Genomic DNA, 128,516 nt, shown 5'->3' with positions numbered 1-128,516 from the left:
AAATTAAGGCCGGGCATGGTGGCTCTCGCCTGTAATCCCAGCACTTTGGGAGGCCGAGGCGGGTGGATAATGAGGTCAGAAGTTTGAGACCAGCCTGACCAACATGGTGAAACCCCATCTCTACTAAAAAAATGCAAAAATTAGCTGGGCATGGAGGCGCGTGCCTGTAATCCCAGCTACTCGGGAGGTTGGGGCAAGAGAATCGCTTGAACCCGGGAGGCGGAGGTTGCAGTGAGCCGAGATCCCGCCACTGCACTCCAGCCTGGGCGAGAGGGCAAGACTCCGTCTCAAAAAAAAAAAAAAAAATTTAAATTAAAGGCCGGGCGTGGTGGCTCACACCTGTAATCCCAGCACTTTGGGAAGCCAGAGTGGGTGGATCGCTTGAGGCCAGGAGTTCAAGACCAGCCTGGCCAACATGGTGAAACCCCATGTCTACTAAAAATACAAAAATTAGCTGGGTGTGGTTGAGCACAACTGTAGTCCCAGATACTTCGGAGGCTGAGGCATGATAATCACTTGAGCCTGGGAGGCAGAGTTTGCAACGAGCCAAGATCATGACACTGCACTCCAGCCTGGGAGCAAGACTCTGTCTCAAAAAAAGAAAAAAAAAAAAAAGTTTAATTTGACTAAAATTAAATCCAGTTAAATATTCAGTTCCTTAGTTGTACTGGCCACATTGCAAGTGTTCAGTGGCCTCAAATGGCTAGTATGGTGTAAATACAGAACATTTCCATCACTGCAGTAAGTTCTATTGGACACCTTTGTTCCAGGGCAGTGGCTGTTGACTGGAGCTGCACATTGGAGTCACTTGAAGAATGAAAAGATATGGCTGGGTGCGGTGGCTCACGCCTGTTATCCCAGCACTTTGGGAGGCTGAGGCCGGTGGATCACCTGAGGTCAGGAGTTGGAGACCAGCCTGACCAACATGGTGAAACCCCATCTCTACTAAAAATACAAAAATTAGCTGGGCGTGGTGGCGCACATCTGTAATCCTAGCTACTCAGAAGGCTGAGGCAGGAGAATCACTTGAACCAGGAAGCAGAAGTTGCAGTGAGCTGAGATTGTGCCACTGCACTCCAGCCTGGGCGACAAAGCAAGACTCCGTCTCAAAAAATAAATAAATAGGCCGGGCGTGGTGGCTCACGCCTGTAATCCCAGCACTTTGGGAGGCCAAGGCGGGCGGATCATGAGGTCAGATCGAGACCATCCTGGCTAACATGGTGAAACCCCGTCTCTACTAAAAATACAAAAAAAATTAGCTGGGCGTGGTGGCGGGCACCTGTAGTCCCAGCTACTTGGGAGGCTGAGGCAGGAGAATGGCGTGAACCCAGGAGGCGGAGCTTGCAGTGAGCTGAGATCGCGCCACTACACTCCAGCCTGGGTGACAGAGCGAGACTCTGTCTCAAAAAATAATAACTAACTAACTAAATAAATAAATAAATAAAAATAAAAAAAATTAGCTGGGTGTGGTGGTGGGTGCCTGTAATCCCAGCTATTCAGGAGGCTGAGGCAGGAGAATCACTTGAACCCAGGAAGCAGAGGTTGCAGTGAGCAGAGATCACGCCACTGCACTACAGCCTGGGCAACAGAGCAAGACTCCCATCTCAAAAAAAAAAAAATGCCTGAGTCAGACACCCCTCAGAGTTAGATTTAATTGGCATAAAAGGATTTGTCCAGGAGAAAGACATGAGAAGACGTGAACTTCTAGAAGCTTTATCTGGCAGCAGTGCAGAGGTGGAAGGGCCTGAAGTTGCTAAGCCAGGAGAGGGAGGACAGCAGCGGTCCTGGCTGAGTGACATGTGTACCTGCATGGGGAAGGGGCTGTGGAGGCTCCTGGGGAGTTGTATTCCTGAGTTCTTTTTTCAGCTCTTTCCAAGAATTATGGTGACAATGAATGGCTCCTTGGCCCTCAAAGGAGAGATCTTAAACCTTAGTAGGGCAGGAAGAGGTCAAAGCACCTGAAGATCTTCATGCGTTCCAGACCACCATCTTTAAAATCTGGTTTAATGTTTTGTGTAGGTAATACATGCCAATGATGCAAACTTTAGGAAGTAAAGGGAGTGATTTACCGGAAAGTCATCTCCATGTTACCCTCTCCCTTACAACCCAGTTTTCTCCTCAGAGGCAGAAATATTACTAATTTTGTGTGTATTCTTCCAGTAACATTCTTTCTAATTTTCAAGCAAATGCAGAGATATCTATTTCCTTTACACAAATTGTGACACACTGTATACACTTTGCTCTTTTTTACTCAGCAATATATTAGTACATGAAGATCCACCTTATACCCCATTCTTTTTTCTTTTTTTTGAGACGGAGTCTCACTCTGTCACCCAGGCTGGAGTGCAGTGGCACGGTCTCCGCTCACTGCAACCTCCGCCTCCCAGGTTCAAGCGATTCTCCTGTCTCAGCCTCCTGAGTAGCTGGAATTACAGGTGCACGCCACCATGCCCGGCTCATTTTTGTATTTTTAGTAGAGATGGGGTTTCACTTTGTTGGTCAGGCTGGTCTCAAACTCCTGACCTTGTGATCCACCCACCTCACTCTCCCAAATTGCTGGGATTACAGGCATGAGCCACCGTGCATGGCCACCCCATTCATTTTAATGGTAATAGTTTACAATGTTCCTGTGTCATAAATTGTTATTTTACTTGCATCCCAGGACTGGAACTATTACAAGTTATTTAACCAGTCCCCTGTAATAGTTAAAAAACTATTACAAATTATTTAACCAGATGGGCATTTAGGTTGTTTATTTTGATAACACAAATAATGCAATAGTAAATAATACTGTACACATTTCATCTTATTCAGGAGTAAGGATCTCTCACCATTTTTCTTTCCACTTTGCAAAGTGAAAAAGATAAAAGGCCATTCATAGCAATATTGTTTGCAGGAGTTTGCTGACAAGCAGTACTGGAAGTAACTTTGCTGCCTACAGACAGGAGTGCCATAGGTTAGATGAGAAGCCCACCATTCTGTACAGCCACAGCCCCCAGGTGTGTCTGCATTCCTTTGGTCCCTGGAGATTAAAGTAATGTGATGTGGGGCCAGAGTCAGGCCAACAGATTTGCCATGGCTCTGAGCATGCCTGGCCATACTCTTCAGCCCTTTCCTGCAAGGGTGTTGCTGGTGAGACACTGGGGACAGAGGCCTGGGGAGGAGAGGACTCAGGGAGGTGTGTGGGTGAGGGGGGGCCAAGTCCTCTTTTCTCAGCTAATAATTAGATTGAGCCCTCCCTCTCAGGGTAGAAGTAGCCTCCCCACATGCTGGGCAGCAGCTCTGGCCAGGCTGGTGGATGCTGTGGTTCTGTAGAGGAACAGATGGCAGGGTGGGGACTGGAAGACTGTTTCTGCCACCACATTGCCTATGGGCTCAGGGCTTCACTCATTCAGCCGGTCATTCATTTATTCACTCTCACATATATTCCTTGGGCATTGTTAGGTGTGTGCCAGGCCCTGGATGAGTGTTGGGGGATGGGAGTAGTTCTAAAGATGACAATGACAGGTGGCTGGCCAGGACGATAAGGAGGCTCATCCATGAGTCGTTTGCTCTTCAGCCCTGGGACCTGTCAGTCACCCTGACACACCCTGATCCTGCTTTGACTTCATCATTCCAGTTTGTAAGCCTTTTTCCCCAAATTTTATCCTTCCCTGCCCTCTCCTTGCTTTTTTCCCCCAGCCTTTTTTTTTTTTTTTTTTTCGGTATCTTTGAAATTCAAAGTATACATGGAAACCAAAATAAGATTATATCAAGAGGCCAGGCGTTATGGCGCATGCCTGTAATCTCAGCACTTTGAGCGGCTGAAGCAGGCAGATTGCTTGAGCTCAGGAGTTCAAGACCTGGGCTACATGGCAAAAATGTTTCTACAAAAAAATACAAGCAGGGTGCAGTGGCTCACGCCTGTAATCCCAGCACATTGGGAAGTGGAGGTTGGGAGGACCAGCTGAGGTCAGGGGTTCAAGACCAGCCTGGCTAACTTGGTGAACCCGTCTCTACTAAAAATACAAAAATTAGCTGGGCGTGGTGGAGTGTGCCTGTAATCCCAGCTACTCGAGAGGCTGAGGCAGAATTGCTTGAACACAGGAGGCGGAGGTTGCAGTGAGTTGAGATTGTGCCACTGTACTCCAGACTGGGCAACAGAGTGAGACTCTGTCTCCAAAAAAGTAAAAAATAAGGCCGGGCACAGTAGCTCACGCCTGTAATCCCAGCACTTTGGCAGGCTGAGGCGGGCGGATCACCTGAGGTCAGGAGTTCAAGACCAGCCTGGCCAACATGGTAAAACCCTGTCTCTACTAAAAATATAAAAACTAGCCCGGTGTGGTGGTGGACGCCTGTAATCCCAGCTACTTGGGAGGCTGAGGCAGGAGAATTGCTTGAACCCAGGAGACGGAGGTTGCAGTGAGCCGACACAGTGCCACTGCACTCCAGCCTCGGCGACAGAGTGAGACTCTGTCTCAAAACAAAACAAAACGAAACAAAAAACAAAAAAAAAACAACATAAAAATAAATAAATTAATTTTTAAAAAGCCAGGCACGGTGGCTCACGCCTGTAATCCCAGCACTTTGGGAGGCTGAGGTGGGCGGATCTTGAGGTCAAGAGATCGAGACTCTCCTGGCTAACATGGTGAAACCCCCATCTCTACTAAAAATACAAAAATTAGCCGGGCGTGGTGGCACGCACCTATTAGTCGCAGCTACTCGGGTGGCTGAGGCAGGAGAATCACTTGAACCAGGGAGGTGGAGGTTGCAGTGAGACGAAATCGCGCCACTGCACTCCAGCCTGGCAACAGTCTCCATCTCCAAAAAAAAAAAAAATTAAAAAAAAACCCCACAAAAAATACAAAAATTAGCCGGGCGTGGTGGCAATGGGCCTGTAAGATCCCAGCTACTCCTGAAGCTGAGGTGGGAGGATCGCTTGAGCTGGGGAGGTCAAGGCTGCAGTGAGCCCAGATAGCACCACTGCACTCCAGCCTGGATGACAGAGTGAGATCTTGAATTAGGGGAAAAAAAAATTATATCAAGACATTAAAAAAAACTCTTGCAAATCAATAAAGGATAAACAATAGGAAAACAATTACATGAACAACAGTTTCATATAAGGAAAAAAAAAAAAACAGGCTGAGCATGGTGGCTCATGCCTATAATCCTGTAATCCCAGCACTTTGGGAGGCTGAGGCAGGAGGACTGCGTGACCTCAGGAGCTCAAGATGAGCCTTGTCAAGAGGCTGGTAGCCTCTTTACCGAGACCTTGTCGCTACTAAAAATAAAAAAATTTAGCTGGGCAGAGTGGCCTGTTTGTTTTCTCTCTATTACTCTTTAATTAGAGTCTTTCCTCAATATATATAACCCTTGGTTCCTGCTTATGTATAAGAGCAGTGGGCTAGAAAAGCCACTTTGTACCTCTGGGTACCTGGTTGGGGCTTGTCATACTAAAAACTTTATATCATGGCCAGGCGCGGTGGCTCATGCCTGTAATCCCAGCACTTTGGGAGGCTGAGGTAGTCAGATCGCCTGAGTCAGGAGTTTGAGACCAGCCTGACCAACATGGAGAAACTTCGTCTACTAAAAATACAAAAAATTACCCAGGCATGGTGGCACATGCCTGTAATCCCAGCTACTCAGGAGGCTGAGGCAGGATAATTGCTTGAACCCGGGAGGCGGAGGTTGTGGTGAGCCGAGATCGCGCCATTGCACTCCAGCCTGGGCAACAAGAGCGAAACTCCGTCTAAAAAAAAAAAACAAAAAAAACCCTTTCCATCAGGGTGATGTGGTTGGGAGTTTGTAGGGGGAATCCCTGGTATCAGACTCTAAACATTGATTCTCAGCATTCCTCAAGACCACCTTGGTTCTCAGCTCTCTTGAATGTGCCCAGTCAATTACCTATGGTGCATCTCTTTTCCACCTTCCAAAATGTTGTTACTGTGTTGTCTTCTCTTCTGAACTCTCCATCATTGTGGGTTTAAGTTTTTTCAAAATGATCTTTAATGCCTTTACAAAAAAATCTCTTTACTGATGTTTCAGTAGGGTTTTAGGAGGGAAACAAATATGTTTGATCATTTCATTCTCTCTTTTTTTTTTTTTTTTGAGATGGAGTCTCTCTCTGTTGCCAGGCTGGACTGCAGTGGCGCGATCTCGGCTCACTGCAACCTCTGCCTCCTGCATTCAAGTGATTCTCCTGTTTCAGCCTCCCAAGTAGCGGGGACTACAGGTGTGTGCCACTACGCCCAGCTAATTTTGTATTTTTAGTAGAGATGGGGTTTCACCATGTTGGCCAGGCTGGCCTCGATCTCTTGACCTTGTGACCCGCCTGCCTCAGCCTCCCAAAGTGCTGGGATTACAGGTGTGAGCCACCATGCCTGGCCCTCATTCTCTTTTACTGGAAAACTTTTATTATGATTACTTTCAAAAGGGTCATAGATGTACCAGTTACAAATTTCTATTCTTTTTTTTTTTTTTTTTTTTGAGACGGAGTCTTGCTCTGTTGCCCAGGCTGGAGTGCAGTGGCATGATCTTGGCTGACTGCAGCCTCCGCCTCCCGCGTTCAAGCAATTCTCCTGCCTTAGCCTCCTGAGTAGCTGGGACTACAGGTGCATGCCACCATGCCCAGCACTTTTTTGTATTTTTAGTAGAGACGGGGTTTCACCGTGTTGCCCAGGCTGGTCTCAAACTCCTGAGCTCAGGCAGTCCACCTGCCGTGGCCTCCCAAAGTGTTAGGATTACAGGCATGAGCTACCGCACCTGGCCTAAATTTCTATTCTTTAAAATTTTTATTGAGACAGGGTCATGCTCTGTCACCCAGGCGGGAGTGCAGTGGTGTGATCTCAGCTCACTGCAGCCTCAACCTCCCAGGCTCAAGCGATCCTCCTGTTTCAGCCCTCCCCAATGAGGTGGGACTACAGGTGTGTGCCACCATGCCCATGCCCGGCTTTTTTTCTAGTTTTTGTTGTTGTTGTTGTTGTTGTTGTTGTTGTTGTTTGTTTGTTTTTGTAGAGACAACGTTTCACCACGCCTGGTCTCCAACTCTTAGACTCAAGGGATTCTCCTACCTTGGCCTCCTAAAGTGCTGGGATTATAGGCGTGAGCCACCGTACGCAGTTAAAAATTTCTTTTTTTTTCTTTTCTTTTCTTTTTTTTTTTGAGACGGAGTTTTGCTCTTGTCACCCAGGCTGGAATGCAGTGGCATGATCTCTGCTCACTGAAACCTCCACCTCCCGGGTTCAAGCGATTCTCCTGCCTCAGCCTCCCGAGTAGCTGGGATTACAGGTGCCTGCCACCAAGCCCAGCTTTTTGTATTTTTAGTAGAGACAGGGTTTCTCCATGTTGGGCAGGCTGGTCTGGAACTCCTGACCTCAGGTGATCTGCCCGCCTCGGCCTCCCAAAGTGCTGGGATTACAGGCGTGAGCCACTGCACCTGGCCTTGCCCAGTTACAAATTTCTAAAGGTATAAAAGGGTACATAAGGATAAATAAATCCCCTTTCCTTCACTTTCATGAAGTTTCTATTATCAATTTCTTGCTTGAAAACACTTTTTGAGGATTTATACCCAATAAGGTGAATCATTAATTTTCACAGTAAGGGGATCCTTGTTTAGAAAACATTTGTTAAACACAGCCTGGCCAACATGGTGAAACCCCGTCTCTACTAAAAAAATACAAAAATTAGCTGGGCATGGTGGTGCACACCTGTAATCCCAGCTACTCGGGAGGCTGAGGCACAAGAATCGCTTGAAGCTGGGAGGTGGAGGTTGCGGTGAGCCAAATTTGCGCCACTGCATTCCAGCATGGACGACAGTACAAGGCTCTTATCTCCAAAAAAAAAAAAAAGAAGAAAAAAGAAAACATTTGAGACAGGTCCCTGTCCTTTAGGGGCTTCTCTGCAAGCTGGCAAGATGTGTTGACAAACAACAAGGACAATCATTTCTCTTAGTCCTAAGTCATTTCACTGTGTGTTAGTATCAGGCATTTCTCACAGAAGTAGGACAGGGCTCCATAATACTTTATTATCCTTTTTTTTTTTTGAGACAGAGTTTCACTCTTGTTGCCAAGGCTGGAGTGCAATGGCGTGATCTTGGCTCTTCACAACCTCCGCCTCCCGGGTTCAAGCAATTCTCCTGCCTCAGCCTCCTGAGTAGCTGGGATTACAGGTGCCGGCCACCGCACCCTGCTAATTTTTGTATTTTTAGTAGAGACGGGATTTCTCCATATTGCTCAGGCTGGGCTTGAAGTCCCAACCTCAGGTGATCTGCCCATCTCAGCCTCCCAAAGTGCTGGGATTACAGGCGTGGACTTTATCCATCCTTCCTTCCTTCCTTCCTTCCTTCCTTCCTTCCTTCCTTCCTTCGACTCTATCCTCCCTCCCTCCCTTCCTTCCTTCCTTCGACTCTATCTTCCCTCCCCCCCTTCCTTCTTTCCTTCCTTCCTTCCGATGGAGTCTTGCACTGTTGCCTGGGCTGGAGTGCAGTGGCATGATCTCAGCTCACTGCAACCCCCGCCTCCTGGGTTCAAACGATTCTCCTGCCTCAGCCTCCCGAGTAGCTGAGCTTACAGGCACCCGCCACCACACCATGCTAATTTTTGTATTTTTAGTAGAGACGGGGTTTCACCATCTTGGCCAGGCTGGTCTCAAACTCCTGACCTTGTGATCCACCAGCCTCTGCCTCTCAAAGTGCTGAGATTACAAGCGTGAGCCACCACACCCGGCCTACTTTATCCATTTTTCAAAGGAGGAAAGTGAGACTCAGAGAAGAGAAGTGACTGCACAGTCACCAGAGAGTACGTTGGGGAACCTAGATTTGAAAGCAGATTTTAGAAATCAGCATTGTGCAAGGCATACTAGCTGTGAGGTAGGACTTGATGGTCTAGTTTCTCAATGTGGTCCTCAGTGCCTGGTTTGCAACTGAGTAGTTTCTTACAGATCCAGGCTTCCAGGCCCCACCCACATCTGTTGAATAGGAATCTCTTAGGCTAGATTTCAGGAATTTATATTTTTCAGAAGCTTTCCTAGTGATGCTTATGCACATTAAAGTTTGAGCACAGACTGCTCTAAGGAGCCTTCATGGAGAAGGCAGCATGCAGTTTGTCTCTGAAGGGTGGAGAGGTTGGGGAGGAGGGGCCCCATATCAGGCTCGTCTGATAGAGGATTCATGCTTGGACCTTTGACTGTCTGTCTGCATTGTGGTCATCATTGTCCCTCCTCATCAACCTTTCCAGTTTTCTCTTCAGCCTCCTCCCAAAACCTCAACAGCCTTTTCTCTGGCTTCCCTCAACAGAATTTTCTGCAATCTGGGAACAGGGCGGTGGTGCCCACGCAGAGATGGATTAGCATGTAAAGGACACACACATACAGGGCAGACAAACAGAGGGCACTCAGTCACAGGCAGACAGGAAGGGGCAGAGATGGGTAAACAAGAAAAGGATACAAAATCACAAGCGGACAGAGAAGGACTGGCGCACAGCAGATCATCACAAGCAGACATAAATGGGCTGGACAAGGACTCCTATAAACATGGATGGAAAGGAAGGGCACTTACAGAGACAGATGTAAGAAAGTCACATACAAAGCCATAGGAGGCAGCACTCACAGACGTAAAGGAATGCAAAGGACACCTGCAAATGGATAGGTGGGAGGCACAGCCAGGTAGGACGGACTCAAGTGATTCCTCAGTACGGTAGCCCTTTACCCCACTGAGCTGAGAAGGGATTAACCTCAAGTACCTGGCCGGGGTTGTCAGAGCCTTGCCCATCTTTGTCTCACTGGTTGCTGCAGAGGGAGGCCAGGCCCCAGGCTCCAGGGTAAGGTGTGTTCCTGGATGTGCACCCCGATCCTGGTGAGGGAGATCACCTCCTCCCTCTTACGTCACATTTATTTCAACTCTTAGATGCTTATTATTAGACCTGCAGCCTGGCTTTTTTCTGGCTTGCAGCCCAATTTCGTACGGGTCCCTTGGGCCCTTGCTCTTTTTAGGATGTTTTATTCTAATTCCCAGCCCCAGCCGACCGGGAAGCTTCACCAGTTCATTTACAGATCACTTTGCCTTTAAGCAATTTTCCCCAATCCGCCAGCTTCCCAGACTCCCTTTCGTTCCCGACATCACTTGCAATTTCTAAGAGCACCATATCTCCCAGAAATCTTAGTGGCCAAGGGGCTACCCTTGGGAACTTCAAGTACCGAAATGCTCTTCTATCCGTCTCAGTGACTGCCGTGGTGACCGGTGGGGCTTGTAGTCACCTCGGAATTGTTAGGCGACGAAAAAAACTACTCACCCCAGGTGTCCCTGCGTCAGAGGCGGGTTTCTCCCCTGTCTCCCTCTGCTCGCCCCTAAATCCTTCCTCGGACTCCAACTCCCGCCGTGCCTTGCGCTGAGATCCCTGCGGCAAAGAACCGGGCTGTGCCCAAAGTGTTCTCTGGAAGTTGTAGTTCCTGTATTGGTGAGGCAAGGAGGAGGCGGAGTGACTCGGCGGCCATTAGCTGTGTGTAGTTGCCCGGGACTAGGAGCTTAAGTGAAGAGGGACGCCTTGTTCGGTGGAAATCAGCCATAGCCATGAGTTTCTGCCGGGGCTAGCCCTAGAGTACGGAGCAGGCGGACTTCTCGGTTCCCCGCCCCGCCGGGTGGCGGGGCCTACTAGGCCTCCGGGCATCCCCGGTCTCAAGTAGGCCTCATCTGCTGGCAAGGGCGCCCCAAACGCGGGAGGCGCCATGTCGCTGGTTGCTTACGCCAGCAGCGATGAGAGCGAGCCGGATGAGGCTGAGCCCGAGCCAGAGGAAGAGGAGGCGGTGGCCCCTACATCTGGGCCCGCTTTAGGGGGCTTGTTCGCTTCTCTTCCTGCGCCCAAGGGTCCGGCCTTGCTGCCTCCGCCCCCTCAGATGCTGGCCCCAGCCTTTCCCCCGCCGCTGTTGCTTCCCCCACCCACCGGAGACCCCAGGCTTCAGCCTCCTCCCCCCTTGCCCTTCGGCCTGGGAGGCTTCCCCCCACCTCCAGGCGTGAGCCCGGCTGAAGCGGCGGGAGTTGGGGAGGGACTGGGATTGGGATTGCCCTCGCCCCGAGGCCCTGGCCTCAATCTGCCCCCTCCGATTGGCGGTGCCGGTCTCCCGCTGGGGCTTCCCAAGCCAAAGAAGAGGAAAGAGCCCGTGAAGATCGCGGCGCCGGAGTTGCATAAGGGAGATGTGAGTATCCGGGGAAGGCACCCCCAAACTGTCCATCGGGTTTGAGTCGGCTGTAGTAGGGATATGTGGAGATTTCGGAACTCCTTCCTACAAACGCATCCGTGGATTCAAGGCCACTGGAATCCTCTTATAATGCGATTAATTGAGTTGAAGTTGGTCAACTTCGGGGAGTTTGGGTGTTTGCCCATGTGGGTTTCCTGAAGCTGGGCTTGCCTGCAGAAGGCCACATGTCATCATCACCTGGTACTGACAGGCCTAGGGACACTTGGATCCGCTCCCCCTCTTTGCATCTTCACTTCAGTCTGGCTTTTTCCCCTTTCCTCCTACTGAGAACAGGATGAAATCTGGCACCTGAAGAATGACAGGAGACAGGGCTCCTGAACCTTTGCCGAACATCTGGGACAAATCTTTTCCTTGCCTCTGAACTCAAAAGCATCAGGCCTGGAGGAAAATGATAGCAATCTTGGATTCTATTTTTGAGGGGAATTAGAGGAGAAATCGAATATTTGTTGCGTGCAGATCATTTGCCGTTCATTGGTCCTTTCTTTCAATTATTACAGAGCTCTGGGAGGTAACATACTATTGTTTTACAGATGAAAAACAGGTGTCCAGCATGCACGATTTTACCTGGTAAAAGGGCAGAGTGAAGATTAAGATTAAGGTTCAGTCTCTCTGAACCTCAGATCTGTGCCTCATTTTCACCATTTAGCTATGGTCAAAGCTAGGTGAGTTAGGATGCTTGGGTACTGTTTCTAGAAGAGGCAGTGAGTCTTACCTGTTTCTGTATGTGACAGTGGAAAAATACAAGGCTTCTGGAGTGAGGGCTTTGGAGATAAAGGAGAGATTAAGCCTGGGAGCAGGAACTGCTTAGAATTACTTACCGGAGAGAAATTGGTTGCCCTTGCTTTTCTTCAGACTCCCAGCTCTGCCTAGGAGCCAATTTCCATTCTTTGAACTTGCTGTTCCTTAAATTTCTTCTCTCAGATATCCTAATGTTCTCTCCCTCACCTCACTTGGCCTAAAAGACCTGTTTTCTGTGAGGACTTCCCTAGCCTATGTATTTAAATTGCAACCTCCTATCACCTCCTCCTCCCCATTGCTCTTTGTTTTATTTTTTTCCATTGCATTTAACATCATCTGTCCTCCCACTAGTATATAAACTCCATGAGGCAGGGATTAAAAAAAAAATTCACTGCTATAACCCTAGTACTTAAAACAATGCCTGGCACATACTGAATACTCCTATGGGTATTTTGTGAGTGAAAGAACTCCAATATGGATTCTTCATGGAAGGAGGTTCCAGAGTTTCTCTCCCTATCTTGTTTGAAACTTTCTTCCATTTTTTTTTTTTGAGACGGAGTCTCCCTCTGTCGCCCAGGCTGGAGTGCAGTGGCACAATCTCTGCTCACTGCAAGCTCCACCTCCCGGGTTCACGCCATTCTCCTGCCTCAGCCTCCCGAGTAGCTGGGACTATAGGCGCCCGCCGCCACGCCTGGCTATTTTTTGTATTTTTAGTAGAGATGGGGTTTCACCATGCTAGCCAGGATGGTCTCGATCTCCTGACCTCGTGATCTGCCTGCCTCGGCCTCCCAAAGTGCTGGGATTACAGGCGTGAGCCACAGCACCCGGCCACTTTCTTCCGTTTTATTTCCCCCTTTTTTCACACCTGAGAGTCTCTCACCCTAAGTCTAGGATCCAAAAAAAAGCCTTTTATTGCTCCATGGAAACTTACCTTGGCTTTGATTTAACTTGGAACAAGGAAAGATCCCTGAATGAGACAAATAAAAACAGACTACACAGACATGGAAAGCTCATTTCTAGCTCTGTGAAGGTAGCATTATAGAAAGTTGGGAGAGGCTGTAAAATCTGCCATTTGGGTGGGCTGAGGTGGCAGAAAACTCTGAAGACTAACACTCCCTCCTTTGTAAGCATTCACTAAATTTCTGAGGTGAACATGGCTAATTAAAGTCCTAGCCCTTGCTGGTTGAGTTTCCCATTTTTGTTCTGTTCAAGTTGGTCTTTTTGTTCTTGGAACACATAGTTCCTGCAGAAAGGTAGCCTAAGAATGTTCAGGATGGTCAGGTGAGGGTAACCTTTGTTTTTATTTATCTTTTGAGATGTAGTTTCACTCCTGTTGCCCAGGCTGGAGTGCAATGGCACAATCTGGGCTCACCACAACCTCCGCCTCCAGGGTTCAAGCAATTCTGCCTCAGCCTCCCGAGTAGCTGGGATTACAGGCATGCGCCACCATGCGCAGCTAATTTTGTATTTTTGGTAGAGGCTAGGGTTTCTCCATGTTGGTCAGGCAGGTCTTGAACTCCTGACCTCAGGTGATCCGACCACCTTGGCCTCCCAAAATGCTGGGATTACAGGTGTGAGCCACCACGCCAGCCAATCATTGTCTTTAAAAGAGCTGTGACCCCTCCAGATGTAAGCCCCTCCGGTTCTGAGCTCTGTGTCTTACACTTAGTAGGCTCTTAGTATGCATTTGAAAGAATGAATTAGGTTTCCTTAAGTAAATAATTTCCCTTTAGAGTTTGGTGCTGAATTAGAAGTAATTAGGAGTAATTAACTCTCAACCATTTCGTTCAATTGATATTGAGCTCTTTCTTTGTACCTGGAGCTAAGAATGTACAGTAGTGAACGTGATAGCCCCAGCCCGAAAGGAGCTTATGATCTACTGGAGAAAATAGAGAAGGAAGTGGATTTTAGGACAAGGCAGAGAAGGGCTGTGATAAGCTGGTGCCATTGGAGTACACCTAGTGGGCATTAGTCCAGTCTTAGGAGGTTGGGGAGCCCTCTGTGGGGAGATGTCTAAGCAGAGATAAGGCTGAAGAAAGGGTAGTGTGGGAGCAGCACAGCAGAGGAAACAATGTATAAAAGCTTGGAGGACAGAGAGGGACAATGCTTTCAGGGAACCTCAGGTGAGTAAAGCACAATGGCTGGAGCATTTGAGAGCGTGGGGAGTGCTGAGAGAATGGGGCTAGAGAGAGAGAGGCTGAGGTCAGATAATGGGCCTTGGATGCCATGCTAGGGTCTTTCTACCTCATTTTGGGGTAGTGAAGACCTCTTAAAGGCAAGAATTCTGTGATCACAGAGTGGTGAGAAACTTGGAAGGAGCAAGACTGGCAGAATGTGAGAGGCTGGTGGCCTGGATGATGAACTACGGGTTGGAGAGAACTGGAGCATCGAGGTATATTTAGGAGGGGGAAGTGATAAGACTGGAAGATTGATTAGATGTTACACTAAGGAGAGGATTCAAGGTTGACCTCCACTGCATTTTGCCTCAGGCAGCTGGGGGGTGGTGTTGCCATTTATTGAGGAAATACGGGAGGCAGAGCAGATTGGGGATTAGTTAGATTTCATTTGTTGCAAGTGTTAGAAGCCAACTCAAGCTAGTTTAAATGTTTTTTTTTTTTTTTCTTTTTTTAATAAATAGTGACGTTGTCTTGCTACATTGCCCAGGCTGGTCTTGAACTCTTGAGCTCAAGCAGCCCTCCTGCCTTGGCTTCTCAAAGTACTGGGATTACAGATGTGAGCCACCACGCCTAGCCTTAAATGGTAATGCATCATAAATATACTGTGGTACCTCAGAAAGCGACCTGCATCAGGAACCTGAGATCTGTTGGGGATCTCTACACAGCTGTTCTTGGCATGTTTGATTCATTTTTTTAAAAATTTATTTTATTTTTAAATTTTAATATATTTATTTATTTATTTGTTTTGAGACCAGATTATGAGACTGGTTAATTTTTGTATTTTTAGTAGAGATGGGGTTTCACCATGTTGCCAAGGCTGGTCTCAAACTCCTGGGCTCAACTGATCTGCCTGCCTCGGCCTCCCAAAGTGCTGGGATTACAGGCGTGAGCCACTGCTTCTGGCCTTGATTCATTATTTCTCTGCGGATTGGCTTCTTAACCTTTGTTGTAGGTGAAGGATGGCCACCCACACCTTGGTTTTTATTTCTTTCCTTTTAGAGATCAGTCCAGATTGAACTATGATGGTAGTCTCAATTCTGGTTTTCCTGGAGTGAGAATTTGGTTGATTTGATTCGGGTCATATTATCCAATCATCTGCAGTCAGTGTAGTACCAAATTCTCCCTCCAGGCGTATTCCAAAATTAAATTCAGTCAGCTTTTGATTTTTTTGAGGAATTAGGAATGATCCATAGAATGGATAATCGTCCCTTCTTTTTCCCTTCTTGCTGTGACCCAAGCTACACTGGTTGATTTCATAGGCTCAGGGGAGGCAGATTTCCCCTAGCATATGAAAAACCAAAATCAGAAGAATAAATCTGCTGGAAGAGTTTTCTGTTATATAACGTGTATTCCAAAGCACACAGAAATTTTAGGGTTATCTGGATTAGTATTTACCACCACTTTCAGATTGTTTACCCAGATAGTAGAAAATCTGAAGCTCTGAGACAGATTTCACTAATTTTTGTCACTTCTAGTAACCAAATAAAAATTGCCTGCAGTGGATTTAGCTAAGTTTTAGCCCTAGCTAAAGGGAAGGGAGAGTGTGCTTATCTTTGTGGGGCACCTGCTTAATGTCTGACACTGTGCTGGGCACTTACTTTAGTTTGTAAAGAAGAAAACAGGAGTTTAGAGAACAGAAGTGATTTGCCTGAAAACACAGTTTGTGAGTAGCTGCGATTGTATTTGAACCTGGATGAGATTTGTAGTGTTTATCGGGGTGTCTATGGAAAACATAGAAGGAAGAGCCTGGGGCAGCCAGAAAGCAGAAAGCAAATACAAATGAGGAGTGCAAAAATGGGAGTGAAAACGGTATCCTAGCAGCATGTACTTGGGACTTAAGAGTAAAAAAGGTTGATGAATCTAGCAAATGGGGATGATAGTAGTAATGATTAGGGTTTGGAGCCCTGGGGTGTGGGGCTTAGGGGGCGACTGTTCTTGGGTTCTTATTTCCTCCTTGGCTTTTAGTCCTGGAAGCTAGTGATTGCTTTTTGGAGAGGGAGTGTCTCAGAGCCAGAGCCTGGGAAGATAAGAGAGAGGCTGCCGTGGGGAATGAGGCTCTGATAGATTAGCAGATCCCACTGGACCTAGCTTAATGGAAAATGTCTGTTTCCGTTCTTGCTCAGCAGTCTTGGGGTATGTGTGTCTTGTCACTCTTGGCAGCTGGAACAGAGAGGACAGTGGTGGCCATTGAGGCTCAGGTTCTCGTGAGGCCAAGGAGAAATACAATACTTTCTTATTAACAGACTCAACAGTTTGTGCCTCAAAACCAATGTGTGCCTATTGTGGCCCGGGACACTCTCAGCCCTGGATGCTCCGGTGTTTCTAGGATTGTCCTTCTTTCTTGATCTAATGGCACAGACCCACTCAGATGGCCATTTGCTGGTCTTTAGCACTCTCTAGAAGTTGACTCCACAACCTCCATTTAATAAACTCCTGAGGAAAACAGTTTGGCAGTTCCTCAAAAGGTTAAACAAACAGAATGATGATCCACCAATTTCACTCCTAGGTGAAAAGAATCAAAAGTGGAGATTCAAACAGATACTTGTACGCCAGTGTTCATAGCAGCAATACTCCCAGTAGCCAAAGGTGGCAAAAACCCAAGTGTTCATCCACAAATGAATAGATAAAATGTGGTATGTGCACACGTTAGGATATTATTCAGCCTTAAAAAGGAATGAAATTCCAATACGTGCTACAACATGGATAGACCTTGAAGACATTATGCTAAGTAAAGTAAACCAGTCACAAAAGGACAAATATTGTATAGTTCCGTTTATATGAGATATCTAGAAAAGTCAAATTCATAGAGATGGAAAGTGGAATAGCAGTTACCAGGGGCTGGGGGGCGGTGGGGATAAAGAGTTACTGTTTAGTGGGTGCAGAGTTTCTTTCTTTCCTTTCTTTTTTTCAGTCACTTTTTTTTTTTTTTTTTTTTTTTTTGAGACAGAGTCTCACTCTGTTGCCCAGGCTGGAGTGCAGTGGCTTGATCTCGGCTCACTGCAACCTCCGCCTCCCGGGTTCAAGCAATTCTCCTGCCTCAGCCTCCTGAGTAGCTGGGATTAAGGCACCCGCCACCACACCCAGCTAATTTTTGTATCTTTAGTAGAGACGGGGTTTCACCATGTTAGTCAGGCTGGTCTCGAACCCCTGACCTTGTGATCCACCCGTCTCGACCTCCCAAAGTGCTGGGATTACAGGCGTGAGCCACTGCGCCCGGCCCTTTTTCTTTTCTTTCTTTCTTTTTTTTTTTTTTTTTTTTTTTTTAAATGAGACAGGGTCTCAGTCTGTTGTCCAGGCTGGAATGTAGTGGCTCGATTATGGCTCACTGCAGCCTCTACCTCCTGGGCTCAAGCAACCCTCCTGCCTCAGTCTCCCCAGTAGCTGGGACTACAGTAATGTGCCACTGTACCTGGCTATGTTTTTAAACAATTTTTTTGCTGGGCATGGTGGCTCACGCCTGTAAACCCCACATTTGGGGAGGCCGAGGCTGGTGGATCACGAGGAGGTCAAGAGTTCAAGACCAGCCTGGCCAAGATGGTGAAACCCCATCTCTACTAAAAATATAAAAATTAGCTGGGCGTGGTGGCCCATACCTGTAATCCCAGCTACTTGGGAAGCTGAGGCAGAGAATTGCTTGAACTTGGAAGGCAGAGATTGCAGTGAGCCAAGATTGTGCCACGGTACTCCAGCCTGGGTGACAGAGTGAGACTCCGTCTCAAAAAAAAAAAAAAAAAAAAAAAAAGCCAGGCTTGGTGGCGCACGCCTGTAATCCCAGCACTTTGGGAGGCCGAGGCAGGCGGATCACGAGGTCAGGAGATTGAGACCATCCTGGCTAACACGGTGAAACCCCGTCTCTACTAAAAATACAAAAAATTAGCCGAACGTGGTGGCGGGTGCCTGTAGTCCCAGCTACTCAGGAGGCTGGCAGGAGAATGGCGTGAACCTGGGAGGCGGAGCTTGCAGTGAGCCAAGATTGCACCACTGCACTCCAGCCTGGGTGACAGAGCGAGACTCCGTCTCAAAAAAAAAATTGTTTTTGTGTGGAGATGGGAGTCTTACTATCTTCTCCGGGCTGGCCTCAAACCCCTGGGCTCAAGTGATCCTCCTGCCTCATTTTTCTTTCTTTCTTTCTTTTTTTTTTTTTTTTTGGAGACAGGGTCCTGCTCTGTTGCCCAGCCTGGAGTGTAGTGGCACAATCTTAGCTTACTTCAGCCTTGAGCTCCTTGGCTCAAGCAATCCTCCCACCTCAGCCTTCTGAGTAGCTGGGATTACAGGCACATGGCTGATTTAAATTTTTTTTTTTTCTTTTGTTTTTTTTTGAGACAGAGTCTTGCTCTGTTGCCCAGGCTGGAGTGCAGTGGCGCAATCTCGGCTCACTGCAAACTCCAGCTCCTGGGTTCAAGCAATTCTCCTGCCTCAGCCTCCCGAGTAGCTGGAACTACCAGCGCCCACCACCACCCCTGGCTAATTTTTGTATTTTTAGTAGAGATGGGGTTTCACCATATTGGCCAGGCTGGTCTCGAACTCCTGACCTTGTGATCTGCACACCTCGGCCTCCCAAGGTGCTGGGATCACAGGCGTGAGCCACCGCACCCGGCTAATTTTTAAAATTTTTTGGTAGAGATGAGGTCTCTCTACAGTGCCCAGACTTGTCTCAAAACTCCCGGGCTCAAGCAGTCCTCCCATCTGGGCCTCCCCAAATGCTGGGATTATAGGGGTGAACCACTGTGCCTGGCCATCTCTGCCTTGCCTCATTTTTGAAGTTGTTATTTTAGTGTTCTGTTTCAGGGAGTCTGTCATTTATGGTGTGTCGTGAGATGATTTATAATAGGGGTCAGTAGAAGTTTTATATAAGATGTTCGGGCTGGGTGTGCAGTGGCTCATGCCTGCAATCCCAGCACTTTGGGAGGCCAAGGCAGGTGGATTGCTTGAGGACAGGAGTTTGAGATCAGCCTGGGCAACAGATTGAAACCCTGCCTTTTATCTGTACAAAAAAATTAAAAAAATAAAATAGCTGAGCATGGTGGGCAAGTGCCTGTAGTCCCAGCTACTTGGGAGGCTGAGGCAGGAAGATTGCTTGAGCCCAGGAGTTTGAGGTTACAGTGAGCTATAATTGCGCCACTCTACTCCAGCCTGGGCACAACAGAGCAAGACCATGTCATAAGGGAAAAAGATGTTCAAAGAGAAGAATGATTGTGAGTAGCCATAGCAGTCCTCTAAATCTAGAAATAATAGACTGTTCCGAAGTCTTTGTACAGGTTTTTTTTTGTGTGTGTGCTTTTAAACTATAAACTCAGGTTGTCAGTATAATGGAAACAATCTGTGACATTTACAGAGAAATTGAATTTTCTTTCCACAGTGGATCTGGCCTTCAATTCTATTAGCTGTGGGGCAGTTTGCCTACTACAGTCTCACAGTGGCCACTTTTTGTTTTAAAAAGGATCTGAAAAATAAGAATATGCTTGTATAGTTTTATAAATGTAATCATCTTAAATTTGGATAAAATTTGTTTATTTCAGATTATTGCCATTGGACCTGTTGCCTAGGTTGTCAAAGTTTAAACGTATTTGGGGAAACCTTGAAAACCTTATATACCCCATAGTGAGGTTGTTCTGTGTGGCCTGTCTGCCAGAAAGGAGATAAGTCTTCATGGTCAAAAGACAAGAGAGATGGTCAGGAGTCTGTAAGGGGCAATGAGAGTTTAGAACAGAAAGAAAAGGTAAAAAATGCTTAGGTGTCAGGTGCTTAAGTCTTTTCTTGGGTGAGTTTGATATCTTGGGAAACCAGAGAAAATAATAATATTTGAACTTTGTTTAGAATTTTAGTTTGTATCATTTTCACTGACAGCTCCTGTGGTTGTGACATGGGTAAGTATTATTTGCACCTTAGGCTTGGGGAAGTTAAATAGCCAGTAAGGGGCAGAGCTGAAACTCAAACTAGTGCTTCTGATTTTGTGCCTCATGCTCTTTCAGCTATGTCGTGTGGGATCTAGTGAGTGTGAATCTCAGACCTGGACAGCAGACAGCTCAGTATGGTGTTCCCACAAAAGCACGGGCACCGGAACTGGTTCTGATCCTGGTTCTGCCCAATCCTATTTTATCTCTCTGAGCCTTACTTTCTTTACCATAAAGTTGAGATAATAATAATGCCTACTTTGAAATGTTGTTATAAGGATTAAATGAAAAATGAGTAAATTGCCTGATACATAGGAAGCACTTGGTAGATGGTTGTCCTTTCCTTTGCCACCCTTTCCTTTATCCCCCACATTTAGATACCAAGATGGATTTCCCTTCTTGGTTAAAAAAAAAAAAACATATTTGGCAGCAGTTAGTAATTAAATTCATTGTGTACTGACTACTGGGAGGAAATATTCAACTATAAGAAATACCCTTTGCTGTCAGAGTAAAGGCAAGAATATATGTGAAAAATGTAATGTTTACAGAGTAGGCACAAATGAACCTGAGTTAATATGATGCCACCCTGAGCAAATGAGTGATGTAGGGACACCTAGTGAAAAGGAGCAAGGTGAGATTCATCAGAGACTTCTCAGGAGTTTTGAGTTAGGAAGTAGAGAATACAGATTGATAACAGAATGAGAGGTGGCAGTGATATGGGAGGGGTGGGAGTGACAAGGGGAAGGACTTACATGAAAGGAAGCACAAATACAAACAGGAGATTCTTTAAGGGGATTCAACATTTTTATTTTAAGTTGACAATTTGTCATTGTATCTATAGGATACCAGATGATGTTAAGAATACTATAGAATAATTAAATCAAACTAACATAGCTGTCACTTCAAATGCTTATTTTTTTTGTGGTGAGAACATTTGAAATTCACTCTCAGCAATTTTGAAATGTATAATACACTATTATTAACTATATTCACCATACTGTGCAATAGATCTCAAAAAAACCCTTAGACTTATTCTTCCTGTCTGAGATTTTGTGCCCCTTTACCATTGTCTCCTCAGTGGTAACTACCATTGTACTCCCTGCTTCTATGAAGTACCTTCTTTTAGATTCTACATGTAAGTGAGAACATGTGCTATTTGTCTACTTTGTCTGCTTGGCTTATTTCACTTAGCATAACGTTCTCCAATTCTATCCATGCTGCTGCAAATGACAGAATTTTCTTTTTTAAGGCTGAATATTATTCCATTGTTTATAAATAACCACGTTTTCTTTATCCATTCATCTGTTGATGGACACTTAGGTTGCTTCCATAACTTGGCTACTGTGAATAATGCTGCAGTGAACATGGGAGTGCAGATACCTCTTTGGCAAACTGATTTCAAATCTTTTGGGTAAACACCTAGAGAAGTGGAATTACTGGATCATATAGTAATTCATTTTTTTTTTTTTTGAGGCAGGGTCTCACTCTGTTGCCCAGGCTGGAGTGCAGTGGCATAATCACAGCTCACTGCAGCCTTGACTTCCTGGGTTTAAGTGATCCTTCCACCTCAGCCCCCCGAGTATCTGGGACTACAGGCGCACGCCACCACACTCAGCTAATTTTTGTATTTTTTGTAGAGACAGTTTCACCATATTGCCCAGGCTGTCATATGGCAATTTTTTTGAGATGGAGTTTTGCTCTTGTTGCCCAGGCTGGAGTGCAATGGTGCAATCTCGGCTCACTGCAACCTCTTCCTCCTGGGTTCAAGCGATTCTCCTACCTTAGCCTCCCGAGTAGCTGGGATTATAGGCGCCTGCCACCATGCCTGGCTAATTTTTATATTTTTAGTAGAGATGGGCTTTCATCATATTGGTCAGGCTGGTCTGGAACTCCTGACCTCAGGTGATCCGCCCGCCGCAGCCTCCCAAAGTGCTGGGATTACAGGTGTGAGCCACCGTGCCCGGCTGGGTAATATATATATTTTATATATATATATATATATATATATTTTTTTTTTTTTTTTTTTTCTGAGATAGGGTCTTACTCTGTCACCCAGGCTGGAGTGCAGTGGCATGATTTTGGCTCACTATAACTTCCACCTTCCAGGCTCAAGCGATCCTCTCATCTCAGCCTCCCTAGTAGTTAGGACTACAGGTGTGGACCACCATGCCCAGCTAATTTTTAATTTAAAAAATTTTAAAATTTGTATTATTTTAATTATTATTATTATCATTATTGAAACCAAGTCTCGCTCTGTCACCCAGGCTGGAGTGCAGTGGCGCAAGCTCGGTGCTCACTGTAACCTCCGCCTCCTGGATTCAAGCAATTCTCCTGCCTCAGCCTCCCGAGTAACTGGGACTACAGGCAAAGGTGCCCACCATCATGCCCAGCTAATTTTTGTATTTTTCGTAGAGACGAGGTGTCACCATGTTGGCCAGGCTGGTCTCAAACTCCTGACCTCAAGTGACCTGCATTCCTTGGCCTCCCAAAGTGCTGGAATTACAGGTGTAAGCCACTGGACTGGGCCTATTTAAAATTTTTATTTATTTTTGTTCTGTAAAAAATTTCTGAGTGAGGTTCCTCTTTTATTTTCTATGTCATCTTTTTTTCAAATATTAGAGGTGGCGGGGGGTCTCACTGTGTTGACCAGGCTGGTCTTGAACTCCTGGCCTCAAGTGATTCTCCGATTTTGGAGTGCTAGGAAGTGCTCCCAAAGTGCTAGGATTACAGGTGTGAGCCACCATGCCTGGTCTAATTTCTTTTTTTTTTTTTGCGACAGAGTCTGCTCTGTTACCCAGGCTGGAGTACAGTGGCACAGTCTCAGCTCACTGCAACCTCCACCACCTGGATTCAAGCAATTCTTGTCCCTCAGCCTCCAGAGAAGCGCGCACCACCATGCCTGGCTAACTTTTGCATTTTTATTTATTTATTTTTTTTGAGATGGAGTTTCACTCTGTTGCCTGGGCTGGAGTGCAGTGGCGTGATTTTGGCTCACTGCAACCTTTGCCTCCCAGGTTCAAGCGATTCTCCTGCCTCAGCCTCCCGAGTAGCTGGGATTACAGGCATGTGCCACCACACCCGGCTAATCTTTTGTATTTTTAGTAGAGACGGGGTTTCACCATGTTGTCTGGGCTGGTCTCAAACTCCTGGGCTCAAGCAGTCCTCCCGCCTTGGCCTCCCAAAGTGCTGGGATTACAGGTGTGAGCCACTGTGCCACACTGTCATATGGTAAATTCTATTGTTAATTTTTTTAAAATTTATTTTTAAATTTTTTTATTTTAAGATTTATTTTTATTTTAAATTTTATTATTTTTATTTATTTTTAGTATTTGAGACAAGGTCTTACTCTGTCGCCCAGGGTGGAATGCAGTGACATGATGACGGCTTGCTGCAGCCTTGACCTCCTAGGCTCAGGTGACCCACCTCAGCCTTCCGAGTAGCTGGGACTACAGGCGTGTACCACCACGCCTGATTAAATTTATACTTTTAGTTTTTTTAAGGCACCTCCATACAGTTTTCCGTAATGGTAGTACTAATTGAGGGGATGTTTGAACTACACTTGGTACTCTTATCTTATATTGCCTTTTATTTTTATTTTATTTTATTTTTTTGAGACAGAGTCTTGCTCTGTCACCCAGACTGGATTGCAAGATCTTGGCTCATTGCAACCTCTGCTTCCCCGATTCAAGCATTTCTCCTGCCTCAGCCTCCTGAGTAGCTGGGGATTACAGGCGCCCACCACCATGCCCAGCTAATTTTTATATTTTTAGTAGAGATAAGGTTTCACCATGCTGGCCAGGATGGTCTCAAACTCCTGACCTCAGGTGATCGGCCTGTCTTGGCCTCTCAAAGTACTGAGTTACAGGTGTGAGCCACTGTGCCCGGCCTTATACTGCCTTTTATTCCAGTGATTTGGGTACTTATTCTTTTTACTGGATTGTAAGTTCTTTGAGGGCAGGTGCTTTTTTCATATCATGGCACACACAGGGAATCTTTGAAGCACACTGCGGGAAATGGTCCAGACTGAGACTAGTGGTCTAGGACTCTAGCTGGCCAAGCCCTGCCTGGGACACTGGTTAGGAAATGCTGTGTACAGTACTTAGCACAGTGTCTTGAATATAATAGGTAATTATGATTGAAAGATCCTTGGAAGAGATAAATTCAAAAAGGAACTTGTGAGATATGAGAGTGAGTATAGAACAGCAGAGGATTTGAGTTCTCACAGAATCTTGGAGATGAATGGGATCTGAGATTCTTGCCTAATTGCCTTTTATTTACAGATATCCAAACCAAGGCCCTGGGAACAAATGGAAAGCTTTAAGGTTCATGGCTGGGGGAATAATTTTTTAAAATAAAAATGTTAAAGCTTGCTATTCATATGCCTTGCGGCTCTCCTTGACTTGAAGGTGCCATGGAACTGAGCTAGAGCTAAAAGTTTAGCTATTTTTCAGCATGAGAGCTTGTCTTAGATGCAATCCTGATGGGTCAGAAAGATAACACAGATGACCTCCTGTCTTGCCCCAGATCCTTATGGTCATCATTTGCCTGCTTTCTTCCTAGACATGAACAACTGTGTCAGACAATAGATCATACTTGGAGAAGGAATGGATTTCTCCAATGGCTTTGACCTTTAATGCCTCATAGAAGAGTAGTTAACACACCACTCAATCCCACTGGAGTTCCCCAGCCTTGTGGTTATGTAGTCTATATAAGTGGTTTTAAAAGTGAAGCTGAGATTGGGTGAGATTGTGGGCCAATTCCCATTCATCTTCTAATGGACAGAATTATAGGAAGAAGAATGGGTATAGCTTTTTCTTTCCACCAAGGACCAAACGGGAGGAAATAGTCTTAATTTAACAGAAAAGAAATTGATGCCAAAAAGGCTGTGCAACAGGTCTGAGAGGGCAGGGGAATTGAGTAATCAAGGGAGGCCAGGGCATACCCTGATTTCTCTGAAGCTGTTTGAGATCAGGAAGGGAGCTGTGTTGTTTGACTGGGCCTGGGGTGAGTGTACCTCTGTACAGAGGTGGGGCACAGAGAAGATGGCCACTGTTGTCCAACCCTTCATATATGCTATATTTAATGTGTTTCTTTTACAGTCCTAAACCAGTGAGGCCTTACTTCATTTCTTTTTCTCTTAGTCAGATTCTGAGGAAGATGAACCCACAAAGAAGAAAACTATCCTTCAGGTAAGCATTGTGATATAAACAATTTTTTTTCTCTTCCTGTATTATTTCCTCAAAGGCAGGACTTACAGTATCCAGCAGTTTTCAGATTTGGCTTAGAGCAAACACAGATATTTGAGGACTATTTATGTTCAGCTTTGTTTTTCTTTATAACTTCAGACCTTGTGCATCTCTACCCTCTCCACTCTGTTCCTGGCTTTAACTTGCTGGTATTACCTTTCCTGGAAGACAGGCAGTGGTAGGGAGATGAATTGTAACTCAATTCAGTTCATTACATATAGTGTAAAAGGATTATTTAGGGAGGGTAGAATAAGTGGATTAGTCAAAATGATGTTAAAATTGTCTGTCTTCTCCCTGTCTCATTTTTAACCTGGAAAATAAGCACTTAAATAGCACTTACTGTGTACCAGGCACTGTTCTAAGTGCTTTACTAGCATTTAATTGATTTCATCGTCATGATGGTGCCTAAGCCATAGTGTTATCATCCCTGTTTTACATATGAGGAAACTGAGGAACTTGCCCAAGATCAGACAACTAGTGTGGGCAGAGCTGGGATTCAGACTCAGACAATCTGATAATTTTTTTTTTTTTTTTTTGAGACGGAGTTTCGCTCTTGTTGCCCAGGCTGGAGTGCAATGGCACAATCTTGGCTCATCGCATCCTCCTCCTCCCAGTTCAAGTGATTCTCCTGCCTCAGCCTCCCGAGTAGCTGGGTTTACAGGCATGCGCCACCACACCCGGCTAATTTTGTATTTTAAGTAGAGATGGGGTTTCTCCATGTTGGTCAGGCTGGTCTCAAACTCCTGACCTCAGGTGATCTGCCCACCTCGGCCTCCCCAAAGTGCTGGGATTACAGGCGTGAGCCACTGCGCCTGGCCAGTCTGACTGTTGAGTCCAAGCTCTTAACTGCTGCACTTAGCTCCTTGTAATTGAAACCAGAAGTCCTCAACAAGACAGTGTTAGTAGATGATTTCCCTGCTGTTTGCTTCTGTTTCCTCTCATCTCAGTACCATTATCCTGGCACTCAGGAGTTTCTTCCCATTCCTTCCACACTTGGTGATTTATACATTCTAACCTCATGTTGATCATATGTCTCAGGGAAAAGCAAAAGTGGTCCTGCTTTTATAAAGTGGCTGTCTTGCCTGGCACGGTGGCTCGTGCCTATAATCCCAACACTGGGAGGCCCAGGCAGGCAGATCACCTGAGGTCAGGAGTTTGAGACCAGCCTGGCCAACATGGTGAAACCCTGTCTCTACTAAAAATACAAAAATTAGCTGGGCATGGTGGCAGGCGCCTGCAGTCCCAGCTACTCGGGAGGCTGAGGCAGGAGAATCACTTGAACCCGGGAGGTGGAAGTTGCAGTGAGCTGAGATCGTGCCACTGCACTCCAGCCTTGGCAACAGAGCAAGACTCCGTCAAAAATAAATAAATAAATAAATAAATAAATAAAAATAATAAAAAAAATAAAATAAAATAAAAAATAAATAAAATAAAATAGTGGCTGTCTTGTGATTCAAGTATATGATACAAAGCTGCCCCTTCTCCTGACTCAGTTAAATGTTGCTTCCACCTCTGAGCAGTTTTAGAAGGATGTGGTTGTGTGGAAGTTAGAAAGATAACTGGCAAGGCTGATGTTTGTATTTATTTATTTACTTATTTAATTTATTTTTTTGGGGGGGGACGGAGTCTCGCTCTGTCGCCCAGGCTGGAGTGCAGTGGCGCGATCTCGGCTCACTGCAAGCTCCGCCTCCTGGGTTCATGCCATTCTCCTGCCTCAGCCTCCAGAGTAGCTGGGACTACAGGCACCCGCCACCACACCTGGCTAATTTTTTTGTATTTTTAGTAGAGACGGGGTTTCACTGTGTTAGCCAGGATGGTCTCGATCTCCTGACCTCGTGATCTGCCCGTCTCGGCCTCCCAAAGTACTGGAATTATAGGCGTGAGCCACCGTGCCCGGCCCTGGTGTTTGTATTTATAGTAGATGAAAAAGGAGTCATGCAAGATGTTGGCGTGCTGAGACTGAGCAAAGGCAGTCCTGTTACCAGGATAGCTTCCTGGAGGAGGTGGACTGACTCAGAAGGCGCCCCCACTGTAAGACTGAAGACTGTAAAGAACAATCTTCCAGGTGGTAGGAAGAAATGAGTAGATAGAGGAATTCTGAGCTCTTAAGGCAGAGTGGGGACCTAGGACTGCAAAATGGTATAGCCATGACCCCAGATATCTGATAAGTCAGACACTTCAAAGGTAGCCTGAGGGTGTGCTCCACCCCGTACCTCAGTCTGGTTCCTATGAACCGGAGCCTCTGGGTGCTTCCAGGCTGGACCAAATTTGTGAACACACACACAGCAAGAAGAGCCCACTCTCCAGATGAGCAGTTCTGTGTGGCTTGACTCAAATGTCTTATTCACTCTGGGCATTTCTTGGCTGAGAAGACTGGAGTACACTGGTACTCTAAGACAGTGACACAGTGACCTTATTCCATTCTCCTTTTCCAGTTGGCATTTCCCTTAGCTCTACAGTTAGGCCAAACTGGCCTTTTAGCATAGAGAAAGCAGAATCTGAGAGATTCTTTTGGGTAATAGGAACTCTGGATGGGCTGGGCCAGTGAGCTTACAGATCAAAAGTTAAATGCTTGACTCTGGCATTAACAAGCTAATATGCCACATCTATAGGGCTTTCCTTGGGAAGAGTAGAGGACTTTCTTCAGATTAAAAAAAATACAGCATATATATATACTCATTTCTGGCTGACAAAACTACCTCTGTATGTATGATGGCACTAAACATACTAAAATTACATATTTTTGTAAAAAGCAGTAATGTCTTAGATTAGGGGAATTTGCAAGCTGAGTAAGTCTGAAAAGAACTGAAGATGATCTTATAAAAACCCTTTCAGTCAGCTAATGTAGGATTCTATGGTCTTAACTAAAAAATACCCTTAGGCCGGGCGCTGTGGCTCATGCCTGTAATCCCAGCACTTTGGGAGGCCGAGGCAGGTGGATCATAAGGTCAGGTGTTGAAGACCAGCCTGGCCAAGATGGTAAAACCCTATCTCTACTAAAAATACAAAAATTAGCCAGGCATGCATGGTGGTGGGCACCTATAATCCCAGCTACTCCGGAGGCTGAGGCAGAGAATTGCTTGAACCTGGGAGGCGGAAGTTGCAGTGAGCCAAGATCATGTCACTGTACTCCAGCCTGGGCAACAGAGCGAGACTCCGACTAAAAAAAAAAAAAAAAAAAATACCCTTAGCACTTAAGTCCTAAGAGAGCTGCCCCACCCAAGCTGAGGCTTCAGGTTCCTATCTAAGGGGGGAATAAAAGAGAAGGGAAATCCTATTTCCTTTGCTTTGGGGATGGTGTCAAGGAGAGCAATTTAAAGGGTTGGAAAAAGCTGTGTCAGGCCCCTTCCAGTCTCTGGACTCACTGCTTCCTTGTTGAACGTGCTGGGCCTCCACTCTTTCCTAGGCGTCATTAGCGCTGCTGAGGGGTCTTGCTCAGGGTTAGCTTTCTCCCTTGGTCACGGGAAGGGACTATTTTTTTTTTTTTTCTGAGAAGGAGTCTCACTCTGTCACCCAGGCTGGAGTACAGTGGCATGATCTTGGCTCACTGCAACCTCCGCTTCCTGGGTTTAAGCGATTCTTCTGCCTCAGCCTCCCAAGTAGTTGGGATTACAGGCACCTGCCACCGTGCCTGGCTAATTTTTGTATTTTTAGTAGAGACAGGCCTTCAGTATGTTGGCCAGGCTGGTCTCGAACTCCTGACCTCATGATCTGCCCACCTCGGCCCCCCAAAGTGCTGGGATTACAGGCGTGAGCCACCACTGCCCAGCCGGGAAGGGACTTTTGGCAACAGTATGAATGTTTCTTTTGGACAGAACCTTGTTCTTGATTTTGGGTAGCATTCCAAAGGAAGGAGAGGGTTCTTGTGTTAAGAGGTCCCTTCAGGACATGGAGAGAGGTTGAGTGATGAGCTGGAGAGACCTGGGCTTTTTGGGAGGAAGGACGATGTGAGGTTAAGAGCATCGTATTTTTTGAAGACACAGAGTTGAGGAAGGCTCGCTCTGTGGAAGAGGGCAGTGGAGCTGGGTTGGGATGGAAGAGAAGAGGAATGATACCTCACCTTGGGAGAAGCAGCCCGCAGAAAGGCCTGAAGTAGCAGGAGTCAAGCCCAGATTAGGTGGTCTGAGTGGATGGAGGTAAGGAGGAAACAAGGGCTGGTAAGATTTTAGGCTAGAGAACTTATCTGTACCTGTTGTTTTTGGTGTTGCTAGTACATAAAATCTCACTTGTCATCTTTCTTTCCTCCTATCCCACACCTGGGCTCACCAGGGATCCGGTGAGGGGACTGGTTTGTCTGCCTTGCTTCCCCAACCTAAAAACCTGACTGTGAAAGAGACTAACAGGTTGCTCCTGCCCCATGCCTTCTCCCGCAAACCCTCGGATGGCTCCCCTGATACTAAGCCCTCCAGACTGGCTTCTAAGACCAAGACTTCCTCTCTTGCCCCTGTTGTGGGCACCACAACCACCACTCCGTCGCCCTCTGCTATCAAGGCTGCTGCCAAGAGTGCTGCCCTGCAGGTGACAAAGCAGATCACACAGGAAGAAGACGACAGTGATGAGGAAGTAGCCCCTGAAAACTTTTTCTCCCTTCCTGAAAAGGCTGAGCCACCTGGAGTTGAGCCATACCCTTACCCCGTCCCCACTGTCCCTGAAGAGCTGCCTCCAGGCACGGAACCAGAGCCGGCTTTCCAGGACGATGCAGCCAATGCCCCCCTTGAATTCAAGATGGCAGCAGGCTCAAGTGGGGCCCCTTGGATGCCTAAGCCTGGGGACGACTACAGCTACAATCAGTTTTCCACGTATGGCGATGCCAATGCCGCTGGTGCTTATTATCAGGTGGGTAGGAGGCACAGAGGGCAGGCGAGGGAATGTTGGAACATGGTGGTCAAGGAGAGCTTTGAGCTAGTGATACAGCCTCTGTGGTGTCACTTTGGCTAAATTAACCTTCTCTATTTATTAGGCCACAGAACATACCTTTATTTTTATTATTTATTCTTATTCTTTATTCTTATTCCATATTATTCTAAATTGCCCAAGTCTTGAAGTCTGACAGGGTGAACCACATAAATGACATCTTTATTCTGAAAACAATCTATTTATTTTTTATTGATCCATAATATTTGTACATATTTGTGATATATATATATCTATATAAATATATAGATATATAGATATCTATATAGATATATATATATATCTGTTTTTTTTCTTCCTTACCTTTATTTTAGGTTCAGGAGGTACATGTACAGGTTTGTTACATGGTAAATTGCATGTCACAGGTTTGGTGTACAGATTATTTTGTCACCCAGGTAATGAGCATAGTACCCGATAGGTATAGTACCTGATAGGTAGGTTTTTGGCCTTTTTTTTCCTTTTTTTTTTTTTTGAGAAGGAATCTCACTTTGTCACCCAGGGTGGAGTGCAGTGGCACAATCTTGGCTCAACTGCAACCTCTGCCTCCCGAGTTCAAGCGATTCTCCTGCCTCAGCCTCCCGAGTAGCGGGGACTACAGGTGTGTGCCACCACTAACACGCCCAGCTAATTTTTGTATTTGTATTTTATATTTTTTGAGACGGAGTCTTGCTCTGTCGCCCAGGCTGGAGTGCAGTGGCACGATCTTGACTCACTGAAACCTCTGCCTCCCAGGTTCAAGCAACTCTCCTGCCTCAGCCTCCCAAATAGCTGGGACTACAGGCACATTCCACCATGCCTGCTAATTTAATTTTTGTATTTTTAGTAGAGATGGGGTTTCTCTGTGTTGGCCAGGGTGGTCTCAAACTGCTGGCCTTAAGTGATCTGCCTGTCTCAGCCTCTCCTAAAGTGATGGGATTATAGTGTGAGCCATCACACTTGGCTGTAATAGGTAGTTTTTGATCCTTATCTTCCACACTCAAGTAGGCCCTGGTGTCTGTTGTTCCCTTCCTTATGTTCATGTACTCATTGTTTAGTTCCTATTTATAAGTGAAAACGTGGCATTTGGTTTTCTGTTTCTGTGTTAATTTGCTTAATGGCTTCCAGCTCCATCCATGCTGCTGCAAAGGACATGATTTTGTTCTTTTTTATGGCTGTGTAGTATTCCATGGTGTATATGTACCACATTTTCTTTATTCAGTCCACTGTTGATGGGCATGTAGGTTGATTCTGTGTCTTTGCTGTTGTGAATAGTGCTGTGATGAACATGTGTGCATGTGTCTTTACAGTAGAGTAATTTATATTCCTTTGGGTATATACCCAGTAATGGGGTTGCTGGGTTGAATGGTAGCTCTGTTTTAAGTCCTTTGAGAAATCTCCAAACTACTTTCCACGGTGGCTGAACTAATTTACATTCCCATCCGCAGTGTATAAGTGTTCTCGTTTCTCCATAACCTTGCCAAAATCTTTTTTTTTTTGAGACGGAGTCTCGCTCTGTCGCCCAGGCTGGAGTGCAATGGCGCAACCCGGCTTACCGCAACCTCCGCCTCTCAGGTTCAGGTTCAAGCGATTATCCTGCCTCAGCCTCCCTAGTAGTTTGGATTACAGGCATGAGCCACCATGCCCGGCTAATTTTTTGCATTTTTAGTAGAGACAGGGTTTCTCCATGTTGGTCAGGCTGGTCTTGAACTCCCGACCTCAGGTGATCTGCCCACTTCAGCCTCCCAAAGTACTGGGATTACAGGCGTGGGCCACCGTGCCCGGCCATTATTTTTATTTATTTAATTTAATTAATTAATTAATTTTTTTCTTGAGACAGGGTCTTGCTCTGTTGCCCAGGCTGGAGTGCAGTGGCGCGATCCCGGCTCACTGCAACCTCCACCTCCCAGGTTCAAGCGATTCTCCTGCCTCAGCCTCCGGAGTAGCTGGGATTACAGGCATGTGCCACCACGCCTGGCTAATTTTTTTTGTATTTTTAGTAGAGACAGGGTTTCCCCATGTTGGCCAGGCTGTTCTCGAACTCCTGACCTCAAATGATCTGCCCACCTGGGCCTCCCAAAATGCTGGGGTTACAGAGGTGAGCTACCGCGCCCTGCCTATTTTTTGTTTTTTTATTTTTGAGACGGAGTCTTGCTCTGTCACCCAGGCTGGTGTGCAGTGGTGCGATACCAGCTCACTGCAACCTCCACCTCCTGGGTTCAAGCGATTCTCCCGCCTCAGCCTCTCGAGTAACTGGGATTATATGCGCCTGCCACCACGCCTGGCTAATTTTTGTATTTTTAGTAGAGACTGGGTTTCACCATGTTGGTCAGGCTGGTCTGGAACTCCTGATCTCAGGTGATCTGCCCGCCTTGGACTCCCAAAGTGATGGGATTACAGGCGTGAGCCACCGTACCCCACTGACTTTTGGTTTTATTGCCTGTGCTTTTGAGGTCTTAGCTGTAAAATTTTTCCCAGACCAATGTCCTGGAGCACTTCCCCTGTGTTGAAAACAGAATCTGATTGTCGGAGCTGATGAGAGGTAGGAAGGGAAGACGGAAGAGAACTGGTATCTAATCTTAGAATTACAAGATAGCTTCCTGAAATGTGGGTGATGAGGATAAGGGAATCTATGGCATAGACGTCTAGATAGCAGCTAGTTTAAGAAGAGTTTCTAGAGGTGAGGAGTATTGAGAAAAACAGGAAGGGAGAGTTGGGTCCAAGGAGGAAAGAAGGGAATCTGGAGGGTTGAGTGCAAAGTAAGAATAAAGAGAATCAAAAAAATAATAATAAATAAAGAGAATCCTGAGGGTGGTTTGAGGTTTGAATCTCAAGCTGAGTTTGGGCAAGTTACTTAACTGCCTCTCTCAGTCAGATTCTTCAGGTGTAAAATGGGATATCAGAGCAACTCAAAGCATTGCTAAAATAATTACACTAGTTTAGCATGGTGGTTCCTGGAAAATAGTAAATGTTCAATAAATGCTGATTGTAACTTTTTATTCATGTTGTATTCACCTGTTGCTTGGAAGAGATATTTAGATTTGATGTGTATGGCCTCAGAGAGTAAAAGTATAGAATGCCAGGTTGTATGTAGGTTTAAGAGAATTCCTAGCAGTCAGAGCTTCCCAAGATGTAGAGGGCTCCTAGGAGCAGGAGTTGGGGGACCTGGCACCGTGGTGGAGTTGAACAGAGGCAGCTGGCTGGCCCCATGACTGGGCAGCTTCAGCAAGTTTAAAAACTACTGGCCTGGGATGGTTGGAAGACTTAAGTCCCTTCAACCACTCTGATTCTCTGAATGGTCAGCATTATTGTTTTCAATCTGGGCATGAGTGAAGAGAGAGGGCTTTGTGGAGAACCTGTTCTGACCAAATACTTTGAAAACAATTTTGTTTCCTAAATCTTTGCTGTTAAGCCTTGTTGTTTCCTATAGGCTGAGCAGAGATAGTATATCTGCCCCTAAGGTTGTTGTTAGAAGGATGGAGGAAGATAGGCTGGGCGTGGTGGCTCACACCTGTAATCCCAGCACTTTGGGAGGCCAAGGCAGGCGGATCACCTGAGGTCAGGAGTTCAAGACCAGCCTGACCAATATGATGAAACTCTGTCTTTACTAAAAATAGAAAAATTAGCTGAGCGTGCTGGCATGTGCCTGTAATCCCAGCTACATGGGAGGCTGAGACAGGAGAATCACTTGAACCCAGGAGGCGAGGTTGCAGTGAGCCAAGATGGCGCCATTGCACTCCAGCCTGGGCAACAAGAGCGAAACTCCATCTCAAAAAAAGAAGGATGGAGAAAGATAGTGTTTTTAACTCTTTAGCAGAAAAAAAAAGATGCTATTTAAATTGAATAACAAATTGGAATTCTATATGCAGTTATAAATACCATTGAGATAATCTATGTAAATTAAAGCACTTTAAATACACTAGGGGACTCTGAAATTTAAATGTATCTTATTGTGAATACCATTATAAAAAAACTCCATACTGTAATTGCTCTGGATTTTTATATATTATTTTATGTAGTGAATATTAAACCTATTTTCATTTAGCTCATCATAAAACAAATGTTCTTTTTTTTTTTTTTTTTTTTTTTTTTTTTTTTTTTTTGAGACAGAGTCTCGCTGTCTCCCAGGCTGGAGTGCAGTGGCGCGGTCTCGGCTCACTGCAGGCTCCGCCCCCCGGGGGTTCCCGCCATTCTCCTGCCTCAGCCTCCGGAGTAGCTGGGACTACAGGCGCTCGCCACGTCGCCCGGCTAATTTTTTTGTATTTTTAGTAGAGACGGGGTTTCACTGTGTTAGCCAGGATGGTCTCGATCTCCTGACCTCGTGATCCGCCCGCCTCGGCCTCCCAGAGTGCTGGGATTACAGGCGTGAGCCACCGCGCCCGGCCAACAAATGTTCTTAGAGGGGCATTTCTTGGCATTTAAGACGAAGTGGAAGAATTAGGAAAAAGTGTAGGCAAGGAGGAAACAGTTTATTGGCCGTGTGGCTGCCTGACTTTGCCAAGCAGAGGCCTTGCCCTTGCCTTCACCCTCCTCTTCCTCTAGGGTCTGCAACAACATCTGGGCCACTCACCTCTAAGGGGAATCATGAGATTCCTGAACTCAAAATCTGGTAAACAAACCTGCTTTGTTCCCAGCTTTGTAAGTTTCATTGTATCCTAATAGTGGTTATTTTAAATCAGAGATCTATAACCTCCACACCCCATTTAGACTGTTTCCCTGTATCCACAGGACCAAACTAGAATGAGGAGCAGGAATGGCATGACGTATGCCTTCTTGTCCCTGCTTGCATAGTAGCTCATTGGGGTCTTATGAGTAGGAGGAGCAGGGCTGAGGGCATGGTAGAGGTAAGAGGTGAGAGTCTCTCTTAGGAAGTAGCTGAGGGAGCAAGGTATAGATTGAAGCAGGAGAGACTGTCTTTGTTTCTTGTTACCCTTTCCTAAAAAATATCCATCTGTCTGGATAGTGTAGATGAGAAAAGCTGTAGGGACTGTTCTTGAGTTATAGGTCGGTCCTTGGGATCTATGCCTTAAACTGGTCTGTTTGAGGAAGCTGTAGTGTAGCTATCTCACCACTGCCTCTTTGATGACAATTTTCTGTTTCTGGATAGACCTTACCTTCCCCTCTCCAGCTGTGCCCTCAGTTGGTGTGTTTTTCTTTCCTGTTTGGCTGCAGGATTATTACAGTGGTGGCTACTATCCTGCACAGGACCCGGCCCTGGTCCCCCCCCAGGAAATTGCCCCAGATGCCTCCTTCATCGATGACGAAGCAGTAAGTTAACAAAGCACAAGTGACCATCTTTGACCGATGGGCACCACGTTTCAAATCTGAAGCCAAAGGAAATTAAAAAAACACACAGACACAAAAGACAAAACTGTATCAGGATTAGGTTGGCAACATGTAACGGAGAAACTCTGAATAATAGTGGCTTATATAAAGGAAGTTAGTTTTTTTCTTCATGGAAGAAGGATACAGGTGTGCTTTAGAAGCTCCACAGAGTCAGGGATCTAGTCCCCCCCCTTTTTTTTTTTTGGTAAAGACGGGGTCTTGCTTGTTGTCCAGGCTGCACTTGAACTCCTGGGCTCAAGCAATCCTTCTGCCTTGGTCTCCCAAAGTGGTAGGATTACAAGTATGATTTACTGTGCCTGGCTTCAGTCTCTTTCTGATCATCGCTTTGCCATCCCTAGGCTGTGGCCTTTATTCTTATGGTCCATGATAGTTAAAGCTACAGCCATCACATTGGCATTGGAGATGCAGCAGGGTAGAGAAAGAAAGAGGAGGAACACTTCCCCTCGCTTTCTAGGAGACTTCCTGAAAGTTCCTAAGAGCACGTCCACTTTGATCTCACTGACTAGAATCTGCTCACGTGGCTATATCTATTTGTTTGGGTTTTTTTTGTTTTTTGTTTGTTTGTTTTGAGCAGCCTTGCTCTGTCGCCCAGGCTGGAGTATGGTGGCACGATCTCAGCTCACTGCAACCTCTGCCTCCGAGACTCAAGCAATTCTTGTGCCTCAGCCTCCTGAGTAGGAGTAGCTGGGATTACAGGCATGTGCCACCATGTCCAGCTAATTTTTGTATTTTTAGTAGAGACGGGGTTTCACCACGTTGGTCCAGGCTAGTCTCGAACTCCTGGCCTCAAGTGATCAGCCTGTCTCAGCCTCCCAAAGTGCTGGGATTACAGGCGTGAGCCACTGCATCTAGCCGGCCATATCTAGTTGTAAGGGGGTCTAGGAAATGTAGTGTTTTATTAGTTGTGTGGTAATATGCCTAGGAAAAATTTTGGATTCTTTCACACTAAAGAAGAGGAGAATGGATTTGGGGAGTCAGCAAGCAGCTGTGTTAAATACCGTTGTGTTTCACATAATGGTGTCTCACTGCTGCTGAGCTTTCCCAAGGTTCAGCAAAAGGAAAGGTGAAAGCACAATGTCCTGTGACTTTCAGGCCCTTATTCAGGATATAAAGTACTGTTCTATCTGCAGGGAAGTCACAGCCTATTAGGCGGGATCTGCAGAAACAGGGGGTGCTATCTCTCCATGGAGGTTCTTATAAAAAATAATTCTTCTCTGCTCACCTTTTCCCAGAAAGGTGTCCATCCCTTTGCGTACTTCTGCCTGTGCTTGATACTGTGTTCATCCACTCCCCTGTGGATATCCTTCTTGGCAGGTTTGATAGTTGGTTTATTTGGGAACCAACTAAGCCTAGGAGACAGCTGAGAACCCACTTAGTGGCAAAAGTCAGTTTCTTCTAGGTAGAGTGTAGAAGACCTCACTAATGTTGAGATCAGGACTGGGTCTCACTGAAGCTTCTGAGTTTTAAAATTCTATTCCTTCTTCACCCACATTCGCTTTGAGGCACACCTCTGGATGACTTGTGTGATTTGCATTTTGTTTTTTTAGGAAGAGGAAGGAGTAGCAGTCTCCTAGAAAGTTTACTGCGCTTTTTCTTTTTCTTTACCTTAAAAACTTTTGAAGTAAAGCTAAGCCTCTGTGTGTGTGTGAGGCTCCTTTTCTATGCAGCCCCACATTCTTTGTCTCTAATGTCCGCTCTGGTGTGGGGTCTGTTGATTCGGTGATACCGAACAATTAGAAGGAACAGAGATGGACAAACAACTGATTTTTAAAGGAGAAATCCTGGAGTTCTGTGTTTTTTGGGGCTTGGAATTTTATTTTTTTAGAGGTGAGGTCTTGCTGTGTTTCCCAGGGACCATAGGCACGCACCACCACACCTGGTTAATTTTTAAATTTTTTTATAGAGATGGGGTCTCACTTTATTGCCCAGGCTTGTCTTAAACCTCTGGGCTCAAGTGATCCTTCCACCTTGCCTCCCAAAATGCTGGTATTATAGATTTGAGTCACCCTGCCTGGCCTGCTCTGAATTCTTTTCTTCTTTCTGTTTTTTTTTTTTTTTGGAGACAGAGTTTCACTCTTCTCGCCCAGGCTGGAGTGCAATGGTGCAATCTTGGCTCTCCGCAACCTCTGCCTCCTGGGTTCAAGCGATTCTCCTGACTCAGCCTCCCAAGTAGCTGGGATTACAAGTATGCATCACCACGCCCAGCTGATTTTGTATTTTTAGTAGAGACGAGGTTTCTCCATGTTGGTCAGGCTGGTATTGAACTCCCGACCTCAGGTGATCTGCCCACCTCGGCCTCCCAAAGTGCTGGGATTACAGTGTGAGCCACCGTGCCCGGCCTACTCTGAATTCTTAATTTGAAAATTGTATGCAATCCTTTTAGGCAGATACCATTAAAAATAAAATTGATTCGGGGGTGCATGTGCCCGTTTGTTACATGGATATATTGCATAGTGGTAGGCAGATACCGTTTGAATACAAATTCATATCACTGGTTCTCTGCTCGCATTCATGTTTGGAGATACCTCTTAGTTTCCCTTTTCCTGGGTTCAGGAGACGTTCTGAGTAGAAGTAGCCTTTCATCTGGCATCAAGGGAGTTTGGTAGATGGCAGGGTGAAAGGACATAGAGAAGAACTGAGGGTGCCTTGGGATTGGTGAGTCACAAAATCATTCCATAAACTCTGGCTCTTTAGTGATATCTGCTGACCCCCTTGCCCAGATTCCTGACTCTTGCATTTTTTTCTCTTCCAGTTTAAGCGGCTGCAGGGCAAGAGGAACCGAGGGAGAGAAGAAATAAACTTTGTGGAGATCAAAGGTGATGACCAGCTCAGTGGGGCCCAGCAATGGATGACTAAGTCATTGACAGAAGAGAAAACCATGAAGTCATTCAGCAAAGTAAGTGGGAAACGTCTGTTGAGTGGTCAGCTTGGGAAGCTGCAAAGCAAAATCTTGTCTTACTCCCTGTCTTGACCCCACACCCCATTGTTATTGTCACAGCACCTTTAGCAAACACATTTTGCCCATGGTACTGGAGTATGCACTAAACCTCACAGATACAGCTCCTGCCCTCTAGAACTTTGCAGGACTTTAACAGCTCTTCAGCTGGATGGGGGTCTGGTTGCTGAGATCGAGTAGTTGGAGAGGACTCCCAGCCTGTGGTTGTGGCTCCTTCTCAGGTTGCGTGAATCCACAGCTGCTCTACTCTTGCCCTACAGTCAGATCCTTCTTTCCTTTTTTTGATTTAAAGTTTTTTGCTTTTTTTGTTTTAATTTTTATTCTTTTAAAATACTATCTTCTTCCTTTCCTTCCCTCCCTCCCTCCTTTCCTCCTTCCTTCCTTCCAATTGTTTTCATTTTTTGGTGTTCTTTTTTTTTTTTTTTTCAGAGTCTCACTCTGTTGCCCAGGCTAGCAGCACTGGCTCAGTCACAGCTTATTGCAACCTCTGCCTCCCAGGCTCAAGTGATCCTCCCACCTCAGTTGCTGGGACTACAGGTGCATGCCACCATACCCATCTAATTTTTGTATTTTTTTGTAGAGTTGGAGTTTCACTATATTGTCCAGGCTGGTCTCAAACTCCTGGCCTCGAGTGATCCACCCACCCTGGCCTTGGCCTGCCAAAGTGCTGGGATTACAGGCATGAGCCACTATACCCAGCCCCAGTTAGTTCATTGTTTCAAGCTGGGACCTGGCTCAGCACATTTTTGAGGTGTGGGCGCAACAGCACCTCAGAAGTCCTGGAGTCCCTAGATTCTGAGCGTGCAACTCTTCTGTGTTCTCTTCATTATTGATGGTAGCCAGCTGTAGTCTTTCCAGTGCTTTTATTCATCACATTTCCCACATCACACTCCTGCCTTCTCTGTCCTAGTTTTCTTCAGTCAGTATGATGAACATTTCTTCACCTAGTAGCTGAGAACAGCAAATGTGGACATTTATGAGCCTGCCACAGGAGGGGAAATGTGGAAAAACCCTGGACTTGAGCCCAGCACCAGCAGGGCCAAGGTCGAGGATTTTTTTCCCTTTTCCTCCCCCCACTTGCTTTGCTTTGTTCTATGGCCACAGATGGCCATACAAGCCCCAGCCGTTTGTTTTAACTGAATGCTGACGGTCATACAGGACAGAGCAAAGGATTGTGGTTAGATCAGCATAGATCCATCACTGTTTACTGGAAAAACCACTTAGGAGAGCATGCTCTACCAACTGTGGGTCGAGAAGCATAGTCACGTAGTAATAGCTACTGTTGTTAATGCTCACCGTGGGCCAGGAATGGAGCTGGATGTTTTATGTGTGTCATCTTTAACTGTCACATTAAATGACATTAAATAGCAGCATGCAATTAGTATTTGCCATTTTCCTATCTCCAAGTTTTCTTGCCACCGTCTCATTATATTGAACTAGATTTTGTTAAAAGGAGAAAAAGATACGGTCCTTGTCATTGAGGAGTTGACAGCGTAGTTGGGAAGAAGAGATTTAAGGACACTTGAGTGTAAATGATTACAGTACAAATTGATTACATAAGTGCTGAGGAGACTCTAGAGAGGAGTTTTGGGAGTTGGGTGGAGATGATTAGGAAGCTTCTAGTCTGAGACAACTCTGGCAGAGGACAGAAAAACCGCAGAATGAAAGCCCAGACCAATATAGACTTTGACAGTAAATCATTTGCATCAAAGTTTGGTTACGGGTTCAGTGCAGTTACTGGCGGAAGCTGGAAGATTGGGGAGAGGTAGAGTGATTGTGAAATTTCTAATTCCAGAGAAGCTGCTGGCACTTACTAGAATGGGGAAGGTGGGGGTTTTAGCCAGAGGTGATTGATGGGAGCCAGCTTGATAAGCAGTAGGTGGGAGACAGGCTAGACATCTGGCTTGACTGGGGAGAGGGGGACAGAGATGAAGAGAGTTTGAAGGGAGATGGGCACAGGGATTGTGGGAGGGCCTGGCAGGGGGGCAGAAGGTCACCTGTGCCCTGGCCCACAAACTGTTTCGGACTGACTGCAGGCAGTAAAACTGGTCTCAGATGTCCACAGCAGACAGAACCCCATGTTGGGTGCTAGGGGTGGGGTGGGATTACCAAAGACTCAGAAGACAGTCCTGACCTCAAAGCATTTCCAGTCTAGTGGAGGATATTAGCAGCATATTTCAGGCAAGTGTTCTGAGCTGGGTTTTTTGTATAATGGCTTTAATAAAAATAAAGGCTTTGTAAGTACATAGAGGCAAAAACAGCTCCAACTTTTCTCCCCCAGGATTTGGGCTGTGGAATTGGCTTCTCAGTCCCTAACACCACACCATCTGGGCACATGAGAAACTTCTGCTTTCATCCTGTGGATTAATGAATATGTTTTCTTCTCTTGCAGAAGAAAGGTGAGCAGCCAACCGGCCAGCAGCGGCGGAAACACCAGATTACATATCTTATTCATCAGGTGAGAGACAGCTGAGGGCTCTGGCTTAGGCAAGATCTCTGTAAATCTGGGAATTTGAAGGCTGAGATACGAGTTAGAAGCCCAGATGCCAGGTTCAGCAGGCATCCTCTCCTGTTCTCAGAGCGGCCACTAGGAGGGGATACATCCTTCAGAATTATCCTGCTCTACTTCAGTCTCAATGCAGATAAGATTCAGGTGCAGGTGCTTGGAATAAAACTCTTTTAAGTGAAAACCCAGATATCCAAAACATAATGTAAGAGGAGAGTGAAATGGTTTATCATAGGGTTCTTTTAAATAACAAGTTTCTCTAGTAATTTAAAAAACTTAAAAAAAAAATTGATTCACCAACTTGGCCAAACATCCACCTGATGAAGAGGTTGGTTTTATATTCTTCACTTCTGTGGCAGGGAACATCAACACAAATAATTCAGAATTACAGGTAATCCAAAAATGTCTTTTGAAACTGGAATATGTCTTGGTATTTATTTAATATGACTGGGCAGCTTTCAAATACAGTTGACCCTTGACTAACACAGAGGGTTAGGGATGCCATCACCCTAAACAGTAAAAAATCTGTGTATAACTTTTTTTTTTTTCATTTTTGGAGACAGGGTCTTACTCTGTCACCCAGGCTGGAGTGCGGTGGTACAATCACAGCTTACTGCAGCTGCCGTCTCCTGGGCTCAAATGATCCTCCTACCTCAGTCTCCTAAGTAGCTGGGACCACAGGTGTGTGCCATCACACCCAGCTAATTTAACAATTTTTTTTTGTAGAGATAGGATCTTCCTGTGTAGCCCAGGCTATGTGTATAATTTTCGATTCCCCTAACAGCTAACTACTAATTGCTTACTGTTGACCAGAATCCTTACTGATAACACATATTTTGTATTTTGCAAAATGTGCTGGGTTGTCACACCTGCTGGCATAGCTGCAGCGATAGCAACAACTTCACAAATTTCCTTTTTTTTTTTTTTTTTGAGACGGAGTCTCGCTCTGTTGCCAGGCTGGAGTGCAGTGGCGCAATTCCTTTTCTTTTTTCACAGTGATCCTTATGCTAGATTCATTTATCTTGAAGTGGCAGGCAACTGCAGCTGCAGACCCTAGTCTATGGAACGTACCAAACAAGTCACATTTTTCTTGTAATGTCATGACTTTTCTCTGCTGCTTGGGAGCACTTCAGCATGACTAGCAGCACTTCGTATGGGTTCCATGGTGTTAAGATTTATGGGCTGGGTACGGTGACTCACGCCTGTAATCCCAGCATTTTTGGAGGCTGAGGCGGGCGGATCACGAGGTCAGGAATTTGAGACCAGCCTGACCAACATGGTGAAACCCCGTCTCTACTAAAAATACAAAAAATTAGCCGGGTGTGGTGCCTGTAATTCCATCTACTCAGGAGGCTGAGGCAGGAGCATCGCTTGAACCCGGGAGGCGGAGGTTGCAGTGAGCTGAGATCGCGCCACTGCACTCCAGCCTGGGCGAGACTCCATCTCAAAAAAAAAAAAAAAAAAAGATTTATGATATTGTACGCAATGAAAAACACACAAGAACTGAGATAGCACATTTTACTGTGATATGCAACATACTAGAGAGACAAGCAGCTCCCGTGGAAATGATTAGCATTACATGGTGTTTTAAGCAGGTACAATACTTGAGCTCACTGCAATAGCAATAAGAGGTGGCTGTGAAATGATGACACTAGTACAGTGTGTACTACAGTGAATTTTATGCAGTTAGGATTTAATGCTTCATCTTTATATTTGTTTATGTTTCTCTTGACTACAAATGGCACCATGTATGATCTGTATTTGTGTGTGTACATTTTGATAAATTTTAACTTTCTATAGATTTGTGTATATTTTATGGTAGTAATGATAAAAATAGACTAGTACCTACATATATTTTATGCATTCACAACATACCTTTTTCTTAATTTTTTTAGTATTTCTAAGTTACACAGTTTGTTTGTGTTTTCAAGTTGTCACGAATTTCCAAAAAAAGTTCTAATATATTAAATATTTATTAGAAAAAGATCCATGTATGAGTGGACCTGTGCTGCTCAAACTCGTGTTAAGGGTCGACTGTATTTAGTCATTAAATATCTTTTTAAGACTTACTGAACTAAATGGTGTCAAAGATGCAGACATGAATAAGACCCTTTCCTGGCCTCTTTCCTGGGAAGTGTACATTCTGGTTGGTGATTTCATGGCAAATCTTGCTTTCATTGTTTTTGTCATATTTTCACCTTCCTTTCAGGAACTCCTTTGTACTCTTTCCCTGTCTTGTGGTTTGTAGGGAAAGGATTTGAGAGTAGGATATTATTTAAACTCAATCTCTTAACCCCCACCCCAAATTCCAAAGGAGATGAGCAGGCATCAGATAACTTTTGAGGGGTCTTGAGAATCCCCTTTCTAGGGTGGTACTTCTACATTCCAGAATGTGATATAGAGCCAGGAGTTGTTGAGATCAGAAGAAAGAAGTCATTCTTGTACCTCTCAGTTTTTCACAGCTTCAGTCATTACTTTAAAATCCTTTGAATTTCTAAGGTACCACACACTGTATTCAACACAACTGCAAAACTGTATCTGCAGGCTAAGCAGTTGTTTGTTGGCGTTCTGTTTTGACGGGTCCAAGCCTTTGAGACTGTCCTCTCCTACTCTGCCGGTTGGGTGTCTAAGAGAGCTGATTTTCTTCCTGTCTAAGAGAGCTGATTTTCTTCCTTTTAGATGCTAAATTCTAGTTTTCATTTGCCCATTTCCTATTTCAGCTTTTGAGTTTTAATTCTACTAGAGGAAGCACCAGGATTCTTGAGTCATTATTCTGCTTAAACCTTGATAACTGTCCAAAGAAATGATTTTTCTTTGCTTTCTTGGGGCCTTCCCCTTTTACTTCGATAAGTCTTTCAAGGGGTTTGCAGTTCCCCCATAATCGTGTTGGTAGGAGAAAGATTTTAAATTGGGAAGCTCACAGAGGCAAGAGGACAGTGTTTCTCAGAATTCCAGTTTGACCCTCCCCTACCCTTCTTCCTTGCCACAGGCCAAGGAGCGGGAGCTGGAACTGAAGAACACCTGGTCAGAGAACAAGCTCAGCCGCCGTCAGACCCAAGCCAAATATGGATTCTAGGGCTCTGGAACTGATGCTCCCAGGATCTCCTGCCAGCCCAGCTGGCCTGGCCCCCAGCTTCACCTCTGGGACCCCAGCTTCTCTAAGCCCAGGATCTCTTTCCCCAAGGACCCAGCCCTCGCCTCTGCGAGAATGAACATATTTGATAGATTTTTCTTAACAAATTAGAAAATTCAGCTCCTTTCTGTCCTGGAGCTAGCAAAGACTTGTGTGATGCCTCCGAAGGGGCTCTGAGTTCTGGGATGGGAGTTTTGCTCTCTGTCAGGTGTGATGAAATGTTGAACCCTCCCCACCACCACTTTTTTTTTTTTTAAACCAGGGATGTCTGTTGAAATAAAACATTCAGTCTGACAAACGTTGCCTGCCCTGTCCCTGGATTTGTGTTTACCTTGTGTAAAGCACCTTCCAAATGATCTTGAGCTGCCTGATTGCTTTGCTATTTTTCCTTTCTATCCACCATCTAGCTGGGTTTGTGGCCATTGAAAACCTTAGAAATGGTATGCACAACTTTATATGAGGCGGGATGATTTTCAGAGAGGCCTGTGATCCCAAATATGTATTGCTAATCTCAGGTACCTCTGGAGACTGGGTGAAGTCAGGAGGTTTTTTCTGTAGCACAAAATAGTGTCAGGCATAAAAATCCTATCCAGCAGGAGGTAAAGTGGCAAAATCCCTGTCCCTAAAGATGATTCAGATTGACACTGGTAGTCATTGGTCTGGATCAGTTTGGAAGCTTCATATTGAACTTGGGCGATAGAGAGATACCCTTGGAGACTTCCAGAGCCCTAGCCTTTGTGGAAGAAAGGAGGTACAGGGTCTGTAGACTCCAATTATCTGTAAGGCACTGTGACGCCCAGAAGTGGCAAGATAGATGGGATGATTCCAAAAACAATTTGCAAATCATACTGCAAACCACTACTGAAAAATACGGCTAAGGGTACCAGGATTCCAGTAGGGCTTAGCTGCTGTGGTTTCCTGCAGGAAAGTAGCGTTGAGGAAACTGCTGCAAGAGAGCATTGGATGTCAGGTGGAGGAGCTGTTGACCAGAAATAGATGCTTGAGTGTACTGTTGCAGGAAAACACTGGGAAGAATTAGTGTTTGGCAGTCCTGGTGACAGAGAGGGGAGGCTAAGGCCATAGGGGCATTTGAGGTATGTGGTGGGGACCTGGGGATGGGAAGGAAGAGGCAGAAGTTAGGAACCTCACCAAGCTTCTGGTTTTGTGTGCTGGGGTAAGTTGAGGAGTCTGTTTCTCATTAAGTACAGAGAGGGTTTCATCACTTACAGGAAAAGCACCCGCTTATCTGAAATCTGACCTACTTTGGGCTGGAGCCAGACCGGGTTCCTGCATCCCACAGGGACACTCAGGCTGTAGTTGTCCAGATCCGTGCATCCAGCCAAGACTTCAGCAAGGAGCTTCAACCCTACCATGCTCCCAGTGTTCACAGAGGCAGTGGGGGTCAGGGCTGAGATCTGCCCCTCTGGGGCATCACAGGTGGTGAGGTGTGCTCAGCAGGGCCTAAAATCTTAGGTTCCAATGAGTCCAGTGCTTCCTTTCTTATATCCAGTATGCTACAGATGCAGCCCGGCCCATATGAGTCGCCACACTCCTGGGATTCAGTAATTCAACTTTCTCATTTTAGGGGCTGCGTCATGTTGTAGCTGGAAGTGCTCTGGGCTGGGAGGCAGAAGATGCTGAGAGGGAGACTCCCAGATCTTCTGGAAATGGACAGAATTGGGCTAGATATCCCTAAGGGTCCTCTTGCCTCCCACTTCCTTCAGTTCACTCAAGAGTCTTAAGCCACATTTTTTTTAAAGCCACTTTTTAGTCCTACCAAAGATGGCATTTTATTTGGTGGTTGGAATTTCCTGGTCACTGAGAAATAATCAACAATTAGAAAACGGATAGACTTTATTTGGGAGGGCTTCCTGGAGGTGGTAGCCTCAAGTTCTGATGAACAGAAGACAGAGACAGGAATGAGGGAGAAATAAGAGTGATAACTGGTTAAAATTAGCATGGCAGCAACAGCCAAGGGGCAGAAGGAGAAAGGTGTGAAGGCCTTGGTCAGAAATGGATCCAATTAGCCCTGGAAGATGTTGGTGGGGCCAGGGCAAAGCTGGATGTGCAATGTCACATTGAGCAGAACAGTGGAGCTGGAGAAGCTGAGGTCTACGAGGATCAGACTTAGAACCCTCACACAGATGATGCGGTTGTCGTAATGAGGGTGTTTCAGTGCCTCTGCAACGCTGCTGGCCCCTTCGGAGGGGCCCAGCCACATCTCCACTCTAGCTGGGGTGCTGAGCTCGCTGTCCAAGAAGCCCCAATGTATGGAGGAGTTGTTAAAGTTCAGTGGGGCCTGGGGGAAGTGGCAAGGATGCTGGAACACTCTGGGCTGCGTGCTCCTGTCTGCCCCTTTTTACCCCTTTCCCTCTAGGTTCAGCTTTCTTTTTCTTTTTTCTTTTTTTTTTTTTGAGATGGAGTCTCGCTCTGTCGCCCAGGCTGGAGTGCAGTGGTGCGATCTCGGCTTACTGCAACCTCCGCCTTCCGGGTTCAAGCGATTCTCCTGGGTAGCTGGGATCACAGGTGCCCGCCACCATGCTCGGCTAATTTTTTTGTATTTTTAGTTTCACCACATTGGCCAGGCTGGTCTCGAATTCCTGACCTCAGGTGACCCACCTGCCTCGGCCTCCCAAAGTGTTGGGATTATAGGCATGAGCCACCGTGCCCATCGCGACCGGCCTAAGTTCAGCTTTCTTTCAAGTGAGGACTCAGTCATGACCAGCCCCGCCCCTCCCTGAGTGGGTTCATGGGATGTGATGTTACTCTTCAGTCCCCCTGAGAAGCCCCTGAGCCAGAGTTACAGATCACCTTACTGAGACTGTGCTGCATTAGTTGAGGGGGCAGATAGGATGAAAGGGGCAGCTCAAGGGAGGCTGGAGCAGGAAAGAGCCATCAGGGTAAGGTGTGGAGCTGAAGGGGCAGGCGCTGGAGGACAAAGCTGGACCCTGTAGTGGGAGCAATGCTCTCTGCTCACAGCAAGGTCTTCCATGTGCTGTGACAGGGTGAGAGGCTGCCCTTTCACAGATCTAAGAGTGGGCTCAGCCAGAGAGGCTCTGCCTGGAGGAGGCAGGAGGAGGGATGGAATGACCACGGGAAGACTGTCGGTGAGAAATGCCCTCCCCCTCCTGGCATGTGGAGTCTCGCTCAGCATAATCGCCCCAGTTCCCTTTTCCTGTACAAGTTACTCAACTTCTCCCTCCTGAGGTCTCACCGCAGCCCCAGGCCTCACCTTGGAGTAAAGTCAGCAGGACTGTGCAGGGGTGCCCCTCGTGAGGGGGAGGGAGGTTCCACCACCTTGGTCTTCAGGGCTGGGCCTGCAGCTGTGGCCCTCAGCAAGACTGGGACCTTATCCTTTAGCCTAGGAGGGGCCGCGGGGTATTAAGAGGAACACTGGGTTGGGATGACAAGATCTGGTCCCTGGGCCTGACTGCCTTTGGCTCCCTGTCACCTCCCCTCTCTAGACCTCAGTTTCCTCTTTAGTTGAGCCAAACACTCTGTCATCAAGGGTCTCTAAAGTCCCTTCTAGCCCCAGCAGTATTGCTTTTCAAAGCCCTTCACTTGCATGGTCTCATTTGTGTGCAATGAGACCCTGTGTGCAAATGAGGCATTATCTCCATGCATAAGGAATGGAGGGAGGAGTGGCACAGAAAAAGGGTTCCCCTGCTGAAGGTTGCACAACTAGTTAGCACAGGGCCACAACAGACCCAGGGCTCTTGATGCCATAGCTTCATCTGAGCTCCACCACCCCTTTGGTGTGTCCACCCCATGCTCTGTGGAGCCGCAGAAGGAAGAAGAGGGTCCCTAGGTCCTGCTCTGCCCCTGGCTTTGCTCCTGCCCCTGTTCTGCTCCAGGCTTTCTCCTCCAGAAACACCAAGTGGGTCACTAGGCACTTCTGGTCCCCTCCCCACACCTGCCCATTCTGTTATACCCCAAAGTCTGGGGAAATCTATTTTCTGACTTTCTGATTTCTGTCTCTTGCTGTACAATAAATATGCCACTCTTTTCTGCCTCCTCCCCTGCCCCAAGGAATGAGCCACGAGGTAACTGACTCCCTGCGTCTAATCTGAGACCTTTCTGGCACTTTGAGCCTCCTCTCTGATTTCAGCATAGCCATCTGCTCCTCCCTCCCTGCCCCTTTGCCTCCCTCCCCACCTCTCCTCTTGCTCAGGAGGACATTTAGATCTGAGGTCTAAACAAAGGGAAGTGGAACTCCAACTCTGTTGACTCAGCAACCATATTTCTTCTTAAGCTGATTAGCACTGGAGTAGAAAGGAGGGGAATTGGCCAGTCACTGGAGCTGGCGCCTGGGCCAGGCTGGGGGTGGTGTGGTGGTGGCAGTGCCCAGGCCTCGGGACTGTGGCTTAAGGAAAGGGTCTGCAAGGTTCCTGTGCCTCAGTAGATACAGGGGCCCTGACTGGCGCTGATTGCCTGGACTAGACTCTTGTAGAAATGAGTGTGAAAAGAACAGGCTGCACAGATGGGACCACAGGAGTCCCCAGGCCTGGGCAGCTCTGGAGGGGCTGTCTCTGCTCTGAGCCCTGAGGATGATCCAGGGGCAGACACAGCCCTGCCTTAGAAAGCCCCCTGTCTGGCTGGGCATGGTGGCTCACGCCTGTAATCTCAGCACTTGGGGAGGCTGTGACAGGAATATAGCTTGAGGCCAGGGGTTTGAGACCAGCTCTGGCAACATAGTGAGACCCTGTCTCTATGATTTTTTTTTTCCCCAGGACGGAGTCTTGCTCTGTCACCCAGGCTGGAGTACAGTGGTGCGATCTTGGCTCTCTGCAACCTCCGCCTCCCGTGTTCACACAATCCTCCTGCCTCAGCCTCCCGAGTAGCTGGGATTACAGGCATGTGCCACCACGCCCGGCTGACTTTTGTATTTTTAGTAGAGATGGATGGGGCTTCACCAAATTGGCCAGGCTGTTCTCGAACTCCTGACCTCAGGTGATCTGCCCACCTTGGCCTCCCAAAGTGCTGGGATTGCAGGCGTGAGCTACCACGCCCAGCCAAAAAAAAAAATTTTTTTTTTTTAAATTAGCGCTGGGCTTGGTGGTGGGCACCTGTAGTCCCAGCAACTTGGGAGGCTAAGGCTGCAGTGAGCTATGATCGTGCCACTATACTCCAGCCTGGGCAAAGGGCGAGACCCTGTCTAAAAAAAAAAAAAAGAAAGTCCCCAGTCTGAGACAAAAGTAAGACTCAGGGCATATGCCAGAGCCCCAGAGTGTAGAGCTTTGCACGGGAACAGGAGGCTGGCTCTGAATTGGGTCTGGGCAGAGAAGGGAGAAGCAAGAGGGATAGGGGAGAGAATGGGGTCCTGATTGAGGCAAAGGGCCTAAGCCCACGAGGCTAGGAAGATGAGAGGCCTGGAGCCAGTTCCGAGGGGATTCCTGTCCTCTAAGGGGCTCACACACACATCTTCCTCCTCCCCAGTCCTGTACTTGGCAGGGGGGTTGCAGAGGAGGTGAAGGGGCTGTCCCTCAACTGCGCACCTCTCTGCCCCTCTTTATGCCTCAGGTGGTGCAGCCACCCCTATGTCCCTGGCTGTCTACTCAACCCATCCCAGCCAGAGAAGGAATACTTTGCAGAGGTCTGTGTCCCTGGCCTTGGTGTCTGTCAATCCTCAAGCCCCTCCACCCTCACTGCAGTGGCAGTTCAACTCCTTGTCTTCCACAGTATGAGAGAGAGAAAGTCAGAGACAGAAACAGAAGGAGCCTGGAGGACTTGAATCCCTGTAGGGGAAGGCAGTTGGTGATGATTTATTAGCCAGACAAGAATCAACAAACAAGTTCTAACATCTGTTCTCACCAAACCATTCCTCAGACAACAGCAGCATTGGACCAGGGCCCAGACTCAAAAGGCTCAGAGGGCCAAGGAAATTAGACTCCAAGAGGAGAAACCAGGACAGTGGGAGCCAACAGGGCCCTCCTTGCACACTTCTTTGCTGTCTTAGATCACCAAGCACTGAGCCATTGGATTCTTGGGATCTCTTAGGAGGGAGCAGGCTCCGCATTTGCTTCTCTGACCTCCAGGCTTCTTTGTTAGGGGTCAGGCCAGACCTGTCAGGGGGACAGAGTTAAGCCAGGATCCACAGGAGGGGACCCAGCAAGCACCCAGGCCTCCATGCAATAGAACTCTGGAAAGTGGCCAGATTTCCTGTTTGAGGAAATCTCTGATGTTTCCTATGGACTTGAGTTTGTGGATGTGTGGTAAGGAACAGAGCACTAAACAGGGAATCAGGAAGCCTGGTTCTAGTCCTTGACCTTGGCCAAGTCACTGTCCCTCTCAGGCTATGTTTTCTTTTCCGCATAGTGAGGGAGTTGAATTTGATCAGTAAGGACAAATATAATGCTGCTCATCCTCCCGCTCTTACCCGTGGCAGACATCACTAATCAATCAAGTGCTTTTTTTCTGCTGAGTTCAGATATGACCTTAACATCCTCTCCAATGCAGCACTCTAGGCAGCCACGACCAATGGATTGGAGTTGGCATGCAAGATGACACCTCTTTGCCATCCTTGCAATAGATGATGGCTGAGCTCCTTTCCAGCTTTGAACACCTATGTTTTATTCCATCCACATTTCCCGAGAAGGGTGCCAAGTGTGTGTGAAGGTCTCTGGACCTGATGCTCCAAGTTATCCTCACCAAGCTCAGACTTACCGCCTACTGAGGAGGCCCAAGGGGGAGCCATGCCTGTCCTCTGTCCTGAAGCACCTGTCTAGAAAGATTGTGGGGGAGGGTGTTTCTCCAGGCGGGTGGGGGCTGGTGGGGCAGGGGAGGGCCTTGCCCAATCACAGAGTTCTCAGAATGCAGCTGGGAGCCACCTGTATTCTGCAGAGAGAAGGACAGTTCTAGGTTACACCCTCTACCCTCTGCCTCCTAGGTGTACTTGCAGTCTCAAGACATCTGATCTGAACAGACTTTGGCTTCCAGAGAGGGTATCTAAACTCCTCTCATTCATTAATTCAACAAACATCTCCTGAGCATCTGCTCTGTGCCAGGCACTGGGCTGGGTGCTTTGGAAACAGATGGGTAAGTCCCAGCCCCTCCCTTCAGGGAACTCACACTCTAAACTAGGGAAGAGACAGAGAGAAGGAGATGGGAGGAGATGGATGTCTCAGATGATCAGTGGCATGGCAGGTGTGTGTAAGGCACAGGGAGTGGCCTCTGTGGCTTCTGAGAAGGGAAAGCTGGTCTTGAAGGATGATTAGAAAGTTGCCAGGCAGCGGGAGGATGAGGTTGCAGGAAGTTGCTATAGGCAGAGATACTGGCGGGTGCAAACCCCAGGAGGCTTGAAACCACTTGGTGAGTTTAGAGAAATGTGAATCATTCTAGGAGAATGGGAGCGGCTGGTGGTGAGGCTAAGGAGGTGAGACCCCCCACCCCGACCCAAGTCTAGAGTGCATCATGGGCCAGGCAGCTGCTTCAGCAAGACCATTCTGGCTTCTTTGGTGCAGAGTGGATCAGAAGTGGCAAGAATGGTGGTTAGGAAACCAGTTAAGAAGCTCTTGGGAGCCAGGTGAGGTGGCTCGAGCCTGTAATCTCAGCTGAGGTGGGAGGATCACTTGTGCCTAGGAGTTCAAGTTTGCAGTGAGCTATGATTATGCCACAGCACTCCAGCCTGGGTGACAAAGCCAGACCCCAATGATGGGGGCTGGAGCTGGGGGAAGGAAAAATATACTTAGGAAGAGATCCAGCAGGAATGAGTGGCTTATTGGGGGAGTGAAGAGGGAGCAGTGCTGAGGGAGCCCTGGGATTCTGGCTTGGCTAGCTGGGTAGCTGGAGAGTTAGCAATCAGGACAGTGAACATGGGACTGAGCTGTTTGGAGGGCAAGGGTGAGATCAGTGTTGGCCGTGTTGAGTTTGAGGGGCTGAGGGATGCTGGGGGTAACTGACCAGAAGCTTGGAGAAAAGTTTGGAGGGAGATATGGACAGGCGACATTAGCTCTAGGATAGCAGACGTTGGCAGGGGTGTGGGTGAGTGCGAGCAGGCTCAGGCTGAGCAGGGAGCCTGGGGCACCAGCAGGGAGGGAGGATGGGGAAGGGTCTGAGGATGGAGGCTGGGGAAGGGCTTTGGGAGGGCCGCAGAGGCCGAGGGAGAGGGTGAGATGGCAGCTGGGGCTAACCCATGGCATGAGGTACTGACTTGAAGGGTAGGCAAGAAGACTTAGGGCTGGGGAGAAGGAAGAGGGAGACAGGCAGTACACAGAAGCAGGCTGGAAGAGTAGAGTCCCCCTCCCCTGAGCTCACTGAGATGACATAAGGGAACCCAAGTGCTCTTTTTCTCCAGGACAGCAGGGCCGTGAAGGCCAAGGGAGAGAGCCAGAGAGGCATGGGGTGGGGTCAGCCCCAGGTGCGTCTGAAGAGGGCCTGCAGGACAAGATGGACGCAGATCAAAAAAGCCTCGATGCGGGAGGTGGAGGGGACCCTGCTTGGGGGCCTCTGTTTTCTCTGTGAGGTAGGAGGGCATGGGGGCTTGACAAAGATGAGGTCTGAGTGACTCTGGGGAGAAGAGGGGGCAGTCTCTGGGCCTGGAGAAGGGAGGCTGGCGCCTGGATCATTCCGTCCTTCCCACGTCACCTCACACCTCTGCCCCTTACCCTGCCCCAGGCATCCACTCTGAACACCTTCTTCACCTTCCCCCATCTACCTACAGGGAGACCTTCTTGCACCCACCTTTCCCTGCATACCCATTTACCTGGCCTCCTGGGACAGGCCTGGACTGGCTCTTCCGTAGGACAGGGTGCCCAAGGGTGGCGGGTAGGCCCTCATCTTCCACTTCCACATAGATGTTGCTGGGGGCTTCCCCAGGGCTGCCCCGGCCCATGGCATAGAAAGCTATGGGTTCATCAGGCTCGTTGTAGATAGGATTGGAGGGCTTGGGGGGTGGGGCCGGGCGGCGGTGTGGAACAGGGCTTGTGTAGACTTCTGGGGGCAGCTGAGGTTTGGCGCGGATGGGAGGCTTGGGCCTGAGCAGCTGGGAGGGCTGGGAGAGAAGGGAAGGCCAGGGAGGAGTGGGGTGAAGGAGGCAGTGTTAAAGGCCGAGCCTAACTCCCAGCCTGAGCCTCTGCTCCTGCTAGGCCCCTCCTCCTCCCCCGCTGCCTGCACCCCCTCGCAGGCCTGTCCTCCCACTCCCTCAGCCCCTCCAGCCCAATACCTCCTTCTCCCCAGCCCCCTCTTTCTGCATTGGGACTGGGGCTTGCCCCTGTTTGACAATTGGGCTGTACTGGGGGTTTGGGTCCTGGCTTTTGCTTCCAAAATTTGATTCTTCGGTCCTCAGGGAAAGTCCTGCAGGCTCAGGAGTCTGCTGGGAAAGAAGGATGTCTGAGGGACTCGGTGGAGCGTTGGGGAGGGGGAGGTGATCAGGAGGACAAAATAATCCAGTCTAAGTGGAGGATGGGGGAAGGGAGAGGGGCACAGAAATTTGGCCTGGGCTGGGTTCCCTGGATGAGGAAGAGGGGGTGGTGACGGCAAGGAGACCCAGGGTTGGATGGAGGCAGTGGTAAGCTATGGTCACAGGCCATATCTAGCATTAAAGTTTTTCTTTTTTGAGATAGAGTCTCGCTCTGTTGCCCAGGCTGAAGTGTAGTGGTGCAGTCTCAGCTCACTGCAGCCTTGACCTCCTGGGCTCAAGCTGTCCTCTTGCCTCAGCCTCCCAAGTAGCTGGGACTACAGGCACGTGCCACCACACCGGCTAATTGTGTTTTCATTTCTTGTAGAGATGAGGTCTCATTATGTTGCCCAGGCTTGGTCTTGAACTCTTGGGCTCAAGTGATCCTCCCACCTCAGCCTTCCTGCGTCTTAGGATTACAGGCGTGAGCCATCACACTTGGCTGCATTAAACTTAATTTCATCTGGAACACAGGGCCAGGCCAGATTCCATTTGTGCCTGTGGTTGTGAAAATGCAACATGGCTTTACACGTCTTTAGCTGAAAAATTATTGGCATGGGGACCAATCTCCATGACAGCTGTGCTTGTGTTTATTTCTGTACTGCTGGTTAATTTATGGCAATATAAGCTAAATTTTTTTTTTTTTTTGAGACCAAGTCTCATTCTGTCATCCAGGCTGGAGGGCAGTGGCGCAATCTCGCCTCACTGCAACCTCCGCCTCCTGGGTTCAAGACATTCTCCTGCCTCAGCCTCCCAAGTAGCTGGGATTACAGGCCCCCACCACCACATCCCAGCTAATGTTTGTATTTTTTAGTAGAGACGGGGTTTTGCCATGTCGGCCAGTCTGGTCTCGAAATCCTGACCTCAGGTGATCCGCCACTTTGGCCTCCCAAAGTGCTGGGATTACTGGTGTGAGCCACTGCGCCCGGCCATAAGCTAAAATTTTTAAGGGCAGAGACCACCTCAGGAGAGAGGAGCCCCATGTGGGATGGTTCCATCTCACAGAGGGTCTGCTTTTAGCTCCGTGTTAGCCCTTGGTCCATGAATGCTGTCCCCATGCCTGCTGCCACTGTAGGCTAAGGTCACAGGGCTTTTCCCGTGCTCCTGCAATCCACCAAGTGCACGTCTCTATCGGGAGGTGAACTGCAGGTGCACTGTGGAAACCAAAGAATTCTTTTTCCTGCCCTAACCCCCTCCTCTCTCAGCATCTCCTTCCTGAATAAAAAGTAGCACCTCCACCCTGCTGCCGAAACAGCCCCTTAGGAGTCAGCCTAGATGCCTCCACCTCCTTCCTCTTGACATGAAATCAAACACAAGTCCTGCTCCTTCCACTGTCTAAATATTGTTCACATTTGAGTACTTTTCTCCATTCACATGGCCAGCACCCTAGTTCAGGCCTCCTGACTCCTCCCCCTGCATCGTCTTGCCCTTCCAACCCACTCTCCAGTCTTCGAGCAGAGCAATCTTACAGAAACTCCCCTAGCAATCCTTGGGTGGCCGCCCATTGCCCCAGGATAAGTCAGACTCCTGAGAGCTTGAGTGACAAGACTCTGTGTGATCTCAGACTTCTACAGCTCTGCCTTCAGCCTTCTCAGGTCAGGCTGGCTCCTCCTCACCCCCAGACTTCCCTACGCCCTGTGAATCTCAGGTCTCTGCCTGTTCCTCACAGAAAAGGCAGTGACCACAGGCACTGTCCCCACTTGTTTTAACTGACCCAAATCAAGTTCTGTGAAACTCTTCTTGTCTAGGGCACCAATGACCTCCTCTCTGTCAAACCCAGTGTCAATTCCACCCTCTGCCCTCACCCGCCTTCACTCACTTTCTTCGCTTGGCTTCCAGAGCATCACACTCTTCTGGCTTTTCTCCTCTTTCTGAGCGCTCTGCTCAGTTTTCTTTGTCGGTTCCCCCTCATTTCTGCAAACTCTAAATGCTGGAGACTTGGGCTTCATTTCCTTCCCACCTACACTGACTTCTGAGTGAGATTTCTCCCCTCCTAAAGGTTTTAGAGTCCATCTAAGTGCTGGTGACTCTCAATATTTGTCTGCAGCCCATCCCTTTGTCCCAGTCCCCAGACTCTGAATTCCAGCTGCCTACTTGACATCTCCATGCTGAACTGCACGTGTAGAAAACAGAACTCCTGATCACCCACCCGCTGCCTGGATGTGTTCCTCCTAGAACTTTTCTCATCTCAGTCAATGACAAGTCCATCTTTTCACACTCCTCAACCAATCCCACAAAAACCCAGCAGCTCCACCTTCTAAGGAGACCCAGCCTTCACCCTCCTCATGCCTCCTGGAGGCACCCACCTCTGCTACCCTGACCCAGGCTGCCATCATTTCATGTGAAATATTGCCCCTCCCGAAACTTGCCAGGCCATGTCACCCCTCAGCTTGTAACTCTCCAGTGCCACCTCGTCTCGCTCAGAATAAAACTTCAAATGCATACAAGAGTCTACAGGGCCCCCCTCCCTCACCCCTCTGATCTCATCTCCTATCTCTCTATCCCTCAGTCACTGGATCCACCCATGCTAGCTTCCTCTCTGCTCCCATCATTCCTCAGACACACCAAGTCTCCTCCTGCCTCAGGGCCTTTGCACCTGCTGTGCCTGCTGCCAAGACTGCTTTTCCTCTAGTTACCTGCATGGCTGTTCTCCTATTTCATACAGGCCTCTATTCAGATGTCCGCTTACCCGAGTGGCCTTTCCTGACACCCTGTGTAGAACAGCCCCAACCCTGTCACTCTTCAACAATATTTCACATGAAATGACGGCAGCCTGGGCCAGTGTAGCAGAGGCAGGTGCCTCCAGGAGGCATGAGGAGGGTGGAGGCTGGGTCTGCTTAGAAGGTGGAGCTGGTGGAGCTGTTTGATTTTCTTGTCAGTGTGTACTCATCATTACTAGACAGACTCTGTCTTCTTTGCTTGTTATCCATATTACTCACTCGTCTGTCTCCTCCTTCTAGAATGGAAACTCTTGAAGGCGGAGATATTCAGGTCATTTATGTTCACTCCTGTTTTTCCAGTGCCCAGAAGGTTGCGTGGCACACAACACTGCCAGAACTTGTGCACCGCTCAAGTGGTGGTCCCTCAGCACTGCCTGAACTTGTGCACCGCTCAAGTGGTGGTCCCTCAGCACTGCCTGAACTTGTGCACCGCTCAAGTGGTGGTCCCTCAGCACTGCCTGAACTTGTGCACCGCTGCCTGCTAGGCTAAATGGTACCCTGTATTTCTTCTTGAATCATACTCTCCACACTGGATTTCTATTACTTGTCCATTTTTGCTGCTGGAAAGTAGGCTTTGTGAGTTTGAGACCCATCTGTCTGTCTTGTTCGTGGGTCTGTTCTCAGGGCTTGCCAGCAGTTGGTAGACCCTAAGTACTCCGTAAATATCTCTTACATTAAAAAACAAATGACTAGGCTGGGCGCAGTGTCTCACGCCTGTAATCCCAGCTACTCAGGGGTCCCATTCAGGAGACCCCCGCATCCTCCCCTGGCCTCATCCTGGAAGGGCAGCCTGCAGGGGCTGCTACTGCAGCAACAGGGATGGGAAAGTAAGTAGTTGGACTTCCCGATTTCAGAAGTCAAAGCTGAAAATACCAGGTGGAAAATACCAGCATTCGAGGCCTTAGGGACAGGAGGATAATGGGGCCTAGAGGGGGGAAGCTGACTCAGGAGGCTGAGGCAGGAGAATTACTTGAAGCCGGGAGGTGGAGTTTGCAGGGAGAGAAGATCGCGCCACTGCACTCCAGCCTGCGCGACAGAGCGAGACTCTGTCTAAAACAGAGCAAAACAAAATAAAAAACAAAACCCCAAATCACTCTGTGTGCCCCTGGTCTCTCCTTGCCCCTCTGACTCCCTGTGGCTGGGCTGGTCTCTTAAGGACGCCCCCACCCCGCCAACCCAGCACTCATATTTCTCGAAGGGCCTGCCACCCTCCCACGAAGATGAAGATGCCTGGGTAAGGGAGGCATGCCCGAGTGGTGTTTCGGGATGAGAAAGTGCCTGGTGCGGCGTCCTGCGCCTGGGCTCTGAGCGGGAGGGTCGCTGGCCCGAGACCCTGGGCTCTCTGGTCAGAGTCTGGGGCGCGTACCTGGCGGGCGAGGGGCTCGGTGAGCGTCTCCCCGTAGGGGCTGAGCGGGTGCGCCGTGTAGTGCCGCAGCAGGTCCTGCAGCCGCGCGTGGGCGCTGTCCTCGCCCAGCACCACGTGGCGCCCGTCCCCGAGCTGGGCCAGCAGGAAGTGGCGGCAGCAAGTCCGGCTCCTGGAGGGCGCCGTTAGGGATCAGACTATCTCCCGCTCCTCGGCCAGGGTCACCAGCGCGAGGCGTGATCCCCACCTTCAGCAGCCCGGGGAACGAGCCAAGAGCCCGGCTCCTGACGGGATCACACCCAAGCCCCGCCCCTCCCGAGTCCCGCCTTCTGTCGCCCGCCGCGGGGCCTCGCCCCTCACCTGTAAGTCAGCACGAAGGTCACCGCGCTCTCGCTGAACCGCACCAAGTAGCATCCCTGAGGCTTGGGCTCCAGCAGCCTCTCTGCCTCCCTATGGGTGACGGAGAGAGGGGGCCGAACCCTGCTCTGACACTTCCAGCCTTGCCTCTGTCTCCCCGGCTCTCACGAGGAGCCTCTACCCCCAAGCAAGCATGCTGGAGCGGCTAGAGAAAGGCTAGGGTTGAGATAGGGAGAGAGAGCATGTGGGCGCTGCTCTCCCGCTGCAGAGACTAGGCGTGGACAGGGGCCAGGGGTCCCATTCAGGAGACCCCCGCATCCTCCCCTGGCCTCATCCTGGAAGGGCAGCCTGCAGGGGCTGCTACTGCAGCAACAGGGATGGGAAAGTAGTTGGACTTCCAGATTTCAGAAGTCAAAGTTGAACTGAGGAGGTGAACAAAGAGATAGGAAGAAATGAGGCTGAGAAATGGAGAAGGGAGGATCTGCAAGGGTGGAAGAAGAGAGTGCTGGGAGATAAAGATGGAGTAAGCCTGGAGGAAGACAGAGATGGAAAATACCAGCATTCGAGGCCTTAGGGACAGGAGGATAATGGGGCCTAGAGAGGGGAAGCTGAGGTACACAGAGGGCTGGACTGGAGCCTCTCCAATGATCTCCCCTGGAGAGATGCCTCAGTGAAAGGCTTGGAAAACTCTGGGAGTGGGGGCCTGGAGTGGGCGCCTCCATCTACTCCAGACTAGTACAAGTGGGAGCCTTCATCTATTCTTGGCAGGTGGCAGGACCCAGACCCAGGACTTGCCCTGCCCCTGTCTGGGCCAATTTCCTCCTCCATGACTCACCTCCGGGTGATGAAGCCATGGAACCAGGCAGGGGCTGCCCCGTGCTGCAGGAGCCAGTGGGCCTGGGTCTTCTGGAACCAAGCCCGGGTCTCTGCCTGCAGGGACAGGCTTCCTTCTCCAGGCACCTCCTCTGCTCTCTCAGCATTCCCTGGGTTGGAGGCAGCCTCCGGAGCCTGGGGAGATGCCTGAAACAGGGAAGAGTTCAAGGAGGGGGAAGCAGCATAATGAGTGGGCCTTCTCCTGACTTTGATCCACCTGCCACCTTCTTTTCCTCATACCCAGCCTCTCCTTTCTATTTTAGGGTACAATTGCCCAGAAAGTCCTTCCTAAAGTCTAACTTAAATCCCTTTTTCAGCTCCAGCTGTTCTGGCTTCCAGAGACTCTCCTTCCTCTGCCTTCTGGGTCCTGAGGGCTTTTAATCCAGCAGCAGTGAGCTGTCACACTGTGCTCTAGGAGGGGCGGGAAAGGCAGCACAGCCTTCCAGATGGACAGAGTCATTCCCTGGCCTGGAGGATGAAGAAACATGATGCGGGATGTCACCCTAGAGGCCAGAATGAGGGAGGGCTTACTTCATAATATGAGGGACTGACCTAGTTCGCAGGGAAAATTATTGACTGGGCAGAAGAGAAGGGCTGAGACAGGAATGTGGAATGCACTGGGCAAATGAAGGTCACTGACACAGAGTGCAGATGCCTGCTTCTGGGACTCAGTGCGCTGCACCCTGGTCACCTGTAGACTCAGCCTGAACTTCCCAAGGGCCTAGGAGCAGCAAGGGAGTAAGTGGGCAACTCAGCGCATGCAGGAGGTACTCCTCATTTTCGTTCTCTCCCTCTGTGCCCCAGCCCGTTGGCAGACCCGGATCATTCCTGCCTTCTCTTGGAGTGGCCTTTGTCCATCTGCAAGTCCTTCCCCAAGGGTGGGTGGGAGAGATGAGGGAGCTGCACCACCCTGCCGCCCCAGGTTTCCACTCACTGCAGTGTAGCCCAGGTTCCAGCAGCTCCTGCGGGTCATGTCTGTGATCTGGAAGGTGCTGAAGGTTGGGATGGGGGCTTCGTGACTCCCTGTGAGCAGAAAGAGGGCTGCCGGGGTTTCTCAGAGAGGAACTATGTCTGTCTCTGCCTCCCATCCCTCCCAGGCTCAGGGGACCTGGAGGGCTAGGACAGTCTTAACAACAGGAAAAAAGCAGAAGTGCAGCAGGGGAGTTTCTCAGGCATGAGGATAAGTAGCCAAGGCGGCATGGGGGGCTAATACTGCCATAGGAGGTTGTGAGGGACACCAGGTGCCTAGAAGGAGAGGCTGGGAGTCAGGCTGGCCTTCGGATGGTCAAGGAGGCAGATCACTTCAGGGCAGGCCCTTCTTCTGGTCCGGATCTTCTGCTTCCTCCTCCCTTCATCCTCCTGCTCCCTCCTCTCTCCTCTCTGAGAAGCCCTCAACAAACCCTGTCACCTTTATCCTCAGGGATGATTGGGCACGGAGACCCTGGCAGGGTTGTGGTCGCCCTGCCAGTCAGCCCTGCCAGCTCTGGCTTAGAGTGGGGCCCCTCATCCCTGAAGTGGGAGCTCAAGCCCAGGAGGGAGGGCAGGGGGATGGGGGTCTTTGTGCCCCCTCCCACCCATATCCTCCAACTTTACACTTACCTTGGGGACATATCTGGGCCAGGGGGAACTCCATGGGGGCAGCCTCACAAGGGATCCTAGAGCAGGGTGTGTGTATGTGGTCCGGAAAGGTGTGCACAGTCAGCAACTCATCATCTCTCCTCTCACCCTGGCCCCGGGGGCAGGAAATGTCACCTTACCCACAGCCTTAGTTCTGGCAGAGGACTCACGTCATGGAAAGCCTTAAGAGGATTGTCCCACCCCCGGAAGCCACGCAGCTGTAGATAGCGGTGGTATAGTGGTGGGGGGTATCTGTGTCACTCTGTGTTTAGGTGTTAGGAAGCCCTTACTGCTGCCTGACCTTCATCCCTCCAGATTCTTTCTCTGCTCCCTCACCCCAAACTAGAACTTCCCTTTCTCTCTCTCTGTCTCTCATCTCTCTTGGCTTCTATTTCTTTTTTTTTTTTTTTTTTTTTTTGTTGAGACGGAGTCTCGCTCTGTCGCCCAGGCTGGAGTGCAGTGGCGCAATCTCGGCTCACTGCAAGCTCCGCCTCCCGGGTTCACGCCATTCCCCTGCCTCAGCCTCTCCGAGTAGCTGGGACTACAGGCGCCCACCACCACGCCCGGCTAATTTTTTTTTTGTATTTTTAGTAGAGACGGGGTTTTACCGTGGTCTCGATCTCCTGACCTCGTGATCCACCCGCCTCGGCCTCCCAAAGTGCTGGGATTACAAGCGTGAGCCACCATGCCCGGCCCTATTTCTTTCTCTCTGGAAAATCTCCCACTCTGCCTCTTGGCCTGTTCTGAGCAGTGGGAATGGGGATGTCACCCTCAAGGATAAGCCACACAAGGTGCTTATGGATGATGCTTTGAGGAGACATGAGGAAGGGAGGGGGCAGGGCTGCAACAGGAAGGATGTGGGTCAGACTTCTGGAAGGACTTTTTGAGGACATGTGAAAACTATGAGTCTGGGCATGGTGGCTCATGCCTGTAATCCCAGTACTTTGGGAGGCTCAGGCGAGAGAATTACTTGAGCCCAGGAGTTCATGATCAGCCCTGGGCAACATAGTGAGAGCCCATCTCTATTTTTAAAAAAATAATAATAATAAAAAAGAAATCTATGAGACAAGGGGTTAGAGAGGAGGGGGCCTGGCTTCCATCATTCAGCAGATAATGGAGCTGAGTTAGGGCAAAACCAGGCAATCCTGGAGGAAGGAAAGAGAATTCCTCCAGCTAAGCAGGTCATCATTAGTATCAACACTATCAGCAGTTGTCATTAATAACATCAGTGTTGACATCTTTTTTATTTTTATTTTTTGAGACAGAGTCTAGCTTTGTCGCCCAGGCTGGACTGCAGTGGCACAATCTCAGCTCACTGCAACTTCCGCCTCCCAGGTTCAAGGGATTCTTGTGCCTCAGCCTCCCGAGTAGCTGGGATTACAGGCTTGCGCCACCACACCTGGCTAATGTTTGTATTTTTAGTAGAGACGGGGTTTCACCATGTTGGCCAGGCTGGTCTTGAACTCCTGGCCTCAAGTGATCCACCCACCTCGGCCTCCCAAAGTGTTGGAATCACAGGCGTGAGCCACAGCCCTGGCCAGTGCTGATGTCTTAAACTTTCAATGTGCTTAGACTTCCCACCAACCAAAGGACCAACCCCATTTCTCTCTGAATTGATCTTCACAAACTAAGAAGGGGACAGGAACATTATCCCCATTTACCAGAAGCTCAGAGGAGTGCCTTGGCCAGGGTCTTTCAGTGTCTGAGAAGTTGGTGTGAGTGCTGGGACTAGAAGCTAGACTTCCTTTCACTAATTTCACTGTGATTTAGGCCAAAGGTTCATGACTATGTGCTATGCACTGTTCTCGGTACTGAGAACCCAGAGAGGAAAAAAAAAAACTGTTTCAAGATGTCAGGTGGGGGAGATGGACTTGCCAAGACTTACTGTTTTTTAAAAAATTATGTACTTTTTTTTACTTCTAAAAACATGCTCTAAATTTTTAATAATTTTAGGGGTACAGTTGGGTTTTGGTTACATGGATAAGTTATCTAGTGGTGATATCTGAGATTTTAATGCACCTGGCACCCAAGCAGCATACGCTGTCCCCAATATGTAACCTTTTATTCCTCACCCAACCTTCCCCGCAAGTCCCCAAATTCTCTTATATCACTCTCATGCCTTTGTGTCCTCATAGCTTAGCTCCCACTTATAAGTGAGAACATACAATATTTGATTTTCCATTCCTGAGTTACTCCACTTAGAATAATGGCCTCCAGCTCCAACAAAGTTGCAGCAAAAGACATTATTTCGTTCCTTTTCTGGCTGAGTGGTATTCCGTGATGCAGATATACCACATTTTCTTTATCCACTCATTGGTTGATGGGCACTTAGATTGGTTTCATATCTTTGCAATTGCAAATTGTGCTGCTATAAACATGCGTGTGCATGTGTCTTTTTTATAGAATGACTTCTTTTCCTTTGAATAGACACCCAGTAGTGGGATTGCTGGAAATAATGGTATTTCTACTTTTGGTTTTTTAAGGAATCTCCATACTGTTTTTCACAGTGGTTTTACTAATTTACATTCCCACCAGTAATGTAAAACTGTTCCCTTTTCACCATATCCACGCCAACATCTATTTGTGTGTGTGTGTGTGTGTGTGTCCGTGTTTGAGATGAAGTCTCACTCTGTCACCCAGGCTGGAGTGCAATGGCGTGATCTCGGCTCACTGCAACCTCTGCCTCCCAGGTTCAAGTGATTCTCCTGCCTCAGCCTCCCGAGTAGCTGGGACTACAGGTGAGCGCCACCATGCCTGGCTAATTTTTGTATTTTTAGTAGAAAAAAATGGGGTTTCACCATGTTGGCCAGGCTGGTCTTGAACTCCTGACCTCAGGTGATCCCCCTGCCTCAGCCTCCCAAAGTGCTGGGATCACAGGCATAAGCCACTGCACCTCGCCACATCTATTGTTTTTTGACTTTTTAATTATGGCCATTCTTGCAGAAATAAGGCGGTATCTCATTGTGGTTTTAATTTGCATTTCCCTGATGATTGTGATGTTGAGCATTTTTTCATATGTTTGTTGGCTGTTTGTATACCTTCTTTTGAGAAATGTCTATTCATGTCCTTTGCTCACTTTTTGATGGGATTATTATTTTTTTATTTTTATTTTTATTTATTTTTTTTTTTTTAGATGGAGTTTTGCTCTTGTTGCCCATGCTGGAGTGCAATGGTGCAATCTCGGCTCACTGCACCTCCGCCTCTCAGGTTCAACAGATTCTCCTGCCTCAGCCTCCTGAGTAGCTGGGATTACAGGCATGCACCACCACGCCCAGCTAATTTTGTATTTTTAGTAGAGATGAGGTTTCTCCATGTTGGTCAGGCTGGTCTGGAACTCCTGACCTCAGGTGATCCACCCGCCTCGACCTCCCAAAGTGCTGGGATTAAGGCATGAGCCATCACGCCTGGCCTATTTGTTTTTTTCTTCCTGATGTGAGTTCCTTGAGATTCTGGGCACTAGGCGTTGTTGGATGCACAGTTTGAGAATGTTTTCTCCCACTCTGTGGGTTGTCTGTTTACTCTGCTGATTACTTTTTTTTGCTATGCAGAAGCTTTTTAGTTTAATTAGTTCCCCATCTATTTATTTTTGTTCTTGTTGCATTTGCTTTTGGGGTCTTAGTCATGAATTCTTTGCCTAAGCCAATGTCCAGAAGAGTTTTTTGGATGTTACCTTCTAGAATTTTTATGGCTTCAGCCTTTAGGTTTAAGTCTTTAGTACATCTTGAGTTGATTTTCGTATAAGGTGAGAGATGGGGAACGAGTTTCATTCTTCTACATGTGGCTTGCCAGTTTACTCAGTACCATTTATTGAATAGGGTGTCCTTCCCCAATCTATTTATTTGTTTATTTTTTGAAACAGGGTCTCACTCTGTCACCCGGGCTGGAATGCAGTGGCACGATCTCGGCTCACTGCAGCCTCAACCTCCTGGGCTCAAGCCATCTGCCTGCCTTGGCCTCCCAAAGTGCTGAGATTACAGGCGTGAGCCACCACATCCAGCTCCCCCAATTTATGTTTTTGTACGCTTTGTCAAAGATCAATTGGCTTTATGTATTTGGCTTTATTTCTGGGTTCTCTATTCTGTTCCATTCGTCTACATGCCTATTTTTATACCAGTACCATGCAGTTTTGATAACTATAGACTTGTAGTATAATTCTAAGTTGGATAATGTGATGCCTCCAGATTTGTTCTTTTTGCGTAGTATTGCTTTGGCTATATGGGCTCTTTTTTGGCTCCATGTGAATTTTAGGATTGTTTTTTCTAGTTCTGTGAAGAATAATGAAGGTATTTTGACGGAAATTGCATTGAATCTGTAGATTGCTTTGGGCACTATGGTCATTTTCACAATATTGATTCTTACCATCCATGAGGATGGGATGTGTTTCCATTTGTTTGTGTCATCTCTGATTTCTTTCAGCAATGTTTTCCTTGTAGAGTTCCTTGTAGAGTTTTCCTTGTAGAGTTCCTTGTAGTTTCCTTGTAGAGATCTTTAACCTCCTTGGTTAAATATATTCCTAAGTTTTTTGTGTGTTTGTTTGTTTTTGCAGCTGTTGTAAAAGGGATTGAGTTATTGATTTGATTCTTAGGTTGGTCGTTGTTGGTATACAGCAGCATTACTGACTTGCGTACACGGATTTTGTATCCTGAGACTTTACTGAATGTATCAGATCTAGGATCTTTATGGTTGAGTCTTTAGGGTTTTCTAGGTGTACTAACATATTATTGGCAACAATAGTTTGACATCCAGTTTGATTTCCAATTTGGATGCCCTTGTCTGATTGCTTTGGCAGGATTTTCCTAACAGATACTTATTAAAGCTTGTAGTGAGTTAGTGGTGTAGGCTGGTGCTATGGGAACCCCCCTCAGAGGCCCCTAATTTAGCCTAGGTGTGTGTGTGTGTGGGGGGGGTTGAGATGTCAGAAGACATGAGATTGAGCTGAGTTGTGGAGGATGAGTAGGGTTGAAGAAAGTGGGGAAAGGTGTTTCTAGAAGAGGGACCAAGCTCAGAGTGGTGAGGAAAGGAGAAGTGCAGCAAAAAACAGATGCAAACAATGTTACTGCATTGGCTACTTCAAAATGAGCTGCAAAGTGCAGCGGCCAGTTGCTTGGCAAGCATTTCGCTTGGCAAGGAGGACTTTCTTCAGACAGGGTGCAAGGTGAAATCACACGTTGGAGTAATCCACAGAAGGGAGAAAGGAGGAGTGATTTATCTGCCCAACTCCCTGGTGCTTCCCACTTCCCATTGGATAAGGTTATCCTATAGGAACTGACATAGAGGTTTCATCCTCTGGACCTTGGTGTCCACTTGGGAAGCCAGATGCCATGGCCCATGTGTGATGTTTGATTTTAATCAGAAATAGAGGGGTGACTCAGAGAGACAGCCTCAACATGTGGGTGTGAAGACCATCCCTCCCTAGGACTACAGCTTTGACGTCAGGCAGCTCTGGCCACAAAAAAGGGCTCTGATAGAGGCGGTGGTGGTTTGGGAGGCAGGCAGCCCTTTTGGAAATAAAGAGTCAATTAAAAGAATCTAAGGAAGCATACACAATTTGTGTCCAACACGGTCCACCCCCTGTGCCCTCTCATTATGTTCAGCTCCCAGATGATAATTTGGGCTTCAGCTTGTTCTGTGCTAACGGTGACATTCCTAGTTCCTTACTTATTCCTTAAGAAGGGAGCTACAGATCCTGCCAGTCACGGGGTCCCCTTCAAGGTGGTAGTCAAGAGTGTTTTTCTCTCGACTGAAGCCAGGAGTTGGAGACCAGCCTGGGTAATAAAGCAAGACCCTGTCTCTACAAAAAATAAAGAAAGAAAATAGCCAGATATGGTGGTGTGCTACTTGTAGTCCCAGCTACTTGAGAGGCGGAGGTGGAAGAATCGCTTGAGCCCATTGGTTGGAGGCTGCAGTGACCTGTGATCCCACCACTGCACTCCAGTCTGGGTGACAGAGCAAGAGCCCATTACTAATGAAAAAAAGTGTTTTTCTCAAAGACCAAGGCGAAAAGATTAGTCAAAAAAAAAAAAAAAAAGCTATAGCCTTCTTACTTGTAGCTAGTCCAGAGGCTCTAATTGATATTCATCATTTCCCTCCTCCATTCCAGATTCTCCACCTTCAGTTAGCACTTCATCTAGTTTGAGTTGTTTTCCTGGTAGGGTGATCCAGACCTTCACTGCCAAAAGGTGCAGATCCCTAGTTACCCTGTCCTTGTTGGTTGTGGTAGCAGCCCATTAACAGTCATCACTAGACACATGAAACTATTCAGAGATGTCCCAGAGAGTCCCTAGGTACAAGACATTCTCCTCCCTGACTCATGGTGTGGCAGCTACTTTAGCTCCTCATGGTAACCAGAATTGATGATCCCAGCCAGTATAGGAACTTCCTTCCTTTGCCTGTTGGTCCACTGCATGAGGATCTCAAAGTGAATAGGTGGTAGTTGCTGCTACCAGTTTGATGGAATTCTTACTGTGTGAACTGGTACAATTCTATGTCTGTTAACTAGGACTTCTAGCCTGGAGGATCCTAAGATGATGGTGAATGGAAGCATGCATTCACAAATAAGTTGCTTGATGTAACAGTGAGAGGAGCCATTTCTGATTCCAGTCCTTGATACCGAGATCTGTGTATTCTGATCATAGGGGACACAGTACAATATTGTGCGCACACCACCGCATCCAGTTGAGTTTCAAGCTCCATCCTGGAGGAGAGGGCTCCAACCCCACAAAGGGTTGTTCCCCAGATGGTGCCTTCCTGAGCCTTCAACAGGCCACACCATCATTCCATCAAGATGACTAATTATGGGTGATGGGGTAGGACCAGTCCACCCTGTGATCGCGAGCCTATTGTTGTGCCTCTTTGCTGTGAAATGGGTTCCTTGGTCTGAGGCACTGTGATGTGGGATACCATTCTGAGAGATCAGGCATTCTGTAAGCACACGGAGGGTGCTGCTGGAGTTTGTAATCATTCTGGTGAGGTCACATCACTGCTCCCTCAAAAGAGGAAGGGGTCTGATGTTATCAACCTGTTACCATATGGCTGGATGTTTTCTCTCCCTGCTAAGGAATAGTACCAGGTATAGGGCTCAGTATCAATCTGTTGCAAGCAAGTTTGGTGCTTGGCTGTAGCTCTGCACCTCAGTGAGAAGGTGTCCATGATCTTGAGCCCATGAAAAGCCACCAAGTCCACTATGTTGATCAGGCCATTGTGCCAGCACTGGGGGTACAGGTGGCAGAAGGGAAAGGCTGGCTAACATCTACAGGATGAGTTATCCTGCCCAGTGGGTTGTTCACTGCCTCCCCAGTGATAGATGCTCTTTGGTGGGCACAATTTGAGTCCCAAAGATCTGCACCCTGTGTGCACACTTCCATAGGCCCATCTGCCAGGGCTGGGCCTGGATGAGGCAAGTAGGTTCCTAGGGAGGCACTCATCCTTAGGGTTGTGCAAATGCTCCCTTGTCCCGGCCCTGCCATACCCTATGTCTTTCTCGGACTTTCTTTTCTCCAGTCTTTTCATTTTATTCCTTTCAGAGCCCTGCCCAGCTGGCCAGGCCAGGTGCCACTTCCCTGTAGTCGGTGTATATTCTTACCCTGGACTATCGCTCCCCATGGGCAAAGTGGATGACCAGCTATATGCTTGCAGCTCTGATCCCTGGCAGGATTCTCCTTTACTGTTGTCCTTCAGGGACCTCCCAAGTGGAGCCACAGTGCTGTTAGCGCCAGCATGTCATCCTGGCACATTTATCAGTTGGTTATATGGACCCTCTACCCACCCCTGCCCAGAAGACATACATGTGGATTGAAGAAGCAGTAAAATAGAGGCAGGTGATTTGGGAGTCTGGGCCACCACCTGCTCATGCAATTTACTTATGTGTTCTGAACCAGCTTGAGCCTGGTTTGAATGTATCCCTCCCATCACTTAATGGATTACTGCCTTGGACGTCCAACCTTATGACCCATCATTCAGCTTAGGATGGCCATCTCAGGCTGAATGGTCACTTGGTGCCCATTGGTCAGGCACTTAGTCTCTGCTAGGGCTCAAGAGCATACTATAGCTATTTTTCAGAGCGTAATTCTTTGTCAGAAAGAGCATGACATGTTTGTCAGAGATGACATGGGAGGGTTGTTCTGGAACCCTAGGGTGTGTGCTGCAGTTCTCCCTGGGAGCTCACCAAAGACTCCATGCTTTATCCACCATGGTGATTCCAGCACCACTGGATATGCTGGGTCACACGGCCCAAGAGGCAGAGCAGCTTGTGTCACAGCCTGAACAGCGGTAGGGACCTTCCTTTCTTTGTTTTGAGACAGAGTTTCTCTCTTGTCGCCCAGGCTGGAGTACAATGGCGCCTCTCAGCTCACTGCAACCTCCGCCTCCCAGGTTCAAGTGATTCTCCTGCCTCAGCCTCCCAAGTAGCTGGGATTACAGGCACGTGCCACCATGCCCGGCTAATTTTGTATTTTTAGTAGAGACAGGATTTTGCCATGTTGGTCAGGCTGGTCTTGAACTCCTGGCCTCAGGTGATCCGCCCGCCTCGGCCTCCCAAAGTGGTGGGACTACAGGCATGAGCCATTGCACCCAGCCCAGCAGGGACCTTTCTTATCCTGGGACTCACCTGAATTGGCTGCTTGAATTCTGGGTCACCCAATAACTAGGTTGAACGAGATTCTCAAGTGCAGCATATCTTGCCTCCAAAATCCAAAGAGGCCAAATAAATGCCTTGCCTCTTTCTTAGTGCTAGGAAGCGCAGGGTGCAACATCTTGTCCTTTTTAGCAAGCTCTAGCATGGGACTTTTGGAAAGAATATGGTGATCAAGGGAATCTGAGGAGATCTGTGTCCAATATAGCAAGAATAATATGCACAGTGGATCATACAGACAGAGTTCTTCACCTTTTTATTCCTACTGTCTGCTTTCAGGGAACAAAACTGATGAGTTTTAATTTTTACCATCCTGCCCTTTGTGTCCAAACCTTAACAATGGCCCATCATTACCTTGTATATTCAGTTATTATTTGACAAATAACTGCCAAGGCCTGGCCTTGCCTTATTTGAGGATTACCTGGCGCCATTTTACAGGTGAGAAAACTGAGATCATGGTCAAGAGACTTAGCTTCTGTCACACAATAAGAACACTAATCTGAACCTGGGGCTTCCAATTTGGAACTTGTAGGCCATGGGGGTGGAGAGAGATATGCCATCATGTCCGGCTTGCCATGAGCAAACACTGTGCTAAGCGCTTTACCGGTCTGAACTCACCTGCCCTTATAACTGGCCCATGAAGTGGGTGCTATTATTATTCTCCCCACTTTACAGACAGGCAGTCTGAGACTTGGGGAAGTTAAATGACTTGCCCAGGGTCACACAGAAAGGAAGTGGGGATTAGAACCAGATGGTCTGGTTTCAGATTTTGGGATCTCAATCAGTAGCCAGTATAGCTGCCAAGAGTTAAGGACGCAGCCCCCCACAGATGGGTGGGCACTGCCAACTGCTTTTCCACAGAATGAGTTCATGTTAAAGACACCTGAGGAGAAAGGAAAAGGAGCAGGACTTTCCAAAGCCTCGAACTATTACTAGAGCAAAAGAGCTCTGTATGGAATTGCCCTGAGAAGACCCTTTTCAAACTTTTTTTGTTTGTCGTTTTAAGAGCTGGGGTTTTGCTATGTTGTCCAGGCTAGACTTGAACTCTAAGTAGTTGGGGCTAGAGGCACACACCACCGCATCCAGTTCAGTTTCAAGCTTTAAGAAATCAGAATCCAGAATGTTTTTCTAACCATCAGCCCAAACCCTACCCTTGCAGGAATGCATGCTTTGCAGCCTTTTAAACCTGAAACATGGACTCATTTGCAGAATCATAGTATCTTTTTGCAAGTAGTTTTTCTTTCAGCAGAATGTGCTTTGCCAACATCATGAGCAATCATAACACACTCCCACAACACTACTGAAAGGAGCAGTGGGATATCTTAGATTTCACATAATGCCTTTTCTCTGAACAGTTCTAGGCATTTGTAGAGCCAAAGCATTACTTTATAGTTACTCTTCCTGTATCTATTTAGTAAACACGGATTCTATGCCTACAGTTCACCAAACATGCAAAAGTAAATAAAAACTCAGCTCCTTGTTTTGGAGCTCACTTCTGGGGGAAAAGAAATGACCATTGCTTATTAACTTCTGGAGTACAGTGGCACGATCACATCTCACTGTAGCCTTGAACCCCCAGGCTGAAGAAATCCTTCCACTTCAGCTTCCCAAATACCTGGGACCACAGGTGCACGCCACCACACCCAGTTAATTTTTATTTTTTGATTTTAATTTTTTTTTTTTTGAGACAGAGTCTCGCTCTGTCACCCAGGCTGGAGTGCAGTGGTGCTATCTCGGCTCACTGTAACCTCCACCTCCCAGGTTCTAAGGGATTCTCTTGCCTCAGCCTCCCAAGTAGCCGGGATTACAGGCGTGTGCCACCATGCCTGGCTAATTTTGTATTTTTAGTAGTGACAGGGCTTCACCATGTTGGCAAGCCTAGTCTCGCACTCTTGACCTCAGGTGATCCACACGCCTCGGCCTCCCCAGGTGCTGAGATTACACGTGTGAGCCACTGCAGCTGGCCTATTTTTAAATTTTTTTGTAGAGATGAGTCTCCCTATGTTGCCCAGGCTGGTCTTGAACTCCTGGGCTCAATTGATCCTCCTGCCTCAGTCTTCCAAAGTGCTGGGATTAAAGGCATGAGCCACTCTGCCTGGCTGCATATTAGTGCCTCTTACTTCTAATTGAAAAATTAGGTAACAAAAGAAGTGAAATAGAAGTGAGAGACTATGAACGTGAAATGGTCAGCTTCTGGCTCTGACTTCAACAGCTAATTTTTCTCCGTGGGTCTGCCATGTGTCTGGCTGTTTCTAAATCAGGCTTTATTATAGAATTAGTGCATGAATTTATAATGAGCCGGTCCTAGTAAAATCGTTCCTTGTTCTTATGAAGGTATGAAAAAAACTTATTTCACAAAATGTTATATAGTATATTAATATATCCTTTTTTTTTATTTTTAGAAATGGGGGTCTCACTATGTTGCCCAGGCTGGTCTCAAACTCCTGGGCTCAAGTGATCCTTCTGCCTCAGGCTCCCAAAGTGTTGGGATTCCAGGCATGAGCCACCGCATCCAGCCTATAATATACCCAATGTTTGAAAATTATAAGGCCATTTGCAATTGTAATATTATTATTGATATTGATAAATTAGATCATTTGCTTGGTTTTTAATATATTATAGAGGGCTCAAAGATCAGCTGATTTACTTGAATAGACAATAAATCAATGGCAGAAGTGATAGGTTTCGAGTTTATTTTCTTCATTTGTTTCCACTCTGAGGTGGTAACCTTGTCTTATTTATGTTGAATTCTCAGTGCCTGGTAAAATGCTGGCATGCAGGAGATGCTGAATAACTGTGTATTGACATTTTGAGGAAAAAAAAGCAAAGAAAGGAAGAAAAGGAAGGTTTAGAGGATAACAGCCCTTCCAGGGAGAGGCAGCTTGTGCTGACTCCTCTTCCACGCTCCCCACTGGGCTGCCTCACAGGCTGTCTCCATGCTTCTCCTCACGCACAGTTGCGGGTCAGCCTCTGTGTGTGGCAGATGATTCTTCACTCACATGCCTGTGTTTGCCAAGGGCACCCGCGTGGACGAGGATGATGAGGAAGAAGGAGCTGTGGTTTACCCTTCCGTATACGGGTGACTGTGAGGCTATGGAAGGAGAGTGGTGGGGGTCAGGGTCTTTTTGAGTGTCTGCTCCACCACCAGAAAGGCTGTGTGGCTTGTGGCAAATCCCAGAGGCCCTCTGAGCCTCATTTTCCCCACATGTAAAATGGGAATAACCCAGACTAAGCCATTGTACGTAGGAAATGACCAGTGACTCAGTGCATTGCTTTGTCAACTGTTAAAGGCTGCTGCTGTCAGGCCGGAATTATTATCATTGTTCTATTTATTATATCCTTAGAAGAGTAATAAGAAGTGGAAGTCCATCCAGTCAGCTCATTCAACAGAGTGGAGCCCTCCCTTGATGTAGCTGGCAGTGCCAGGCCCTGGGGATATAGCAGCAAACAAGATGTGCACAGCCTTTCTCTCTGGGAGCCTTTATTCTGGTGGTGGAGAGAGAAATAAACTTATGAACAAATAGGAAAAGTGATTTCAGCTCATGATGGGAGCGAATAGGAGGTATGAGGATGACAGTGTAGGGTGTTAGATGTAGAGTAGGTGATGCTTTTGGAAGGCCTCTCCATGAGGTGACAGGTGAGAAGGAGCCAGCCATTCAAGGTCTAGGGAGAGTGTCCCAACAGGGGACAGTGGGTGCCACCACCTACAGCACACAGCACAGCCACAGAAAAAGGCTCCCCGCATCCCTCATCCCCCCTTTTCAGTTCTGGGGTGGGGCAGAGAAGGACCAAAGATGGGGAGGAACTAAAAAGGCAGTGGGGAGGGCTGTGGAGTGGCTGCACACGTCCCTCCAGCCCAGAAGTCTGCCTCCCCAGCCCAGGTTCTGCAGAGAGTTCCAGAGTCCTGGCCACCTTCAGGATCCTGCCTTTTGGACAGGGAGGCCCTTGGGGATAGACTATCTCTCGTTGGGCCCAGCTCTGGGTAGGATGACACTGTAAGGAGGAGGAATGCTCGTGCTCAAGTATCCACCCCGCAGACTCAAACCAGTTGTCTTTTTCTTTTTTCTTTTTTTTGAGACAGAGTCTTGCTCTGTCACCCAGGCTGGAGTGCAGTGGCATGATCTCGGCTCATGCAACCGCCGCCTCCCGGGTTCTAAGGGATTCTCCTACCTCAGCCTCCTGAGTAGCTGGGATTACAGGTGCCTGCTACCACACCCAGCTAATTTTGTATTTTTAGTAGAGATGGGGGTTTCACCATGTTGGCCAGGCTGGTCTCGAACTCCTGACCTCAGGTGATCCTCCAGCCTTGGCCTCCCAAAGTGCTGGGATTACAGGCATGAGCCACTGTGCTTGGCCCAGTTGTCTTTTTCTGTTTGAAAAGGGCCAAACAAGGAGAGCAGTGAGTCTGATTGTTAGCGTTTGCCCGATTGCCATTCTATCCCAAGCCTGCTGTCTAAGCATTGCTCTCCACGCAGCAGGGCAGTCTCAGCACAGCCCATCTGTGGCTCTGCTCTGCATGGCCTGAACGCTGCTTTGCACAGCCCACTTCTGGAAACCGTGCTTACCGCTTTGATACACATTGTGATCACTGCAATAGAAGTGTTTTCACCTTTAAAATGGAATCAGTTACTCTGTGTGTGGAAGCCTGGGCCCAGGCCAGCAGCTCTGTCAAACAGAGGGGGCTGTCTTGGACTTTGGAACAGCTGAGCCCTCCGTGACAGCGCTGTCTACATGCAGCCCAGGTTACGAGACTGCCAGGAATCTCTGGTGTGCCTCAACATTTCACTGGGATAGACTTAGCTGGGAAATAGCCTCTCTTACTGTATCTTCACCCGTCCTCCACCCTTGTGCCCAGGTGAACCTGGGCAAGTTTCTTGATCTTTCCAAGCTTCAGTTGCTGTCTGGTAAACGGGGAAATAACACCTTTCTAGAAGAGAGGTTGTGGGATTCTTTTTTTTTTTTTTTTTTTTTGAGGCAGTGTCTCGTTCTATTACTAAGGCTGGAGTGCAGTGGCGTGATCTCTGCTCACTGCAACCTCCGCCTCCCAGTTCAAGTGATTCTCCTGCCTCAACCTCCTGAGTAGCTGGGACTACAGACATGAACCACTAGGTCTGGCCAATTTTTGTACTTTTAGTAGAGATGGGGTTTTGCCATGTTGGCCAGACTGGTCTCGAACTCCTGACCTCAGGTGATCCGGCCACCTTGGCCTCCCAAAGTGCTGGGATTATAGGCATGGGCCACCGCGCCCGGCAAGGTTCTGGGATTCTATCAGCAAATGGATGTGCCAGCTGTCAGAGGCTTGGATATTTTCTTCCTTTCTTTTCTACCAGCCCCCTGAATCCTGAAGGGAGCATTTAGCAACCTTTTTGTTCTTGCTGACTAGGGCTGAGGGTCAGACCTCAGGTCTCCCCTCTGGCTTTATCTCTCCCTTCAACCCTGCATGCTGCTGGGCCCTGAAAGGGCTCCCAAATGTCATCCTCTCTCCTCAAGGGGCTTACATCCTAGAGAGGAAGGGAGGAAACTCAAGAGAGTGCAGTCTGGGGGCATCTGGGCTGGGCCTTGGGAGCTAAGTAGAATCCCAATAAGAAGTCATGGGTGGAGAGGGTGTCCTGAGCATAGGGAAGGGCTTGGGCAAGGATGTGGAGGCAGGGTGGTCATTTGGAGCTGTGGCAGGAACATGCTGGGTCAGATCAGCTTGCCCTTCCCACTTCTCTACTTCTCTCTCCTGCTGTGTGTACTTTGCTGCCAGAAGTTTCCTGAGGCTGAATTTGATGTTAGACTGAATTGCAATGAACCGGCTGGGGCAGTGGTGACAGGAGGGCAGGGGGTGGAGCCCCGCAGCAGCTGTAGTTCTGTGTCAGGTGGCCGTGTGTCCAGATGGTGCTGGGTCAGATCTGGCAGTGCCTGGAGGGGGTGGAGAGGGATGGTGAAGAGAATGAGAGAGCCTGGGAATCTGGAGAGACTGGCAGAGAGACTGCTTGGCGACTTGAGAGCCAAGTTCCAGGACTGCTTGGAAGTCATCAGGGAGGGAAACTGCTTGGTATCCTGGTGGTCTCAAGGATACCAAGAGATACCCTAGAGAACCCAAGGAGGCTCCAGATGTTCTGAGGGACCCATGAAGCTGAAGGTATCACAGGAACTAGAGGATGTGAGGGTTAGGGCAGAAAGATGTTAGAGGGAATTGAGGATCTCACAGATGCTGAGTGCTGGAACTAGAGGGCTAGAAGGGATGGGAGATTGAAGGGTTTCCCTCTTCCCTCCTCCATCGTGGCTGAGTACAGACTTGGTGGCTGAGGAGGAGTCATGGCAGTCAGGCCTCCAGACTTCCTAGTGTAGCCCCAGGGACTGAGGTCCTCACATGTGGTCCCAACATCATCCGCGACCACCTGAGGGAAGAGGCAGCTGGTCCAGCTGATGCTTTGGCTCAGGGATCATGTGTCCCGAGGTACATGGTGGATTTTCCATTTGACGGGTGACTTAACCTGAGGATTGGAGAAGTAAATTACCAATAACTTTGCTGGAGCAAATTAAACAACTAGTTTTAGTTAAGTATGTTGAACCAAGATTCAGTTCAGGTCTGGCTCTCAAGGTAGTATTTTTTTTCCTTTCTGTACTCTCTGCCCCTAGTTGGTTTGTTGTCATTAATTCATCAAGCATCTATTTGAAGCCTAGAATGTGCTGGAGTTTGTTATGGTTTTAAGGGATACAAAGATAAATGAGACATGAGGGCAAGAAAGATATATAAGTGCCGGGCGCGGTGGCTCAAGCCTGTAATCCCAGCACTTTGGGAGGCCGAGGCGGGCGGATCACGAGGTCAGGAGATCGAGACCATCCTGGCTAACATGGTGAAACCCCGTCTCTACTAAAAATACAAAAAATTAGCCAGGCATGTTGGCGGGTGCCTGTAGTCCCAGCTACTCGGGAGGCTGAGGCAGGAGAATGGCGTGAACCCGGGAAGCGGAGCTTGCAGTGAGCCGAGATTGCGCCACTGCACTGCAGCCTGGGGGACAGAGCAAGACTCCGTCTCAAAAAAAAAAAAAAGAAAGATACATACGCAAACAATCCAGGTCATTCAGAGTTTAACTTTGAAGCAAGGATTTGGGGGAAGGGGTATAAGAAGGAGTGGTCTATTCTGCCTAGGATAAGATTGCAAGGGGAAGAGAAATCAGTAAGGGCTTCAGAGAGGAGGCAGCAGTTGAAAGAGCTGATTTAATGGGGGAGTAGTTGATCCTCAAGATATATGGGAAGGGAGAGGTGGAGGAGAGAGGATGATGCTGAGTCGCAGGAGCAAAGTGAATGAGGGCCTGCAGGCTTAGAGCTGCAAAGCCCTCTGGAGGATGGTATGGGCGTGAAGGGGCAGGAGGCTCAAGAGATGAAGCCTAGAGGTAGGCCTGCCTGCGAGCTTTGTGCTTACCTCACTGGCACTGGGGAGCCATTGAAGGATTTTCAGCAGGGAAGCATCGAGATCCGAGTTTCATCATCCTCATTCCTTCATTTATGGTGCTCTCGTAGCATTTGGTTCTTACACAGCTGCATGAGGGTTTGCCATGGTGTGCTGCAATTGTTTGTCTACATGTCTTCTCTCCCAGCAGATAGCATGCCCCTCAGGGCAGGGGCTTGTTATTGCCTATCTTTGTGACTTCTTCACCCACCGCAGGACCTACCATGAGTGGGTATTCAGCACATCGCTTTTTGCTAAACACATTTTGGTCCTGGGGCCATACAGACACCATCCTGCTCATAAGGACTTATGCCCACCCATCTCCAAAGCCCTCTTGGCCCAGAGTGGTACACCATGTAGGCAGTGTGATATAGTGGAAGACAGGTGTACAGATCTGACTTTGAATCCCAGCTCTGCCATTTATTAGTTGTGGGACTTTGAGCAAGTTATTTGACTTCTGTAAGGCTCGCTTTCCTCATCTGTAAAATGTCAGCAATAGTGTGAGCTTACAAGATTTTTTTTGTGTGTTAAAGTGCATGTCAAGGCTGGGCGTGGTGGCTCATGCCTGTAATCCCAGCACTTTGGGAGGCTGAGGCAGATGGATCACCTGAGATCAGGAGTTCGAGACCAGTCTGGCCAACATGGTGAAACCCCATCTCTACTAAAAATACCAAAATTAGCTGGGCATGGTGGCATACCCCTGTAATCCCAGCTACTTGGGAGGCTGAGGCAGGAGAATTGCTTGGCCCTGGGAGGCGGAGGTTGCAGTGAGCCAAAATTGCACCACTGCACTCCAGCCTGGGCGATAAGAGTGAGACTCTGTCTCAAAAAAAAAAAAAAAAAAAAAAAAAGTGTATGTCAAGTGTAGACATGTGGTAGGTGCTCAATAGATTTTAGGTATAAGAAAAATAATAACTACCATGATGCTGCTCATTTGCTTATTGTTTCTTGGCTCTAAACCCTCCCTTCTCTACTCTGCTCTGTGAGGCTGGGGCTGAAACTCTGCCAACCACACTTCCCAGACTCCTTTGCCCGCTCTGTTAGGTTCTGCCAGTAGTGGGTGCTGCTGGGAGACAGGGGATGACTCACTTCTTTCTGTTTGTTTCCTTTCAGTATTGCTGGGGTACCAGCTGGGCAGCACCACCTCCTCCTCTGAGGGACCCCACCTCTATAGGGTCCCTTTCTTGCATTTTTAGATTCTCACAACCTCAACTCGCCTCTTTGTTCCCCCAGCCTAGGGGAGTTAGCTTCTTCCTGCAGTTATCTCTGTGTTACTTAGTGTTCTCTTTTTGCTTCTCAACCCTTTCGCACCAGTAAAGTCAATCCCTTATATTCAATACTCTCTATCTGTGGAAATACCTGGAGTGGTTTCTGTTTTCCTAAGGGGACGCCTAACACTCACACCATAGCTGTGTATGGTAGTAGGTATTAAATGCCTTGTGGGCAGTATAGAGATCAGACAGGGTGTCATGGGGAAGCCACAGAGACCAACGATGCAGAGGAGGGAACGGGGACAGATGTGAAGGCCAGTCTCAGAAGATGCAAGTCCCAGGCTTGGTGGTGGGTGACACAGTACAAGCTGGCAGATAGGGAAGAGTCTAGACTGATTGAAACATGGGCTGTATATTAGGCTGGGGCATATCATGATGCTGGAAAGGCAGGTTGCAGCTAGAAGTAGAAGGCTTAAATGCCACAGCCTGGGGACAGGGAAGATGCAATTTAGAACTATAGACAGAGACTGAAGGCAAAGAGAGGAAAATGCAGCTGTATTCTCTGTCCTCGAGGCAGAGTGGGGCGGTGGATGTGGGCTGGACCTCCAGTAACTGCCTATGTGATCTTAGGCGAGTCATTTTGCTTCTCAGATCATTGATGCCGCCCTCTCTAAAGTAGATTTAAAAAAATCTAATTTGGAAATAGAAAACTCTTTGCCAGTATAAGGAGTTACTTATGTTAAATGTTATTCTGACTGCATTCTAGCCTGGGTGATAGAGACCCTGTTTCAAAAAAAAATGAAACAGAACAAAAACTATTCTCGGTAGGTGGGGAGGAGTGGCTCTGAGGGAGGAGATTCAGGAGTGGGCGGAGGGGGGGTTGTATTTTCAGGCTGGGAAAGAAAGGAGAGTGGGAGCCCAGTGAGGAAGAATTTGGGGAGGGCCTCAAGGGGTGTGATGGTCCACACTTAGACTGGGAGGAAAGGGTGGGCAGAGAATCAGGAAAGGAATGGAAAAAGGAGACACGTCTAGGTGATGGGCATGGAATGTGTGAGAAATGGAAGGGTGTGGGAACCCAGACTTGGGAGTTTGAGCCACTACAGGCAGAGGCTGACCCCACAGGGTTGGGAGGGGAAAGTGCCCTCACTTTATGGCCCCAAAGATCCTGCAAATAGAGAGCTATTGGCCTCCCTTGGTGTAAGCCTAGGGTTGCTAGGAATTTCTGAGAAGTGTCTGCTTTTCTCTACTTCCCACCTGTTTTATGTCTCCTGGGATGGAAGACATGGTAGGGCTACAAAAACATGCTGCCAATCCTGAATTCAAGAAAATGGACTTTGTCCCAGCCCAAAACATGGAGGAAAAAAATGTTCTTGGAGAGTATGTATGCGACAGAGCCCGCGATACACACCCAGGTAGCGAGGGGGCAGAGCGGGGGGCCTGTAAGGCTCTGTTCACTCATCCTGAGCCCAGACCTCTGGGCAGGAAGCCTCGTTCTTTTAAAAGCAAACTGCTTGTTTTTCCCTGCATGAATAATGTATGTTCTTTAAAAAACACAAAGAGAAAATACAGATAAGCAAAAAGAAGATATAAATCATCCACAACTCATCACCCACATGCATATTTATGCTTCCAGATACTTTTTCTGAATTTGTACATGGAAATGTAAAAAATGGCATCATTTATATTATCTGTAAACCTGCTTTTTTCACCCCACAGTTCATCGTGGCCATCTTTCCGTGTCACTAAATGTACTTCTGCAGTGTCTTTGTAAATGATATCACAACCAGATAACGACAATAATTTGTATAGTGCTTTATAGCTTACAAAGCACTGGGCATCCATTATCTTATTTAAGCTCTTGGCCTTCCAGCATTAAGGTCTCTCCCCTAGGAAATTCTGCTTCCAAAAGAGGCACCCCTGCCTCCTTCACATCTGTGCCTCCCATGCCCCAGAAGTTGCCACCATCTAGGGAGGGTTGCTGGCCAGGCCCCTTCTCCCTCTCCACTTCTTGTCTGACCCTGCTGTCAACTTCTGCCCTTTGTCTCATTTTCTTGAGAATCCCTCTTCATAGTCTCAGAATTTCCTCCTGGCTGCCACCCTTGTCTTCTCTGCTTCATCTGTCCTCCCCTGTCTCCTCCTGCGTGTCTGTCTGCCCCCCTCCTCCTGTCCAGTTCTGCTTAAGACACAGGGTGACGCACCTGGGAGGCTGGGAGCCAGAGCGGGCCCTCAGGATGGGACTCGTCTCATCTCCAGAAATGACTGAGCAGAAAGTCCCCCTGTTGTTCACAAGTGGGGAGGGTTGGGGGCCAGACCCACAGACATCAAAGGGACAGGGCTGGGTAAAAAGTCCCGGGGTGTCCTCAGAGCTTCCACAGCTGTGCATAGGGACGTTTCTGAGTTCCCGTCTCCCTACCGCTGCCTCTCTCTTCCACACCCTGCTCTATTTCTTTCTCTCCTCATGACCTACCTGGCATCCCCATTCTTTCTTGTCCTCTGACATCTAGAGGCCTTGGTGCTTGACAGCTACCTCCCTCTGTGTGGAAGGAGAGGGTAGGGAGAGAGGCAGGAAGGAATGCCCTCTGTCCCTGAACTAGCCTCACTTTTTGGTCCTGGAACTTCAGTCCTATCTTCACCCTGTGAGTGCCTCCCTTATGCCCCTCCCTCCTCCCTCCTCTTTCATGGTGGGAGTGCTGAAGGTGAGGAGAGGCTGGACTCTTCCTGCAACTCTGGGCCTGCTAAGTCGGGGAGGCCAAACCTTTCAGATGTGCTGCCTTCACAGGACTGAATGAGGAGCATATTTCACAGGGCCGAATGAGGAGCATATCTAAACTGGAGCTGGACAAGCTATGCAATTAGCCAAGATCCTGGGCAGGGATCTAGATCTTCTGGCTTTGGAGAAGGGCAAATATTTCAGAGTTAGGGAAATCCAGATATCCACGCCCAGTGGTCACCCCACCCCTCGCCACACCCATTCTGAACACTTAACCCATGGCCCATCGGGCCACTTTTCAACAGCAAGGACATCAGAACTCTGAGCCATGTGGCCCCTTTAAAGAGCCTTGCCTCAGCCGGGCATCAGCTGCAGCTGAGGACTTGATCTCCAGCTCCTATCTCACCAAGTGCCCTTCCCATCTGACTGTGCATCTGGGGCTCGCCAAGCACCTTGTGCTCCAACTGTGTACCAGGGAGTCACCAGGTACCTTCTGCACTATGTGCCCAGGGCTCCCTAAGCACCATTCACTTCAGCTTTGCATCCAGGGTCCAGGGGCTCGCCAAGTATCATCTGCTCTAAACCCATCCCCAGCTCCGCCCACCTGGATTCCTTATTTGGCACACATTCAAGAGGATGCTACATTCCCCACCCTCTCCAGCAGTGGATGGTGCCACCCTAGTGATCACTTACTAGTGGGCCCTTGGCCGAGTAACCCAGAGGGGCTCAATTTCATGGTGGATGACCAGGAGATGAGCCAGGTGGTTCCAGCTCTCTGCCTTCTGTGCAAAGAAAGGGGGTGGGCAGGGAGTGTCAGTACTTTGTCAATCGACCTCACAGGGCTTGGAGGAGACCAAAACTTCAGTCCTACTCCTGGGAGCAGGTGGTGTTGGCCTGAGGAGTTGTGCATGGGAGCCTCTGGCTGGAAGCAGGAAGACCTTCGCTGTGGGTTGGTGGTCACATACTAACATCCCCCTTGTCCTTAGCCCTCAACAGAAAGTGTGAGAAGATGCCAAACAGCTCATGAACCAGGGGAGGAGCTTCCACGGTGTGTCGACACTGGGCCAAGGGCAAGGTCCAAAGTGTCTACTCCAGGACTGTCCCTTGGCTGGACATCTAAGACCTGGTACTCTGCCATCCAAGCTCCCTGGGACTTGGAGCTTGGTATTATGGGGCAGGATAAAACACGTTGGTATGAGCAGGTGTCGGAAGCTGAGCTCTCATGTCCTTGTACCCCATTCTTCTTCCTACTTGGTGACAGCTAGGAACTACCCTCTGCTCCATAGCCAGAGCCTAGAGGAAGAATAACGGTGAGCCTAGAGGAAGAGGAACCTCATCCTGCTGCCACCGAGGCCTGGCTCAGTGGCACAGCTCACTTGACTTCGGACCATTTCCACCTCCTCCCCGAGGCCCCTGGGCCTCTCTCCCCAGAGAACTCCAACCTGTTCTCCCAGCCCCCACAAAGATGCATCAGTTGTTCCTGAGCTTAGAGGGGGTAGGGTATGAGATCCATAGTCCCCAGCACCCATTCTCGTGTGGAGGACCTGCCACAAGGCCACAGGCACAGTTTTGAGGGATGGATGGTAAACATTCCCTTCTTTTATGCTCACCTGTCTTCTACCAGCCAGCTACAGGTTTTTTTTTCTGGAGTTCTGTCTGAATCTGGGGAAGAGGAGGGGGACCAAGACGGGTGTTTCTGGATTTTAGTCGCTGCATTTACTGTTCTGCCTCTGTGGTAGGTGTTCATCCTTCCTTCTCCAGGTCAACCTGTTGTCTGTCTGCAACTGTCTCTCAGATAGGAGACATGTCTTCCCTCCCCAAAGCTTCCCTGTAGCGTTGGGAAGTCCCTCCTGAAGTCCAACCTCCATCTATCTTGCTACCTAGTTAAATCCACTTCTTTTCTAGGACTTGGACAGCAATAGAGCTTATTTCCTAGCATTCCTACGTCCTTCCCCAGAAGTACTTCGGGGCCAGCCACCACCTGCCCATCTTTGCAGGTGCAGCCCCGACGGCATATTCCTGAAGCCCTCTTTTCTTCGACTTCCAATCCCTTCCTTAAACTCTTCCACATCCAGACGACCGGCACTGTGAGGGTTAGGGGGCATAGGTAGTGGGGAGAGGGGTTGACCCCACTGCTGCCCTGCAGGCATGTGCAAATGCAGGCATGCCTGTGTGCTCTGTGTGAGTGTGCAGGTCTCAGAGCCAGGGCTTGCGTGGAGTCTCTCTACCCTTCCACCCTCCTGGAGGCCTCTCAGAGACCCAGCAACAGAAGGCAGGGAAGCCCAAACTCCCCAACTTTTTCCCTTAGCTGCGGTTCTGCTGGTAACCATTAGGTGTCACTGTTGCTTCAGTCACCAATGCGGGGCAGGGGAGGGGTGGGGCTCCACACAAGTGGTCCTTGCTGCCCACCCTGACCCTGTGCGGATAACAGGGTAGTTGTTGTCATAGAGACGGCCTCACGCAGACTCGTGCCCACTCCATTCTGGTGTGAGGGAGCTGTGGTTTGCAGGACAGCTGCTGGCGGGCGTGAGCAAGGGTGCACAGAAAGGCTCATCTCGCCAGACCCAGAGCGTGTGGCATGTGTGTGGCATGGCAGCTATGCCCCAAGCCCCTGGGTGCAGGAAGCTAAAGAGTTCTGAGCCGCGGGCAGCCCCTCCCGCTGCCACCCCCTTCGTCAAGGTTTGAAGTCATTCTTTTGCAACTCTTCCCTTTCAAATGCCCTCATGGCACTGGCAGAAAAGTCGGGGAGCTGGCTCTCCTGTGCAACATCCACATGCCTCAATGGTATCTCTACATGAGTGACGAACACTGAGATTCTGACCTCCCAGGATAACCACAGGGTACCAGACACACAGACCCTGCTCTGCTGTGTGTTCCCTGGCTTGGGTGGGGGCATCTGGCATCAACAGGTGATGTCATCAGGGCCTCTCCCCTGCCCCATGTCTGCCCACTTAAAGTCTGTTCTATGACACTCCAGAAAATACCTACCCAGTGGACCGATATAACAAACATAACAAGGGATGAAATTAAGATGAGGTGTCGGGGACTGGTTGGTTCTGCTTGGAGGCCAGACACAAAGATTCCCTGCTGGGCTCAACCACTTCTGGTCCTGAGTGGGAGATAATAGCAAGATTGTCCTGCCTCACTGCCATGGCAACCCTGGCTGCTCGGGTCCTCATGGAGGTGGTGTTTGACAGCAGTCTATTTATCCCGTGTCTCTGCCTTAGGGTCACCACCTCGAGTCCCAGAGGAGAGAGAAAGGAAGTTCATTCGGTGTTAACACCATGTAGATGGAGAGATAATGGGCTGCCTGGGACCAGGGTACAAAGAGGCCTCAGCATTTATTGTGCCTTCTCCAGTCTTCCCATGAGAGGCAGGGGTGGGGGCAGGGCTGCGTGAGGGTGAGGGGAGGGAGGAAGATGAGGCTCTGAAAGCCTTAAGCATCCAGGGCTAATCATTGAGGGGAGGGACTGGAGAAAGGGTGACTATACTCCAAGGGATGCCCCTGGAGGAAAGGAGGAAGGAGCACCAAGCTTGGGGAGCCCTGGGTGGGGCAAGAGGAGAGGAGGAGGTGAGGGCAGGCAGGCTGGGAACCACTATCCAGGCCCCTGGGTTCTCCCCATGCCACCTGGTCAGTGGAGCTGAGGGGAGGAGGTGAAAAGCAGTGGCAGGCAAGGCAGTCATGTGGACCCCCCACCACTCTCCCACACATGCACGGAGAGCGCCCCAGGCTTGCTTCTGATTGCTCATCTGATTTCAAACATGTCGATGGACCTACCTGTCCAGAGGAGACCCCAAACTGAGGGGCAGGGCCTCTAGGGTGGGCGGGCCCCCTCTTCCTAGTCTGAGTGGGGTCCCTTGCTCTGAGGGCAGGACATCTGTCCTTGACCTGATCTCTACTCCTCTGGCTTTGACCCTGCTTGCTTTCCCCTGAGGGACTCAGAGTCTGAGAAACTCCTATGGTGAGACCCCTCTGCCCACCCCCACAGCCTTCCCTGCTCCTGTTCTCTGCCCCACCCTCGGCCACCCCTTGCCTTGAGTGGGGTTGGGGGTGAACATTCAGGCATCTCAGCCACAGAGGTTGGGTCCCTTCCTCTCTCCCCATGGGAGGCCAGCCAGCCAGGGAATGAGGTGCCCCTCAGTACCCTGGACCCCCATTTTGAGGGCTGCAGTCTGAGGAAGCCCCTCTTGGGTTGGGTGAGGAGTCAGGGTCTACATCGGTGGGAGGCAGGGAGCCCCGGGCCCCCCGGCACTCAGGGCTATAGTAGAAGGAGAGGAGGCGGAAGGAGGGCCGCAGCTCCTCCTGTATGCTGTCCAGAATGTGTGTGAAAGACGGGCGCAGGCGTGGGTTTGGCTGCCAGCAGCGGCTCATCAGCTCCTGCCTGGTGGGTGAGGAGAGCAGGGTCAGAGGCATCCGGGAGCCCCTGCCACACTCTCAGCCTCCTGCACTGAGGGTCAATTGGTGGGAGTGGGGATCATGGGCCATTATGTCTGGGAGAGTGAGAAGGGATTAAATGGGAGTCTTGGGGGTTTGCGATGGGGGGATGGCGCTCATAGCTGAGGGTCAGTGGATGTCAAAGCATCAGAGGAGGTGAGCCAGAATCATGGGGTTGGGTGGGGGAGGGTTGTAGGTAGATCAGCAATGAGGAAGGGGCAGGGGAGGTAACTCACAGCTGAAGGGGACAGCCCTCCAGCTCCTCCAGGACCCCGCCATCCATGACGAACTTCAGCACCTGCTCGTTGGACAGGCCCTGGTAGGGTTGTTCAGCCAGGGTGGCAATCTCCCAGAGTACCACGCCGAAGGACCTGGAGGGCATGCAGGAGCTCCTGAGCCCAGCACCCTTCATGCTGCTCAGTGCACTACAAGGGATGGGGGTGTTCCAGGCCCCTCCCCAGATCCCGCCTCCACATCCCTGGATGTTCCAGCTCGGCCCCACCAGACATCCGAGTGGGTGGTGAAGATCCCATCTTTGAGGGACTCGGGGGCCATCCAGCGCACAGGCAGCAGCCCCTTCCCACCCTTGCGGTAATAGTCTGTCTCATACACGTCCCGAGTCATCCCGAAGTCTGGAAAGTGAGGGTGAGTGTGGAGGAGGTGTGGGGCATAAGAGCCACACACTAGCTCCTGCCCCTGGGATACCTCTCCCAATCTTCTCATCCTCCAGAGTCACCAAGAACCCTGGAAAGAGGGACTCAATGGACCTCAGAGCTCATCCCATCCAAACTCCTCTGCCCTTGGACAAGAGACTAAGATCCAGGGTGGAGGTGACTTGCCAAGGGTCTCACAGGCTGTCAGGACCAGGGCTGTGGGTCTCCTGATGCCTAGCTTAAGGGAGTCTCTCTACTTTTCAGGCCACCCTCATCTGCCTGGCACCCTCTGTACCCCCGATCTTGACGGTGAAGTCCTGGGACACCATGCAGTTGCGGGCTGCTAGATCTCGGTGCACAAACTTGTTGGCAGCAAGGTAGGCCATGCCGTCTGCAATCTCACCAGCCATTTGGATCATTTCCCCCAATGCTGGCTGTGGGAGCCCAGGGTTGTTCTAGAGCCAAGATTGGGGGCTGGTGAGGAAGGAACCCAGAGGCTGGTCTCCTGTCCAGAACTGGCCCCCACCTCCCACACTGTGCCCAACCCTTCTCTCACTCCCCAGGGTCTTCCTGGTCCTTACCTCTGCCTCAGGCCGCAAAGATCGAAGATGGCTCTTGAGGTCCCCACGGGTCATTAACTCCATGATGACCAGAGTTGGCTGGCCCTGAGACACCACACCCAGGAGATGCACCTGGGACAGACAAAGGGCCTAGCAGACCCCCTAGTTCCCCTTGACCCATTTGGCCAAAAGCCTGATCTGCTATAACCACAGTCTGACTCAGACACCAAACCTGACCCTAACCCCAACCATGACTATAACCTGACTCCTGACCTAACAATGACCCTGACCCTAACCCATGACCTTCATCATATCTGATGATCATCACAGTCATGAACTTGGTCCATCTTTGGCCTTGAGCCCAATCAGGACTCTAATAATGATCTGGACACCCAATATTGAGCCCCAATCATGACTGATCTCAGCCCTAGCCATGGCTCTACAGTGGCCCCACTATGACCCTGTTTGCCTCTAACCTTAACCATGACCTTCACCCCAATTAGGATACTAACCATGGTCCCAATCTTGACCTTAATGGTGCCCTAACCTCATCTCTGACCCTTTCTTTCTTACCACATGACCTTTACACTAATTATGACCCCGACAATGCCCTTGGCTCTCCCTTACCACATGGTGACACTTGAAGGCTTTCATGACAGAAGCTTCCTTGAGGAACTCAATGCGTTCCCGTGGGCTGGCCAGCTCATTCACCGTCTTCAGGGCCACAGGTGTGGACTCCTCTCCAGCCTCAAGTCCTCGTGCCAGCCCCTCATATACCATCCCAAAAGAGCCCTGGCCCAGTTCCCGGATTATCGAGATCTGCTCCCGAGACACCTCCCATTCATCAGGGACGTACACTGCAAGGAGGTGGAGGGTCACAAAGTGAGGATGCTGCTGTCTGCCACACCTCATCCCCCAACTTCTCTTCTCCTCTTCTGAAGGGCTCTGGTCCCAAGGCTATCTTCTGCAAGAAGGTCTCCTGGAAATCTGTCTCTGCTCCTCTCCTGTCTCCCTTTCCCATACCACCTGTCCACCCACTCCCAGACCTACTATCGGAGGCGCTGAAGTACTCCGGATTCACAGAAGCATACACGGTTCTGTGTCTGCAATGGGAGGTGAGGAGGTCAGGCTGGAAGGGTTCTCAGGAAGGAATGAGCAACATCAGAAGAAGGACGAAGGACATTTCAAGGAGGAGGGGAGTTACTGACCACACCCCCAGCCTTGGTCAGGATGACTCCTGGGGATCCCTAAGTACCCTCCAAGCTGGCCTTGGCCCTATTCCTGGGATCTGACAGGGAATAGGGAGGACAGAGGAGTAAAGGGGCTTCCGCCCTGTCAGCTAGTCCCTATAGCCAAGCTGATCAAGGTCCAGCACCATTTTCCCCTTGCAGTCAGCCCTGGAAGGATCTGACATCAGGCATTCCGGAACACATCCCCAGGCCTCCTGCTTCTCCTCCTAATAAGGGACCAGCTTTATTATTTCTCAGCTTGGGTGCACAAACTCTCACACCTGACAGGTGGTGTGAGAGTGTGGTGACCAACAATCCCAGTGTGGCTGGACTGAGGGGTTTCCTAGGATGTGGAACTTTTACTGATAAAACCAGGAAAGTCCCAGGCTAACCGGGATGAGTTGGTCACCCTAGCTGAGAGGTATGTTTCCTCTGTGCCACTGCAGGGGAAGAGTTACTGCCTGTATGGAAGACATGTCTTTTTACTGTCTCATCTACCTCCCTTTGACAGACTTTATGATGAGGGCTCAGGGAGAAAAGGGGGTGGGGACCGGTGGGACTTATCATCACCTCTTCTTGCCGTAGAAGAAACCAAGGGCAGCAAGAACGATGAGCAGCGTGAGCCCCACAGGGGTGGCAGTGAGGAGGACATGCAGTCCCCCAGCATCCTCCTCCTCTGGCAGTCAGAGGGCAGCAGAGGGTAGAGTCAAAGATGTAGAAGTCAGAGGGAAGGCCGTGCTTCTCTTTCCATGCTGGGAGGTGAGGATGGGGAGAGATGCGGGGGGAGGGGCCTGTGGTGGGCTGGGGACCAGGTAGGGCTGTTCGGTGATACAGGTCTGTGACAGAGGCTGTGTATACCTGGGCCAAGGATGTAGAATGCAACACTGTCTGTCCAAGAGCCATTGCCAGCCAGTGAGGTTGCCCTAACCCTGGCAGAGTAGTTTCCAGGGGGCAGCAGGGCCAGGTGGACTCCCCCAAACTTCGCATATCGAAGACGGGACACACACAGCACTGTGGCCTCCTGAGAGTAATGCAGAACAGCTGGTTGGGAAGGCGATGTAGGCACAAAACGGGGCTGGGATGGGGGTCCCACGGACACCTACCTCTCCCAAGCGGCGGTACTTGATTTCGTACTTGAGGATGAGTCCGTTGGGGTCTGGTGGCTCGAGCCAGCGCAGGAGGACGCTGTTCTTGCTGGAGGCCTCCCAGGCCACCTTTCCTGGAATACCATCAGCCCCTCCTGCGGGAAGGGGCATCCAGCAGCCAGGCCAAAAGTGGTTCATCTCACCTTATGTTCAAACCCAAGCTAAACTGGGCTGAGCTGGGAGGTGGGGAAAGCTTTGGGATTATGGGAACTGAGAGGGGCAAGCAAAGCGAGGCTCTGGGGTTAGCGAGAAGTCAAACCCCAAACCTTTGCACAGGGTCCTTGGGGTCGGTGATGGGGGCAGAAGGTGTGTGTGGGGGTCACCTACTGTGGGGCATGGTGCGCGCAAAGACGAAGGTGGCGGCGCTGCAGCCCACGGTGTGCGCCGCGTGGTTGCAGGCATGGATATCGATCCGGTATTCCGTGAAGTGGCGCAGGCCGCTCAGCACCGCTCGCTCACGGGGCACCTTGTCCTCCTGGATCTCGAAATCCGAGCTGTTGCCCCCCAGCCGGAGGGGCCCAGCTGCCCGGCGGTGCCGCCCTGAGTCCCTGGGGAGAGCGAGTCAGAGCCAAGGCCCAGCCCCCAAAGCCACGCCCCTCAGCACCTGCCCTAGTCCTGCTCACCTTTGGGGGCTCTTGTTGATGGACGTCACCTTCCAAGGGGATCTGGGGAGGCCAGGAGTAGCCCTATCAGGCCTGTCCGGATGCACCCCTGTGCCCTCTGCAGCGCGTACCGCCTCCAAAAGCACCCAAAACCCGGCACCTGCCCACACAAGCAAGGCCCCACCCACAAACCCCACTCCTCCCGCAAGACCCGCCCCTCACAGGCCCCCTCATCAGACCCGCCCAGGCCGCGCGCGCTCTTCGCACATGGGGATGGTGATCGCGTTGTGTAGAAAGTTTTCAAACTTCTTCTGGAACGAGGCCTCTTGCGCCTCCAGCGGGGGCAGAACCTGACCAGGAGGTGGGTGCTGGCAAGGGCAGCAGTCGGACTCCACCTCCGCCTCAGGATCCCCGTCTTCGCGGTCGAAGCGCGGATCGTTGTTGCTGGTGGGCAGCCGCAAGCCTGGCGCCGCAGCGGGAAGACACTAGTAAGACAGGCGGTCTATCCGCCCCTGATCTCCCCACCTGCCCCGGCCCTGCGCCTCCATCTCCCCTTCCCCACCCTCCCCGCAGCCGGCCTGCGCGTCGTCCCTGCGCACCGCGGTGGCAGTAGTCATTGAGGTAAAGGTCGCCGTCCTCTGCCAGCCGCTGCCACAGCACCAGGTAGTAGGTGAGGTTCCCATTGCGCTGGGTGGGTGGCTTCCAGCGCACCAGGAGGTGGGAGGAGGAGTTGGACGTGGAGATGACGTCTTGGGGCACCGTGGGAGCTAGGAGAGTGAGAAGGATGCAACTCAGGGGTTGTGGGTCTTCCTACTGAATACTATCTAGTAATGAGCCCCCCTTTCTGGGGTCCAACAGCCTTGTTCTCCCGAAGAATAGGTGATCCTCATCCCTGGCTTCCTAGAACTCAGTGTTTTGTTTCTGTCCTCCCCTTCTCTGCCATAGGCCCTTCAGTTCCCTCAGCTATTGACCCTGGACTGTCCCAATCCCAGCCCCGCAAGGACCTAGGCAAATGCTCCCCCTTCTTTCTAGGACTCAAGCATCTGGTCTCCCAGCCTCTGTGGGCCGGGTGTTCAGTGTCCCGGCTTCTCTATTTCTGGTGCCTGTGCTCCCCTGTTCTCATGGATGCAGGCGTCTGACTGACTCTTGCACCCTCCAAATGCCTACCTGCAGGTAGCGTTCGGAGGTAGACGATGGGACTCTGGGCTCCTTGATGGGGGCTGTCCTCCTCAGTGGTTAGTGTGATGGCCCTCACAAACACTGCATACTGTGTCCAAGGCTTGAGGGAGGCTAGGGTCACCCCTGGCTCCTGGGTGCGGCTTAGGGGCAGCTCCACATCCAGCAGGTTCCAGCTCTGGGTTCCACAAGCATCTGGACCCACGTGCTCTGTGGCATTCTGGAATGGGCTGAACACCCATCCCCAGAGCTGAGGGGTCATTCAACCCCACCCTCAAGTTCTGGCACCCCCCCCTTCTGAATCACCCCAGGACTGTCCTTGTCCTTCCAGTATGCATGAGGGCAAAGCCATGACTCCAGCCACCTATTAAAGACCCTGGCAAGGGGGGGGGGGGGAGGGGAGGGACTGTGATATCTGTGTCAGTGAAAGTTGTAATGATATATCTCCTCATCCTTAGCAGGGAATATCGAGTTCTAGTTTCAATGAATATTGAAAAAATATTGCATTGTATAAATAAAACAAAAAAGTGTGTGTGAAAGAGTCCCCTCTCCTAGAAACAGCAAGCAATAAGGTTATCCTAATCCCCCTAAGTGTAATTGACTGGAACCAGGAACAGGAGACTGCTCCCTTCCCAGTGTCTTCACTTAGGCCCTTGAACTGACTTTGGAGGTTTATGAGCCTCCCAAACTATAGGCAAAGTTTTGTGCATGTGTGTTTTTCTAGAGAGAGGGTTCCTAGCTTCAACAGCTTCTCAAACATGTCCATGACCCTAAAAGGCCAAGACCCACTGCCACAGGGAAATTAAGGGGCCAGAGGCAACTAGTGCTGGCTGCCTGAAGATCAGTTTCGGGGCAGGGCTTGGGGAAGCATCACTGGCTTTAGGGGTAGAAGAGGGCTCCCTGGGGGAGATGACAGTGGGCCCCACATAGGAGATAGCAGAACAGACCATGGGAGACAATGGAACATCACATTGATGTTCATGATAATTTGTTTCTTTGGACTGGGAAGGGGGTGATGGAATTCATGTTGAGCCAGGGACAAAACTTGAGGGAAGTCAGATTGGGTGGCGGTGGGGGAACTTGTGGCCCAGCTGGAAGTGCCTGCCTTTGTTGGGACCTATAAGCAGGATAGTCCAGGAGCAGGTTGGGGGGTGGGGGCTCATAGTGGGTGTCATGGGAGCAGGTGTCCTGTGAGGCATGACACATCGAGCAGGTCTGGGTCTGTTTGGAGTCAGGATTGGGCAGGATCTGCAGTGTGTGTCTCTGAGGGAACATAGCTGCAGCCACGCGGCAAGGCAGTGATGTTAGAGGAGCTTCTTGAAAGGCTCCCAAGGTTCTCTGCTCTTTGAGCCCAGAGACAGCTGTGTATAGTTGTGCAGACTGTGAAGTGCACAAGCCGGGGAGCCGGGGGAGATTCACATTGTAGTCATGCCAGGGCTCCTTAGAGTGCAGTCCACAAACCAGCAGCTTTGGCATCTCCTAGGAGCTTATTAGACATATGGATTCTTGGGCCCTTTTCAGGATTAACTGAATCTGAATCAGCGGGAGGCGAGGCCCAGGAATCTGTATTTAACAAACTCTACAGCTGCCCATGCTAGAGACCTTCACCTACCACTGAGACCTAGGAGAGTCTTGGCCATTTAAGTGGGTCCCCTACAACTGACTTCCTTCCTCTCTCCTCCCAAGCCAGATCCTGAGCCAGTGGTCAGCTAAGTCCTCCCCATTTTAATTCACAAGAAATGCTTCTAAGCCAAGTGGCCTCCATCTTCTATAATATCTATCAGAAACAGCATGAACTATCTCACTCCTGCCTTCCCAGCCCGCATCTGAAATCCACTATCCCTCCTCTAAGGATATCTCCTTTTGATTCCTAACTGTGTTTTTAGAGAAGTCTTTCCTGTGGTCTAACCACTATCCTTACTGTTAGGGTTAGTTGACTCTCTCCAAAGAAAAGAGCAGCTGTGGTCCCTGGCGGCCCCTGCTCCCTCCGTTCCTAAGGCTTAAATGAAATGCTGGCAGAGCTGCTCATAAAACTGGCCAAATTAGTGGGCGCTCCCCGAACCGCTGCTGGGGCAGGAGTGTGTGGTCAGTGTAGAACATTAGCATAATGAAGTGAAGTTTAACGATCCAAGGCTTCCCAGCAGGATGGCTCTCCTGGGCTCTCAGAAGCCCTGTCTTCTCCATTTCACTTGGTGAGGGGAAACCGAGGCATGGAGGCATGAAGAAGGTGAGGGAAGAGAGCCAGACCTGGGCCCTACCAGGGAGTACAACTTGCGGGTCCTGGCTTTCTGGGTCTTCATAGTCTCGCTGAGCTCCGCCCTCACCTGCCTGTGGTCCCGAAGAAATTGGCCTCGTCCGGTCCCGCCCCCGCTCCGGCCCCGCCCCCGGCACTCACGACTCCTTGTAGTACACGATGAAGCTGAGCAGGTCGCGGGCCTCCAGTGGCTCATAGCGCTCCCAGCGTAGCAGGATGCGGTCTGCCTCCGTCACGTTGTACACGAAGCGCAGGGTGCGAGTCTGGCCTGGGTGGGGCGAGGGGCCTGCTATCAACCGCGCCTGCCAGCTGCTTGAGCGCCCACCCTGACCCCGCGGCATCCCATTCCCAGTGGGACCTCTGAAGAGAACTTCTCAGACTGTCCCCCTGGAGCTTTCTCCCTCCCCCAGGTGTGCGTGTCTAGTGTGTGGCCGCGTGTCCACCGGCACTGGGGTTGGGGTCTCACAGGCGGCGCGGTCTCCGTTGGTGCGGGGGTTGATCTCAGCCTTGTTCTGCCGACCTCGCGTGCCTGTCACCTCCTCCAGTCGGTAGATGTGCTCCAAGCAGAGGCGCGGGTTGAAGGCGAAGTAGATCTTGCCCACGGGAATGGTGAGCCCCGCGGCCACCCAGGACCCTAGCTGCTGTAGGTTCTGGTTGTCCAGCACGTAGAGAGTGTAGTTCCTGGGGGAGGCCAGGGGACCTTGCTCTGTGGGGAGGTGGGGGCAGGGGGTGGGAAAGGGGGTGGCTTATGGGTTCCTCCTGGAAGGGTTTTGCTGGGCCCAGGGAGGGGGGCACTCAGTGGCCAGCTCACACCAGCACACCGGGGGCATTCGTGCATACCCACTCTGTGCCACTGCCCAGGAGTATGATGTCTGCCAAGTCACCCCATCTTTTGGTTTTCCTCATCAGTGAAATGGGGTCCGCAGCTTCCCTGCCCCCATCCTTCCCTCGACTCTCTTTAAACTGCGCACCTGCTATGTGCCAGACTCTGGAGGCTTTGGAGACACCAGGAGGAGTAGTACTCAGCCTGGGCCATTCCTCTCCTGCTGAGGTGTGGACACCCCCAGCATATATGCAATGTGTCTGGAGACGTGAGAAGCCACAGAGAGCCACTAGACTAGATGGTAACATTTTTTTTTCCTCACTCTGTCACCCAGGCCAGAGTGCAGTGGCACAATTGTGGCCCACTGCCGGCTTGACCTCCAGGGCTCAGGTGATCCTCCCACCTCAGCCTCTTGAGTAGCTGAGACTACAGGCATGCACCACTATGGTGGGCTAATTTTGTATTTTTTATAGAGACAGAGTTTCACCATGTTGCCCAGGCTGGTCTCTTAACTCCTGGGTTCAAGTGATCCTCCCACCTCGGCCTGCCAAAGTGCTAGGATTACAGGCGTGAGCCACTGCATCCAGCCTGGATGGTTATTTATTTATGTATGTTTTGAGTTGGAGTCTCCCTCCGTCACCCAGGCTGAAGTGTGGTGGCACAATCTCAGCTCAGTATAACCCCTGTCTCCCAGGTTCAAGCAATTCTCCTGCCTCAGCCTCCTGAGTAGCTGGGACTACAGGTGCCCACCACCACACCTGGCTAATTTTTGTATTTTTAGTAGAGATGGAGTTTCTCCATGCTGGCCAGGCTGGTCTTGAACTCCTGACCACATGGTGATCCCTCTGCCTCGTCCTCCCAAAGTGCAGAGATTACAGGCAGGAGCAACCACGCCCGGCCTGGATGGTAATTTAAAACATTCTTTTTTTTTTTTTTTTTTTTTTTTTTTTTTTTTTTTTTTTTTTTGGGATGGAGTCTCTCTCTGTAACTCAGGCCCTAGGCTGGAGTGCAGTGGCACGATTTTGGCTCACTGTAATCTCCACCTTCTGGGTTCAAGCAATTCTCCTGCCTCAGCCTCCCAAGTAGCTGGGATTAAAGGCACGCGCCACCATGCCCGTCTACTTTTTTTGTATTTTTAGTAGAGCTGGGGGGTTTCACCATGTTGGCTAGGCTGGTCTTGAATTCCTGACCTCAAGTGATCCACCCGCCTCGGCCTCCCATAGTGCAGGGATTACAGGTGTGAGCCACCGTGCCCGGCTCATTCTTTTTATTTTAAAAAATCCTGGCTACATTATAGGTAGGCCTTGACTGGCAGATGATAGGAATGAGTTTCAAACCCAGGCAGTCTGGCTCTGCAGCTGACAGGACCAGATGATGACAATTATAGCCAACCGTTATAGAGTTATATGTGACTGTAATTTATATTGTATATACTGTGTTCCAGGCATTGTTTTATGTGCTTTACACATAACAACTTGAGTAATATTCAAAACAGTCCTAAGAAGTAAGTAATGTTATATTAGCCCTATTTTACAGATGAGAAAACTGAAGACCAGAGAAGTTAACCTACTCAGAGTCACACGGCTAGTGAGTAGCAAAATTGGTTCCAGAGCCCATTCTCTTCACCACTGTTCTGGGAGTGTTGGAGGAAGGAGTGTAATAGAAGGAGCTGGTCAGAGGCCTAACCCTTACCCATCCACCATGGCGTCTCCCCGGATTAGTTTGAGATTCTTGAAAAAGCCCAGGGACACGAGGGCAAAGGAGTGCTTGATTTTGAGGAAGCCAGTAATGGTTTCTACCAGCCCCAGGCTGTGCTGCAGCTGTGGCTCCAGGTTATCTAGGGATGGGAAGACAGGGCTGGAGCAGGAGCAGGGAAGGTGATGGGTCTGTGGGGCAAGGGGGCTGAATGGGGGCCCCGGGAAGGTGGACCCTCAGGACTGGGACCCAGGATGACGGAAAATTGTGCTGAGTTGGGTCATTGTAAGGGGTGTGTCTGGGAGGAAGGGTATGACCAGGAGGAGGGGTGTGGCCCCAAAGTAGATACTGACAGCCCTGGCGAAGGTTGAGGATGAGGCTTCCCTCCACATGCGTGCAGCCCACAAGATCCTGTGCGGCCTGGATGGAGTCGATGGTCTTGGTGCCTACCTTGCACTCTTTAGGGCACAGCCCCTCGCACTTGTGGCAGAATATGCTAGCAGGAGCAAGCAGATGTGCTGAGCCTTGGACCAGTTTGGGCCTCCTCAGGCCTCCTCACTGCTCCCAGGGTGCCCGCTACCCTCCCTACACTCACCTGCTGCTATTACGGGTGAAGCCAGAAGGGCACTGGGCCAGGCAACTGCCCTGGTGTATGCCGAAGGTGGAGGTGCGGCCAGGCACAGAGTGCAGGCTGGCACAGCGCTCAGCTGTGACACAGCGCCAGGACTCATACTGGTAGGTGCCTGGCGGGCAGGCCCACAGGCAGGCACCCTGGAAGTAGAGGTGGCGGCAAGCTACACAGGCACGAGGGTCTTCTGGCTGGCTGCAGCCCCCCAGGCATTCGGTGTGGCAGCACTCGCCCCTCGCTGTGCAAGCCAGCCCATGGGGGCAGGGGCACACTGTGGGGAGAGTGGTGTGTTAGACGTTGGCCATGCCCCCTCAGTCCTGGCTGTCTTTCCAATGCTGGCCCCACCCTGTTTCTCTTGGGATGACACTCAATCTGCACCCAGGTCCCTCCCATTCACTGACACTGGTTGCCGACTCTGTTCCCCTCCGATGGGATTCTTGAGGACAAGGACTGTGGCCCTGTCTGTGGCTCCCCACCTCCCACAGTGCCTAGTTGGGGGTGTCAGAGCTCAGGACAGAGCAGCGACCTTGTCCATCAGGGTTGTTGCTCTCCAGCCTGCTGTCCTGTCTATCCTGTCTAGGCCTGGTGCCCAGATCATGGCCGGGCATGGTGCCAGGGTGAGCGGGCCAGCCTCTCCTGAGCAGCTAGGCCCAGGGGCCTGGGAGTGTGTGCAGGGAGGGGCTGACATCCGTCGTTTTACCCATGCTCCTGCCCATACTGCCCCCACCTCAGCTCCCTGTTCTGGGCAGGAGGTGGCTCCAAGCAGGAGTAGGAGGGTTTGGGGCTGGAGGCCCAATCGCCTAGAAACTGCACAGTGGCAGCTGGCTGGCTATGGGAGCGATCTGTGGGGTGGGGGTCAGCCAGGTCATGTTGACACTGTACATGAGAGGATGCGCAGCAGCTGTATTTACAGCCAACAGGGAGGCATCAGGGAGGTGGGGTGCAGCTGATACAGCAGGGATCTTGTTACTCTCCCACTCGCCCTGCTGCTGAGGCACTGGAGGTGAAAGGAGCTGACCTCCAGGAGCTGAGTGGAAAAGACCCCCAGGTTGGGGGACCCCAGATCTGCTCCCCACCTCTGAAAGGTTTTCCTTTCCTTTCCTATAACATTTTGCTTCCTCCTGCACCAGCCATCCCTCTTTTTTCTCCTTTCCCCTTTCTCTACTGCCTTTTTCCTCTCCTTGCATCATCCTAAAGGTCCCACCTTATATCTTTGCTCTCACCTGTTCAGTTCTTCATTGATCATCTCCTTTCTTCTCCTGCTCACCCCCAACCTCAACCTCCCATTACAGTATTGCCAGCTGACCCTGGATCACTGTGCTGTAGCCACTCTGATTAGGAACATATAACTGCTGCCATGACCCAGGCCCTGCTCTGATGCTTTGTAGAGTAACTCATTCCTCATGACACCCAATGATCATTTTACAGCTGAGGAAACTGTGGCACAGAGAGGCTAAGTGAACATAGCCAGTAAGTGGTAGAGCTGAGACTTGAACCCAGGTCCCCTGGCTTTGGACTTAGCCACTGTCCCACACTGCTTCTTGTGCTGCCTACTCTCTGTTCATGCCTATTCTTTTCTCCCCATGCCCACCTTGAACCTGTCCTTCACCTATTCCATGATGCCGTCTTGGGCCTACCCCTTAGCTGTCTTATGCCACATTGGTTATTTAACTTTTCTGAGCCTTAGTTTCCTTACCTGCCTCATAGGATGAGTGAGGATTAAAAAACAGTGGCAGCTGAAAGTACTGACCCACACCATCCTGTGGCCACCCAGCCCCATGTGACCCTGCTCTTTCCCTTCCCTACACTCATGTTCTGTGCCAGTGCCCACCTCTCTGGCAGTGGCTGGAGGTCCAGCATCTGTAGTCAGTGTGCCCGCTGAAGGTGGTCCTGGCACAGGGCTCACCAGCAGCACCCAGCACACCAGGGCACACGTCAGCACACTCCTCGCCCAGCTTGTTGCCCACGATGTGGTTGGCGCCAGGTGCTGGCTGCAGCAGTCCCCAATCAATGGTGGAGAGGTGGCAGAGCTCCTGGTTCTTCTCCACACGCACAGCCCCACGCAGCACAGCCCCAAGCGCAGGCAGTGCCACGTCACGCAGATGTGGCATCTCAAAGATGACCAGTGCATAGCCTAGGAAGAGGCGCGTCCCGCGGATGACTGCTAGGTTGGGGAAGAGGTCGCGCAGGCTCTCCAGTCCGTAGACACGGAAGAGCAGCAGGTAGTCGGTGACCTGGGTGAGGCGAGGGAAGCTGAGGCCGCGGAAGTCCTCCCCCGTGGCTGTGAACATGAGCAGGATCTGCAGGTGGCCCTCCACCACGCTGCAGTTCTCCAGCTGACGAAGCTCTGCCACCTCTGAGCGAATGTCCAGGCTGGGGCACACTGTGGGCATACATGGCACGCAGTATTGAGTACAGCCCAGGCCAAATTCCCCATCCAGCCCTGGCAGCTTTGGAGGGGAGCCACACTGGCAGTAGGACAATGAGTGAGGAGCTGGGCTCTGCTCTGGGTGTGGGGTGGCCTCCTCCCTGGGCCCCGGAGGGCTCACCTGCAGCCTGCAGGGTCTCTATCAGATGAGCCACACAGGCAAAAATGAACTCCTGACTCTCTCTCCCAAGCCCATCTCCCCTTCTTAGTTAATAGCAACTTCATTCTTTCAGTCAGGCTCCCAACCTAAAGTCACCCTTAACACCTTTCTTTTTCACCTTGTACATCCTGTGGGTTTATCTTTAAAATATGTCCAGAATCTGAACTGCTTGTCAACACCTTCACAGCTTCCACCATCATCTTCCCCTGGATTGACAAGTCATAGCCTCCCAAACTGTCTCCCCAGTTCCACTCTTGTCCCTCTATGGGCCATTCTCCACTCTGCAGCCAGAGTGATCTAAAAACACAGATGGATCATGTTTCTCCTCTGCTTATAACCCCCCATGACTTCCATCTCTCTTGGTCTTACTACAGCCTACAGGGCCCTGCACAATTTGAGCCCTTGTAGCCTCTCTGATTTCATCCTTTTTATCATCTTCAGCTACATTGACTTCTTTGCTTTTCCTTGTATATAACAGGAGCTTTACTACTATAACAAGCCAGCAAACTTCTGCCTTGGGGTCTTTGTCCTTCTGTTCCTTCTGGCCAGAATCCTCTTCCCTCTACATGGCTTGCTCACCTCCTTAAGTCTGGCCAAATGTCCCCTTCTCAATAAGGCCTTCTCTGACCATCCAATTTTATTTATTTATTTATTTATTTGATATGGAGTCTCACTCTGTCGCCCAGGCTAGAGTGCAGTGGCACAATCTCAGCTCACTGCAGCCTCCATCTCCCGGGTTCAAGTGATTCTCCTGCCTCAGCCTCCCAAGTAGCTGGGATTACAGGTGTCCGCCACCACACTCAGCTAATTTTTTGCATTTTTAGTAGAGACAAGGTTTTACCATGTTGGCCAGGCTGGTCTCCAGCTCCTGACTTCAATTTATCCACCCACCTTGGCCTCCCAAAGTGCTGGGATTACAGGTGTGAGCCACCACGCCCAGCCTGAACATCCTATTTAAAATTGACTTCTATTTTCACTGGCTGGGTGCAGTGGCTCACATCTGTAATTCCAGCACTTTGGGAGGCTGAGGTGGGAAGATTGCTTGAGCCTAGGAGTTTGAGACCAGCCTGGGCAACATGGCGAAACCCCACCTCTAAAAAAAATACAAAAATTAGCCAGGCGTGGTGGTGCACACCTATAGTCTCAGCTACTCAGGAGGTTGAGGTGGGAGGATCGCTTGAGCCCAGAAGGTCAAGGCTGCAGTGAGCCGTGATCATGCCACTGCACTCCAGCCTGGGCGACAGAGTGAGACCCTGTCTAAAAATAATTATAATAAAATAAATAAAATAAAATTGTGACACTCTCTACTCCTCCTTCTGCTTTATTTTTCTCTGTAATTCTTAACACTGACTAATGTGCGTGTGTGTGTGTGTGTGTGTGTGTTTGTGTGTGTATAATATTTTCAGACAGGGTCTCACTCTGTTGCCCAGGCTAGAGTGTAGTGGCAGGATCATAGTTCGATGCATCCTTGAACTCCTGGCCTCTTCAAGTAATCCCTCTGCCTCGGCCTCCCAAAGTGATGGGATTACAGGTATCAGCTATCATGCGTGGCCATATATTTATTTTTAACACTGGCTAGAATATAATTTATATATTAATATAGATATTTATTTATAGAAATAGATATATTTTGTTTATCGTAAGCTCCATAAGGGCAGGGATATTTGTATAATTCATGTTGTACCCTAGTGGCTATACCAATAGCTCCTGGCACAAAGTTGGCACTCAATAAATATTCGATGAATGAATGAATGAGTGAATTCTGTGACTGCAAAGAAGTGATCTGAGCTTCATAGGTCCCATGTCTCTCCTAGCCTTAAGGGAGTTAGATGCCTGTTCCCTGAATTAATTTGATTGCTCTTGAAGGGACATTCCATTGCTAAAGATTCAAGTTTCAGTTCCTCAGCCTGACATTGTAGGGTGTAGATAAACTGTTCCTTACTAATGCGTCCAGCCTCAGAAGGGTCCTTCAGCCTCTCGGGTCACACCTTTCTTCCCTGACCCTCTGGCCCGGAGTTAATCACTTCCCCTTTAGGCTCAGCTACAATTAGTCCAGCGCCCACATCAGATTACCTGGGGGCATGGCTCCAAAATTGTTGTATACATCTCTGTCACCCCCTCCAAGGAGGGTGGGACCCTTGTTAGTCAGCTCTGCTTTCCCCCAGTTGTGCCCAGTCCAGGGCTGGAACCACTGGGCACTCAGGAACCATGGACAATGGATGTCTGGATCCCAAGTTCACCCCTTCCTTGGGGACCTGGGTGTGTCTGGCTTCTTCACTAGGGCCCAAGCCCCACTTGCCTTTCTCTCCCTGGACTCACTTGCTCCCAAGAGGACCTTCCGTGGCTCCCCACTGCAGAAGATTCAAGTATGAATGTTTCAGCCTGACATTCAGCTCCTGCTAACGTCTCCAGCCTCTACTTCCCTTCCCACCGAGCCCTCTGGTGTTATCACAAACACTACATGCCACATGCCATGCTATCCAGGCCCCATTCCTGATAGTTTGTTAAGAGAGGTGGGCAGGCAAGGCTGGCTCCCTGGGGGTTACTTCACATCTTCTCCCTGTTGTCATTAATGGTCCTGAGCTTGGCTCTGCCCAGCAGCTGTGTGTGTGTGTGTGTGTGTGTGTCTGAGCCCACGCAGGTACACACACAAAAAAGAGGGAGAGAGAATGAGAAAACACTTCTATCCCTTCCAGACGAAAGCCAATCAGGCTCTGCGAGGCAGATGGGGGTTCTCTCAGGTGCCCACTTCCCATCATGCCCCTGCCTCTCCAGGGCTCCCCTGATGGGAGTCATTTGGCAAAACAAATCTAAAACCTTCACAGTTTAACCCCTGCCTTCCCTCAGGACCTGGCTCTGTGCAGAGCTGCACTGGGAACAGAACATCTGGGTCCCCTGAGCAAATACTAGCCCCTCCAAGGACGTGCTCCTGTCCTGACAACCACACTCCAAGCCGGCATCTGCTGTGCAGGAGAGGAGGGGGTTCGGTGGTTGGGGGAGTGGTGCTATGCCTTACAGACAGAGGCTCTGTGACTAGCACCCTTCAGGGGACCTCCTACCCAGCCCATTGCATCACTCCCCTGCCCAGGAGACTCCCCTGCCCCTGGGAGCCCCCAGTCTGAGGGGCATCATAGGACCCCTCGGGCAAGCACAGAGTCTGGATTCCTGAGCTGCTTCAGTTTGGAGGAGAATGGTGGGACTGGAGAAGGGGATACCTCTTAATCCTTCCCTTTTTGAAGCTTCCACCCTCAGCTCTTTTTCCTCTTTCCACCAAGCCCCCAGCACCTCCATGAGGGTCATTTAGTCTATATAGTACCCCCGCCCCTCCTCTCTAAAACGTATTGATGGGCAGTATCTACCCTGGGGGACAGGCCCTGGGGTGTTGAGGAAAAGCAGTCTTCCCCCAAAACCAGCCTTCCTCCCTGTAGGGATTGGGCCCTAAGAGGGGGAACACAGGACAGGTCCCTGGAGGCAGGAGCTCAGGACCCAGTCTAGCTTTACCCTTAGTTCTCAGAGCTGCAGTTTCCTGTCGGCAACATTGCCTCCATTACTTAATGGCGCCTGGTTCTCAGCTACCTATCCCACCCCTGCCTCTTCCCATTCAGTGGCCCTAGAGATGACTTCTAACACTCTCACGGCCTCATTTGGGTTTTCAGGCAAGCTTCACTGGGATCACAGTTTCACTAGTAGGGATGGAAGATATCTACTCGTCTCCATTTTGAAGCTCTTCTCACCTCTCAGGGAGCTGAGGGAAAAACACCTTTATGTGGGGGAACTAACTGCTTTTCCTGCTGGGCAGTTCTCCTGAGCACTAACCCCAGCCTCCATGTTCCAGTGCAGAGTAAGTGGATGTGCTGTGGCTGCTAGCTCAGTTGTTTGGCCTCCCAGCTGGCTGGGAGGGAGGTAGGGGTCTGGGAGCCAGTTCTGGGGACTCACCCTCTACTGTATCCAGGCCAAATCCCAAGGAGAGGAAGATCACAGGCAGGCATGCTCCCCAGGGCCACAGACTAGGCACTGCCATTGTCCCAGCCCTGGCTTGTGTCCAGTCCCGGCTCTCCTCCTGGTGACTCTGGGGAGAAGGGTTTGATAAGCCCTAAGGGACAGAGAGACCAGGGTTCAGATAGGAGAGGGAGGGCAAGGGCAGAGAGACAAGGAATCCCACACAGAGACAGCAGGGGACAGAAAAAAAGAAATGAGAGTCACAGAGACACAAAGACAGTGACAGGCAGCTGGAGACAGAGAGACTCAGCATGAAATTGAGATGGGGACAGAGATGCAGACAGTGACAGGGAGAGTCTCGGGCCTCCAGAGGGAGAAAATGACACAGGGTTCTGAGCAAAAGGCAGGCCAAGAGGCCAGCCAACCCTGAGAGCGGAGCAGCAGGCTGGGGACCGCTCCCAAGGAGGGCAGCGGGGGACCCGGGGCGCGTGGGACTCCACAGGGAGAGTCTCCCTGGATCCCTTCGGGCGCGCGGCCCCCCAGCGCCAGCTGACCGTGCTGGCTGCGGTGTTTCCCAGGGCGAGCACGCAGGGGCCGCGCCCAACTCCCGCCCTCCCCGCCCCGTGCCCCCCACCCCCCGCCTAAACAGATTGGTTCGCAGGGACCTTTCCGTTCTCTCCACCCCTCCCGCCAAGCCAAAATATTTAGCCTGACAACTGAGGGGAGGATAGGTCTGTTGGGGAAATAAGGCCAAAATACGGGGGGAGGGTGGGCCAAGAACTGAGCTTCCTCAAATCCCGCTGCGGCTGCAGCGGGTCCCGCCAACCCTTTGTCCCCACCACAGGCTTCTTCCAAGTGGGGCTGCACGCCGGAGGGGCAGCCAGGGCCCGGGCTTCTGGGGAGCGCTGTGTCTAGATTCTGCTTCCCGGTGCCTTGACACCTGCGGGGTAACTTCTGGCAGCCTCGACCCGGGAGAACGTGGACAGCCCTTGGCCTCTGGGAGCCCCTCTCAGCCTCCCAGGAGGCCTCCTTGTCCTCTTTGGAGACCCCTTAGCGCCAGGCTCCTTCACCGCCTAGTCCCTTGGTTCTGACCAAGATCCCGATGAAGAAGGCGATCACTGTGTGGGGCTCTGCCTCCGTCTGGTCACCTTCTTGAGCTCAGGCTGCTCGGTCGGTCTGTGTGTCCCTGTCTCGGGGACTTGGAGGGCCGTCTGTGCTGGGGCCTTGGCGGAGAGAACCGTGAGCCTCTAGGAGGCCGTCCTTCGTCTGCTCCCTGGGGCCTTGCCTGTCTCCCTGCCAAGAGAGACCCCTCTTCCCTTCGCTCTCCCCAGCTTGAGACGGATGGGTTAGTGCAGCCACCGAGGCTCGCGCGGTGGGAGGAGTTGGGACCAGCCTTCTGCTGCCCTGGGTGCTGGGGATCCCGGGGCTTTCCAGGTGCTCGGCCTCCAAGGTGCACGGTCCTCAGCTCCACCCGCGGGCGGCTCCCGCGTCCGAGGAGGAGAAGATCTATTAATTTCTTCACAAATAAATCGATGCTCTTGTCAGGGAGGCGATCGATGTCAGCCCTGCCCTGCCTTGCTCTATCCTGTCCCGGGGCCGACGCTGGCTGGCCGGGGTCAGGGACTGAAGCCGAGACCCGAGGCGTTGCTCACTGGGGGCTGCAGATCGCACCCCCGGCCACCCAGCCCGGGCGGGGAGCTCCCGCCTTTGCGCGCGGGCTTCTCGCGCCACCCTGTGGCTTCTCTTGGCGGCGCTGTCTTGGCTCTCCGGACTCCCTTCGGCCGGATTAGGCGACCCCTTCCCTTTCTCTGCCCCGTCTGTGTCTTCCTCCCCAGGTTCTGCGATTGATCCTTTGGTAGTCCTTTTCCTTTTCTTCCTAGAGTTCGGAGAATGTTCTACCTAACTTACTCCAAGTGACATGCGCACTCCCCTAGGCACGCGCGCCGCGAGGATGGAGCGCTGAGGCTGGGGCTGGCTAGGATGACCTGGACGGCAACCTTTCCTCAACTCAGTTATCTTCCCTCCTCCCCAAATGTAAAAATGCAGCTGCTTTAAGCTGAGAGAAATAACTTATCAACTTCCCACCTCCGGCCTCAGCAGACACCTCCGAGGCGTTCTGCTGCGGCCCCTCAGCGTCTCCCGGAGCTGCGGGGGATCCTCGGGGAGAAGGCTGACGCTGGGGGCCCCTAACAGGGGTGGGGGCAGAGCTGGGGGCGTCAGAGGGGAGGGAAGGGGGTGGAGAAGAGGGGCAAGGCGGGGCCGGGCGGGGGCCGCTGGCTCCGCCCTTTCCTGGCGGCTGGGTCTTTAACAGCGCCCAGCGCACGTGTCGGGGGAGGCCTGGCAGCTGCAGCTGGGAGCGCACAGACGGCTGCCCCGCCTGAGCGAGGCGGGCGCCGCCGCGATGCTGCGAGGCGGACGGCGCGGGGGGCCGGGCAGCCTGCTGGCTTGGCTGATACTGGCATCTGCGGGCGCCGCACCCTGCCCCGATGCCTGCTGCCCCCACGGCTCCTCCGGACTGCGATGCACCCGGGATGGGGCCCTGGATAGCCTCCACCATCTGCCCGGCGCAGAGAACCTGACTGAGCTGTGAGTGTCCGGCGGGCGAGGGGGCGCGGGGACAGGCAGGCATTGCCGTGCCCCGAGGGCGCGGACTCGCCGCTTGTTTGCTGGTCAGGCAGGGCGAGCACGGCGGAAGGCTGGCACCACGCAGTCTTCGGCGGTGCCCGGGCGTTCCTCCGCAGCCGCCGCTGCCCTAGCAAGCTTTATGGTCAGTGCCTGGATGTCCCCTAGTGTTCAGGGCAGCTGGGCCGCCGGCTTCAGGGAGATGGAGGGGGGAATCTCCGTGGACCAGGTCTGAGAGAGCCTAGCCGTCTAGAAGGCGCTTTCTGGAGCTCAGCCAGATGCCCCTGCTCTGTCCCACAGAGAAGGATGGTTACCGGCAGAGAAGTCCCCAGTTTGACACCCTTACTGCCTTTTCCCTTTTCTAGGGGCAAGCCAGCCCCCACCCACTTCCTTGTTATGAGGAGGCAACCCTAGCTTTTCTCCTGGAATTGGGGATTGAGCTGGCTGGCGTGGTGGGAGGTGGTGAGGAGCTGAGTGGTTGAGCTCTCCTCTTTCCATTTTTACCATTCCTTCCCCCAGAACCGTTGATTTGGATCTGGGAAATGGGACCCCCTCCTGGATTTTCTCTCCCCGCTCCCATCTCCCTCTCCAACCTGGTCTCTCTACCTGGGTCGGGGAGTCAGGGCCCTTGCTGAGAGACCCTCCTTCCTTCGGTACACGAAGCTGGGAGGAATCTTCAGCATTCTGCAGGACTCTGACATTCTGCAGGAATTGGTTACAAAATACTCAAGTACTTTTTAGCAGCTGGTAAAACCTATGGGAGTATGCGGTAATGACTGGCCTGGAGGTACTCAGGCATCACATGGTGATGGCTGGAAAATACTTGAATATTACATATGGCTATCATGGCCAGCAAGACATCTAGAAGAGAGGAGGAACTGCTAGAAAATCCTCCTCCTGTGGCCTGGGGTTTCGAGGGTGGACAAGGAACCTTGGCCTCGTGCAGTGACGGGCTGGAAGGTATCCGAGGTGAGGATCATCACTGTCTGGAAGTTACTTGAGCAGCTTGCAATAATTGGCACTGAGTTCCTCGGGCATCTCATGGTAATTAACGGGAAGGTACTCAATATCTCTCTCTAATAGCTCTAGGGAGACCAGGAGTAGAGGAGATGACCTTGTCTTGGTCTGGGCCTAGGTCTCTGCATGAGGGGAGGGGGCATGAGAGACAGGTTGCCAGTCCTAGTCCAGTTCTCTCATCGCCCAGGGCCTTCAGATTGGGGTCCAGACTCCTGAGTGCTCCCCATCAGGGCTCGCATTTCCCAACTCTTTCCAAGCCCCAAGAGGGTCCAGCAGGGTAGGGATGGGAGTGGTAGGGAGAGTGGACAGGCCAGAGCTGGGGACTAGGAAGCATGCAGGGTGGTGAGCTGAGATGTCCCCCTGGGTGGGGCTGCAGCCTGACACCCCCCCCCACACTGCCTGCACAGCCCCCTCCCTCCTCCCTCACCCGCAGAGCTAACGAGGAGATAATGGACTCGAATAGACAGATTGATTATGAATCCAAACGAATGAGGCAGCTTTGAGGCAGCTTTGAGCATGCTGGCCTGACAGCTCGCACACACCCTGCCAGCCCACTGCATTCTCACCCCCTCCCTGGGTCCCTACAGCTTGAAATCCTCTGGGCAGGGGCTGGGGGGTGGGTAGACTAGGGACCTGGCCTCCCTCAGAGTCAGTGGAGGTTAATTTCTAGGCCTCTACTAAGTCCACAGGGAAACTTAGGAACCGATATTGGCAGTCCTGGTGGGGTCAAGGCTGGGAAGGGAGGAAAGGAGGAAGGGAGGGGTCACTTAGGCTGCTCCTGGTTCCTATAAGTTAGGGAAAGTTAGAGGGTAGAGGGGGAGAGTTCTGAGAACCGGCAGTGAGTCAGGGGCCTCTGACATGTGTATTGTTGGGGAAGGGGGGCACACTAACATGTCACTGCAGGGCAGCCGAGTTCTCAGGAACTCCCTGTTACGTCAGATCCAGCAGCTAGGCAGGGCCCAGGGCGTCAGCTGTCCCCTAGCCCCGAATGCCTACTCATTCTTCTTTCTTTCTTCTCTATCTTGCTTTCTGTAGCTCCCTGTCCTTATCTGTCTGTCTCCCTTCCCTTATCTGTCTTCCTTCTTGCCTGTCACTATCTCTCTGACAGTCTCTTCCTGTCAGTTTCTCTTTCAGTGTCTGTTTCACTCTCTTTGTTTTTCTGACCTTCTGCCCCCACCCTCCTCGTTGAGCCTTTCCATCTTTCTGTCTCTCTCTCTCTGTCTCTCACTGTGTAAGTCAGCCAGTCTGTGCCTCTTCTCCCCTCCCCAACACTCTGACTGCCTCCTCTCCTTGCTCCTCTCCTCTTTCCTGGGTCCCTCCTTGGGGTCCCTGACTGATAGCCTCTAAGCCTCTTGCTTGATCTGCTGAAAAGATGGTAGGGGAGGTTTCGGTGGAGTAGGGGTTTCTGCTTGGGTGTGAAGAGGGGCCAGAGGCTATGGGGGTGCAGAGATGTTTGCGTGTGTGTGTGTGTGTGTGTGTGTGTGTGTGTGTGTGTAGTACAGGTGAGGCCGGGCAGTGGCCCTTGGGCGGGCACGTTTGGGAACACACATTTGCATGAGCACAGGCTTCGTCTGTGCTGGGCGGGGCAGTGGCAGGGATGAGCCTTGGCCTTTTATGGTAGCAAGTGTTTCAGTATCACCTCCCACTGATGAGTGTGTGCCAGGGATGCCTGATATAAAAGCAGAACACCAATCTGAGAATGGACTTTTGTGTGTGCACGTGAGAGATGGGCGTGAGCTTTGTTTCTGTGTGGCCATGTGTGAGCGTGTTCCTGCAGGCACATGTGCATGTGCATGGCGTCATCTGTGCAGATGCTTATGCCTCTGTGTGTGCGCATGTGCATACCTGGGTGTGTGCATGTGTGCAAGAGGTATGTGAGACTGTGCATATATGTGAGGGTGTGGGGATCCATACATGTGTGCGCTTGTGTGTTCATGCACAAACATCTGCATGTGTGACTTGAGGAGGTGCGTCTCTGTGCACATGTATGCATTCGTGTGTGCATGCCCGTGTAAGTGTGTATGCAGGTCTGAACAGGTGCATATGTGTGTGCATGTGGCATGTGCATGTGTATTGCGAGGGAGTAGGTGGGTGGGCATGGGAACTCAAGTGTGGGCCTGAGCCCTGTAACTCCCATCCCCTCTCCCCACAGCCACATCGAGAACCAGCAGCATCTGCAGCATCTGGAGCTCCGTGACCTGAGGGGCCTGGGGGAGCTGAGAAACCTGTGAGGGAAATGGGGACTCTGGATGTGGAGCTCAGCATGGGCCTGGGGGAGACCAGAAGGCGAGGGAGGGCCCAAGCGTCCAAGGGCCTGGGAGGACCTGAGAGGACCTGAGAGGCTGAGCACTGAGGGACTGGGAGAAGTCAGGAAGCTCAGGGCTTTGAGGGGTCTAGAGTAGTTGAGGAAACAATGAGGGGCCTGAGGAGGGGTAGGGGTTCAGCACAGGGGACTGGAAGGCTGGGATGGGCAGGGAGGGCCAGGGGCCCAGAGTAGCTGAGGCCTCGGGACTGATCCTCCTGCACCCCTCCCCAGCACCATCGTGAAGAGTGGTCTCCGTTTCGTGGCGCCAGATGCCTTCCATTTCACTCCTCGGCTCAGTCGCCTGTGAGTGTGGCCAGTGCTGGGCAGTGGGAGTTGGGGAGGACACCCAGACTTGGGCTGCTAATGGGCTTGGCTGTCCCCGGGGAATGATTGTGAGGAGGGCCCAAGCCTGGTCAGGGAAGTCACCTCACCATTCTCCTGGGGCTTCCTCCCATCTCCCTCAGGGATGGCATGCTCTCGCCCCTGCCAGCTAGAGGTCCTCCTTGCCATCTCACTTCCCTGGTCCATGCTGCAAGGACACTTCTCATAGGTGCCTGCCCTATCTTTCTTCCCAGGGCTCAGATACACACCAGTGCAAAGGGAGCAAGCGGCAGGAGCAGGACTCCTGGGTTCTGGCTGGGACTCCATTTCCCAGGGACTCATTGACTTGGCCCCTAGGACATCCTGGGAGCTGGGGTGTTAGGTCTGCCACTTGTCACCTTCCTCATTCCTGGGAGTCATACCTATCCCTCCAGTAGAGCAGCGGACCCCAACTTTTTTGGCACCAGAGACTGGTTTCATGGAAGACAATTTTACCACGGATGGTGCGGGAGGAGAGGATGATTTCAGGATGAAACTGTTCCACCTCAGATTATGAGGCATTAGTTAGATTCTCAAAAGGAGTGCACAACCTAGATCCATCGCATGCGCAGTAGTTCACAGAATCTAATGCTGCCATTGATGTGACAGGAGGCGGAGCTCAGGCGGTAATGCTCACTCACCGCTGCTCACCTCCCGCTGTGCGGCCCAGTTCCTAATAGACCACATATTTGCCCTGTTTATAGCCCCTCTTCCTTGCTGTCCTTCTCTTTTTCTTTAATGTATTTTTTAAGAGTCAGGTCTCCCTCTGTTGCTCAGGCTGGAGAACAGTGGCACTATTACCCATCTGTGGCCTGGGAATTGGGGACCCCTGCTGTAGGACAGAGAGGGTCATGGGATGGGCAGGAGAGACCATCAGAGTCCCTGGCAGCCCCTCCCTGGCCTTCTGAGGGCAGGAGTTCAGCTCCCCTGTTCCCCAACATGAGCAGGCAGAGAGATGGGAAGGATGGTGGCGCTGACATTCATGGAGTTATGCAGGGTCCTCTGAACTCTGCTGTGTCCAGCAATTTAACAAAGCAAAATAAAGTGATGTCATTATCACAGTTTATGCACAGGGGCTTCAATTAAAAACGTGCTCAATGACACTTTACGATACTTATGTCAATGAATCTTCACAATTAACCTGGTGAGAGAGAGAGTGTTCTTGTCCCCATTTCATAGATGAGAATTCTGAGAATCAGAGAGGTTGAGTTTCTGGACTGAGGTCACACAGCTGTAAGTGGCAGGATAGAACTTAACACCTGCTCTGTCTGGCTCTAGAGTGGGTTGTGTCTTTGGTCCCTATGTGGTGGTACATCTCCCACCCAGCCACCACAAATTCTAGGTTGGCTAGGAAAGGAGAGGGGTCAGGATAGGCCCCTCAGAGGCAGAGGGTCCCAGCAGCGGCAGCCTGGCACAGGGCACAGGGCACTGGGGCTCCTACATCATTTTCCTGTGTGGCCTGGATCCAGGCCCCTGCTCTCACTTTTTCCATCCGTACAACGAGGGGGCTGAGGGTGTGGGTCCTTTCTTGCCTGACCTTTTAGTCCCTGAGGAGGGCCCGGAAGGAGGAGGAGGAGGGGACCTGAGGAAGTGCATTGAGTTCCTTGTGGTCAGGTAGGGGCAAGGGAGTGGCAGCCTCAACCCTCCCCCTCTTCCTCTGGCCCCGTCCTGGGCTCTGTAGGGAGGGGAGCACAGATGGAGCCATTCCCCCAGCTGTGGCCTCAGCACTTTGCCAGCTGGGGCCAAAGCAGTGGGGGAGGGAGGAGCGGCTGTTCCCTCAGATCCCCCTCCCTGGGGTCTGGAGAGGGGGTTAAGTGGGGTTAACCCTTGTTGTCCCAGGGAAAGGAGTGGGACTCAGAAAGTGCCCCTGCCCGCCCCCCCCCACCATCCACACACACTGCCTTCCAGGGCTGGTTCTGGTCGCCTAGGCTGGGGAGGGGGAGCCAGATGTCAACTTCTTTCTTGGCTCCTCCCCTCCCTCACTCTGGGTCAGAGTGAGGTCGGGTCACTCAAGGGGTCTGTCTTGCTGTGTCTCCACGCCCCGCAGGAATCTCTCCTTCAACGCTCTGGAGTCTCTCTCCTGGAAAACTGTGCAGGGCCTCTCCTTACAGGAACTGTGAGTGGGGGCACTTCCAGGGGCAAAAGCACCAAGTGTGTGTGTGCCTGCATGCACTTGGGTCTGTGGGATGGCATTGGGTCACTGTGTCTGTGTGACACTGCTGGGGGGTCTCTTTGGGGACTATGTGCATGCCAGTGAAACCCCCATCAAAGTAGGAGCTGCAGGACCACCCGCTAAAGGGGCTACTGCCCTGGGGAGCTGGCCTGGATGACTGTGTGTGTGCTGGGCGTGGCTGAGCAGATCGCAGGCCCACTGTGTGTCCACGGCACAGCTGCCCACATTCCCAGGGTACCCTGCACTGGGGTGAGTGGGGCAGCCCCGGTCCATGTGTACCTGGTGGGCACTTAAGGCCTCTGGGTCACTCTGGGAGGCTGTGCCCTTCCCTCCTTGTCACCATGCTGAGAGCCCTTGCCTGGTTTCTCATCCTGGGGAGCCTGGGGTGAGGGAGCCCCATGCATCCCTCAGACGTCAGCTGTCTTGTCTTCCATTTTCTGCATTCTATTTCTTTCATTTTTACATTATTTTTTCTTTTTGTAGAGTTGGGGTTTTGCCATGTTGCCCAGGCTGATCTTGAACTCCTGGGCTCAAGCCATCCTCCACCTCAGCCTCCCAAAGTGCTGGGATAACAGGTGTGAGTCACTGCGCCTGGCTCTTTTCCTTTCCTTTCCTTTCCTTTCCTTTCCTTTCCTTTCCTTTCCTTTCCTTTCCTTCTTTTTTTTTCTTTCTTTCTTTTTTTTTTTTTTTTTATGAGACGGATTCTCGCTCTGTCACCCAGGCTGGAGCGCAGTGGCGCAATCTCATCTCGGCTTGCTGCAAAGCTCCGCCTCCCGGGTTCACGCCATTCTCCTGCCTCAGCACCCCCGAGTAGCTGGGACTACAGGTGCCCGCCACCATGCCCGGCTAATTTTTTGTATTTTTAGTAGAGATGGGGTTTCACCGTGTTAGCCAGGATGGTCTCGATCTCCTGACCTCGTGATCCGCCCACCTCGGCTTCCCAATGGCCTATTTCTTTGAGTAACATCCTGTTACTGGAGTCAGAGAGAAAGGCCTCTGTGTCCTCCCTTTCAGCTGTAGACCGCCCTCCCTGCTACCTAACTGCTCCCTCTTATCCCCTGTGATCCCTCAGGCCCCTTCCTTGACTCTGTTGGTGTCCCCCATGCCCACCAGGGTCCTATCGGGGAACCCTCTGCACTGTTCCTGTGCCCTGCGCTGGCTACAGCGCTGGGAGGAGGAGGGACTGGGCGGAGTGCCTGAACAGAAGCTGCAGTGTCATGGGCAAGGGCCCCTGGCCCATATGAACAATGCCAGCTGTGGTAGGTGCTGGGTGAGAGAGGTGGTGTAAGGGGGCTGGGAAAGAGACCTATTTGCCTGGGGGAGAGGGCACTGAGCAAGCACTGAAAAAGCCTGGGGAACGGGCATTGGTAAAGGCTGGGGGAAACTGCCTGGGGTGACATCGCCTGGGCTCCGGGTCATTGAGGAGGGTGGGGGAAGGAGCAGCCCTGCAGTAGAGTTCTGGGGCCACTCCTAGCTCTAACACCCCTTGGCCTTCGGGCATCCTGGGTGGCCAGGTGTGCCTACGCTGAAGGTCCAGGTGTCCAATGCCTCGGTGGATGTGGGGGACGATGTGCTGCTGCGGTGCCAGGTGGAGGGGCGGGGCCTGGAGCAGGCCGGCTGGATCCTCACGGAGCTGGAGCAGTCAGCCACAGTGATGGTGAGAAGCCCTTCGCCGGCAGCCCCCAAGAGGTCCAGGCAGAGCACAGGGGACAAAGATGGGGAAAGAGAGACACACTGTGGAGGAAAGAGACAACGAATAAGGAGCACACTGAGGCTGAGGGACAGACAGAGATGGTTTAGACCCACAGGGCTCAGGCCTATGCTCTGGGGCAGCCCAGGGCACGCACACACCCTCAGGGTGGGCACTGACCCAGCAGGGACCCCAGGCTACACTTGAAGCCCCAGGACTTAGAACCCCTTTCTGGGAACACGGTGTTGGTTGCAAAGGAGAGGGTCACAGAAATCTTACATGTTGGAGCTGAGAGGAACCCAACAGACCATCCCTCCCATACATCCCTTTTCCTTCCTTCCCTCCCTCCTCCTCCCTCCCTCCCTCCCTCCCTCCCTCCTTCCTTCCTTCCTTCCTTCCTTCCTTCCTTCCTTCCTTCCTTTCTTTTATGGAGTTTCGCTCTGTTGCCCAGGCTGGAGTGCGGTGGCGCAATCTTGACTCACCGAAACCTCCGCCTCTCGGGTTCAAGCGATTCTGCGATTCTCCTGCCACAGCCTCCTGAGTAGCTAGGAGTACAGGCATGCGTCACCATGCCCAGCTAATTTTTGTATTTTAGTAGAGACGGGGTTTCACTATGTTGGCCATGCTGGTCTCAAACTCCTGACCTCGTGATCCACCCCCCTCGGCCTCCCAAAGCGCTGGGATTACAGGCGTGAGCCACTGTGCCCAGCAGATCACTTTTCTATATAAGGAAACTGGGACCCAGGAAGGAGGCACAATATCAGTTGTACTGCATCCGGGATGAGTTCTTGGGGGTCTCGTGGTCTTTTTTCTGGAGATTCTGGAAGGAGCATCCTCTTGGGCATGTGATGAACGTGTTAGTAAGGGAGGCATAGGTCTGGCTCCAGCTCTCTCACTAATTAATTCTGGGAGTGACTTTCAGAAAAATCCCTTAATCTGCCTGCACTTTGGTTTTCTTATCTGTAAGCTGAGAAGGTGGACATGACGGCCTTCTGATGTCCTGCCTGCCCCTGGGCGTTCTCTGGCCTCTATCTCTGTTATCCAGACATGCCTTTGGACACCTTCCCAGGCCTTACCCTTTGTCCTTAGGCTGGCGATGGGCAGATGAGAGTAGCCACAGGTAACTCAGTCGGTCTTGTTGACGAGTTCAACAGCAGCTGACAATGGGCTGTGCCCACCCAAAAAGCTGGCTCCATCTGGGCAGGAGGAGTGGATATGCAGGGACCAGGAATGTGTGCCTAGGGGGCTGAGAGCATGGTGTTTAGTTGGGGAGCCTTCACTTTGGTGGGAGAGTCCACCCCAGAATTGCTGGAGGCCCCTGGAACCATGTTGAGGGAGGAGACATTGGGGCGCTGAGCAGGGGGCTTCAGACATGGTGGAGGGACTGCTAGCCACTGAGCAGTTCCTCCCCCCTCCAGAGAGCAAAGCTGCCTAGAGTGAGTAAAAGAAAGGGGACCAGGCAGAGGACATACCCCTGCATGGAGAGACCTTAGATCAACTCTCTGTGTGGGGTGATTCCAGGATTTGTTTTCTCTTTGGGAGACTTACATGTTTGCTACCATCTGTGTTTTCTAGAAACTACCTATACAAAAGTCACTCCCTACTGGGCACAGTGGCCCATACCTGTAATCCCAGCACTTTGGGAGGCCAAGGAGGGAGAATCACTTGAGACCAGCAGTTTGAGACCAGCCTGGGCAACAAAGCAAGACCCTATCTCTTAAAAAAAAATTGCACCCTAAATGGGTTAAATGGAGGAGAAGAGAGGCTGCTCTCCCTCAGGTAGGAGGATAAGGGGTGGCAGAGCAGATCAAGGGGAAGAGTTATTGGCCCCACAGTAATTGGAGGGGATGGGACAGCCAAGGGAAGCAGAGGGCAGGGCAGGGCTTCCCCTCGAAGTGGCTGGAACCCAGAGCTTGCACAAAAGGCTGGAAACTCTACTGGAACCTTTGAACTCACATATTCCAGTGGAAGCCTGGGGAAACCATACCTCCTCTGGCATGTGGTCAGAGGATTCCACATTTATGAAGTTTTCAGATAAATGAGATTTATCCACCACTTCATTATTTTCATTTTGTGAAAATCACTTTCTAAAATGTCAGAAGATAATTTGTCCACCTCTTCAGCTTACAAAACAAACAAAAAAGCCATAGTTCAGCAAGATGAAGAACTGTCATAAGATCACGTAACTTACACATGACAAATCCACGGTTTCCTAGGAAGAGAAACTTGATCTGATTCAATCCTGACGATGATTCAGAATCAAGTCACTTTGCCTGTCTAACCTCACCCATGGTCCTCATCTGCTGCAGGAGGCGATGCTGCTGCTATTGTTTCTAACTGCTGCTGTGCTATTTGCACCATCTCTTTGTTTCTGATCTTCCTTGGGCTGAGACTCAGTTTGTTAGGACTGTGTGTAAAACAGGAATGAATAGGCAGTGAGGTCCTAGTGGGGTCTCCAATGAGCTGTGTACAAATTTGGTACTTGGGATGCGTGACATCTGTTTAGCTGCTCAGATGGCTGGTTTTAGTTTCAGTTTGGGATATTTTGTGCCTATTTTGAGGCTACTGGTTATATTTTAGATTTTTCTGATAATTAAATACGTGATCCAGGCTGGGCGCAGTGGCTTACGCCTGTAATCCCAGCACTTTGGGAGGCCGAGGTGGGAGGATTGCTTGAGGCCCTGTTTAAGACCAGCCTGGGCAGAACAGTAAGACCCCGTTGCTACAAAAATAAAACATAAAATTTTAAAAAAAAATGTGATCCAGGAGATAGTCAACGAACAAACCTCAAGGAGGAAGGCCATTCTCTGCTACATTCTCTCCCACCTCTCTCTCCCTTCTCTTCCCTCCCAGCCCTCCTCTCCTTTCCATCTGGAGCCAGAGGGGCTCTCCAAAGACATCAGCCCCAGCCCCAAGCTGGCTAAAGCTCCTTCTGATTCCCCCCTCTCTTTCCTAATCTAGAAATCTGGGGGTCTGCCATCCCTGGGGCTGACCCTGGCCAATGTCACCAGTGACCTCAACAGGAAGAACGTGACGTGCTGGGCAGAGAACGATGTGGGCCGGGCAGAGGTCTCCGTTCAGGTCAATGTCTCATGTGAGTCTCAGTGGCAGCTCCTGCATCCACCCCCTACTCATCTCTTCTTCCCTCAAAAGAGGATGTAGGGTGGGGGGCTGGAGGAAAGGGTGGGATGTGTATCTCCACAGCTCCTCCCTCCCAGCTGTTTCCAGATTCCCATGAAAACCTGATCCTTCAGGGGAAGTCCTGGGGTCTCGTCAAGGCCAGAGGGAGGGAGATGGATTTCTTTCTGGCCCCCTGCCGGAGCCTTGCTACCTGAGGCCCTCAACGCCAGATGTCCAGCTGTTCCCACTGCTCCAAAGTATTTTTTCATGCCCGTCCCTCATTGGGTCCTTCTCCCCGCATCCTAGTTTCAAACGAGGAAATTCTCCTCCTGAGTTCCTCTTTCGGCTCGCTGCCTAATTTCTCTAGATCGCCCAACAAATTATCTTAAATCTTCTACTTTACACCAGTTTTCTTCTTTTATTGTGAAATATACATAGAAATGTGCAAAAAATATATATACTTTAAACAATAATTACTCTTACCAGCACCACGGAAGACCCCCCTACCACCCAACACCTCTCCCTATTCGCAATCCCATCCCACTCTCCCATCTCGCGTTGACTTTTGTCAGGATAACCATTTCTTTGCTTTTAAAAATAATTTGTCTCAAATATGCTTTCCTATCAGTATCATTTAGTTTTGCCTGTTCTTGTACATTATATAAATGGAATCATACTGCGTGTATTATTTTGTATCTGGTTTCTTTCATTCAACATTATATTTATAAGATTCATTCATGTTAATGGGAGTTGCTGTATGTAGCTCATGCAATTCATTGCTAAATAGTATTCCTATGTATGAATGCTATATTATATATATGTATTTATTTATGCATACATACACTTTTTTCTATCATTGAGGGGCTTTTACTTTTACCAGATTGGGTCTATTTCTTTTCTTTTCTTTTTGGAGACGGAGTCTCACTCTGTCACCCAGGCTGGAGTGCAGTGGCGCGATCTTGGCTCACTGCAAGCTCCGCCTCCCAGGTTCACGCCATTCTCCTGCTTCAGCCTCATGAGTATCTGGGACTACAGGTGCCTGCCACCACGCCCAGCTAATTTTTTAGTGGAGACGGGGTTTCACCATGTTAGCCAGGATGGTCTCAATATCCTGACCTCGTGATCCGCCCGCCTCGGCCTCCCAAAGTGTTGGGATTACAGGCGTGAGCCACCGCGCCCAGCCCAGATTGGGTCTATTTCAAACCCATATCTTTTTTCAAAAAGTGTGTGTGTGTGTGTGTGTGTGTGTGTGTGTGTGTATTTGAAGAGATGGGGTCTCAGCCTGTTGCCCAGGCTGGAATGCTTTGGGATCAAAACTCACTGCAGCCTTGAACTCCTGGCCTCAAGCGATCCTCCCACCTCAGCCCCCTGAGTAGCTGGGATTACAGGAGCAAGTCACTGTGCCTGGCTTTTCCCCCAAAATTTAACTGTATATATTTTTGGCTGGTTTGATTGTTAGGCCCCCTGACCCATCTTCTTCAGCTTGGTTACACTGACTTCTTCTAGATTCCTTACCCCAAAGACTCCATGTTTAATTGTCATAAGCTGATACCCCACTTCTGTGGGGCTGTGACTTATTTATGGCCCACCACTTATGTTCTTTAAGCCTCTAAATTTTATATGCCTGCTGCTTGATTTATTTAAAATGTATTGTCAACTTTCTTCAAAATGTCTCTCCTTGGTGGATTTCCTAGGGCCTGCTGACCCATTTCTCCCAGGCCTGCCCTTTGATTTCGGGTTCTACTCGCTTTGCCCCTGGACTTGTCGGGTGTGTGCCAGGCTCCCTCCAGCTGCGCCCTGACCTCCTGCTGTTGCTCTTTCTGGCCCACAGTCCCGGCCAGTGTGCAGCTGCATACGGCGGTGGAGATGCACCACTGGTGCATCCCCTTCTCTGTGGATGGGCAGCCGGCACCGTCTCTGCGCTGGCTCTTCAATGGCTCTGTGCTCAATGAGACCAGCTTCATCTTCACCGAGTTCCTGGAGCCGGCGGCCAATGAGACCGTGCGGCATGGGTGTCTGCGCCTCAATCAGCCCACCCACGTCAACAACGGCAACTACACGCTGCTGGCTGCCAACCCCTTCGGCCAGGCCTCCGCCTCCATCATGGCTGCCTTCATGGACAACCCTTTCGAGTTCAACCCCGAGGACCCCATCCCTGGTGTGAGGGCCATCCTGAACCCTGCCCCCACTCCTGGGCTCCTCCTGGGTTAAAGCCAACTTCCTGCTATAGCCTTGACCCCAGAAATTGGAGTGCCTAGTTCGGGACAGAAAAGATTCTGGAGTCCTGGTGTCCAGCTGCTCTGGCCTCCTTACCATCTCCCCAAGCCCGGACTCCTGAACTCCTGAGCTATTCCATCCTTGTAGGCTGGCTGAGGAGACAGCCATGCACCAGGGCATCATGGCCCAGCTGGAAAAGGGTCACATGCATCTTCTCCCTTGAGGCCCAGCAGCCCACCTCCATCCCCCATCGCCCCATGAAGGAATGAGTCCCAGAGTAGGCAGGGGACTGACTGCTTTCCTCCTCCCTCTGACTGCTTTCTCTCCTCCCTCCTGCTGCAGTCTCCTTCTCGCCAGTGGGTGAGTAGCCCAAGGTGGAGGGCAGGTTCTGCCTGGTCTCTGGAGCTGAGGCTGGGGCAGAGGGTACAGCTGAACTGATCCCTGAGAGGCCAGCTGGGGCAAGGGTTGGGGGGTTACTGGAGGCTACAGGGTGCGCCAAGGCTCACCCTTCCTGCCCTGTGTCCCTACAGACACTAACAGCACATCTGGAGACCCGGTGGAGAAGAAGGACGAAACACCTTTTGGGGTGAGATAGGAAGTAGAAGCTTGTGCAGACTTTGGGACCGGGAGGCTGGGTAGAGGCTCATCTGCATGTCATTTCTGGTCAGAGCAGGGAGATCACTACCATCTGGCTTGAGCTCTGATGGCCACCCGCACAGCCACTGCAGGGGTCCCCAGGGGAGGATGAGGCAGGTCTGGAGGCCTGGCTCTGGGCTCCCATGCAGGATGAAAAAATGGCTTGCTACAGGAGGCTCTGAGAGTACAGGAGAAGCCCCTGGATCTAACTACCCCTGCCCCCTACCAGGTTTCGGTGGCTGTGGGCCTGGCCGTCTTTGCCTGCCTCTTCCTTTCTACGCTGCTCCTTATGCTTAACAAATGCGGACGGAGAAACAAGTTTGGGATCAACCGTGAGTTGGGGCTGCAGAAGGCTGTCTGTCTGTCCTCCTGGCTTTGTTTCCTACTGGCTCTTCCTGACTCTGTCTCTGGGGGGCTGTGCACACGGGAGTTCTAGGGCGTGTGAGTGTGTTTGGGGTATAAATGAAGGCCTGGCTATGAGGCTCGTGAGTGTGAGTGTGTGTCGGGCTGGTGCTGGGGTAGTTTCAGAGGCGGCAGCTGCTAATTGGTGGCTGGATTGTAGTCAAGCACTAAGTGGGTCTGGGAGGTCTGGGCTCTGTGGGGGTGGAGGGGGAGTTCTTTGGTGCCCATGGGGCCAGGGGTGGGACAGGAGCCAGCACAGGGAGAGGCGGTGGTGCCCCCTTCCCCCTGCCTGCTGTCTCGCTCCCTAGCTCCTCAGTCTCTCCCCTGCAAGTTACAAGGTGGGGGTGACCAGGCATCCTGCAGGCAAGGGTGGGCAGGGCCAAGGTGTGGGCAAACCCCTCCATGCGGCTGTGTCTCTTCTCTAGGCCCAGCTGTGCTGGCTCCAGAGGACGGGCTGGCCATGTCCCTGCATTTCATGACATTGGGTGGCAGCTCCCTGTCCCCCACCGAGGGCAAAGGCTCTGGGCTTCAAGGCCACATCATCGAGAACCCACAATACTTCAGTGATGCCTGTGAGGGGATATGCTGGGTCAAGGGCAGGGGCGTGTGTGTGTGTGTGTATGTGTGTGTGTGTGTGTGTATGTGTGTGTGTGTGTGTGTGTGTGTGTAGAAGCCCCTAGGCCTGAACGATCCCTCCCTTTCTCCCACCCTTCCCCAGCCCTATTCCAGCCATAGGCCCTATCATATTCTTCTCAGGCTGAGTCTAGCCTGGTTCTTAGCTGCAGCCCCCGCCCAGAGTCACAGCTAGCCCACACCATGTCCTCTCTAGGCAGATGGGGCCCGACACTATGACATGGGGCTTGGTGAAGGGGTGCAGGTTGAATTTTAGCCCCCATGCAGTCCCTTGTCTGGGCAGCCTTGTGCAGCACACAGCCCTGCCAAGACAGTCCCTACTACAACCCCAGCCCTCCCAAGGTTGGGGCTACCGTCTGACCCTGCAAGCCCCCTCAGGTGTTCACCACATCAAGCGCCGGGACATCGTGCTCAAGTGGGAGCTGGGGGAGGGCGCCTTTGGGAAGGTCTTCCTTGCTGAGTGCCACAACCTCCTGCCTGAGCAGGACAAGATGCTGGTGGCTGTCAAGGTGAGACCCTGCCCAGGGGGTACTGCTGGCCTGGGTCCCACCCCCAGGAGCTCCATCACATCAGGACAGAGTGGGGGGAGATGCAGAGGGCTGACGTGGCTGGATACTGGGGTGGGCGGGCTGCCCTGAATGAACAGCAGTGAGGGCTGGGCCCCCACTCAGTCCTGTCCCTGCCCCTTCCATCCAGGCACTGAAGGAGGTGTCCGAGAGTGCTCGGCAGGACTTCCAGCGTGAGGCTGAGCTGCTCACCATGCTGCAGCACCAGCACATTGTGCGCTTCTTCGGCGTCTGCACTGAGGGCCGCCCCCTGCTCATGGTCTTTGAGTATATGCGGCATGGAGACCTCAACCGCTTCCTCCGGTACCAGCACCTGGCCTCAGCACTGGCCCCTGGCTCTGGGCCCCATCATCCCTTCCCTATAGACATCCCTGCTTGTCTTTCAAACCAAGGGGAGACACCAAGAAAGATCAGGAAGGCACATTCCCATCCCCAAGGAGCTCTGAGATGGTAGAGGAGGCAGATGTGTGAATGTAGGGATGACTCTTGCAAAGGACAAGTGTCAGTAGTCAGGGAGGTTGCGATGGCAAAGGCCATGAGCTAAAACTTTGGGGTGGGTGGGCTTTGCAGAGGGTGTATGTGCTTGTGTGTGGCACACAAAGGCCAGGCCTGTAAGGGTAGCAGTTTAGATAACGACAATAACAACAACAGTAACGAACATTTATCAGGCACCTTCTATGTTCCAGGTGCTATGTTATATACTTTATAATTTATTCTTTTTTATTTTTTTAAATGTATTTATTATTGTTATTGTTTTAGAGATGGGGTCTTGCTCTGTTGCCCAGGCTGGAGTGCAGCGGTGTTGCAATAATAGCTCACGGCAGCCTCAAATTCCTGGGCTCAAGCAATTCTCCCTCCTTAGCCTCCCCGGTAGCTGGGACTACAGGTGCACACCACTGCACCTGGCTCTACAATTCATTCTTATCATAGTTCTATGTGCTGGTACATATATATCTTGTACAATAATATAAATATGTATTTATTTTTTATGGCCTCCAAGCATATATTGCAGTTTATACTTGAAGCAAGTTACAAAAAATTCATTCCTTTGGCTTCAGACAGAACAACTCTGATATATTTATCTATTTGTGCTGATAATTTTAATAACTTAGAGAAATGTGCCTGTTTCACAGATAAGGCTTAGAGAGGTTCAGTGACTTGCCCAAGGGCACACAGGTAGTGAATGGCCCAGGGGTGATGTGACCCTAGGCAGAGCCCCTACTCTCAGCCCCCGATGTGATGGTCACATGTTCCCTCAGTCTAGTCCTTCTCTGATGAGATCACCCCCAGGAGGATGGGGCAGTGTTTGCAAGGCAGGGAGAAGACCGGGGTTTGGAATCAGCTGCCACTTATGAGCTGAGCCTTCTTTGCCAAGTAGCTTTCCTCTCTGACCTCACTTTACTCACCAGTAAGAGGGACAGTGGGGGGCTGTGGTTCTGGATGAGCAAGCGCTGTGTGGGTGTCCAGTTGATGGTCACGATCCGGTCCCCAAACATCCCCTTGGGAGTGATGGGTCGTTCATGCAGTCAGGCTGCAGGACTCAGCTAGGAGAGACCCCTGAGTCTTGGGCTTATCCTGTGGACCAGGAGGGAGCCCATGCAGGGTGTGGAGCAGGAGGCGAGGCAAGACCCAAGGTTGAGTGTGGAGGAGGATTGGCACAGAGGAGCCCAAGAAGGCCAGGGAGGAGCCTATCTCTTTGCTCCCAGACACGGCATAGGCTCAGTGCTGGTCTTGGGGACACAGGCTAGGGAGATACCAGCATCTGGGGCCCAGTCTGTGGGAGACAAGGCTCTAACTGCTGGATGGAACACTGGGAGAATCAATGGAGGGAATCATTAATGCTCAGAGATGAGTCTGGAAGACTTCCCCTAGGAGGGGCCATCTGTTCCTTCTCCCCTCCAGGCCTTTGTACTTCCACTTCCCTCTGCCTGGGGCACTGGGCCTCCCTCCCTCCATAGAAAGATGGAGACAGACACACAGACTCTACCCCTCCCTGCCTCAGCTCCCTTCAAATGGTTTCAGGACTTGAGTCTCAGTTTAGGTGTCCCTTCCTCTAGGAAGCTTTCCCTGGCTTTTTCCATTCCCACCTGTGGTGCCTGCCAGGTGCCCCTCACACTGTACTGCCATGACCTGCTTATCTGCGTCATACTCTGCACTGTAGCCCTGGTGCTTGGCACACTGGAAATGTTTAACAAATGCCTCAACTAAACAAATGAGGAGGAGATTGGCTAGTAGGAAAGGGCATTCTTGGCAAAGTGATCAGTTCAGGCAAAGGTTCAGGAGAAGGAACATTGGGGAATACGGATGAGTGTCTAGGACTGACCCGAGTGCTCACTCTGGGGAGAAGGCGGGCATCCTGGACACCTTCAAAAGGAAGGAAGACCCCGTAGGAATGGCTGGACACTGAGGGCAGAGGGGAGAGAGACAGGACAATCAAGGACTCCCTGGTTTCAGGGTCTGCCTGGGTGGGAAGGGTCCCTTCCCTGAGGCAGGAGCAGGCTTGGGGAAAGACACTGAGCTCCAATTGGCAAGGGCTGAGTCTGACATGCCTATGGCAAGGGATGTAGGGGCCAGTGGGCATCTGGAGTTCAAGGAGCTGCCAGAGAGGAAGGCATGGATGTGGGAACCATGGGCTGTCTCTGGTGGGAGCCCTGGAGGTGGGCACACCTGTTCTTCTCCTCCATCCCACCCCTCTGGACAGCTGTCTCTACTGTTCTCTCAATCCTCCACTTCCAGGCCCCCAGTCTCCTCTCCCATCACACACGGCTGCTGGGGATCGCCTTCCTCAGGCTCCTGGGAGTTCTATCCTCCCAGCCTATCCCCTCTCCTTTTCTTGTTCACAGATCCCATGGGCCTGATGCCAAGCTGCTGGCTGGTGGGGAGGATGTGGCTCCAGGCCCCCTGGGTCTGGGGCAGCTGCTGGCCGTGGCTAGCCAGGTCGCTGCGGGGATGGTATACCTGGCGGGTCTGCATTTTGTGCACCGGGACCTGGCCACACGCAACTGTCTGGTGGGCCAGGGACTGGTGGTCAAGATTGGTGATTTCGGCATGAGCAGGGATATCTACAGCACCGACTATTACCGTGTAAGAGTCCTTTGTCCCCAACGCCTTCCCCTGCATCCAAACTGTAGACACCCTGGATCCCAAGACCAGTGAGAGCCTGCCCTTGCTAGGATGGCTGCACGGGTCTGAGATTCACTGGCTCTGGTTTTCAACCTACCTCCTCGGCTCCCAGAGGGGGCTCTGTCTCCTTCGCTATCCCAGACTGAAACAGCACCTTCGGTTTTTGCCTCTTAGACCTGAGAGCCACTACTGTTTGTTTGTTTGTTTATTTAATTTATTTTTTTGAGACGGAGTCTCACTCTGTTGCCAGGCTGGAGTGCAGTGGCATGATCTCGGCTCACTGCAACTTCCGACTCCCTGGTTCAAGCGATTCTCCTGCTTCAGCCTCCCGAATAGCTGGGATTACAGGCACGTGCCATCACGCCCAGCTAATTTTTGCATTTTTAGTAGAGATGGGGTTTCACCATGTTGGCCAGGATGGTCTCGATCTCCTGACCTCATGATTGCCTGCCTCGGCCTCCCAAAGTGCTGGGATCACAGGCGTGAACCACCAAGCTTGTGTATTTATTTTTAATGATGGGGCTGGGGCAGGCTGTGCCTTGATGGGCTGTCCCAGGCACCCCTGGAATTGACGCAGCGCCCGCCCGCGGCAGGTGGGAGGCCGCACCATGCTGCCCATTCGCTGGATGCCGCCTGAGAGCATCCTGTACCGCAAGTTCACCACCGAGAGCGACGTGTGGAGCTTCGGCGTGGTGCTCTGGGAGATCTTCACCTATGGCAAGCAGCCCTGGTACCAGCTCTCCAACACGGAGGTCAGCCCCGGCCTGTGGTCACCCCTTGCTGGCCTCCCCCTCCCATGCCCCTTCAGGTCCCTTTTTCAGGGAACTCGGTTCCCTTTCTGCCCCTCTGCCACAGCCTGTTGGGGCTCCCTTTCCAGCTCCGTGCCCACACTCTGTCCTCCACCCCGGCCCTGTTCTTCTCTTCCTCCCTTATTCTTGCCTTCACCTATTGTCCTAAGCCCAGGCCCAGGTGGCCCCTGGGGGAACCTCAAAGTGCTTTGTACAAGGAGCCCAGACCCCCATCCCTAGCTGCATTTTATAGGCCTAAGCAGGCATTATCAGAGTGGAAGGGACCAGCATGGGAAGAGGAACCCAGCACAAGAAGGCCCAACACTGCAGCAGGACGGCTGGAGGTTAGACTGTCAGAAGGACAGTCCTACCCCGTCCCCCTGCCCTGCTAGCTGGCCACAGCCAGAGCAGGCCCCAGGTGTTCTGTCTCCCAGAGCAGCTGCCCCCACCTCCTGCTTGGCTCACAGCTGTCAGTTTCCATTTCTCCTCCTAATGCAGTCTGCTCCCCGGAGGCTGGTGGGGTGGGGGAGAGGGTTATAGATTTTAATTTTCTCAAGCACTGAGAGAAGAAATGGAATTAGTGCCGCCTATAACCCAAGTCCTCTAATAGGGAGGGGGGAAGAAGGGGAAAAGAGGCTCCAGGCCCCTTCTCCAATCACTCCCACCCACCCTTTCTCCTTTGGATTCCTTGGCTGCTTTGGCAGTTCTTCCTAGAGTCTAACTTTGATCTTTCTTGCTGCAGTTTCTTTTTGGGAGAGCTAGTGCCACAGAGTGGTATCCACAGAAGGGAGAAGTAAGGATTGCTCTCTTCTTTGAAATGAAAGCCAGCTATTTTTCAAGGCCTTTAACTGCAATTCTGCTCTATTTTCTTTTCTCTAGCTGGAGCTGAGAGTCAGAGGGCCCTTCTCCTCCTCCTTTCAGCCCCCAACACTAAGCTGATAGATTGATAAATACCTCAGCCCCTCCCCTTCCTCAACCCACCTGGCAAGTCTTCTTAGGATCTCATCCCAGTTTTCTGGAAGCAATCCTACCCCAGCCCAAGCTTCCCAGAGTCGAGCCTTAATCCTTCTCACTTCTCAGTGTCAGAGCAGAAATGAATCTTGGGGTCGACTGTGTCCTTTTGGGTTATTAGCGGCTAAGAAGCCCAGACGAGTAGTGTGAGCTGCCTCGGGAGCCTCAGTGAGGGCACTGGGACTGGCCTCACTCTCTTGCCCCCAGCCTAGTGTGCTTTCTCCTCTGTCTCTCTGGTGGCCCCAGGCAATCGACTGCATCACGCAGGGACGTGAGTTGGAGCGGCCACGTGCCTGCCCACCAGAGGTCTACGCCATCATGCGGGGCTGCTGGCAGCGGGAGCCCCAGCAACGCCACAGCATCAAGGATGTGCACGCCCGGCTGCAAGCCCTGGCCCAGGCACCTCCTGTCTACCTGGATGTCCTGGGCTAGGGGGCCGGCCCAGGGGATGGGAGTGGTTAGCCGGAATACTGGGGCCTGCCCTCAGCATCCCCCATAGTTCCCAGCAGCCCCAGGGTGATCTCAAAATATCTAACTCACCCTCAGCATGTGGGAGGGGACAGGTGGGGGCTGGGAGTAGAGGATGTTCCTGCTTCTCTAGGCAAGGTCCTGTCATAGCAATTATATTTATTATCCCTTGGCTGTGTCTTTTGCCAATTATTGGGATGACGTCGTTCCAGGAGGGAGGCATTGGGATTCAGGTAGGGGGACAGCTCTCTGGGATCTTCCCCCACTCAGGTTCCCCTCAGCTGCCTACCCCTACTCCATGGACCTGTCACTCTCCCCTTTGACTATAGTTTGGATCCCATTCTCATGGTCACCCGGCTCACCTGCTGGTGAGGCAGCCTCTGGTCAAACTTCCTAGACCTTGAGAGCCTAACTGTCGATCTTTGTAGTTCATGCTCAGGAAGGCTGGTGCTACAGTGGAAGGGGTGGAAGTTAGATGTACTGGTAGGATGGGAGCATTGATGGGGTGTCTTCCTTGTATTGGTGTGTCCAGGACAGAGCAAGCATACAGCAGCGGATGAGAGAGAAACGTGTGTGTGTGTGTGTGTGTGTGTGTGTGTGTGTGTGTGTGTGTGGCAGGAACAGGGAGGGAGCTGGACTAAGGATTGGTGGAGGCAGGACCCCTTATTACTGCCCCTCTGTTACTCTTCTTAGGTTTAGGTACTTTGATTAGCATCTGGAGGCCAGGTACTGTGTAAAGAGGCTGTTTCCTAAGGACAAAGCCATCTCCCTGTCCCATTCTGCCCAAGGGAGTAGGTGAGGTCTCCCCTCTCCTCTGTCCCTTGGAACATCACTGGCCTTAACTGAGTGGTCTGAGGCTCTGTCAGCAGCACCGAGACTGGGCCTCATCATGTCAGGGCACCTGGGCCCTGTCTCCATCTTCCCTAACCCAAAGGCTTGCATTCCACCCAGAGCCAGGAAGGAGCAGCTTCCCCGCCACACTCAGCCCTATCACTTCCAATCACCTGTCCAGTTCCTGCAATAATGCAAGCTTCCCATGGCTCCTCAGGGCTAATCACATGGCTGTCTCATGTCCCTGGGTGCCAGTCCCACCCCACCCCCACCCCCATGATTCAATCTGTGTCTTATCACCCCTAGGCCTAGCCCTGTGGTGTGTCTGCCTCTTGTCCAGGCTGGTTAGTGCTAATGGAGGACTGACCCAGGGCTGCAGGCTGATCGATGTGGGGATTGGGGTGTGTGTGTGTATGTGTGGTTGGTCCCTAAAGGCCAAGTTCACAGGCCTTCCTCTCTTGCTGGGTATGGGTGGGGCTGGTGCCGCATCACTCCTATGAGGGAGGGCACTTAAAGCAGGTGGAGCCATAGGGAGGAAAGGGCTTGGGAACATGGTGAGGGATGCAGACTTGGGGGATCAGATCCAACAGGTGAGCCCAGGGACGGATGCAAAGGGAGAGACAGTGCAGAGAGAGACAGGGACAGGACGTACAGACATGGCGACAGAGAGAGAGACTGTGGAGGGAGATATAAAGACCGAGACATGCAGATAGAGAGAAAGATGGAGACAGACACACAGACATAGCCGGACACACATGGAGAGAGAGGGTGAGACCAGCGCTGCAAACAGACACAGGTAGGGCAGTGGCTCAATCAGAGGAAGTCCGGGAGGACATCATGGACTCCCCAGGGGGCTTTCTACCTCACTCACCCCCTCACCTGTGCCCTTTGAGCCTCTCTGCAGGGGCTAGGAGAGGATGGGACACACAGACTTGGAGGCTCTGTGGGTAGAGACAGGAGGGGACCTGAGGTTTGCCATATTGAGCAGGATTGGGACATCACTAAAGAGGTGGTTTGGAGGTCAGTTAGCACGAGGGAGATGCCAGAGCGTGTGAACCATTTTCAAGGTTATCAGGCCTCAGACGTGGGGACATCAGAGGCTCTTAAACCATAACCAGAGGTATTGCTGGAAAAGCTGGGCAGGTGAGGTGAAGGATTCTGGGAATAAGGTTTGGACAGGGAAGGGAGATTCCGGGAGAGCGTGGGAGAAGGCACTGAATATCTTTCACTGATCTGGGAGCGGGAGCTGGAGCCTGGCACTCCAATCCCTTCAGGTGATCTGGACCTGGGTTTTGTCTTGATTGGTGAGGAGGGGGCTTGCACCCATATTTCCCTCCCCTGAAAGCACCCCATTCCCTCCCCTTCACCGATGGACACATAGATGTGCACATCAACAGGGAACCTGGCCTACCCCCACACAGCCTAGACACACATGTGCAAACACAGACACATGCACACACATGCACACACATACACAGACACAGATCCCCTTCCCCAATCACTCATAGCTGTTGGATTCCGCTGTCATTAACAGTGCCCCCCTCCACCCCGCTGTGCCCCTTGCCCCCTCCCTGTTAATTACCTCCTGGCTGTGCCAAGTCCATTAGCTGCCCCCGCCCTGACATACCCCAGGGGCTGAGCACCAGCTGAGACGGATAGCTGCTGGGGGATCGATGGAATGGGGCCCCAAGGACCTCGTGGGGGGCTGGGACCAGGACAACAACCTGAAGCTGTAAAGATCGGACATTTGGGTTCCCCCCAACCTGGCCCAAGCCCCTTCCTTTTCAGAGAGGGCTGTCTTGGTTGAAAGACAGAGGCTCAGAAAGGGTCGTGGGCACCTCAGGAACACCCAGCACTGAAGAAGGAAGCTGGAACTCTCCCGTCTAAGCAAGCCTCTGCCAGCTCCTCCGCATTTACTCTAGAAGGAAAGACTCAGTGGTGCAGAGACCAGTGGGGCTTCCCAGGGGCCTCCAGCACTGGGATGGGGTCTCTAAAGAATGAAGGCGTGCAAGCCACCCTCAACCCTCTCAGCCTTCCTAAGGAGCCTCTGCCTCCTTCCTGCCCTGCTCCCACAGGGGCTGGCTTCCTGACAGGAGAGCAGAGCATCTGTCCAGGTTTCCAGGAAAAGGCCAGGCAGAGTGCTAGGACAGCCTTGGTGGAGAGTGACCCAGCCTGTGGCCCCTGGCATCCCCAGGCCAAAGATAGAACCTAGAGAGAATTCCAGACGACAGAGGCCCTGGCCTTTCTAAGTACGAGCTGGAGAGAGCCTGTCTTGCCAAATTCCTGAAGCAGGGTTGGACGAGCTGCCCAACAGGGGTAGGGGAGGGAGATTCTTCTGGTAGGAGCCAGGACCCAGGAATCCAGACTTTCAGCCTGCTGCTTACTGGACTGCCAGGC

At 50.7% G+C, this 128,516-nt stretch overlaps 4 protein-coding genes across 8 annotated transcripts; 2 read left to right on the top strand and 2 right to left on the bottom strand.

Annotated features, from left to right (window-relative positions):
• Positions 1-10,371: 10,371 nt before the first annotated feature.
• On the top strand, positions 10,372-44,414 carry PRCC (proline rich mitotic checkpoint control factor). 3 transcript variants are annotated; one of them, XM_030824178.1, is made up of 8 exons: positions 10,372-11,166; positions 25,180-25,227; positions 29,554-30,120; positions 30,513-30,521; positions 35,347-35,442; positions 38,273-38,416; positions 40,869-40,934; positions 43,972-44,414. In XM_030824178.1, exons 1-8 carry the CDS (start codon positions 10,699-10,701, stop codon positions 44,056-44,058), a joined length of 1,485 nt encoding a protein of 494 aa, XP_030680038.1. In that variant the 5' UTR covers positions 10,372-10,698; the 3' UTR covers positions 44,059-44,414. The 3 variants fall into 3 exon arrangements, with proteins under 3 accessions (XP_030680038.1, XP_030680037.1, XP_003259520.1); XM_030824177.1 differs by having other exon boundaries at positions 30,513-30,533; XM_003259472.4 differs by lacking the exon at positions 30,513-30,521 and having other exon boundaries at positions 10,462-11,166.
• A 5,433-nt stretch (positions 44,415-49,847) lies between these two features.
• SH2D2A (SH2 domain containing 2A) lies at positions 49,848-60,595 on the bottom strand. 3 transcript variants are annotated; one of them, XM_003259481.2, is made up of 9 exons: positions 60,422-60,595; positions 59,757-59,845; positions 58,785-58,969; positions 57,953-58,072; positions 57,596-57,764; positions 53,276-53,422; positions 52,817-53,104; positions 50,779-50,949; positions 49,848-50,177 (listed from the first exon to the last, which is right to left on the bottom strand). In XM_003259481.2, the coding sequence occupies exons 1-8, from the start codon at positions 60,453-60,455 to the stop codon at positions 50,782-50,784; spliced, it is 1,200 nt and encodes a 399-aa protein (XP_003259529.2). In that variant the 5' UTR covers positions 60,456-60,595; the 3' UTR covers positions 49,848-50,177; positions 50,779-50,781. The 3 variants fall into 3 exon arrangements, with proteins under 3 accessions (XP_003259529.2, XP_003259527.2, XP_003259528.2); XM_003259479.2 differs by having other exon boundaries at positions 57,953-58,042; XM_003259480.2 differs by having other exon boundaries at positions 57,953-58,042; positions 59,757-59,814.
• Positions 60,596-83,752: 23,157 nt separating this feature from the next.
• INSRR (insulin receptor related receptor) lies at positions 83,753-102,733 on the bottom strand. The gene is made up of 22 exons (XM_030824176.1): positions 102,155-102,733; positions 97,462-98,013; positions 95,598-95,901; positions 95,356-95,498; positions 95,000-95,144; positions 92,951-93,165; positions 92,626-92,752; positions 90,222-90,460; positions 89,654-89,821; positions 89,322-89,517; positions 89,076-89,117; positions 88,780-89,000; positions 88,411-88,547; positions 88,166-88,328; positions 87,878-87,983; positions 87,129-87,181; positions 86,706-86,935; positions 86,100-86,210; positions 85,814-85,973; positions 85,368-85,497; positions 85,102-85,236; positions 83,753-84,812 (listed from the first exon to the last, which is right to left on the bottom strand). Exons 1-22 carry the CDS (start codon positions 102,237-102,239, stop codon positions 84,569-84,571), a joined length of 3,906 nt encoding a protein of 1,301 aa, XP_030680036.1. The 5' UTR covers positions 102,240-102,733; the 3' UTR covers positions 83,753-84,568.
• A 1,825-nt stretch (positions 102,734-104,558) lies between these two features.
• NTRK1 (neurotrophic receptor tyrosine kinase 1) lies at positions 104,559-125,252 on the top strand. Its single transcript, XM_030823642.1, has 17 exons — positions 104,559-104,743; positions 107,949-108,023; positions 108,333-108,404; positions 110,509-110,577; positions 111,748-111,893; positions 112,149-112,291; positions 115,286-115,418; positions 117,276-117,602; positions 118,004-118,021; positions 118,192-118,247; positions 118,527-118,629; positions 119,125-119,271; positions 119,711-119,841; positions 120,029-120,201; positions 122,742-122,982; positions 123,615-123,773; positions 125,067-125,252. Exons 1-17 carry the CDS (start codon positions 104,559-104,561, stop codon positions 125,250-125,252), a joined length of 2,364 nt encoding a protein of 787 aa, XP_030679502.1.
• The last annotated feature ends 3,264 nt before the right edge of the window (positions 125,253-128,516 follow it).

The sequence above is a fragment of the Nomascus leucogenys genome, chromosome 12 (genome assembly GCF_006542625.1).
Source record: "Nomascus leucogenys isolate Asia chromosome 12, Asia_NLE_v1, whole genome shotgun sequence".
In the NCBI taxonomy this organism is placed as follows: Eukaryota; Metazoa; Chordata; class Mammalia; order Primates; family Hylobatidae; genus Nomascus; species Nomascus leucogenys.
The sequence above is the reverse complement of the archived record's forward strand: the minus strand, read 5'-3'. Positions and strand labels throughout refer to the sequence as shown.

Coding starts and splice junctions, on each gene's coding strand:
- PRCC (XM_030824177.1), top strand. CDS start 10,699: ATGTCGCTGGTTGCTTACGCCAGCAGCGATGAGAGCGAGCCGGATGAG. Junction 30,121..30,512: donor CCGCTGGTGCTTATTATCAG/GTGGGTAGGAGG, acceptor CCTTTATTTTAG/GTTCAGGAGGTACATGTACA. Junction 35,443..38,272: donor CCTTCATCGATGACGAAGCA/GTAAGTTAACAA, acceptor TTTCTCTTCCAG/TTTAAGCGGCTGCAGGGCAA.
- SH2D2A (XM_003259481.2), bottom strand. CDS start 60,455: ATGGAGTTCCCCCTGGCCCAGATATGTCCCCAAG. Junction 58,073..58,784: donor CATGGCTTCATCACCCGGAG/GTGAGTCATGGA, acceptor GTGTCAGAGCAG/GGTTCGGCCCCCTCTCTCCG. Junction 57,765..57,952: donor ACCTTCGTGCTGACTTACAG/GTGAGGGGCGAG, acceptor GGCGCCCTCCAG/GAGCCGGACTTGCTGCCGCC.
- INSRR (XM_030824176.1), bottom strand. CDS start 102,239: ATGGCAGTGCCTAGTCTGTGGCCCTGGGGAGCATGCCTGCCTGTGATC. Junction 86,936..87,128: donor GTACTTCAGCGCCTCCGATA/GTAGGTCTGGGA, acceptor ACCTCCTTGCAG/TGTACGTCCCTGATGAATGG. Junction 86,211..86,705: donor CCTTCAAGTGTCACCATGTG/GTAAGGGAGAGC, acceptor TGTCTGTCCCAG/GTGCATCTCCTGGGTGTGGT.
- NTRK1 (XM_030823642.1), top strand. CDS start 104,559: ATGCTGCGAGGCGGACGGCGCGGGGGGCCGGGCAGCCTGCTGGCTTGG. Junction 112,292..115,285: donor AGCAGTCAGCCACAGTGATG/GTGAGAAGCCCT, acceptor TTCCTAATCTAG/AAATCTGGGGGTCTGCCATC. Junction 119,842..120,028: donor AGATGCTGGTGGCTGTCAAG/GTGAGACCCTGC, acceptor CCTTCCATCCAG/GCACTGAAGGAGGTGTCCGA.